Source organism: Capsicum annuum, chromosome 4 (genome assembly GCF_002878395.1).
Source record: "Capsicum annuum cultivar UCD-10X-F1 chromosome 4, UCD10Xv1.1, whole genome shotgun sequence".
NCBI lineage: Eukaryota > Viridiplantae > Streptophyta > Magnoliopsida > Solanales > Solanaceae > Capsicum > Capsicum annuum.
The window spans coordinates 95,003,119-95,119,321 of NC_061114.1; the positions used below are offsets into that span (position 1 = coordinate 95,003,119).

The following is a 116,203-nucleotide window of genomic DNA, read 5'->3' on the forward strand; positions in this document are numbered from 1 at the left end:
TTCAAATTCTTAAAAAAAATTGGTTAGAAAAGAATTTTGAGAAGATCTTGAATCACTATTACTGAAATAAAGAGATTCACTAATCAGATATTAATAAATATTGCATTAATTGAGCCCTGTAATAAAGGAATATGCATTATTTTCCTTGTTTACCACTACAATAGTTGCTTAGTATACATAACTTAGTGATGTATATGGTCGGCAACTAATATAAAAGAACAATTAATAACCAGGAGAGAAAATTTAAAAAAAAATAGAGAAGATAATTAGATATCAAAATGGTGGGACATAAACATACATATTAACGTATCAGCAAACACGTTCATCAAACTACCCAATTGATGCCTTCAACGATGTTCTATATTAAACAGTTAAAGCGGACTGCACAACAACTCATATACATGTATGTAATGTATATGAACTTCGAAAAAATTACAAAATAAAGATGCACTTTAACATAAATAAAAACCTTGAAAGCGTATCTCTTTTTGTCAGATCATTTAGCTCTGAAATTAAAGTCATGACTTAATGCATATTTAGCCATTATAGATACAAGTTCATTTTATCCTTATACAACTGTTTCACCTTCAAATCAATATTTTTGCACAAATTAAATTTTTAACTTCTAACTGAGACACATAAAATGAGTACTAGTTTTGTGACTAAATAACAGAAAGAGCACGCGCATCCATTTTCATTTCTTTGACGTAAATGACAACTCTAGTTTCTTCATCGAATTCAATATGCTCGGTATATTTATCCGTTGTTGTTATGCACAATGGATACATTACAAAACTAGACAAACTTTTCTTCAACACAAAATAAAGTTTAACACCATTATCATTCCTAATAACAACTGGTGATGCATTACCTTCGATAACAGACATAAAATTTTTTTCGAGAGTCATCAATGTCTAATTCAACTACGATTGCCAAAATCAACCTCAAATAAGTAATACTCTCTACAACAACAATCCCTTCACTTTTGTATCCTTCGTATTGTATTTCGAATTTCCATACACCTGGTTACCTCAAGAGAATTGCAATATTCATATTCTTGAAAAAAAATTCTAACAAAAGAAAAAACTTTTGAGAATTTGAATATGAAAAATTCAAAAAACAGAGCTTGATCGATATGAATTGTGTTTTCTTTATTGTACTAGTTGAATTTGTATTTCAAATTTTTAAAATTGAATAGTTGTTACTAAATTAAAGAGATTCATTAATTAGATATTAATAAATGTTACGTTAATAGCGTCCTATAATAAAGGTATATGCAAAAAATTTCTTGTTTAACACTACAATAGTTACTTAGTATACATAACTTAGTAATGTATATGATCGACAACTTATGTATAAAAATAATTAAAAATCGAGACGGTAAAATTTTAATTAAAAAAAGAAAAAGAAAGAGAAGGTAATTAGATATTAAAGTGGTGAGATTATGTTATTTATACTTAATATAATCTCAATATAAATATTAGTATTTAGACGAGATTTAATCGCTACATAAGATTATAATTAATTAGTATAACATTTGATTGCTTTTTTTTCCTATTCCTCATAAATAATACATATATAAATTGTGTGAACAAATATTAATTGATATATTAAAATACTAAAATGACAAAAATAACTCTCATAATAATATGAATTTCAACTCTCATAATAGTACGAATTTCCTATAAAAGAAAGTAAATAAATATAATACTATTTTATATTTAATTAGGAGTATTAAATGATTTTAAGATTATTTACTTCATTATTTATAATATGATAATGGAATAAGTCATTCATTCTTATGATGAGATAGCTAATCATATGAGATGATTCAATTTATTGGATAACTTTATTTATGCCGTAACTCATCCCAAACAAGCCTAAGTGATTGATATTGCATACAAGGTTTAAATAAAGTGAAAAGAAAAGTATACTGCATTAGAGTACTTGTTTGAAAGCTAAGTGTGTCGATTAGGTTTTTCGTCCCCAGAGTTGTTACTGTTCTCATGTCTATCCATACCATGTAGTACTTATTTGCTTTATGCTTATAACTAGTATATGTATCAGCGCTATGCATGGTTAGTTAATAAATATAATCATAATTATATGAGTTAGTATTACCTTCTTCTCATTATGTATAGAGTAGGGGTGGTTATGGGTCGGTTTGGATCGGTTAATGGTTAAAATCATAATCAAAACCAATTTAGTCGGTTTTTGAATTTCTAAAACCAAACCAAACCACAAAAAGAAAATAACCATCGGTTTGGTTCGATTTTTCGATTTTTTCGGTTATTACTAGCCTACTCCAACCATCTTTAGAATAAACTCTTTTTTTAACCATAGAAAAAAGTATCACATTGAACAATTTCTCATGAAGTATTTGTATAGTGATGGACAAATGACACTATAAATTCTTAAAAATCAGAAAAAACACATTAAACAAAACCAACATTGAGATGAAAAGCACCAGCTTTGTATTGTAGGCACTAAGACTATCCAACAACATACAAACACATACATGTACATTGTAAAACAGAGCTTTGTATTCTGTTGCAGTGTACTGTAAGAAGAGACAGAGTTGGGCAAATTTAAGTTATCTGTTTACTTGAAAGACTAGCTAGGTGAGCTAATCATATAGGGAAATGATTGAATAAACAAGGAGATATAAAACTATCATTTGAACTAGGGACCATGGTAACTCGTATTGTGAAAGTTGAAGTAGAAAAAGTGAGGTAGGGACCGTAGAATTAACTTATTAGTAATAGTAGGTAGAGTTGGGCTTAGGTTTGGGGCTTTGGACAATTGGGCTAAAGTATTGGTTGGACTAGACATAGATTAAAATTCTAAAAATTACTCAAATACACAACTTATTTTTTCAATATTACAAAAAATCTCAACTCCCTAAATATATTACAAAATATCCCAACATATACACAGAATGTTATGTATATGTCGGCTATGTTATGTATATTAATAGGGAGAGAGAGTAAAGTAATTAAAAAAGTGGGAGAGGGTGTAATTACTTCCAAAAGGGTTGGTATTTATACATTAAAATTTAGTTTTAGATTAAATTTAATAAAATATTTATATTTTATTTATAAATTATATATAAATAATTATAATTAATATATATATATATATAAAATTTATCGTTCGATTTGGTTATTTTCATGATTTTTTTTAAGTAAAACCATAACCAAACCAAATAGCATCGGTTTTTTAAAATTTAAAACCAAACCTAACTAAACCAAACCAAACGTCGGTTTTTTAATCTGTTTAATTCGATTTACGGTTCGATTTGATTTTTAACCAAACCCATGAACACCCCTAGTATAGAGTATATATTATCTGAAGTCTTCACATTTTAAAACATTTATCTTTTGCAAATCCTAGTACTATCAGAATTCATATTGTTTATTCTCTTATAAATATTTTACATTCTCAAGCTTAAGTTTTCAAGTTTACTTATGTAGGTTTTGACTAATAAATTCATTTGTTTTAAAAGGTTAAATCATTATCTCTTCTCATACTATGTAGTTGCTACATACCTTAATATCTGCAGTTCTATCCCAAGTTTAGTTCAGCTATTGCTACCTTTCAAGTTTAAGTTTCAGATTAGAAATTGAGGCTAATTTGAAGCCATGAATAATATTGATGTCATATTTAGTTGGCTATCTTTTTGAACAAAAATAATAGAAAAAAATATGCAAAAATTATTTGTACTTACGCGAAATTTGCAGATATGCACCCTGAACTTTGCGGGGGTTCTATCACCCTCTAGACTATTTTTTATTGTATTTAATTTGCATATATTTACCCCTTATCAAACATTTTTTCTTACACGCTTAAATGTACATGAAATAAATGCAGTGGTTCAAGTGCCAAATATATGTCAATTAAATCTGGTTAAAAATAGTCTAGGGGGTCATAGGACCCTCGCAAAGTTCATGATGCGTAACTACAAATTTTGCCAAAGTATAGATATTTTTCACACCTTTTATCCAAAATAATACTCTAAGTATTTTTTTGTAGGATGAAAGAATACTTTTCATTTGTTAAGTCATTCTCTTAAGTCAAAGTGTAGTTCAAGACTGCAATTCACAGGTTTTATGTCAATGCTTTACACAATCTTTGAAGTATTACATAGAACCAACATAGTAAGATGTCCTTTAAATGGTATTAAGATATTCTTAAATGAAAATAAATAAATCTTTTGTTCTCCAAGAGCATAATGTATGAATACATCTTTAGAACATTGGGTTGAACTATTTAATCTTTTGTGCATGAATGACTAATATGCCAAGAACTAACACTTTCAAAATCACTAAAGACAATTGGCTAGCTGATTAAGTCACAAGCGCGTCAAATAAGGCAACCACTGTTGCTTGCACGCCAGTTACATAAAGCTGTAATCCATTTATCAATTTTTTCTTAGTCTAATGTGCCACTTCTTTCTTGCACATGATTTTTCATAGACATATAAGCACAATACATAGAAGAAATTAGAAACCCACTAAAAAATCACTCTCAATATATCCATTTTCGTCCTTTTAAACTTTACCTTGTTCTCTTTGCTTCGTTGGATCTCTGCCGCCACTCCTTTGATTGTGTCAAAAGAGGGTCTAGAATAATTTGCATAAACTCAGTCTCTCACTAGAGTTGAAATACAGGGTAAAGCTTAGGGATCACATAATTTAATGTGTTGTTACAATTTTATTAGATATCCTAAAAGGGATAAATAATTTTCTTTTTACAATGAATACCATGTTCAACAAAATAGAAGTAAGGTGCCAAATGAAATTCCTGACGAACAGTGATAAATCGATATCCTTAATTTTCAAAAATTTAGAAAAATAAATACAATATTTTGGATTTCCGAAGTTTTCTTTATTCCAAAGTTTCATATCCATATCATTCAGGAGTCATTCAAAGAAACTTCTAGATGTACTACTTATCAAAACTATTATTTGTAAGAAACATGAGCATTCCAGTAATGATAAAATATTAATAAATTTATTAGGCCAGATAATTCATATACCCTCTATTATTAATGCCTGAATGAAAAATTAAACGAGAAACCAAATTGATGTACGATAGATTCCATTAGTTTTAGTTACAAATGGAAGCGATCAGTCCGGTGATTTGCTTTTCCAACTTAGAGTTTACCAAAATGCCACAAAATCTTAATTATTCTTTTCAATCTTGAACTGAACATCCTGTAAAAACTCCAAGATCACTACAACTTATAAAATATGACTCAACAGAAATCAAAAGGCTGATTTGTAGAATGGTATAATACATAGGTATAGAACACAGTCAAGGACATTGTACACAATACAACAATATAGTCTTCTATCTCTTTGTTTATTAAGTAAGAGATTTTAATGATTGAAAACATAAGTAAAATAATGCTACTTTATTTTGAAAGCTTATGAATACGAATATTAAGTTAGTTTCCTCTAACTACAATGAGTCGATACGACATGACAATCATCATTATTTGGACATTACAGTTGATATATCTACCGAAAGGTTGAAAAGGAAGTTTCTTTAAGAGGGAATTGTTGAGGGAATAATCTGGACACATTAAGAAAGTTAAAAGGTAAATTACTGCACAAACTGCCTTAAGAAATTTATTGAAAACTTGATTTTATGCTGGCCTTGCAATAACACACAATAAAGTAACGTATTTATATTTTTTTCCTTGTAAGAACGATTTTAAGCAGTTGAAGTAGTGTCCTGTTGGTCTACCGTAACTGATAGAGAACATAATTCTTAATAACTCACAAGGTCACGAGCAGATTTGTGGGAATACTTTTGGTTAAAGACTGTCCTGTGAAGCCTATAAACCATTGCATTTGCTCTTGGCCTTGTGGGAGGTCAATAATATAATGACGTTGTCTATCATATCCACCGCTCATTTGGTTGTCTAGCGATGTCATGTTCTGCAATATAAGCACGGAAATTATAAAGTTAAATGATTCACAAAAAAATCAGTAATTATCGTGAGATAAATTTTGGTTTCACGTCCATGTCGGGTCTCAGTATTACAAATGTTCTGCTATCGTATTGCGATCACGTAACTTTGCATAAAAAGGCTTCCTTGTCTTGCCTTCAACCGCTACTTCGTACAAACTATATGCTCAACAAACACAAAAGTACTTGTAGGGACATAAAAATCTGAAGACAAATTGCAAATTATATGCTCAACATACAACAAATACAAAAGCACTTGAAGGGTCATAAAAATCTTAAGATGGCTGCATATGTAAAGGAGAAATCTCAAAGACATACAAATTACCTTCAATTCTCAGCCTCCATCTCACGCCATAGCCCATAATGGTAATATTTGTTTTCAAAAATATTAAATAGATGTATGTAATAATTTGGGTTCAAAACTGACTGTACCAATTCAACAACCATACATAATCTTTAATTTGTTTTTCATCGTTTCGTGTCCTCATATATATATATGTTTATATCATGTGTAATAGTGTGTGTAATTAGTGGGGGTGAATGTGTATATTCAAGCAGAGGGAAATTGAGAATGGGGAAGTGAAGCAGATACGGTTGAGGATTTGTGGTTGGTTTAATTTTTTAGGCCATTTTCTCAAAAACTGATGGGTTTTGAAAAAGACTTAAACTAAAAACAAATTTTAAAATTTTAAAACTATAATGAGAAGTTGTAATTAGTTTAAAATTCAAAAATCTTAATTAGATAAAGAATTAAATCATTTCAAATTATTTAAAAGGAGGAAAAACATTAAATATGAGGCAGTTTATTTATTGACGTAGTTGTCTGATTCGAGTAAATTTTTGTGAATTTTTTAATTTATTTTTAAATTTTAAATATGATTTTTTTTATTGTAAAGACAGTTTACGTAAACTAATTTAACCATATTATGTGGGAAACGTGGATATGCTACTGATAAGTATATAGTGTGAAAGTTTTTTTTTTTTTTTTTTTAAATAGCTTTTACAATTAATTTTTAAATGTAAAACTGATGACTAATTAATAATTAATAACTAACCTAACTAAATGCATGTACTAATATTTCAAATGGCTAATTCATCATTTGGCTTATTGAGGAGGTTGCATCCTTTTTTTTTTAATAATATATAGATAATAATAAAAGTTTATTGCAAAAATCTTGATTGTTTCGCATTTCCGTTGTAATCTCCAGGATTCTTGCATCTACCAACTGCTCATGGTTATATATATTTGTTTACTACTTGTATTCATTTTCTTTTTTTTTTTCTCCAGTCACATCCATTATGTGTCATACTTCTATTTTCTTATATTGAATGTGGATCTCTCTTTCGACTCATATTCTTGTTTAAATCCAGACAATTGAGTGAGTGATGGAATTGAAGGAGAATAATGATGAGACGAAGATAAGAATAGGGGTTTGTGTAATGGAAAAGAAGGTGAAATGCGGCCTGGAGGTTCTCTTCTTTAATTTGTTTTTGCTTCAATTTCTAACCCAAAGCATGCGCCATCATTATCACTATTTTTCATCACTAAAACTATATGTGTGTCTATATATATATATAATTACTATTTTAAAAGTAATAAAATTAAATAAAGATTTACAAGAAAAAATTCTTCAAAAAATTATACTTGTTCAAGAATAATAGTCTATATATGACTATTTGTATGTAGATTGTTCAAGAATAATAGTCTATATATGACTATTTGTATGTAGATAGTGATGATGATTCATACTATTGGTATGATGATGATTATTTCACTGATTAAGTGAATAAAAATTTCGCATGTACATCTTGTTTGTGAATAACTTCATTTTATTGGTATATATATATATATATATATATATATATTCAGCCGTACGTAATGGTACTTTTTTGAATTTTAGGTATTTTCCACTCCCATGGGACAGATTCTGGATAGATTAAACTCATTTGGCGAATTTGAGGTAATTTAATTCATTCACTAAATGTTTTGTGTCAGTGGGATTGTAGAATTGAATACTGACGGTCTCATCTTAAGCTTAAGGACACTTGTCATTTATTTATAACCCTCGCGTGCATGCCGGTGAATTGAACTAATTTGGTTGAAAGGGGCAGAGACGGGACCATTTTGTTTATGTCTACCAAAGGAAGTATACAAATTATGGACTATTCAACTTCTTCTACTTTTTAAATTCTTTTTTTGATAAGGATATATGACTTTATAGGTAGTGTATTTTGGGGACAGTGTTATTCTCGAGGATCCAATTGAGAGGTACTTATTCTAGAATCAACTCTCTGATTTCAATTGCTAGTGTACTACTTCAATTTACTTAATATTTTTGTTTGATGAAACATGTGTTAATATTTTTTAAACAGTTTGTCTTTGTAATGAGCCATTACCAATAACTTAGTTGCACATCTCTTCGACCTTCTCTATTATATATTTGATCTTACACGTAACTGAGAGAAATTCATTTCACTTATGCGCTACACATTTTTAATTTGGTGAATATATCATGTTTGCAGCTGGCCATTATGTGATTGCTTGATTGCTTTCCATTCCAGTGGATATCCTTTGGAGAAGGTTGAAAAATATGCTGCATTGAGAAAGTAAGTGGATGAAACCCTTTTATTCTCTCCCCCTCACCTTTTTCCTTATATGTCATGTTAACAGTGTTATCAAAAGCAAAAAGCACACTTTAAGCACAAATAAAGTGTGAACATTAATGAAAAATGTCACAAAGGGAGAAAAAATACACATATATATATATAGTTCATGACTAATAATTTAAACATGATGACAAATATATGAACAAATAAATTGAAAAAGATTTACCATAAGTGAAATGTCAAGACTCATTGGCAAAGAAAGTATGCCTCAAAATCATGATAAAGACACTGAAGCGCATATTAAGCGTTGTGAAGCGCTCCACACATTTTGACCCTCTCTTTTGGGGCTTAAGCATGCCTTTTACAACACTGCATGCCGACACATTGTGTCCATCCTTAAGTTTGCCTCGTTCTATATCTTTTGGTGGTTTTTCTTTCTAAACTAAATTCTTTCTTTTGTCATGGTTGGAAATCTAGAATTAAGTACAGCTACCCATTAGTAATTGAAGTTTTGGCATTGTGATGATAGCTAATGCCTGGGCATGATTAAGGAAATAATAATGGTCACTCATGGATGATGCTAATTATATCCAAAAGTTTTGGTAGCATTAAGTATGTGAAGATCCAAAGTATATTACTCTCTTGTCGTAAGACTAGTAGATGAGTGCTTGGCATCTAAGGAGAATCTCTTTTTTCAATTTCTCTTTCTTCTTTGTCCATTCAAATTATTGAAGAAATAATTTTAAACAATTATTTGAACTCTGACATTACTGTTTTCAACATAATGTATCTCCTCCTCTGTCTTAGGCCTTTCCTTGTGAATGAATTGGAGACCCAACACCTTCTTCATGATCGAAGAAAAGTATATGAGGTTTGTACCTGTTATGTTTTTGATCTTTTGATGTTTAGGCCCAAGGAAAAGGGGTAAGCAGCGTATTTTCTTAAGGATTTAATTGGCCTTTACTTGTCCATCTAGAAGTATTTTCTCATTAAGTGTATTTATCAATAACACCCTGCACTAAATAATTTCTATGCTGGTTTTAGTTGTCTGAAGGTTATTCATATACTTTGCAGCAATATGATGCCCCATGAAATAAATATACAACAATACAACAACAACATACCTAGTATATTCCTACCAAGTAAGGTTTGAGGAGGGTAAGTGTACGCAGTCCACACCGCTACCTCAGAGGTGAGATAGAGAAGTTGTTTTCGATAGGCCCCCGAGTCAAGACCTTATGAAATAAATATATTGGAGAGAAATGGTCATAGTCCCAAGTCCATAACAGATTGGGGTCCTAAATTAGTGCATTGGTAGACATAAGGTGATGAAATGAATTACAAATAACTTTCTGACCAAATCATAATTCTCTATTATCCACTTCTTCAGCGAGTTCTCTGGTTGCAGACTCAAAATTGAATTTGCATAGTGTGCCACTTTTAGTTGTGAACTTTTCATATTGTTCTTTTAAGGTTCTGCAGTACAAGGACATCTGTTGTTGGCTTACATCCAAAACCCTATTAAAAAACATTAAAGTTATGTTTTATATATTTACCTCTTCGCCTCCATGATATGTTTGTTGTATATGTTTTGAGCGACCTGTTCAAGATATAAGATGGTCGTGCTTCGACATTATTGAGGACTAGTGTAGGAGATGTCTATTGAGATAGACTCTGTTTGTTTCAGTATTCAGTGTATAAATATTAAGTTAGCTGAGATGGTGAGCTGGCAAGTTAGTTAGATTAGCTGGTAGTTTTTAGTTAGTGTTGCAGTCAATACTGCAGTTAGTTTTGTGGTTATTTCTTGGGATTAGAGTTTTGTAGCTATTTTATTTCTTTCTCTTTAGAAATTGAAAATATGCAAATTAAATGCTCACTTTTTATTTTCTCCAAGTTCCTCTAGGTTCCCTTCTACTTTCAAACAGTTCATATGCATTAGATATTTTGCTTCTTGTTTTCTTCAATTGCAGTTCTTAGCTGTACATCAATGGAGATTACTCAAGCTTCATCATAGGTGACTTGAAGTCTTGTGTAAATTCTCTATAATTCAACATCGTATCAGAGCCGTAAGGTTCATTTTACCGCAAATTCATGAATTTTTGCAGAATTGTTGCCTGTGTTGCTCAATCCCTTATTCCTTCAGTTCCCAGATCTGTTCTCTGCTAATTTCCTCGTAATTTCTCCAAATATATCCTCATTTTTTCCCTCTCCAACATGAATTGGTAATTTTTTATGTGTGCGATCATGGAACACAATCACGATGAAGAAACTGCACACCAAACACCAGCTACAACTCAGAATTTCACAGATTTGACTAATGTCTTCTACATGCATCCTTCTAAAAGTGCTAGATATGCGAATGTTCTCATCAGTTTCGATGGATCTGGTTATTGCTCATGGAGACGGGGAGTTCTTCGAGACTTGTCGGTGAAGAACAAGATAGCTTTCATCAATGCCAAAATCGCAAAGCCAAATCCAAAATTTCCTAATTTCGCACATGGGAGAGATGCGATGATATGCTTACCTCCTGGATTTTAAACTCCTTGTCAAAGGAACTTGGAGATAGTTTGCAGTATATCAAAAATGCCAAGGAGCTTTGAGATGAATTGAAGGATAGGTACAATCAGGCTAATGGAGTAAAGTTGTACCAATTGCAACATGAGATTAATGACCTCATCTAGGTGAGCCTTGACATCACTGGTTATTACACCAAATCAAAAAGCTCTAGGAGGAGCTTATCACTTTGGATAGGAATTCTCATTGCTCATGTTTGTTCACCTATGGTGGTAAGGCAAATTGCACAAAGTAGAGCAAGACGGGCGACTCATTCAATTTTTAATGGGATTGAATAAGGTGTACACTATAGTCAGGGGTAGTATTTGGATGATGAACCCATTACCCACTATGGCTCAAGCTTTTACCATTTTAGCCTAGGAGGAGAGACAAAGAGAGGTCAAACCTCATAACAAGTTCAATCTACAATCTACTTCCCTCCTTGGGAATGCTACTAGCACCAGCACTACTTTTTGGACAAACTATGCCCCATACTGAGGCAATAGGGATATTAGACCTCCAAGCAAATTCCACTTATTTTGTGACTAATGTAGAAAGGCTGGTCATACTAAGGACAAATGTTATAAGTTACATGACTTTTAGAACATCAACTATTGCTCATGATTTTACTAAAGAGATGATGGGAAAGACATGATAGGGATAATGAAAGATCAAAATGAAAGGACATTGATAGGAATGATGGTGGATGTAGCCAGACGAAGAAAAATCCATTCGTAATTCAACAATAGTTTAACCAACTAGCTGGTTTACTGGAACAATTTCAAGTTCAAGGAGGCAATAATACTATAAATGTTGCAAGAGAAGCTGCGAACAACATCATGGGCTGAGCTGTTAACTTTACAGGTATTCTATCATGGTATTCTTCCAATACTGACATTGGTAAATTATTTTGTGAATGTTACAAGCTATCCGTTGATTCATGGATCATAGATTTAGGGGCAACACGCCACATGACCTTTAATAAGTCACTACTTACCAATATCAAACCCTTATCGCTATAGAGTTAAAGTGATAGAAATTGGCGGTGCTTGTTTGAATCCTTCACTAACTTTGCATAAAGTATTGTATGTACCTAGTTTCAAGTTCAGTTTGATTTCAGTTCACTACCAAGCTACATACATCACAGGAATTGTTAGTTTTAGTAGTTCTTCTTATTCAATGCATGGCTCTTCACTGAAGATCCCTTTGGAGATTGGTAGAGCACAAAATGGACTCTACTTCTTATGCTCAAGGTGTCATAGTTCATGTTCTAATTCATATTTTACAAATGGATCCTCTAATTCTGTGTCTGTTTTCTCTAGATTACCTTCTACTAATTCTAGTATTTCTATTGGTAGTGCAGCCACCTCACTCTCACACTCCACCACCACTCCACTTGTAAGATCTTTTCTTTTAAATAATAAGATTGTGGCTTCTGATTCTAAATGTTTCCCAGTACCTTTTAATATAAGTTATTCTAAGCTCCCATTTACTTATTGTAAGTCATTCATGTCAAACATGTCTCATAGGAACAATGTAGATCACTTGTGTCACAATAGGCTAGGGCATGTGACTTTTATAAAAATGAGAAACATCTTCTACATTCCTGTAAATTTCTCACCTACATAGTCTTTTTTATGTTCTGTATGTCCCATGGCCATACAGACAAGGTTCCCATTTCCAACAAAGACGACTCCCTCTAATTCTAAAATTTTTAATCTCTGACACCTGGGTTTCTGGGGCCCTTACCATGAACCAACTCATGATAACTACAAGTATTTCCTAACCATTGTTGATGACTGCAGTAGGTCAACATGGACCCAACTTCTCAGTTGCAAAAGTAATACTCTTCAAACTCTAAAAGGTTTTGTGTCTCTAGTAGAAAATCAGGTCAAGGTCATAGTCAATTAGGACTGATAATGGTTCATAATTCATTAATAATAAGACTTACATATACCTTCAATACAAGCGTATAATACATCAAAAAACATATCCATATACACCTCAACAAAATGGTATGGTGTAGAGGAAACATAAACACCTCTTTGAGGTTGCTAAAGCACTTTTATGTCAGACAAAAGTTCCTATTAAATTTTGGGAAGAATACATTTTAACTGCTACCTACCCGTTTAACAGGCTTCCACTTTCAACTCTTCATAACAAAACTCCTTTTGAATTCTTATATAACAAGCATCCCACTTATTCTCATCTTAGATCTTTTGGTTGCCTGTGTTTTCCCACTCTTAACACTCACAAGGAAAAATTTGATCCAAGATCTACACCTCAAATTTTTATTGGTTATCCTTTCAATACAAAGGGTTACAAGGTTCTAGACTTGTTCACCAAGAGAATACATATTTCCAGGGATGTATGATTGTTTCATGAAAATGTTGTTCCATTTACACTTTCTGAATCTGATTCTAGTTTTGCCACAGTACTCAAGAAATTAATTGTTGATCAATTTTGTTGAATTCTACTCACAATATTTTTAACAAAGCTTATGTGTTGGATGATGACATTGTTGATAATATCACTATAACTCTACTAGTACTACTCTACCTGTCACTGCCTCTGATCATACATCACCTCTACACCAAACCACTGTTAATTCAACTCTTAATTTACCACAACAAAATAACAGCAACTCCAGAGGACAAATCTCACCAGAACTCACTACTCCCCCAGCACAAGTCCAACCTCCAAACCTTTGAAGATCAACTAGATCACATGTAATACATCTTACTGGAAAGACTTCAACTATTCCTTGCCCTCACTACAACCTCAACCTTAAACCTCAACTTCGTACTGAGAATCATCTATCATTAATAGGTTTCAGCCCAGAAATTCAATAGCTTGTTAGAAGCATTTCTCATGATAGTGAACTATGTTTTTATGAGGAGGCAGTCCTAGATCCTGCTAGGAAAGCAACAATGACATCTGAGTTTAAAGTTTTGTATGCCAACAATACATGTATCTTGTTAAGCTACTTGCAGGCAAGAAAACTATAGGGTGCAGGTGGGTATATAAAATCAAACATAATGTTGATGGGACAGTGGAAATATAAAAGGCAAGGCTAGTTGTGAAAGGGTATACTCAGCAAGCTGGCATTGATTATAATGAAACTTTCTCTCCAGAGGTTAAGATGGCTACTGTCAGGACACTAATTGACATAACTGTGAAGAGGGGTTGGGATATGCATCAGCTAGATGTGAATAATGCATTCCTCTATCGAAACTTGCTTAAAGAAGTCTACATGGATACACCTCCAAGCCGCATGGTAGAAGAAAAAGGTTTAGTTTGCAGACTTAAGAAATCTCTATATAGTTTAAAGAAAGCAAGTAAACAGTAGTATAACAAATTGGCCCAAGCACTTTTTTCAAGAGGCTATTCTAATTCAGACAGTGATTACTTTTTTCTATTATATAGAAGAGGTGGTTTTGAGTACCTCTTCGTGGATTTACTTTTTTACCCCCATTATTTGCTATATTACACCCTAATTGTTCCGTAATATATTATATTATTCCCAATTAATTATTACAAGTCATTTATCTATTAGAATTAATAATATTTTTATCATTATATTACCCCTAATTAATTATTATAAGTCATGTATAGAAAATTAATAATATTTAATTAATAAATAGATATTTATAACGTTTGTTTCAGCTGCTTTAACCGTGATTTTACTATATCATCCCTAATTAATTATTATAAGTCATTTATGTATTAAAAAATTAATAATATTTTATTCAAAAAATAAATTATTATATTACCCCCTATCATTTACTATATTACCCCTAATTGCTCCATGATTTACTATATTATCCCTAATTAATTATTATAAGTAATTTATATATTAGAATCAATAATATTTTTTTTATTATATTATCCCTAATTAATTATTATCAATCATTTATATATTAGAATTAATAATATTTAAATAAAAAAATAAATATTTATGACGTTTGTTTCAGCTGCTTTAACCGTGATTTTACTATATCATCCCTAATTAATCATTATAAGTCATTTAAGTATTAAAAAAATAATAATATTTAATTAAAAAATAGATGACTTGTCTGTCTGCACTGTTTCGACCAGTGCGTCATCATTTACTATATTATCCCTAATTGCTCCATGATTTACTATATTACCCCTAATTAATTATTATAAGTCATTTATATATTAGAATTAATAATTTTTTTATTATATTACCCATAATTAATTATTATAAGTCATTTATATATTAGAATTAATATATTTAATTAAAAACTAGAAATTTATGACGTTTATTTTAGCTGCTTTAATCGTGATTTTACTATATCATCCCTAATTAATTATTACAAGTCATTTGTGTATTAAAAATTAATAATATTTAATTAAAAAAATCAATTGCTTAGTTATTTACTATATTACCCTAATTGCTCAGTGATTTATTATATTACCCCTAATTAATTATTATAAGTCATTTATATATTAGAATTAATAATATTTTTTTATTATATTACCCCTAATTAATTATTATAAATTATTTATATATTAGAATTAATAATATTTAATTAAAAATATATATTTATGACGTTTATTTCAAATTCTTTAACCGTGCTTTTACTATATCAGTCCTAATTAATTATTATAAGTTTTTGACCACCTCTTCATGGATTTACTTTTTTACCCCCATTATTTACTATATTACACCCTAATTGTTCCGTGATTTATTATATTATTCCTAATTAATTATTACAAGTCATTTAATATTAGAATTAATAGTATTTTTTAATTATATTACCCCTAATTAATTATTATAAGTCATTTATAGAAAATTCAAAGTATTTAATTAAGAAAATAGATATTTATAACGTTTGTTTTAGCTGCTTTAACCGTAATTTTACTTTATCATCCCTAATTAATTATTATAAGTCATTTATATATTAAAAAATTAATAATAATTTATTCAAAAAATTAAATTACTATATTACCCCTATCATTTACTATATTACCCCTAATTGCTCCGTGATTTACTATATCATCCCTAATTAATTATTATAAGTAATTTATATATTAGAATTAATAATATTTTTTATTATATTATCCCTAATTAATTTTTATCTATCATTTATATATTAGAATTAATAATAGTTAACTAAAAATAGATATTTATGACGTTTGTTTCAGCCGCTTTAACCGTAATTTTACTATATAATCCCTAATTAATCATTATAAGTCATTTAAGTATTAAAGAATTAATAATATTAAATTAAAAAATTAGATGACATGTCTGCCTAGGTTTCGACCAGTGTCGTCATTTACTATATTATCTCTAATTGCTCCGTGATTTACTATATTACCCGTAATTAATTATTATAAGTTGTTTATATATTAGAATCAATAATTTTTTTTATTATATTACCCCTAATTAATTATTATAAGTCATTTATATATAAGAATTAATATATTTAATTAAAAACTAAAATTTTATGACGCTTGTTTCAGCTGCTTTAATCTTGATTTTACTATATCATTCCTAATTAATTATTATAAGTCATTTATCTATTAAAAATTAATAATATTTAATTAAAAGAATCAGTTGCTTCATCATTTACTATATTACCCTAATTGCTTAGTGATTTATTATATTACCCCTAATTAATTATTATAAGTCATTTATATATTAGACTTAATAATATGTTTTCATTATATTACCCCTAATTAATTATTATAAATCATTTATATATTAGAATTAATAATATTTAATTAAAAACTAGATATTTATGACTTTTGTTTCAATTGCTTTAACCGTGATTTTACTATATCATTCCTAATTAATTATTATAATTTTCGACAACCTCTTCATGGATTTACTTTTTTACCCCCATTATTTACTATATTACATCCTAATTGTTCCGTGATTTATTTTGTTGTTCTTAATTAATTATTACAAGTCATTTAATATAAGAATTAATAATATTATTTTTATTATATTACACCTAATTAATTATTGTAAGTCATTTATAGAAAATTCATAATATTTAATTAAAAAATAGATATTTATAATGTTTGTTTCAGCTGTTTTAACCGTTATTTTACTATATCATTCATAATTAATTATTATAAGCCATTTATGTATTAAAAAATTAATAATATTTTATTCAAAAATTAAATTACTATATTACCCCCTATCATTTACTATATTACCCCTAATTGCTCCGTGATTTACTATATTATCCCTAATTAATTATTATAAGTCATTTATATATTAGAATTAATAATATTTTTTTATTATATTATCCCTAATTAATTATTATCAATCATTTATATATTAGAATTGATAATAATTAATTAAAAAAATAGATATTTATGACATTTGTTTCAGCTGCTTTAACAATGATTTTACTATTTCATCCCTAATTAATCATTATCATTTATGTATTAAAAAATTAATAATATTTACTTAAAAAAATAAATGACATGTTTGCCTGCACCAGTTTCCACCAGTGCTTCATCATTTACTATATTATCTATAATTTCTCCATGATTTACTATATTACCCCTAATTAATTATTATAAATCATTTATATATTAGAAGTAATAATTTTTTATTATATTACCCCTAATTAATTATTATAAGTCATTTATATATTAGAATTAATATATTTAATTTAAAACTAGAAATTTATGACGTTTGTTTCAGCTGCTTTAATCATGATTTTACTATATCATCCCTAATTAATTATTATAAGTCATTTATGTGTTAAAAGATTAATAATATTTAATTATAAATAGATGACATGTCTGCCTATATTACCCCTAATTGCTCTGTAATTTACTATATTACCCTAATTAATTATTATAAATCATTTATATATTAGAATTAATCATATTTTTTTACTACATTACCCCTAATTAATTATTATAAGTCATTTGGTTTCGACTACTGCTCCATCATTTACTATATTACCCTTAGTTGCTCCATAATTTATATATTACCCCTAATTAATTATTATAAGTCATTGATATATTAGAATTAGTAATATTTTTTTATTATATTACCCCTAATTAATTATTATAAGTCATTTATATATTAGAATTAATAATATTTAATTAAAAAATAGATATTTATGACGTTTGTTTCAACTGCTTTAGCCGTGATTTTACTATATCATCCCTAATTAATTATTATAAGTCATTTATATATTAAAAATTAATAATATTTAATTAAAAAAATAAATGACATGTCTGCCTATATTACCCTTAATTGCTCCGTGATTTGCTATATTATCCTTAATTAATTATTATAAGTTATTTATATATTAAAATTAGTAATATTTTTTTACTATATTACCTTAATTAATTATTAGAAGTCATTTATATATTAGAATTAATAATATTTAATTTATAAAGTAGATATTTATGACATTTGTTTCAGTTTCTTTAACCATGATTTTACTATATCATCCCTAATTAATTATTATAAGTTATTTATGTATTAAAATTTAATAATATTTAATTAAAAAAATAGATAACATGTCTGCCTATATTATCCCTAATTTCTCCGTGATTTACTCTATTACCCCTAATTTATTATTATAAGTCGTTTATGCATTAGAATTAATAATAGTTTTTACTATATTATCCCTAATTAATTATTTTAAGTCATTTATATATCAGAATTAATAATATTTAATTAAATCAATGTACATTTATGTTTGTATCTCTTCAATATCAAATTTTAGTACTAAAAAATATTTATAGTGTTGGGCTCGTGCTGACACGGTTTTTGTTGGAAACTCACTGGTTTTTGTTGTAGTTTATGTTGATGATGTGATACTGACAGGAAAGACATTAATGAAATTACCTCTCTCAAGAACTTTCTTCATGATCAGTTTAAAATAAAGGATCTGCAAAGGTTGCATTATTTCTTGAGTTCGGAGATATTATACAAGGAAACTGGAGTCCTTATTACTCAAAGGAAGTTCACTACAAATCTGTTCAAGGAATTTGATTGCTCAACTTGCAAACCACTGTTGTCACCTTTTGAATCCACTGTTAAACTCAAAGCAAATGAAGGTTTGTTGTTAAAAGATCCCATATTTTACAGGAAGTTAGTAGGAAAACTAAATATTTTAACCAATATAAGAATGGATATTGCCTTTAGTGCACAACACCTTAGCCAATTCCTTTAAACTCCCAGATAGCCAAATCTAAAGGCAGCATATCATGTCTTGAGGTATCTCAAGAATGATCCTTGTTTAGGAATATTTCTATCCACAATGCATATTTCACCATCACAGTTTACTGTGATTTAGATTGAGCTGCTTTCCCCAACTCTAGAAAATTAGTTAGTGGCTATGTTGTGAAGATGGGGGATAGCCCCATTAGTTGGAAATCCAAGAAACAGACAACTATTTCCTTATCTTTAGCAGAGCCCGAGTACAGGGCAGTTAGAAAGGTGGTAGGGAGTTTGTGTGGCTAGAAAGATTATCGACTTAACTTTATTTGCCATTTAACCTGCCCATATTTTTTTTGTGACATTCAAGCAGTTGTCCATATAGTAAGGAATTTTGTGTTCCATTAAAAGGATAAAGCACATAGAGGTGGATTGTCATTTTGTTAGAGAAAAGTTGCAGGAAGGCCTCATTATGCTATATCACATCCTTACTAGTTATAAGTTGGCTGATGTTTTGACTAAGGCTCTACTAGGTGCTAAACATTTCGCTGTTATGTACAAGTTGGCTGTGAGTTTCTCCCCCCCAACATGAGGGTGTTAGGGTGTTGAGATAGACTTTGTTTATTTCAGTATTTAGTGTATAAATAGCTGAGATGGTGATCTGGCAAGTTATTTAGATTAGATGGAAGTTTTTAGTTAGTGTTGTAGTCAATACTGCAGTTAGTTTTGCGGTTATTTATTGGAATTAGAGTTGTGTAGTTATTTTGTTTCATTCCCTGTGTAAATTGAGAACATACAAATGAAATGCTCATTTTTCATTTTCCCCAAACTCCTCTGGGTTCCCTTCTACTTTCAAAAAGTTTATATGCATTAGATATTTTGCTCCTTGTTCTCTTTAATTGCAGTTCTTAACTGCACATCAATGGAGATTACTCAAGCTTCATCAATGGTGACTTGAAGTCTTGTGTAAATTCTCTATAATTCAATAATGTCTAATGTTAGCAACTTAGAATCATCATATTTTGGTTCTTAGAAGTTGATAGTCTCTGTAATACAACACTTTTGTTCTAAGAATGAATATATATTGTATTCTTTTTCTTGTAGATGGATTTTGATTGGAACTCTTTTTCAGAAGGTAAATAATAGGAAAATCTCCCATGTATAGAAAATGTACATCTTATGATCGGAGCTTCCTATCAAGAGATTAACCAGATTTAAAAGAAATCTCTCGCACTACCTTTCCATAAGAATTCATGAATATGTTGATTAAACTTTTTGATACATTCAACTGTCTATTACAACAGAATAATTCCTCTAAAGTTTGGATCCCGCATAAGATTCTCCATTTGGACCAATCTCACTGTAACATGAAAAATGGAAAAAGTTAGAACATAATATATGCTAGAATCTTCTGTAAAAACATCTGAGTATCCCTTTGATCCCTTGTCGTATCACGAGGAAGTATAGGAATGATGACACGATCCGAACTGGGGCCTAGTCATGTCAGGCATCTCAAGTCCGATCGGGACCAAAGACCACCCCTAATACCCCACCATAACTACCTTGTACCCCATGTTGGATGAATTCTGAACATATAACAAGATATAACAAAATTAATTGAAAGACTTTTAAGGAAGTTCATAACCATAACCAATAAAATATCCAATCAATTATCCAACTGGTGTCAACCCCAATACTAATATCAATGCCAAGGTTGACACCAATACCAACACCTCTCATGCCCAAAGTAGTCATACAAATCCTCTAATTGAAATCTAAGAACATCCGATCGGGACATGCTCCCGACCATAGCCAAAACCAAAGTCCAAAAAATAACAAAAAGTATAAAGAAGTCCATAGCATGAAATGGAGTCTTTCAAAGTATGGAAGTTCACCACTTCAGTCTGACACAAATGCTGTCCCCAAATCCAAGTCACTGAGCAGGAGGAGTAGTATTTTCGGTTCCTGTATTGCGTGGGGATACAGCGCCTGAAGACGGTTAGCGAGTAAATGCTAGTATGTACTCAAGAATAAGGATAAAATAATATCATTATTCAAAACCAAAGTAACTAACTATGTGCAATCACATGCATACATATGTATACCATACCGGGAAAACAAACTGGGTTTAGCATACATTTGAAACCTTTAACCTGGGTTGTGTAGCTTGGCCGTCCTAAAACCATCCATGGGCTATATGGGTTCATCTCCCCCTAATGAAAGGGCCCTGACGCATGTTAGCCACATAAACCGGAGATTAAACATGAGATGACCAGTACATCTCCGATAATATAAGTGTGACATTATGCATACAGTCACCGAGACCAAACCTCACATCGGCAAATATGAGTTTCCAGTTTTGGTCCTCCTTGGACCTCCACCTTCCACACAGCTTTGCTAACATATTCCTATTTAAGCCTATATTAAAACCATTCACAGATAACCAACCATTTACCAAGGAGTTTTTTTATTTAGGCATTAACCATTGGTATCGTCATACCAACATTAGAGCTTGCAAGTCTATCCATTTATGTCATACCAAAACCATTAAACCAATTTGACTCTAAAGTTTCCAATTAAACAAAAACCATGGCCACCAAGGCCTTTCCAAACCATTTAAAACCAACCACATCAATTAAGTTCCATTACCATGTTATGCAATGCAAAGGTTTCAAGAATAATCAAACTAAGTGTCAAAATCACTCCCATTGACATTTTTAACAAACATGATGAGGGCATATAATTTCCAAAACCAAAACCAAGTATCAATTAACCATTCCTATGCAATTACATGTTTAAAACCATAAATATAACAGGAAAATCATAAGTAAAACGTGGGAAAGCGTTATCAAACCATAAACAACCAAAATCCTAAAAATATATTTCAAAACCCAAACAATACCACAATATTACCATCAAAACCATCCATTCAAACATGCTTTTAGTTGAAATAACAATGAGGGGGGAGTAATATGCCTTAGACACTAAGGAAGACAGAGAGATTCACTCTTGAAAGCCCCTAATTGATTGCCTAGAAGAAACCCTAGCCTTTTCTTGAACCAAGATCTTGAGAGAGATTTTAAAAGATGTTTAAGAGTGTTTGATTGAGAATAAGAGGTTAATGAAGTCCCAAATGGTGTTTTATGTCGTGGGGTCAAAATGAGTTAAGAGGGAAAATATCACGAATACCGCCAACTTAGCCTATAAAAATTAGCCAAGGTGGATACGAGATGGCCCTCTAAATTGTCACCACATCATACGACTGGTACCATCCAGTCGTAACCAGAGCAGAAAGTTGGACACCTACGCACTTTCCACTATACAACTCATTTCCCTAACTCGTGTCATGACCATACGACTCGTATGGTCTTAACCGTACCCATGGAAGAATCTAGAGGGATTGACACTGGACAACATATGACTTCCCACCATGACTCGTACCATATCCTTATAGATCTTAGTGAGCCACTCTAACTCAGAGCCAAGTCAAGTTACTAAGTTTTAAATTATGTGAAGGACCAACCCAAAGACCCATCACCAAACCATTCGACCCATACCCACCAAGTCGTACCTACAATAGAAACCCAACCATCACCCACTGGACACTTTACGAGTTGGGTCACCTGACTCGTACCCATACTATACGACTAGAATGGTGAGTCATTACAATGGCAGCGAGCTCAAAGCTCAGGAAATTTTCAAGGGCCAAAACCCAGGGTATTTCAATTCTCCCCCACTTAGATCATTCATCCCTAAATGATGGAATAAGGTAGTACAAGCACGATAAAACCTTAAAAACATCTCTACTCTTACCTTTAAGACAAAAAATAGATTTCACAATCTACCTTTAACAAAGACATAAAACAAAGACGTTAAGAATCAACACATACCTTAAGCACGAATTTTCAGAATGGGGAATAGGAACCGATACTTGGACTTTATGTCCTTTTCAGCTTCCCATGTAGCCTGTTACACCTTGTAGTTCCTCCATAGAACCTTTATCGAGGCTATGTCCTTGGTCCACAATCGATGAACCTGCCGATCTAAGATCTTTATTGGAATATTCTCATAAGATAGGGAATTCAAAATAGCAATATACTTTATAGGCACAATTTGCAACAGATGATCTATACACTTCTTCAACATAGAAACATGGAACACCGGATGGGTGGAGCTCAAATTAGAAGGCAACTCCAACTCATATGTCATATTTCCAACCCTCCTCAAGATTAAGTACGAACCAACATAACGAGGACTCAGCTTTCCCTTCTTTCTAAACTGCATCACTCACTTTAGGGAGACACTTTCAAGAACTCCCTATCCTCAACCTCAAACTCCAACTTCCAACGCCTCACATCCACATAGGACTTTTGGAAACTTTGGGAAGCCTTAAGCCTATCTCAAATTACCTTCACCTTTTCCATAGCTTGGTGAACCAAATTCGGGCAAAAAAATATCCGCCTCACAAACCTCAAAGCACCCAATCGGAGACCTATACCTCCTACCATAAAATGCCTCAAATAGAGCCATTCTAATGTAGAGTGGTGGCTATTATTGTACGCAAACTATACAAGAGGAAAGTACTCAACCCAACTACCACCATAGTCAATCACGCAAGCACGAAGCATATCCTCCAATGTCTGAATAGTACTTTCTGCTTTCCTATCCGACTGCGGGTGAAAAGAAGTATTAAGATTCACCATGGTCCCTAAATATTTCTGAAATGACCTCCAAAAGTAAGAAAAAAATTATGTACCACGATCAGAGATGATAGAAATAGGTACTCCATTCAATTTCACAATCTCTTATAGGTACAACCTTGCATAGTCCTTAGCCGAGAAGTTAGTCCTCACTGGTAAAAAATAAGCCGACTTTGTCAGTCTATCCATGATGAACCAAACTGAATCAAATTGATTCTGAGATCGAGTAAGACCGATAATGAAATCCATGTTGATTACCTCCTATTTCTATTCAGGCAATTCAATTTCTTGACACAATCCCCTGGGCCTTATGTGCTTTACTTTCACTTGCTGACACACCTTGTACTTGGCCATAAAATTTGCCACATCCTGCTTCATATTGTTCCACCAATACATATCCTTGAGGTCATGATATATTTTTATTGAACTAGGATGAACAACATAGCGCGACTCATTCTCCTCAGCGAAGATCCTTTCCCACAAACTATCTATATCAGAAACAAATAATATCCTTTGGTACCGTAAGGTACCATTACTACTAATATCGAAGGCCAACACCTTTTTCCTACCTATATCACCCTTAATCCTCAATAAGATATGATCTAACATCTGCTTCTTCTTGATTTCTGCACCGAGAGACGATCGCGCCACTACCTACACAAATACACCATCATTCTTGGAGTCCAAAAGGAAAACTCCAAGGTTAGCCAAATAGTGAATATCCTTCACCAACTCTTACTTCTTCTCATCCATATGAGCTAGACTCCCCATGGATAACCTGCTAAGAGCATCAGCAACCACGTTAGTTTTTCCTGGGTGGTAGTAAAGACTCATGCCATAATCCTTGAGAAGCTCAAGCCATCTCCTTTGCTTGAGGTTAAGCTCTTTCTGAGTAAACACATACTGCAGGCTCTTATGATTAGAGAAGATATCCACGTGCACCTCATACAAATAGTGTTGCCATATTCTTAACGCGTACACCACGGCTAATAATTCCAAGTCATAAGTTGGATAATTCCTCCCATGCACCTTTAAGATCTGCAATATAGTATAGAGATAATTTTTATAACCCACCTCCCTCTTAGAGTACACCAGAATATCATCTATGAAAATAATGATGAACAAATCCAGAAACTGGTAGAAGACTCTATTCATCAAATCCATAAATGTCATTGGGGAATTGGTCAACCCAAAAGAAATAACTAGTAACTCAAAATTCCCATACTGGGTATGGAAGGCAGTCTTAAGGATATCTACCTCCCTAATCCTTAACCGATGATACCCGAATCGAAGGTCAATCTTGGAGAAAAACTTAGTACCCTGCAATTGATTAAACAAATCATCTATCCTTGGAAGAGGGTATTATTCTTTACTATTACCTTATTCAACTGCTGGTAAGCAATACACATTTGAAGGGAGCCATCCTTCTTATGCATGAATAACACCGTTGCACCCCATAGGGACATACTAGGATGGATGAAACCCTTGTCTAAAAGATCCTTGAGTTGTTCCTTAAGCTTCTTCAACTCAGTCGGAGCCGTTCTATATGGGGAAATAGAAATTGGACGAGTGTCTAGAACAAGATCAATCCTAAACTCGATCTCCCAATCAGGAGGGACATCAGGGAAGACCTCAAGAAATTCATTCACTACCGGGACAGAATGCAAATAAGGATCCTCCGAGTTAGAATATTTAACCTGGACTAGATGATAGATACACCCCTCAGAGATTAATCTCCGAGCTGTAAGATAAGATATGAACTTCCCCTTAGGACCTAGGGACCCACCCTCCCACTCAATAACCGATTCATTAGGAAATTTAAAGATGACCGTATGGGTCCGACAGTCTAGAGAAGCATAGCACGAGTGCAAATAATCCATCCCTAATATGATATCAAAATCAATTATGTATAATTCAAATAGATCCAATAAAGTTTCTCAACCACCCACAGATACCACACAACCCCTATAGCCTATTCTAGCCACCACAGAGTCACCCATTGGGGTAGAGGCAGAAAAAGGGTCTGAAATACACTCAGGATTGAAACCAAAATACACAGCCATAAATAAGGTCACATAAGAGAGAGTGGACCCCAGATCAAGTAAATAGTACATATCATGGGAAAAGAGTTTCACGTACCAGTCACGACATCGTTTGATGCCTCAAACTCCTATCGGGTAGTGAGAGCATAGAGACTGTTCTAACTAGCATCGGAACCAGATGGTGCACCCTTTGGTGTCGAAGCTGATGAAGAGAAAATTGGAACCTTGTTTACCCCTGAAGCAACCTTGGCCACTGGACAATTCTTACTTTTGTGCCCTGGCTGAACATAGCTGAAGCACTTATCCCTTTCTTCTTCACAGTAACCCCAATGCAATCTACTATAAAATCTACATGGAGGATAGGATAGAGCTGACTGGCCTCCTAACATGATATTGGGAACCCTGTGCCTTGAAGCTGTCGTCACCATGAAAATGCCTATCTCTAGACGTCTTTGGGTAGGGAGTACTAGCCGTTGAGTAAGACCCAGAATTGCCCCACCTCTTCCTAGGCCACTTTCCACCATCTCTACTACTTTGTTGTTAGCCACTACCTTGCTCAGAGAATCTAAACTTCTTGCTCTGCCTCTCTCCTATTAAAGCCTATTTTTCGAAAATAATCTTGGACTAAGATCAGAAGTTTATCTGAATCACATCACGTTCTTCTCCCCTACTTTTTGCATGTACATAATCAACCTACAGATATCCATGTCCTTGATCACCAAGGTAACCTTACTCTCCAAAATCAAGTCTCGAGATAACTCGAAAGTAAACTTCTTTATTCTAACCCTTATACTAGAAACTAACTCTGAAGCGTACCGCAATAACTAGTGAAACTTCAAGGCATACTCCTTGACTGATATCTTGCCTTACTTTAGATTTACAAACTCTTCTGTCTTTGCTTCTCTCAACTCCTGAGAAAATAAGTAGTCTAGGAAAGCATTAGAGAAATCCTCCTATAGGGATGACTTAACACCGTCACCCCTTGACTGATCCTATTTCTCATACCACTGGTACGCCACATCCTTTAGTTGGTAGGCAAAAAACTCCATACCCTCCACATTCGTAGCATTCATAACACGGAAGATTTTTTCTATCTTGTCTAAAAAACCTTGAGGATCCTTCTCAACCTTAACACCAGTAATGATCGGATGATTCAACCTCATAAATTGGCTAATCCTTGTGGCCTCAGAAGATGGAGTAACAAATGCACCACGCTTAACCTGAAAAGCTACTAACTGAGATATGTAGATAGACTGACGAAACTCAGTATTTGTCACATTAGCCTGAGGAGCTCGAGGAGGACTAAAGGGATCCGGTGGAACCCCAGAAGGTCAATCAGTAACTGGACCCCTAAATTGGGTTGGGACCCCATAAGTAGAACGAGTCTCATCAACACTATCCTCAAGTAGGACAGAGGAGATTCTGTGAGATTCAGACCATCGCGAAGGCGTGATTTGAAAAGCAAACAAATAGAAATTAGAGGAGAATTCAGGACCATAGACTCTGCAGCTTGAAAACAGCACACAAGAAAGAGAAACATTCCTAAATGTCTTGTAGCCTCTCCCTTATGAGTGTAGCACACTACACACCCTAAAAAGCGACTCTATGCGACACGACTTTGTGGACTCCCAAGTGACCATGAATCTAGGGCTTTGATACCAATCTGACATGACCCGAACTAGGGCCTAGTCATGTTGGGCATCTTAAGTTCGATCGGGACCAGAGAACACCCCTAATACCCATCTATAACTGCCTTATACCCTATGTTGGATGAATTCCAAACATATACCCCCTCCGTTTAAAAAAGAATTACCTACTTTCCTTTTTAGTTCGTTTAAAAAAGAATGATCTTTTTCCTTTTTTGGCAATACTTTCATTTTAACTTTTCACATTGCATGTTTAGGACCATAAGATTAAAGGACATTTTGGTATATTTGACACAACTTTAATTTACGGCCACAAGGTTCAAAAGTCTTCTTTATTTTCTCAAACTTTGTGCCAAGTTAAAGTAGGTCATTCTTTTTTAAATGGGGGGAGTAACAAAATATAACAAAATTAGTTGAAAGACTTTTAAGAAAGTTAATAACCATAACCAATCAAATATCCTATCAATTATCCAACCAGTTTCAACTCCAATACCAATGCCAAGGTTGACACTAATACCGATACCGCCCATGCCCAAAGAAGTCACGCAAAGCCTCTAACTGAAATCCAAGAACATCTGGGCGGAACATGCCCCCGACAATAAACAAAACCAAAGTCCAAAAAGTATAAAAAAAGTCCATAGCATGAAATAAAGTCTTCCGGAGTATGGAAGCTTACCACTTCAGTCTAACATGAATATTGTCCACAAATCCAAGTCACTGAGTAGAAGGAGTAGTATGGTCGGTTCTTGCATCGCGTGGGGATACAATGCCCGGATATATTTAGCAAGTGAATGCTAGCATGTACTCAGGAATAAAGATAAATAATGTCATTATTCAAAACCAAAGGAAATAACCAATTGCAATCACATACATACATATGTGGAGATTGGTGGAACAGTACAGGGAAAGGAAGGACCTGTACATGGTGTTTATTGACTTGGAGAAGGCATACGACAAAGTCCCTAGAAAAGTTCTTTGGAGATGGTTGGAGGTGAGTAGGGCCCCAGTGGCGTATATCAGAGCAATCAAGGACATGTATGATGGAGCTAAGACCCAGGTGAGGACGACGGGAGGCGATTCAGAACATTTTCCTGTCTTGACAGGGTTGCATCAGGGATCTACTCTTATCTCATTTTTGTTTGCTTTGATGATGGATGTGCTGACACGTATCCAGAGAGAGGTGCCTTGGTGTATGATATTTGCAGATGATGTGGTTCTGATTGATGAGACTCAGGGGGGTGTGTGAATAATAAGTTAGAGGTATGGAGACAAACCCTTGAGTCTAAAGGGTTCAGGTTGAGTAGGAGCAAGACCGAATATTTGGAATATAAGTTTAATGGCTTGAGGCAGGAGGACAAGGTGGAAGTGAGGTTGGATTCTCAAGTGGTGTGTAAGAGGGATAGCTTCAAGTATCTCGGGTCCATGATTCAGTGGAATGGTGAGATTAACGAGGATGTCTCTCACTGTATTGGGACGGGATGGATGAAGTGGAAGCTCTCCTCGAGGGTGCTGTGTAATAAGAAGGTGCTGCCCAAGATTAAAGGCAAATTATATAGGGTGGCAGTCCATCCGACCATGTTTTATGGAGCGAAGTGTTGACTAGTCAAGAACTCTCACATTCAAAAATTGAAGGTGGCGGAAATACGGATGTTGCATTGGATGTATGGGCTTACGAGAGGTAATAGAGTTCGGAATGAAACTATCTGGGAGAACGTTGGAGTGGCTTTGGTGGAGGACAAGATGTGGGAAGTCCGTTTGAGATGGTTCAGACACGTGATGAGAAGAGGCACGGATGCACCGGTTCGTAGGTGTGAGAGGCTTGCTTTGGATGGTTTCAGGCGAGGTAGGGGTAGGCCAAAGAAATACTGGAGAGAGGTAATTAGGCGGGACATGGAGTAGGTTCAGCTTACTGAGGACATGACCATAGATAGGAAGATCTGGAGGACGCCTATTACGGTAGAAGGTTAGTGCCAGTTTGGGTCGGTAGGGTAGGGCATTACTAGGTGGGTGTATTATTCTTGTTATGATACCTTGTTGCATGTTGTGTTACGATTGCTTACTATTCTTTATTCACTATTCCCTATACGTGGCGTATTTATTGCCTTGCCATCTTGTTCCATGCCTTTTGTACAGATTTTATTACTATTCCTTATCTTGAGCTGGGGGTCTATCGAAAATAGCCTTGCTACTTCTTCGGAGGTAGTGGTATGGACTGCGTACATCTTACCTTCCCCAGACCTCATGATGTGGGAATACACTGGGTTTGTTGTTGTTGTAATCACATACATACATATATATACACTATACTGGGAAAAGAAACCGAGTTTAGCATGTATTTAAGACCTTTAACCTGGGTTGTGTAGCTTGGCCGTCCTAAAACCACCGGTGGGCTATATGGGTTCAGCTCGCCCTGCTGACAGGGCCCCAATGCGTGTTAGCCACACGAACCAGAGATTAAACCTAAGATAACTAGTACATCTCCCAAAATATAAGTGTGACATCATGCACGGTCACCAAGACCAAACCTCACATCGACAAACATGATTTCTAGTTTTGGCCCCCTCGGGACCTCCATCATCAATGACTTTGATAACACATCCCTCTTTAAGCCCATATTAAAACCATTCACAAATAACCAACCATTTACTAAGGAGTTTTTTTATTTAGGCATTAACCATTGGTATCGTCATACCAAAATTAGAGCTTGCAAGTCAATCCATTTATGCCATACCAAAATCATTAAACCAATTTGACTCCAAAGTTTCCAATTAAACAAATACTATGGCCACCAAGGCCTTTCCAAACCATTTAAAAAACCAACCAAACCAATTGAGTTCCATTACCATATTATGCAATGCAAAGGTTTCAAGAATAATCAAACTATGTGACAAAATCACTCTCATTGACATTTTGACAAACATGTTGAGGGTAGATAATTTCTAAAACCAAAACCAAGTATCAATTAACCATTCCCACGCAATCACATGTTCAAAACCATAAATATAACAGGAAAATCATAAGTAAAACGTGGGAAAGCATTATCAAACCATAAACAACCAAAATCCTAAAAATATATTTCAAAACCCAAACAATACCACAATATTACCATGAAAACCATCTATTAAAATATGCTTTTAGTTGAACTAACAATGAGGGAGTAGTAAAATGCCTTAGGCACCAAGGGAGATAGAGAGATTCACTCTTGAAAGCCTCTAATTGATTGTCTTAAAGAAACCCTAGCCTTTTCTTGAACCAAGAGCTTGAGAGAGATTTTAAAAGATGTTTAAGAGTATTTGATTGAGAATAGGAGGTTAATGAAGTCCCAAAAGATGTTTTATGTAATGTGATCAAAAGGAGTTAAGAGGAAAAATATCCAGAATACCCCTAACTTAAGCTGTTAAAATTCCCAAAGTTGGGCACGAGTTGGCCCTCCAACTCGTCACCATATCATACGAATGGTACCATCCATTCATAACTAGAACAAAAAGTTGGACACCCACATATTGTCCACCATATGACTCATTACCTTTACTCATGTCATGACCATACGACTCATATGGTCTTAATCGTACCCATGGCAGAATCCAGAAGGATTAACACTGGACAATATATGACTTCCCACCACGAATCCTACCCTATCCTTATGGATCTTAGTGAGCCACTCATACTCAGAGCCAAGTCAAGTTACTAAGTTTCAGATTAAGTGAAGGACCAACCCAACGACCCGTCACCAAATCATACGATCCGTACCCACCAAGTCGTACCCACAACAAAAACCCAACCATCACCCACGGGACACCTTACGAGTTAGGCCACCTGACCCGTACCCACACCATACGACTCGTATGGTGAGTCATTACAAGAACAGTGAGCTTAAACCTTAGGATATTTTCAAGGGCCAAAACCCAGGGTATTTCAAATGACTTATAAGATAAAAGAAGAAAACGGAACAAGTAGATGTTGGAATTATATTTAATTGGTTAAAAGGATTAGTAGGCTTTCCTAAGTACTTCCAATCCAAGGGTTCTGCTATAAATTAAGAAAATCTTTCTTCCAACTTCTATTTCAAATAGTTTTTGATATATACACCGGGATATAGAGAGTAATTCCTATGAAACTAAGTGTTCCTAAAGGGAAAATAGTTGAATTTCCCTTGAACGGATCACTCACTCTTGCTAATAGGAATTGGGGAAAGATTTAGAGATGAAAGAGTAAAGAGAGAATTTCTGCATTTCCATTATCAAAAAACTTACTACAACTGAATTCCTAATACAATTAATAAAGCAACAGAAATAGGGAATTGGGGGGAAAGTTAGTTACAACCATTTTATGGAAGGCTCGTATGGACCATGCGCCTAACTAAATTTCAAAAAACTAACTGCAAAGCTGCTTATGCTTTTATATCTCAACACTGTATTACAATAGATTAGACACATAATAATACGCCACCCTTAAAACAATCCTTGTCCTCAAGGATTGAACTGAGAAAACTGGTGAGTGAAGTCTGCAAGGTCTATCCAAGAGCTATCTTTTGGTGCTACATTTAACCACTTGACCAAGACTAGAGTTCTATATCTCCCTCTCTTCTGATATATTCTTCTATCCAAAATGGCTTCAGGGACTAATAAAAGGTAGGGACTAATAAAAGGTAGCCTGAGTCAGTGTGAACAACAGAGAAGGTAGGGGTGGCTACATTAGACCCAAACTTCCTTTTATGTTGAGAAATATGAAATGTAGAATGAATCTTAGAACCAAAAGGTAGATCCAAAGTGTAGGCCACAACACTCACTTTGGCTGTGATAAAAAAGGGACCAAAAAACTTCGCAGATAACTTTTGAAAAGAGTGATCCTTCAAAGAATATTGTCTATAAGGTTGAATTTTAACATAAACCTAATCTCCAATTAAGTAAGACCTATTAGTTCTGTGTTTGCCAGCCTGCATCTTCATTCTGTTTTGAGCTTGGCTCAAGTAAAACTTCAAACACCTTATAGTGGCCTCCCTAGCCTGTAAGAGCTTGTCAACCATGTCTAACTGAGAATCAAATGGTAAGTAGGGAAGTAAGGGAGGTGGATTTTGACCATAAATAGCCTCATAAGGTGTCATGTGAATAGAGAAATAATAAGAGGTGTTGTACCACCACTTAGCAAGTGACAACCAATAAGGCCATTCCTTGGGTTTGTCAAAGGTCCTACACCTCAAATAAGACTCCAAACACCTATTAACAACCTCAGTTTGGCCATCAGTCCGAGGGTGGTATGTAGAAGACGTGAGTAGGTAAACATTCTGTAGTTTGAATAATTCTTGCCAAAACTTGCTGACAAAAATAGGATCCCCATTTGAAACAATAGATTTTGGCATTCCATGTAGTTTGAATACACCATCCATGAATAATTGAGTCATATCTAATGCTGAATAAGGATGTTTAAGAGATAAAAAGTAAGCAGCCTTGCTGAGTTTGTCAACCACCATAAAAATAGTTTTTTTGCCAACAAATTTAGGAAGTCCCTCAATGAAATCCATAGAGATGTCCTGCCAAACCTTATCAAGAATGGGAAAAGGCTGCAGTAGGCTAGGGTACGGAACATTCTTACCCTTACACCTCTAGCAAGTGTCATATTCTCTGACATAAGTATAAACTTCCAGTAGAATTCTTGCTTTACCCTATAAAATGTAGCATTGATACCCGAATGACCACCCAATGAACTTTCATGAAAATAGGCAATAAGTTACTTTCCTTAGATTAGCATCAGACCCCACCATCAGATTCCCTTTTCTACTTAAAATTCCACCATGATAATGATAGTAAGGTTTACGCCTAGCTGCTTTTCTTTATGAGAGTTTGCAAGAGAGGATCAGTGATCCATGAATTCTTGACTTCCTCAAGTAATGATGATTTCAATCCTGAGATGCTGCATAACTGTATTGGTTCTTCCTTCCTAGATAGTGCATCAACAACTATGTTCTCCTTCCCTTTCTTATATAATATAGAATAGTCATAGCCAAGAAGTTTCACCAACCACTTCTGTTGACTAGGAGTTGTAATACTTTGCTCCAAAAGAAATTTTAAACTGTGGTGATTTGTTTTGATGTAAAAGTGTCTACCTAACAAATAGGGTCTCCACTTTTATACAGCTGAAACCAGGGCTAGCAACTCCCTCACATACACAAATAGAGCCATGTTTTCGGGTGATAAACCTTTGCTAAAAAATTCTATAGGTTTGCAGTTTTGTGATAGAACAACACTAATACCATCTCCTTAAGCATCTGTTTCTATAGTTAATTCCTGAGAAAAATCAGGAAGGGCCAAAACAGGTGCAGTGGTTAAGGCCACCTTAAGCTTGTCAAATGTTGCCTTTGCCTCTTGTGTCCATATAAAATCATTCTTCTTCACTAAATCATGAAGGGGTCTAGTGGCAATGAGGCCATATCCCTTTAGGAACCTTCTATAGTATCCAGTGAGGCTAAGAAACCCCCTTAACCCTTTGACATTCCTTGGTTGAGGACAGTCCAACACAAGTTCTACCATAAGCCTGTCCATAGCTACACCTTCTGCAGAAATAACATATCTTAGATAGTCTATCCTTGTGACTCTAAATTCATTCTTATTCCTCTTCACAAACGACACATTCTCCTTTAAGATACTAAAAGTTGACTCAAGATGTGCCAAGAGATCAGACCAAGTGGAACTATAGATCAATATGTCATCAAAGAAGACTAAAATAAATCTTCTAAGGTGGTCATGAAATATCTTATTTATAAGGCTCTAGAAGGTGGAAGGGGCATTAGTTAAGCCAAACAGCATCACTAAAAACTCATAGTGACCATTATGTGTTCTAAAAGTAGTTTTAGGGATGTCAGGAACATACACCTTAATTTGATGGTAACCAGACCTAAGATCTAGCTTAGAGAAACCTTGCACCATGTAGTTCATCCAGTAGCTCTTCAATGACAGGTATAAGGGATTTACCTTTCACTATGCAGCTATTTAACTCTCTATAGTATACACACAACCTCCATGATCAATATTTCTTTTTGACCATCACAATTGGAGAAGAATAAGGACTAGTACTATCTCTGATGACACCAGAGGTGAGCATTTCATCAATTAGCTTTTCAATTTTATCTTTCTGAACTGTAGGATATCTATATGGCCTGATGTTAACAGGTGAAGTGCCCTCTTGAAGGGTGATCTTGTTATCATGACTCCTAGAAGGTGGTAGGTCTATAGGAGATCCAAACAAGCATTCATACTTGTCTAGAACTAACTACAACTCAGAAGATTCTAAGTCATTTACCCTTTTTTCCTTGTAAAGAGTACAGACTAGCATCCTCGATGGTACCTTCATTCTACAGAAAGAGACCTAAAGACATCATACATAATTCAGTAGGTTGAGCTAAAAGTTTATCCATTCTTCCTGAGGGAATCATTTTAATTGGTGGAGGTTGAACCCCCCTAAGTGATATCTTCTTGCCTTGAATATTGAATTCTATTTTAAGTTGCTTAAAATTCCACATTATATCACCAAGAATAGTGAGCCACTATATCCCTAACACCATGCTACATCCTCCAACAGGTAGTATCAGCATAGCAGAGTAGAAAGTCACACCCTGCATCTTTCATTCTTCCTTCTTGTAGATATCGTGACTTTGCATCTTATTACTACTGATACATTAAATGTGGTAATTGCAGTTAGAGCACATCCTAATTTCTTGGCAATATTGAGATCCAAAAAGTTGTGAGTACTGCCAGTATCAATAAGAACTTAAACAATTTTTCCTTTCATAGATACAATCACTCTCATGGTCCTGAAGTCTTGAACTCTACACATGGCATGCATTGAGTCCCTTGGTAGGATGGACCCCTCAGAATTAGTCTCTAAACCCTGAGCCATGATTGTCAAAAGCTCAATAGGATCAATCAACACAGACTTATCTTCTTCCACTCCTACTGGAACCTCTTGTTCATCAACTTGCAAACAAAACAACTGCTGCTTCTTCTTACACACATGTCCAAAATAGTACTTTTCATCATAATTAAAGCACAACCCTTTACTCATTTTCTCCTCTATTTTTGCAGGACTTAGCAGCCTAGGAGGTCTGTAACCTGGTTTGGAGTTCCAAACAATAGAAGTAGTTTGTTTGGAAGGAAAATTTTGTTTAGAATAAGAAAAAAAATGATATAGAATTAGGGAATTTAGGAGGGTTTCTTGGAGTAGCTAGAATAGATCCATGTGTAAACACTTGTTTCTGCACCTTAAGTGTTTGTTCTTGGATCTTAGCCAAACTAATGGCCTTAGCCAAGGTTCTAGGACTTAGCATCTTTAATGGTAACCCAATTTCAGGTTTCAATCCCCTTATAAAACAACTAACCACATAATGCTCAGGAAGATCAACCCTGGTAAACACTTCATCAAAAAGATCCACATATTCTTAAACAGAACCAGTTTTTCTCAAGTCCTTCAAATCCCCCATAGGGTCATCAAAAAGTTCATTTCCAAACCTAGCATACAAGCAACCTACATACTCACTCCATCTTGGCCAATCTCTGGACAATCTTTGTTTCAAAAAAGATTGGTGCCACTGCAAAGCCTTCCCTTTTATTCTACATGAAGCCAATTTTACCTTAGAACTTTCAGGTGTTTCATCCACCTCAAAAAATTGCTCACACTTGTACAACCAATCCTTTAAACCATCACCATTGAATTTAGGAAATTCTACTTGATAATTTTGAGTGGGTAGCCGATAATCCTCATGCCTAGGTGGATTAGCTGTTAGAGCTCCATCAAGGACAACTGCAGCTGGTTTCCCTTCTCCTCTTGCAGCTCCAATACATGCTCCATTGCCCATCAACATTTTCTTAATTTCATCCACTGCTTGCGCAACTTTAGCAACCATCAATTGCCTAACTCCGACACAGAATTGACAATTGTATCCATGGAACCTTTTAGGTTATTGAGTTCTTTACGTAGCTCCTGCATACGAGTGTTGTGATCTCCCATTGGAATTAGTCCCAGAATGTACTGGGCTCTGATACCAATGATATAACCACCTAGATATAGAGAGTAATTCTTACGAAACTGAGTATTCCTAAAGGGAAAATAGCTAAATTTCCCTTGAACAGATCACTCACTCTTGCTAATAGGAACTGAGGAAAGATTGAGAGATGAAAGAGTAGAGAGAGTATTTCTGCAATTCTATTATCAAAAAACTCATTACAACTGAATTCCCAATACAACTAATAAAGCAACAGAAATAGGGAATTGGGGGGGAGGTGGGGAGTTAGTTACAATTGTTTTATGGAAGGCGCGTGTGGATCTCGCGCCTATAAAAAAACTAACTGCTAAGTTGCTTATGCTTTTATATCTCAATACTGTATTACAATGGATAAGACACATAACAGTTCTATTCAAACTTCAACTTTATTTGTTGTCGAAAAGCTTATTGGGTTCTCCACTTGGACTTTTGTCCAAAGAAAGAAACAGTTTCTTATAAATCCTTCATCATCCTGTTGGGAACCTCCTCTCTTATGTAAAGGACGGACTTACATAAAAACTAACCTTGTATAAAATCAGTGTCTTCTTGCTTTTGCATCTCCATAATCCAGGAAATAATTTAAACATTTTCTATTTTTGTTTTGATTCGTGGGATTTCAGCACCTTGAGATGTTTGGAATCCCGGTTCCGAGATATGCTTGTGTTAATAGAGAAGTGCCTTACCAACAACTGGATTATTTCGTGGAAGAAGATGACTTTGTCGAAGTTCATGGGAATCGCTTTTGGAAACCTTTTGTAGAAAAGCCTGTTCATGGTGAGTTTTCTTGCCTTCCCATCTTTGTTAGGATTTTGTAAGTATGTGCTCTTTTACTTTTTTCTCTCTGTTTGATTAGCTTAATATGGTATTTGCATTTTAATGTATGGCTTTAATAGACTGGAATAGGTCAAAAGGCAAGACTCATACTTTTGTGTTCCTTTAAAATTTTGAGAAACAAATGACCACCCTGATGGTATCCAAACAGTGGAATAGATCAAAAGGCAAGACTCATATTTTTCTGTTCCTTGAAAATTTTGAAAAATAAATAACCACCCTGATGGTATCCAAACAGTAGGATACACATTGATGCCTCTTGGCTATGTTTGTCTTTGATGATAAATCAAAATTGTACCATATTAGGTTGTAACTGCTACATGGAGTTTGAAAAGCTTAGTCTGATTTGAGCTCAAATCTCAGGTTTAATACTTATATCTTATGACTGCTATTAGAGTGCAGATTTTTTTAAATGTTAGAATTTGCTTTTTAGTCCATTATTTTTTTTTTTGCTTTTGAATCTGCTGCATTTCTGATGTCATGCAAGTACCATTTACACTGGCTTATTCAATTTCTCATTGTTTGAGCAGGTGATGATCACAGAATTATGATATATTACCCTAGTTCAGCTGGCAGCGGAATGAAGGAATTGTTCCGAAAGGTGCAATATAAAAATGGCAATGTTTGAGCAAAAGTTTGAAGTTGCTTCTGACAAGTTTTAATTTTGCCAACTTCCTTTTGTGTCAAAGACTGCAGCTCCTCTGCTTGTGGCTTTTCTGCAAATTTTCTTGTATTTTTTAATCAACCATTCTCCTGTATAGAATCCCCTAATGGGTGATTGAGGATGATCTTAATGATCTGTGCTGACTTAGTTTTCTTTAGCTGTGGCTTGGATGAAATTATTTTGATTCTAAAAAATTCAAGGAGAGATGTAGTCATTTAATTTGTCTCGAAAAAGGGTACATTTGCCTGCTTTGCAGTTATAATCTCAATCTCATTGTTAATCATTCCGGAGAAGGATTTGATATGTTCTGTAACTTAGATTTTTCGTTCAGCATCACTGAAGATACTTAAAGAGATACAATTGTCTTTACTTTCATTGTGATAGTGTCAAGACTTATTTTAGTTTCCTGCTTCTCCGTTGGCTTCGTAGATTTGTGGCCAAATTTTTCTAGGTGTTTACTCGTGAAATTTCCTTCTACTGGAAATTATTAGAGCAAAATGTTTTAAACCGGCATCTAGCGTCTGCTTGTCAGTTACTTATCCATAATAGCAGGATTCATATCTTTCAAAAGCATGCATTTTTTAACAATTGAAGTTCGCCTATTAAGTCATCTGTATATCTTTTCCACCGCCGTAGTTTATGTCTATTTGTTGGATCAATTTTTGACAATATTTGGTAGTATGTTGTATGTCAATTGCCTTTTCCTTATATAAATAATGAATACGCCCTTTGATCGCTACATTTATGTAGCCACGTAATGCAATTCTTTAATTTCTTTCATTTCCTTCAGGTTGGTAACCGCTCAAGTGAGTTCCATCCAGATGTTAGAAGAGTTAGACGTGAAGGATCTTACATATACGAGGAATTCATGCCTACAGGAGGAACAGATGTTAAGGTTCCTAAGTTTTTAACTTTGATATCTATGAGTGAATGATCTCAACTGTGATTGGCAATTAAACTTGGTTTTCTTTTTCTTGTGGGTAGCATATCTCAAGTATTATTGTGTCTGGCATAAAGATGTCAGTGGGTCCATATTTTTGAAGTCTTTTTTACAGGTAATAGATGTCGTGAGGAGATTGTGTAATTACATTAAACATTGATGTAATACATGACTGGGATGATTATCAGTTAACAATACTTGAAATTGTGCTATACTCGATCCCTGTATATATGCTTAAGAAGCATTGTTATCTTTTCATTAATTCAAAATTATTAAAAAAAATTTGAGAAGAATGCAAACGTAAAAATGGTGAAAGATTTAAAGTGAAATAAGTTCTAAAAAAGTCTTAAAGAAAAAAAAGGTGTGGGAGTGGGGGTAGTGAGCTAAAGTAGAATAGGATATAAGAGTAGTTAAAGATTAATAATTAAGAACATGGGTGGCACTTTTGGCTTATTGGAGATAGATATAGGAAGTCAAGTTTTTTGGACTTATTAGTGATGAGTTGCATCTTCGCATCTTCCTCTTCTCATAGTGACTTTTCAAAATTTCCATGTTTCCTTATATATGTTCTTTCCTATGGCTTCTTCCAAACCGCACAGGCTCCAAAAAAGAAAGGTGAATTGAGATAAAGCCACAACTCATATACTGCTCCCATATATTTATAGTAAGAGCTAGCAACTCTTTCCCTCTAGATCTTTACCTCTTGGAATCCTAAGCGATCTTCATTGTAGAAAGATCCATGCAAATCCTTTTGCGTGGTGTCTGAATTATATAACTTTGGTCGTAATGTGCTCATGTACTTGATCCCTTTTATTAAATTCATGTAGGTTTATACTGTTGGCCCAGAATATGCACATGCAGAGGCAAGGAAGTCTCCTGTTGTTGATGGAGTTGTAATGAGAAATCCTGATGGAAAAGAAGTTAGTAATTTCTTCAACTTATCATTGGAGACTTTTGAAGTCCGCCTTTTGTCCCTTTCCATTTTTGTCATATCCTGAGGCATATAGACAAAGAAGAAAGAGAAGAAACGAAAAATAGTGGTGCTATCATCTTTTTCTTTACTGTGTGGGTTAAATCACTGTGTGCACTTGGCTCAGGAGACAGAATTAGTTTTGATAAAGTAATAACTTATTGATGTGGGAAATCTCCCTATATACAAGGCCTTGGAGAAACTTATTATTTCCCACTAAAAGCTCCTTCGCGTATAAGTAATTTTTTCAAAGTGCTGATCTTTTCCTCTAGCAACTTATATGTGCTTATGTTTAGCTGCACTTTCAAAGTTGCTTCGTTTTGCAGGTCAGGTATCCTGTTCTATTAACCCCTTCAGAGAAGCAAATGGCAAGAGAAGTTTGCATAGCTTTCAGGCAAGCAGTAAGTCACTTAAGTCTTGCAACATTTGTCTACAACATTTGGAACAATGATGTTTTGTTAATCAGAATAATCTGTTGCAACTATTTTAGGTGTTTGCCTCATCTTTTGCTTTTTATAGGCTTATTTCAATGTTCTCTCTCTGTTTTCCTTGCTAGTTGTGGCAGCGTTATCCTCTTCAATATTCCATGTGTTTATTAGATACTTCTCATCTTGTCTTCATGCTTATGTTGCGGGTATGTTCTATCTCAAAATGGGGTAAAACTTTGCTCCAGTTCTCTCTAACCGTTGCTGGAACCTTAATCTGTGGCATGTGCAGGATCATCCAACTGCAAAAGATAGATGATGCTAGTCCTCATCTCTCACCCCAGCTATAAGACAGTTACTTGACTGATTCTTACTTCTCTGTTTAGATTCTTTAGAAATGCGTGAATGCTTGTTTCCTAATGCTCTGGGATGTAACCCACTATGCTGACTTTCTTTGTTTGATGTTGATGTAAATTATATTGATGGCAATGAAAAAGATGACATTTTCTCTTCCTTTTGTTTAGGTTTGTGGCTTTGATCTGTTGCGTTGTGAGGGGTGTTCTTATGTTTGTGATGTGAATGGCTGGAGCTTTGTGAAGAACTCTTACAAGTAATGTTTACAATGCTTCATATTCTTCTCCAACAAGAAAGTAAACGAGATTTCCTACCCAATCTATTAACTGATTTCCGCGTTTCAGCATTGCTCGATCAGCTTCTTAAGACAAAATAATAGTTTTGAAACATGTACCTTACGCCCAAATTGGCAGAAAAAGAAAATGGAGAAAGTAAAAGGGAAGCTCTTCCTTAAATGGAAGGGAGAAATCGATGACTGGATGGGGTATGTAAAGTATGCCTTTACTGGGGATAATATTGCTAAAGTATCAGACAAAGCAATCAGTTGAACCAGACTCCTCTACTTCCGCTTGAATCTGAGCTCTCAAGATTGATTAAGAACCAGAAAGATATCAATTCTGTGCATCTATAATGTAACTGTTTTTAAAATTCCCTTCAAGAGAAATCATAATCCCCACGTATGAGGCTTCATATACTTTCACATAACGAAATTCCTATGAATCCTATTCCTAGCACATCGAGTGCAATAATGATCAGTAGTAAGTAGGATAAATGACACCCAAAAACAGGTAAAAGATAAAGAGAAAATATTTTAGCATAGCCTATGTATTGAGTATGTAAACAGCAATATGTTCACTTGTAATATTTGTCCTGAACAGCGTGTTTAAGATTTAAGTCCTAAATTGGCTTAAGACCCTGTGCTCTGTCACATATGTGTTTTGACTGTTCATCTCTTTCTCACGGTAGTTCTCCCAATGGTTAGAGCAAGATTTTTTAGTTAAAGATTTTGTTCATGTGTTTACCAAAGCGTCTGCATTCTTCAATGCAATTTCGTACCTGCATCATGAGTTTTTAAGTTTTGAATATTCAAGTTATCATTACTATCATGGAGTTCAGTTAATACTATTAGTAACAACAGAAGCGGTAGCACTATTGTCATCATCTGTGTGCACATTGTTGTTTCTTGGTTCTAAAATAAAGTTATTGCTATGATGTCTGAGTACAGGTACTATGATGATGCAGCATGTGTGTTGAGGAAGATGTTTCTAGATGCAAAAGCTCCACATCTTTCATCTGCAATACCACCAACTTTACCATGGAAGGACAATGAGCCTGTTCAGCCTTCTGAGGGACTAACACGTCAAGGAAGTGGGCAAATTGGCATATTTGGACAATCAGAGGAGCTCCGATGTGTAATTGCAATTATTCGGCAGTAAGACATACCTGTTTGTTTCATTTCCTTTGTTGCCAAAGAACTTTTCTTTTCCTCTTTAATCGTTCTCAAATTGTACAGTGGTGATAGAACACCTAAACAGAAAGTGAAGTTCAAGGTCACCGAGGAAAAACTCTTAAATTTGATGTTAAAATATAATGGAGGCAGACCTAGATCTGAGGTGCTTCTTTACTTTTCGTTATCCTATTTTCTTTTTAATCATATTCCCAATGTTTTAGAGTATAATTTATTGTTATTTTACACTCCACAATCTGCTGCAGACAAAGCTTAAGAGTGCTGTGCAATTGCAAGATCTTTTGGATGCCACCAGAGCTCTAGTACCACGTACTAGGTAAGTAAAACTTATCTTCATTCTTAATAGAAGCTCACTGACATTAATTTCTTAAACTCATCTTTCACTATTGCCTTCTGCATTTTGATATTCAGTCCCAAACAAGGATTACATGTGCATGTTTCACCAAATTATCTAGGGGAAAAATAAGTACAAGAGTAATTATGAAGACTATGAACCTGATAGATTTTGACTTTAAAAGATGTACGACATTTGTGTTGTGATAAATTAATGAAGATCATTGAACAGTGTTTATGTTGATTATCATCCATGCTTAATGTTTTGGAGTTGATACCGTGAGTTTAAAAAAGCAGGTAGATCATAAATGTTATTCAAACAAAAGATGATTCATAGGTTAGAAATGTAATAAAGACCTTAATATACTGTTGCACACTTTTTATGGTTGAAGGAGGGAGAGGCTGAAAATCAATTGATTGTGTTTGCTCATGAATCTTGACTCATTAAAGTTTTTGATATTATAATATCTCAAAAGTTCCATGGATAAATCTTGAACTTATGATCTTCTTTTGGTCTACCACATTTTGGAAGGCCGTTATTTCAGCTCTTGGTATGAATCTTTTTGTCACACGTTACTTCTGTTGATCATTGTTTTATTCTTTTCAACCAGTTATTAGAATATACTATGTTGTAAAGCTTCTGTTTGGTCCAGGATTGTGTGTTTTTGTACTATGGATGTAATGATATTCAGAAGGATACTATGGATGTAATGATATACAGAAGGAACAATCTTGTTTGTGTGTCTTTATTCTCAGCACAGCATACTCTAGGTAATTATTAAATTTGTTGTTGCTGGGTTCAGACTGAATCTCATACTGATGATAGTGCATTGTAGCTTTCACTGTTCTGAAAACTAGAGAGAGTTTTCTAATTATAATTATCATCTTTCACCTTTCTTGACTTGATTTTGTGAACCCTTGTTACCACCAGAAGCCCAAAGAAAAGGAAAGAATAAAATAGAACAACAAATTGGTTGAGACTAAAGGAGTTGATTTCGTTGTGTGTTGGAAAATGCTATCTGATGCATTGCACCCTCAATTGGCCAATTTTTTCTATTCTTTTCCTGATTCTATTCAGTCTCTTCCATTCTTATTGGAAAAAATGTTGTAACTCACTAACTTGCAAAGAACCAAAACTTATTGTTCATAATTGATTGGAAAAAGCCGATCTGGATCTGTTGCTCACTCTTTTGTGTAGACCTGGTAGGGGAAGTGATAGTGAAGCAGAAGACTTTGAGCATGCTGAGAAACTACGTCAAGTTAAAGCAGTTCTTGAGGAGGTTGACACTAACTTCTTATTCTATACATTTATCATGGCATAGTATCATTGTTAATACATGTTGTAATGCAAAAATAATGGAAAAGGAACAACGTAATAAACTAGAGGAATGGTCCAATATATTTTGCTTTTAATATTTTATACTTTCTTAAATATCTAGGTTACGTTAAAGGTAACATTCCAGATCACAATTTATTTTGAAATAATTTTTTTTCACTTTAATTCCTTTTGTGCCCTATGCTTTGCTTTTGGGCTTACATGCTATTCAACAGAGTAATAGATCAGTGCCAAATAATAGGGCAAGCAGTAAAAGGAAATATAATTGCAGTTATGAAATATGGGACATCGAAACCTCTCCTCAATTAGTATATTGCTTTAGCATAGTTCAGAATCCCCTTACAAAATGAGTAAAATCAACTATTTATAGGCAACTAGTTTTGAAACTTTTTTGTCACCTTTAATTAATTTGCCCACAATACATCAACAGATGAGAATACTCCACTTCATCCCTATCTTATGTTGCCCAATAAGAATCATCCATTTGTACATACAACAACAACAACAAACCCAGTGTATTCCCACTTAGTGGGGTCTGGGGGGGGTAAGATGTACGCAGTCCATACCTCTACCTCTGATGAAGTAGAAAGGCTGTTTCCGAAAGACCCCCGGCTCAAGTCACGAGATATCACACAAACACATAGTACAGCACAGCAGCAGATGACATAACATAGATACGGCACCCATAGGGAATATAAAACAGAGTAAAGCAGGAATGCAGGAATAATAAAGCAGAGGAAAGCACACAGATTCGTAATAAACATGGAACACGGAACACGAAACACTGAATACAGAATCATAACAGGAATACACCCCCACCAATTAATTCCCTACACTAGCGACCCGAACTGGCCCTAATCCTCTGCCGTAATTCGCATCTTCCAGCCCTTCCTGTCTAGGGTCATGTCCTCGGTGAGCTGTAACTGTTCCATGTCCCGCCTAATCACCTCACCCCAGTACTTCTTCGGTCTACCTCTACCCCGTCTAAAACCATCCAACGCTAGCCTCTCACACCTACGGACCGGGGCATCCATGCCCCTCCTCTTCACGTGTCCGAACCATCTCAATCGTGCTTCCCGCATCTTACACTCCACTGAAGTCACACCAACCTTCTCCCGGATAGTCTCATTCCGAACTCTATCCCCTCGGGTCAGTCCACACATCCAGCGCAACATCCGCATTTCTGCCACCTTCATTTTTTGGATGTGGGAGTTCTTAACTGGCCAACACTCCGCTCCATACAGCAAGGCCGGGCGGACTACCACCCTATAGAATTTGCCTTTAAGCTTGGGCGGCACCTTCTTATCACACAGCACCCCCGATGCGAGTTTCCACTTCATCCATCCCGCCCCAATACGGTGCGAGACATCCTCGTCAATCTCACCGTTACTCTGGATCACGGACCCGAGATACTTGAACTTATCCCTCTTCCCTACCTCCTGTGCTTCTAGCCTCACTACTACCTCATTCTCCCGCCTCACGTCATTAAACTTACATTCCACATACTCTGTCTTGGTTCTGCTCACCCTGAACCCTTTAGACTCCAGAGTTTGCCTCCACAACTCTAATTTGTCATTCACACCCCGTCGAGTCTCATCTATCAGGACTACATCGTCTGCAAAAAGCATACACCACGGCACCTCCCCTTGGATACGCCGCGTCAACACATCCATTACTAACGCAAACAAAAAGGGACTAAGAGTAGATCCCTGATGCAATCCTGTCAGGACAGTGAAATGCTCTGAGTCTCCTCCCGCCGTCCTCACCTGGGTTTTCGCTCCCTCATACATATCCTTAATTACTCGTATATATGCCTGCGGTACTCCACTCACCTCCAAGCATCTCCAAAGCACTTCCCTGGGGACTTTGTCGTACGCCTTTTCCAGGTCGATGAACACCATGTGCAGATCCTTCTTCCTCTCCCTATACTGCTCCACCAACCTCCGTACCAGGTGGATTGCCTCCGTCGTCGAGCGGCCGGGCATAAATCCGAACTGGTTTTCCTAAATAGACACTATACGTCTCAGCCTCACCTCGACCACTCTCTCCCATATCTTCATAGAGTGACTCAGTAACTTAATCCCCCTATAGTTATTGCAACACTGAATGTCCCCCTTATTCTTATAGAGGGGGATCATGGTACTCCACCTCCACGCCTCGGGCATCTTTGCCGTCCTGAAAATTTCATTGAACAATGCAGTCAACCACCTTACACCAGCCTCTCCAACGAACTTTCAAAATTCCACCGGTATCTCATCCGGCCCCGTCGCCCTACCCCTTCGCATCCTGCGGACTGCCTGTCTAACCTCGTCTACCTTAAAACGTCTACAATAGCTAAAATCCCGACACTCCCCTGAGTGCTCCAGTTCCCCTAACACAATAGCTCTGTCCCCCTCGTCATTCAAGAGCGTATGAAAGTACGACTGCCATCTCTTCTTTATGTGACCGTCCTCCACCAACACTCTACCGTCCTCCCCCTTAATGCACCTCACCTGATCGAGGTCACGACCCTTCCTCTCCCTAGCCTTAGCGAGTCGAAACAACTTTTTCTCCCCTCCTTTCCCCTGTAACCCTGCATACAAGCTCTCAAAAGCGGCCGTCTTAGCTGCCGTGACCGCTGACTTCGCCTCCTTCCTCGCTAGCTTGTACTCTTTCCTGTTTACCCGCTTCTCTTCTTCGTCCTTACTTTCCACCAACTTAGCATACGCCTCTTTCTTGGTCTGCACTTTCTTCCCCACCTCTTCATTCCACCACCAATCCCCCCGATGATGTCCGGCCCGGCCCCTAGAAACACCCAACACCTCCCTTGCATTCTCCCTGATGCACGTTTCCGCCCTGTCCCACATACTATCCACGTCCCCCCTACACTCCCACACCCCCATTCCCGCCAACCTCTCCCCTATCTCCCACGCATTCACTGGCGTCAAGCCGCCCCACTTAATTCTCGGTCTACTCTCCTTACTCCTCCGCTTTCTATTCTTCTTTATACCCAAATCCATAACCAAGAGCCTATGTTGAGTCGAAAGATTCTCACTCGGGATGACTTTACAGTCTTTACACAACGCCCTATCCCCTTTCCTAAGCAACAAAAAGTCAATCTGGGTCCTGGCTATCGCGCTCCAAAAGGTGATCAGGTGCTCGTCCTTCTTCGGGAAGCCCGAGTTCACCACCACCAGCCCAAACGCCCTCGCAAACTCCAATAGGGTCGCACCCTCTTCATTTCTCTCCCCAAAACCAAAACCACCATGCACATCCCCAAAGCCTCCCGGTAGCGCCCCGATGTGCCCGTTGAAATCCCCTGCTACAACAATCTTCTCCGAACTGGGCACGCCTCTCACCACCTCCTCCAAAGCCTCCCAGAACCGCATCTTCTCCTCCCCCTCCGATCCCACATGCGGCGCATAGGCACTACACACGTTCAGGGTAAACCCCCGAATGACCAACTTAATAGTCATCAACCTATCGTTGATCCTCTTCACCTCCACTACCTGGCCTGTAAGCTCTTCATCTACCAAGATGCCAACTCCATTCCTACGCCTGTCGCTCCCAGAGTACCACAGCTTGTAACCGTCCACATCCCTAGCCTTAGACCCTACCCACTTTGTCTCTTGGACACACGCAAGGTTGATCCTTCTCTTCCTAAGAATCTTCACCAGCTCTATGGACTTCCCCTGAAGGGTCCCTATATTCCAAGACCCAACCCTCAGCCTACCGTCGCTATCCACGCGCCCCCCACTACCCCCCCCCTCGGCCAAACCTTGGCCTCCCACCCACTCCCGCTCTCTCCCCATTTGTACATAGTGTCATCATATATCTTGGGGCCACGAGTCCCTTTCACCTTTTTCCTTATGACTTCGGGCCACAAGTTCCCACCCAGTATTAGTTTGGGACCTTCCAAACAAAACCAATATCAATATTAGAGAAATTGTTGGTTTTTAACTTTGAAATTAAAGATTTTTAGCTTTGAAATTAAAGAAATAACAAAGAAAGAGTTGGTTGAGGAAAAACAAAATATTGCATTTGTATTGTCAATGAAAATTATTTTATTAATAACTCAAAACATATATTTATAATTAAATTTCTAACTAAATTTCAATTCAAATAATTATAACTAATTTCTAATTCAAATAACAAAGAATAATTAATTCCTAAGTCTAAGCCACATATAATTCTAATAATTTAAAGACTACTAAAATTATTTACTCCTTTATTTCTGAGACATATCTTCAACACTCCTCTTGGATCATAAATTGTAGATTGCAGTCGCGGCTTCGGTTAAATTTGACCTCTTGAATAAATCTGTCAATCCATCTTTGTTCTGCATGGCTTGTGTGCATCTTCTGGAGTAAATAAGAAACTTTTGCCTCTCATATCAAATTGTAAAATCTCATGATTAGTGGAATCAAAGATTCGACAATATTTATCTCCAAATAATAATTTAAATTTTTTTCATTAGTTGACCAACACTTAACTTTTATCAATATCGGGCACCTAAAGGGCATTTGAAATTATTTTTGTATCTGAAAGTGTTTTGATTGCAACATTTCATTTTTCTTTTGCAGGAATATAGTCACCATTTTCAATTCTAGTTTTCTTATTTTCCAAAGGCGGAAACTCTTTAAAAAGAGTTTTGTCATATGTCATGTGGTTTGTACAACCACTATCTATCATCCAAAAATAAGATTTCTTGGTTGAAGAATATGTTGCCACAAATAAGTGATCTTCTTCTTCTTCTTTGGTGACTTGGGCATTTGTTTTATATTTTTTAGATTTATTTTTGCATTACAGCTCTATGACCAAGTTGATTGTAGATCTTGCATTGTGCATCTGGTCTTTTCCAATATTTAAATGGAGGATGACCTATTTTGCCATAGTGCTAGTAAGGTGGATAGTTTTTTCTTGAATTATTGCCCTTGCTTTGAGTCTTGTGGTTGGCTGTCAAAGCTCCTGCAACCGTACCATCATGTCTCATAAGCCTCCTTTGCTCTTGTGCCTGCAATGTATTTAATAATTCTTTTCCAAGATAATCTTGGACTTGTCTTTTGTGTTTTTCAAGATAATTATTGATACTTCGTATCTTTCAGGAACAGTAACAAATTTTTTTTCAACAATTCTCGAATCTTTAAATTTTGTGCCATGCAATATAATCTTACCCAGTTAACAATGCCAAGAAATTGGTCTGAGTACGCTTTGACAATCTCAAATTCCTTCATTTTTTGCAATTCAAATTTCCTTATTAGATTCAATACCTGCATGCCTCGTATGCTTTCATCTTCGGTATATTCTTCTTTCAGATTATCCCAAATTTCTTTTGCTGATTTAAAGGTCATAATTCTCATGAAAATTATTGGAGAAACACTAGCAAACAAAGTTGCTTTTACTTTTGATTTTCTGTTTTTCTTTTCCTTTTGACTTTTGATTTGGGCCACTGTGGTATTATCGGAAAGCGAAAAAGCATCATAATCCTCCTCCATGGCCTCGAAAAGATCTAAAGTCTCTATTCTTACTGCCCAAAGATGGTAATTCTCACCATCAAAGACAGGAAGAGCTATTTGGGAAAAGTTGTTTTTAGAATTCATCTCTCTCACAAATCCCTCAAGAAACTGGCGCTCTGATATCAATTGTTGGTTTTTAGCTTTGAAATTAGAGAAATAACAGAGAAAGAGTTGGAGAGAAAAAAATACTGCAATTGTATTGTTAAAGAAAATTATTTTATTAATAACCCAAAACATATATTTATAGCAAATTTATAACTAAATTTCAATTCAAATAAGAATAACTAATTCCTAAATCTAAGCCACATATAATTCTAATAATTTAAAACTACTAAAATTATCTACTTCTACTTTATTTGTGAGATATATCTTCAACAGAAATCAGTAGGCAATGATCCAGCTACTTCTTCAATGACTTTTCAAGTAAAACTCTTATCTGGTTCCTTTATTTTTACCTCGTTATTTTTATTCCGGCATCTGATGACTTTGAGTCCGATACGGCCGCGTGTCTTCCGGTGTTATCAAAAGCAAGAAGCGCTAAAAAGCTCTAAGGTCCGTTGGGGCTTTAAGTGCAAATTGCAAATAAAACGTGCTTTAATGAAAAAAGGCTGCATAGGAAGAAAATATATAAATATATTTGTTTAGTTCCTAGACTAATAATTGTAAGCATTAATGACAAATATATGAACAAAGAAATTAAAAAAAAAATTAGGATAAAGTGAAATATTAATGGTTTAGTATAGCCTCTTCAAAAGAGGTGTTAGGATTTGTTCTGAATTTCTTACCTTACTTGGATTCTACTATAATTGTGTTTTACTTCGGAAAGGATTTTTTAGTAGAAAAAGTTTTCTAGTAGGTAAAGATCTTTTTCCTATTAGATTTCTATTAGGTTTATTCTTTCTTAAAAGAAGGGTTTTGTAACTCTATAAATAGAACAATTCTCTTCTCAAGTCATAACACAATAGCCTCCACAATGTAGTTTTTTAAAGAGCCTAGTTTATGGAGAGATTTTATCTCTCATTAGTTTTATGTTTTTTTTTTAATTTCGGTTTTTAATATGTAGGCCAATTGGCCGAATCATATTAATAATTTTATATTTTAGTATGTTTTTCTTGTCATCTTAGTTATCATCTCAAATAATTGCAAACTACAAGCTTCTGCATGACGCTCTCTCGATTTCGAACCCAACAAGAGGTTCATTGAAAAGGAAAAGTATGTCTTAGAATCTTGATGACGACACTGAAACGCATATTAAGCGAGCCAAAGTGCTCGACACATTTTGTTGAGCTTCGCTTCAAGGCTTAAGCATGCTTTAAGCGTGCCTTTGATAATACTGATGTCTTCTACACTTCTCCCTCCTACAAGTAGTAAAGAAGCCATGCTGAGCATAATGGAGAAGAGATTAATAGCAACAACAAATAGTAAGGCAAAGCAATATTGGTCCTTTGTGTGGCCAAAAGCAGTTAAATTATAAATACAATGTATCAGGGAAAATTAATCCTTTCTATGGCCAAAGGAGTTATATTGCAAGTAGAATGTAAATCAGGAGATTTGCTTATTGTCCCTTATTTCTCCCTTACCTATCATTACATGGTTTACTTGTATTATGCCACGTACTTCCACACGTATGTTTTTTTTAATCTTTTGCATGAAATATTTAGGATGGCTGAACAAAACTTCTGATCAAATTATACCTTTAACAGCTGGAGAGTTGATGTGACAGGAGAGTGTTCATGCAGGAGGAAGACATAATAGTTCATTTTAATTGTCATGAGTGCAAAGTTCTAAGAGTGATTTTATCTGCTATATAAAGTCAAGGGGAGAATAGAAAAGGAGTCAAGTTTGTAGGGCTCTGGCTTGGGTGTCAACTGGTACCTTTGGGTGGACAGATGAGGAGAGGTTTGGGGTATAAACTAGTGACGGATATTGTGGCAAATATAATTTTGACTAAGTATTCTTGCTTCAATTTCTCCGTTACTGATTTCCGAAACTGGAGAGTATGTGGCTAACGTGTTTAAAATTGATATGCTATCAAGTGCTCAGTTCTTACCAATATTTAAGATGACATGTTGAATTGCAGGGGGGACATTTTTCTGGGATCTATAGAAAGGTTCAGCTAAAGCCACTACAGTGGGTTAAAGTTCCCAAATCTAATGGTGAAGGTGAAGAAGAAAGACCTACTGAAGCTCTTATGGTTCTAAAATATGGAGGTGTTCTCACTCATGCTGGAAGAAAACAGGTTCTATTACGCATTAGTAATTATTGAAATGTTTCCTTCTGACACGCGAGGAGTAACTTTAACCTTTCTTCTTGTTTTTTGAAATTTCTTTGCAGGCTGAAGAGCTTGGAAGATACTTCCGTAATAACATATATCCAGGTTTGGCTTGAAAACATGGACATCTCGCATTTGACTTCCCAAACTTTTCCTCTAAAGTCGTATCATGTCATCCTTTTGATAAGACAAGATTTAGATATTATCAGATGAAATACTTCCTTCCTGCTTAAACGCTTTACAAAAAAAGAAAAAATCACTATAAGAATTTGAAGAGCATCAGCAAACTCTAAGTTTGGCTTCCCTTGTTATCTTTGAAAATGTTGTGTCCAAGCTCTGTAGGTGCAGATGATTAGTGATTTTTTGACAAAGAACCATTTTCTTTTTGTGTTTTAGTCAGTCGGATGACTTTTTTTTTTTTTTTTGTGTGTGTGTGGGTGGGCAGGGAGGGGATGGTGTTATTGCATATATTACAATATCTCTACTTTGAACCACAGGTGAAGGTACAGGCCTACTTCGCCTCCATAGTACATATCGTCATGACTTAAAGATATACAGCTCAGATGAGGGTCGTGTGCAGGTTTGCTTCTTTTTTCTTTGTTAGAATATGAGTAAAAATAGGAATAGTATATACAAAATTCTACTTGGAAAAGGATTATACTATAGTGTCTATAAATAGGGTCTTGATGTAATTATGTAAAAACACCATTCAATAATATTTTTCTCCATTAATTCTCACATGGTATCAGAGAGTTGGTGAGAAACTTCACACCGTGCATCAATTCCGGCGACTGATTTGTGTCATATTTTATTTTGTGGGTTGTGTGAAAAATACAACACCACCAAGAGGATCGGAAAGCTCAGGTGACAAAAGCCCGACCCAAACCACTGGAAAATAACCCTCCATGCGCCCACACGCGCCTGCCGGAAATCCGGTGAGTTACATCATGCGCCGGCGCGTGAGTCTTCTCCGATAAAATTTTTTTGAGTGGTTCCTTTTTTATTGGGGTCGCCGTTCTTTTCCGATCCGACCAGTTACTTTATTTTCAGATTCCGGTAATTTTTTGAAGATTCCAATCGTCGGAATTAGGGTTCCAACGACTTCAGCTTTTTTTTTCCTCTGACAGTTTTTTTTCCAGAGATTCAGCTTCTGTTTCTTGGTACTTTCAAGTTAAAATTCCCAAGATGTCTTGGGTATGATGTTTTTGGCCCCCAAACTATCGGTATCAAAAGTTCAAGTTCTATGATCACTTTCGAACCATTAATGGGAAGTTCAAATTATTTAGCCTGGGCTTCCTCAGTTAAGTTGTGGTGCAAAGGTCAAGGTGTCCAAGATCATTTAATGAACAAGGCTAGTGTAGTAGATGAAAAGGGAAAGTCTAGCGTGGAAAATGCGAAAGCTAAAGAGCAATGGGAGAAAGTTGACGCTCAATTATGTAGTCTCTTATGATGATCTATTGATTCCAAATTGATGCCCTTGTTTCATCCATTCCAGACGTGTTATTTAGTTTGGGAAAAGGCTCGTGCTTTATTCACTAATGATATATCTCATTTTTATGATGTGATAGCTGGAATGACCAACTTAAAGAAACAAGAATCCAATATGTCTGCTTACTTGGGACAAGTACAAGCAGTCATGGAAGAATTTGATACATTGATGCTCATAACTGCGGATGTAGAAAAACAACAAGAGCACAGATAGATATTGTTTTTAGTTCTTACACTTGCTGGACTTTCTACTAACCATGATGTTGTACGTGATGAGATTTTAGCTAGTCCTACGATTCCTACAATTGATGCGTTATTCTCTCGTCTTCTTTGTCTTGTCGCGCCTCCTAGTCACTGTTAAAATATTGATTTATTTGATGTTATTTTTCGTTTTTAGTTTAGTAATTTAATTTCTAAAATTCAGTTATTCAAGTTGATATAGAATAGGATTTATTAGTATCCTAGTTGAAGTTAGAATAGGGTTTTATTCGTTTCCTAGTTAGAAATAGAATAGGATTCTTTTGTCTATTTATATTCTCAGATGTGAATGAATAAACAAGCAGAATATTTTTTTTTATCCTCAAACATTTTCTAACAATTGGTATCAAGAGCCAATTTCTTGAGGGATCTATGAGAGAGAAGACCCTAAAAATAATCCTACGTAAAAGTCAATATTGTTATGGCTTCCAACAATTTTTCAATTCCGTCACCCCCAATTTTTTATGATGAAAATTATCCAGTTTGGGCTATTAAGATGAGAACATACTTGCGAGCATATGATCTGTGACAAGTGGTAGAGGTTGGAGGAGAGGTAAATCCTTTGCCAGATAATCTGACTATGGCGTAAATTAAGAATCACAGAGAAGAGGTTACAAAAAACTTTAAAGCTGTCTCTTGCATACAATCAGCATTTTCGGAAGTAATTTTCGCTAGAGTTAGGGCGAGTGAAACTGAAAAGGAGGCTTGGGACAAGTTGAAAGAAGAATTTTACGGAAGTGACAAGATTAGGCAAAGAAAAGTGATAAATCTAAGAAGAGAGTTTGAAATTCTCAGAATGAAGGATTCAGAAACTATTGAAGAGTTCTCCAACAAGTTGATCAAGGTTGTAAACCAAATCATATTGTAAACCAAATCAGACTTATGGAAGAAGAGCTTACAGATTCAAGAATCATGAAAAAGGTTCTTGTGAGTTTGCTGGAAAGATTTGAAGCAAAGGTTTCCTCACTCGAAGATTCGAAGGATCTCACAAAACTATCACCTTCAGAACTTGTACATGCTTTTCAAGCTCAAGAGCAAAGAAGATCCTTGAGGCTAGAAGAAGCTACTGAAACTGATCTTCAAGCCAGAGGAAGGTAAAATCCCAAAAACTTCTACTAATTCTAGTAGAAATAATCAAGGCAATTCTCGCAATGGAGTCAAGAAGAGAGAAAACTTTCCTCCATGCAATTATTGCAGTAAAATCAATCATAAAGAGGATGATTGTTAGTTTAAGGGGAATAAACCACCTCTCCAGCGTAGATATTGCAATAAGCTTGGTCATATTGAAAAGTTTTGCAGAGTGAAGAAGGAGAACAACCAACAAACTCAAAAAGCCAACATTTCTGAAGTTGAAGAACAAGAGTAGTTTGTGTTTACAGTGATGGAAGCAACTAGATTGAATGATAAAAACACATGGTTTCTGGACAGTGGTTGCACTCAACACATGACCAGCAAACGAGAATATTTTACGAAGTTGGAATCTGCCAAAGGTAGTGTCAAGCTGGCCGATAAAACTATGTTCGAGATTGTTGGTAAAGGAACTGTGGCAATTGAAGCTCCCAAAGGTATTAAATTTATTCAAGATGTTTTGTTGGTACCTAATCTTGATGAAAATCTTTTGAGTGTTGGTAAAATGCTAGAAAAAGATTATATGTTACTGTTCAAAGATAAAAAATGTGTTGTTTCTGATTCTAGTGGCCAAGAAGTGATTACGGTTGAAATGATAAAAAAAAGTTTTCCTTTGAGTTGGAACTCAAATTCTGAGCAAGTTTGTCGAAGTAGTCGATGTGAACAAGTTATTGTGACCACCAAGCACAACGATGACGATTTTATTTTTTATTTTAGAAAAATTGAAAATTGCTGCGCTACAATGGACGTTGAAATCGAGCAAATCACTTCTCAAGAAAATCCTCAAAAGCTTCAAAACAATAAGGAGGCTATAACTAAGGATAATCCACATATTGTAGCTGGGACAACATTCGGTTCTCCAGACTCTGGCAATAATAATAGTTCCAATTCAGACCTCACATTTCATGAAAATCAGAAGGACAGAGATGATGGGATGGATGATTGCGATGATGTCTCAAACTATAATGATGTTGATGTCTATTTATCAGAATCCCGTTGCAAGAATGATAGTGTTCCAGACAATGCTTCACCTCATTCTGGTCCTTCGCAGAAATTTGGTTCAGCAGAGGAAGGAGAGCATTCCTTAGGAGATGTTTCTTTAAATCCTGCAACATCGAGTTCTGAATCCAGTATGGATGCAATGTCAAAAGATCTTAACTTCACAGATGAAAATACCAGTGCAAGTGAAAAACAGGTGCTTATAAGATATTTGCTTTATGGTATCTGCAAGCAGTTGTTATGCCGACCTGTAGTTCTTAATTGTGGCCATGTTTATTGTGAAAATTGTGTGATCAATCCTAGTGACAAGCTATGTAGATGTCTAGTTTGCCAACTAGAGAATCCAAATGGATACCCCAACATTTGTTTGATTCTTGCACACTACCTGGAAGAGCAGTTTCTTGAGTTGTATGCATCAAGGGAAAAGGCATCAGCGTACAGAGCTGCTCGTCAAATCCTATCAGCACAAAATCAGGACGAAGCTGCTGGCTGCAAATTACTACCTAGATTTGATCTTTCTGCATGGTTAACGGGAGGAGGACCGCAAGTTCATATTGGAGTAGGTTGTGATCATTATAGGGTATGTCCTTTTGCTGGGGAACGGTACAAATACAAAGACTGCAAAGAGAAAATAGGAGCTTGGAAGATGTTCATTATGGATAACTGTGAGGAGCTTATGTCCGAGTACCTTGGATTTATGAAGGGTGTTGTGTACTCTTATTATTTGTCTCTCAACATCTCTCGTGAGATGCTACAACAGAACAAGATTCTCAAGGTGATTAGGAAGAACCTTGTGAAGAAGTATATTAAGATGTTCAATGAAATTGCTGAGACCAAGGAGGATCAACTCGCTGATATATTTACCAAAGCTCTTCCTAAATTCAGATTTGAAACTCTTTGTGAACAACTTGGAGTTACCAGCAAACATCTCAAGGAGGAGTGTTAAAGTATTGAGTTATTTGCTGTTATTTTTATTTTTCAGTTTAGTAATTTTATTTCTAAAATTCAGTTATTTAAGTTGATATAGAATAGGATTTATTAGTATCCTGGTTGAAGTTAGAATAGGATTTTATTCGTTTCCTAGTTAGAAATAAAATATGATTCTTTTGTCTATTTATATTCTCAGATGTAAATGAATAAACAAGCAGAATATTTTCTTATCCTCAAACGTTTTCTTCTTCTCTGTGTTCTGTAGAACAACAATCACAAAGTAGTTTCATCACCCACTGTTGACTCTTCTATTCTTACATCTCAAACCATAAAATTTCGAACATATCAGCCTATGAAAAATCGACGAGGAGGAAGTCATTCTGGAAAATCTTGATCGAAGTGTAGTTATTGTCATAAAGTTGGAGACACTCAGGATATATGTCATATTTTGCATGGTCCACCACCCAGTTATGATCCTGCTGATGTAAAGGAATATAATGAGTTCCTTCAAAATCGAGCAAGTAAGCAGACATCTCCACAGCCTAATCGACCATCCAATAATGCTCATATTGCCCAAACAGAATATGATGAGTTCCTTCTGTATAGAGAAAGTAAGCAGACATCTCCACAAGTAGCCTCAGTTGCCCAGCCTGATGCTTCTGTTGCTGGTAATCCTTTTGCTTGTGTTTCACAGTCGTACTCTAGGATCATGGATTGTGGAATTAGGTGCTTCTGATCATATTTCTGGTAACAAATCACTTTTGTCTAATATTATTTATTCACAATCTCTTCCTGCTATTATTTTAGCCAATAGGATCTGAACAAAACCAAAAGGAATTGGACAAGCCAAACCCCTATTTTTTGTTACTCTAGACTCTGTTCTTTATGTCCCTGGTAATCCTTTTAATTTTGCATCTGTTAGTCGTTTGACACGTGCCCTTAATTGTAGCATACCTTTTTTATGACTTTTTTCTAATGCAGGACCACAGTACGAGATAGACGATTGGCGCAGGACATGAATCACAAGGCCTTTACCATCTTACCTCTTCAAATTCCTTCACAGCATGCTTCGTTACAGACCTCCAGACCTAATTCACAAACGTTTGGGACATCCGAGTCTATCTAAGCTACAAAATATGGTGTCTAGTTTGTCTAGTTTATCCACATTAGATTGTGAGTCATGTCAACTTAGGAAACACATCCATGCTACTTTCCCGCATAGTATTGAGAGTCGTTCAGAGTCTATTTTCTCATTAGTACATTCTGATGTTTGGGGTCTTAGTAGAGTCAGTTCACCTTTAGGTTTTCATTATTTTGTTAGTTTCATTGATGATTTTTCAAGATGTACTTGTTTTTTCTTAATGAAAGATCGTTTTGAGATATTTTCTATATTCAAAAGTTTTTGTGTTGAAATGCAAACTCAATTTGGTGTTTCTATTTGTACTTTTCGTAGTGATAATGCCTTAGAATACTTATCCTCTCAGTTTCAGGAGTTTATGACTCATCAAGGAATTGTTCACCAGATATTTTGTCCGTACACTCCTTAGCAGAATGGTCTAATAGAAAGAAAAAATAGGCATCTTCTTGAGACTGCTCGCACTCTTCTCATTGAATCCCATGTTCTGCTACAATTTTTGGGCGATGCAGTCCTCACATCCTGTTATCTAATTAATAGAATGCCATCATCTTCCCTTCAGAATAAGGTTCCCCATTCTATATTGTTTCCACAGTCACATCTCTACTCTATCCCCCCTCGTGTCTTCGTGTCTTTGGGAGCACATGTTTTGTTCATAAATTAGCCCCTGGAAAAGATAAATTAGCCCCTCGTGCTCTCAATTGTGTCTTCCTTGGTTACTCTTGAGTTCAAAAAAGGTGTCGTTGTTATTCACCAGATCTTCATCGCTACTTTATGTCCGCCGATGTCACTTTTTTTTAATCTCAACCTTACTATATATCTTCTGATCATCCTGATATCTCTGAGGGTTTACCCGTATCTCCAATCTTACCCGCACCATCCTTGGTCTTACCCATATCTCTAGACTTACCCGAACCAACCTTTAAGGAATCAACGGTTACTTCTACATCTCCTGCTACAGTGCCACCACTTTTGACTTATCATCGTCATTCGCGCCCACCATTAGTCCTAAATGATTCATGTCATGCATCGGACGCTGCTCTTACTGTGGAATTTCCTTCTCCTAGCCAATCAGTTGCACTTCAAAGAGGTATGCGTTCCACTCATAATGCTAACCCACACTAAACTTTCTTGAGTTATCATCGTTTATCATCACCCCATTATGCTTTTGTATCATCTTTGTCATTTATTTCCTACCTAAGACTATAGGTGAAGCACTTGCTCATCCAGGATGCTTGAATGGAAGCAGGCTATGATAGATGAGATATCTGCTTTACATGTAAGTAGTACTTGGGAGCTTGTTTCCCTTCCTGCAGGTAAATCTACTGTTGGTTGCCATTGGGTTTATACAGTCAAAGTTGGTCCAGACGGTCAGGTTGATCGGCTTAAGGCTCGCCTTATTTCCAAAGGATACACACAAATATTTGGGCTTGATTATAGTGACATTTTTTCTCCAGTGGCTAAAATAGCATCTGTCCGTCTTTCCTATCCATTGCTACCGTTCATCATTGGCTTTTTTATCAGTTGAATATTAAGAATGCTTTTCTGCATGGTGATCTTGAGGAAGAAGTCTATATGGAGCAACCACCTAGTTTTGTTGCTCAGAGGGAGTCTAGTAGCCTTGTATGTTGATTGCACAGGTCACTCTTTGGTCTGAAACAGTCTCCTCAAGCTTGATTTAGAAAATTCAGCACAGTAGTAATTCAGTAGTTTGGCATGATTCGTAGTGGAGCTGATCACTCAGTGTTTTATCGACATTCTCAACCAAATTTGTGTATTTCTCTGGTGGTTTATATTGATGATATCGTTATCACCGACAATAATGAAGATGGTATCTTTAAATTGAAGCAATATCTCTTTCAGCATTTTCAGACCAAAGACCTCGGCAGACTGAAATATTTTCTAGGTATTGAGGTTGCTCAGTCCAGATCAGGTATTGTTATTTCTCAACGCAAGTATGCCTTAGACATTCTTGAGGAGACAGGAAGGATGGGATGTAGACCTATTGACACTTCTATGGATCCAAATGCCAAACTTCTACCAGGACAGCAGGAGCCACTCAGTGATCCCGAAAGGTATAGGCGATTGGTTGGAAGGTTGAATTATCTCACCGTGACTAGACCTGACATATCCTTTCCTGTGAGTGTTGTAAGTCAATTTATGACTTCCTCCTGTGATAGTTATTGGGATCCAGTTGTTCGTATTCTGCGATATATAAAGTCATCTCCAAGTAAAGGACTACTCTTTGAGGATCGAGGTCACGAGCATATCATTGGATACACAGATGCTAATTGGGCAAGATCACCCTCTGATAGACGTTCTACCTCCGGATATTGTGTTTTAGTAGGAGGTAATTTGGTGTCTTAGAAAAGTAAGAAGCAGAATATCGAGCAATGGCTGTAGCAACTTGTGAGCTAGCTTGGATCAAACAGTTGCTGAGAAAATTAAAATTTGGAGAAACTGGTAAGATGGAACTTGTGATAATCAAGCAACCCTTCATATCGCATCAAATCCAATGTTTCATGAGAGGGCTAAACAGATAGAGATTGATTGTCACTTTGTAAAAGAAAAGATATTCTCAGGAGATATTGTTACAAAATTTGTGAAGTCAAGTGATCAACTTGCAGATATCTTCACCGAGTCCCTCACCGGTCCTCGTATTAATTACATTTGTAACAAGCTAGGTACATATGATTTGTATGCACCAGCTTGACGGAGAGTGTTAGAATATAAGTAGAAATAGGAATAGTATATACAAAAAAATCCTACTTGGAAAAGGATTGTACTATAGTGTCTATAAATTGGGGCTCGATGTAATTATGTAAAAACACCATTCAATAGTATTTTTCTCCATTAATTCTCACACTCTTCTTAATGTATATTTGATATTGTAAGTGTCAACTGTTTTTTTCTTTGTTCTTCAATTCTTTCTCCTTGTAACTCTTTGGCATGCCAAATTATCTCATATGAGTTCTCTAGTTTTATTTAACTCTTACATTGGCCAAAATCTATATCTCATTTCCCATTTTATTTATTTTCTCTAATCCTTGAGTTTGCATTGCACATAAATATTTGGTAGATGTCTGCCGCTGCATTTACCAAAGGTCTACTTGACTTGGAAGGACAATTGACACCTATCCTGGTCTGTATCCACGTTCAAAGCTCTCCTCCTTGTATTTTCACAACGGAGATTAAATGAACTATATATTTGCTTCTTCACTCGAAGGTATCACTGGTTAGCAAGGATTCATCTATGCTGGATGGACTCGCCAATGCCAGTATTGAGATAAAAGAAGCTAAGGTTGTTCTCTTCTTCATTGAATTAATATGTTTGATATTATATTTGAAGACCTTTATCTAGTTCTTAATTGAGTTTGTGGTTGTTTTTTTATCCATAGTTCTTGTTGTGTTCGAGGATACTTCCATTCTGATTTGGATTTTAATAGTGAAAAGTTCAAATGATCTAATAAGTAGCCACAGACACCAAAGATCACATAAGCGTAACCTTTTTGACAAATTTTACATACTATGATTACATTCAAAGAAAGCTGGCTGCTGAGTTTTCCTCTCTCCTATGAAAACATGAAGTTGTTGTCAGAGTGTTATCATATTCTTAAGTCTGTCTATGGACTTGACCTCACAACCTTTATTCTACCAAAAATTAGTTTTCTTTTGTGTAAGTGGAAGATTACATTGGAATACAAATTTGCATGCTGCAAATATTTGCTCTATTATATTGTAATTGTGATTCATTTGAAGCCAATGAAAACCATTGGAATTATAATTGTGATTCATTTGAAGCCAACGAGAACCATTGGAATTTGATGGTCTAATACCATAAATAAGGTACTTTCTGATGGAGTGGCTTATCGAATATCAGAGCCTCCTTTTAGCTTTTAGAAATTACTTGATAGTTTAATGCAAGTCATAGATAGCAGTAAATCGTCCAGCATATTGATCCCAATGTCTGTATCTTTAGGACTTTTGAGTGTTTACAAGTTTTTTGGTGGTTGAGATAACCTTTCCGCTTGTTCTATTTACAGGCGAAGTTGAATGACATAATTACATCTGGATCAAAGGCTAGTGGACCATCAGAGAAGCCTTGGATGGTTGATGGAGCTGGACTCCCACCTAATGCATCTGAACTTCTGCCCAAGTTGGTAAGTCTTAATTTGAATGTCCTGATGGATCATTCTTCTGAGAAAAACCAACCTCAAGCATTTGCAGCATGTTGTTCTTTCTCATTGTTGCAATTTTATCCCTTTTATGTTCCCGTTCTACTTCCTTTCTCTGTGATGTGGTTTACTTTCAATGCCACCCATATTCTACCCAGTTAATTTGCAAGCTTTTGGATTTGGTTGTTTGGAGTATTCTTTACTTTTTGTTTTTGGCTGCTGTCAGCCTTTCTATTTTCACTATCTCAAATCTTTATTGTAATCAGGTGAAATTGACTAAGAAGGTGACAGAACAAGTGAAGCTTCTTGCCAAGTATGAAGATGAAGAACTTGCAGAGACAAGTTCCTATGATGTGATTCCCCCCTATGATCAAGCTAAAGCACTTGGTAAAACAAATATAGATGTTGATCGTATTGCTGCAGGTTTACCTTGTGGCAGTGAGGGATTTCTACTCATGTATGTACGTTGGAGGAAACTTGAGAGAGATTTATATAATGAACGTAAAGAGTAAGCTGTTTCTAGTTGAATATAAATTTTTTTACACTTGAATATTTTTATAGCTGCTCAGATCTGTGTAAGGATACAGATAGTTTGCGATTGCCCTCTGTTGAATCTGTGCTGCTGTTTTTTTTTATTTGAGTGGTGTCGTTGTTGTTTATATTCTCCTTAACACACTATTCAATTACAGTCGTTATGATATCACTCAAATTCCAGATGTTTATGACTCTTGCAAGTAAGTCAACTCTCTGACATACTTTATCACTTTCTTAATGCAAAATACTTGAAGAATTTTCTTCACTAAAATTCCACTAAAAGAGCTTTATTTAGATAAGGTGTCTCTTATAGTATTTTCTGAATTGTTTCTCAGGTATGACCGTGTGCACAATTCACATCTAAAGCTAGAGGATTTGGCTGAACTCTTTGAAGTTGCACAGGTACAAACAAGAATAACTACTAACACTAGAAACTTCCTCGAAAGAAACAGCTAGTTTCTCCTCCTCCTCCCCCCCTCTGCCTCCCTACCCCCCCCCAAACCCAACTACACACACAGAGACCCAAAAAAAAAATGGAAATAAAAAAGGAAGAGTAAAAAAAAAAAGACCCCAAAATATGATATAAGACTGTTAGAAGAAAGTTCCTTCCAAAAAAAAAAAAATCGAGAAAAAGTACTGCTTTGAGCTCCCCAATTTTCTTTCTCAGTACTGACTACTGACAAATAATTGTGATGGTATTGTTGATCTAGTGGCGTATCTTTAGGCTACTAGTTTCCTGTGTCCATTGTCTGAAATCTATGTTGTCTTATAGTGAAGGTTTTGCAGTGTTGACTTCAGAGTAAGCATGTCTGACTTCTACAAAATATGACTGCTTTTGTATTTCAGCTACTTGCAGACGGTGTTATTCCTAATGAGTATGGGATCAATCCAAAGCAGAAGCTGAAGATTGGGTCAAAAGTAAACTTCTTCAGAGCTAGTTTGCATTTCTCTCATTTTTCCTCTGTGAATTAGAATAATTTTTGCGTACTTCTTCCCTACCTAATTTTTGAGAAAAGGGACAACAGCAACTGCATGTCATAGGGTACTGCTACCGACTGTCAGCGATAACCTGAAACTTTTAGTCTTAAGAGTGAACGAAGAAGTAGATAGTATTCAAAAGACATTTTGGCTATGTCTCATAGCTTATAGAGTTACCTTCTGCTTCTATTAGGTTAATATCTAGATGGAATCCTCTGCCCCTATGCCTCTTAAGTCAAATAATAGCACGCGCTACAACCTAGAACATTTGGTTCATCAGTTAAAAGAGTGTTGAGGTTTTCCACTGATCTGGGACATGGAAGGCAGACAAGTACATGTGGATGCCTTCTTTTTCATGCTGTTGAGCTGTTTTACTATACTAAAAATTAACATAATGTAGCCCCCCAGCCTCCATGAGACTGTCAACCTGTGCTCAAGGAAGGGAACTCTTGAAAATTAAATGTCAAGTGTGTTAGAATGTTTAGAGTAAGAATATTAGAAGAGTTAGTTGTTGAGTCTGATATAGTCCTCATCGCACAAATATTATGTGTAATGTATTTCATGTCAATTTTCTGCTGAATGTCTCTCAATATTGAGAGTCTTGTCATTAAATAGAAAATATTCAATGATTACATCTCTAAAGATCCGTTTTCCTATCCCTAAAGATCAGCTTTTCTATCCCTCTAAATCTGCTATTCTATCCCATCAAATCTACTCTTACTAAAGTCACTATTATTCTCTTTAACTACTAAATCAAATCTATGTAATTACACGAATATACGACAATATATGATTACATTAATATACAATATTTACATCATGCTAACATCCCTTTCAAATTGATGCTGGTAGATCAAGAAGCATCAATTTGCCGACGAGAAACTGATGTCGTTGTCGTGCCATTGATTTTGTAAATGCATAAGCTATTTGAAGATCACTGGACACGTGCGGAAGAGTAATGACACCTTTATCTACAACTTCTCGTATATAATAACAGTCTACTTCGATGTGTTTGGTCTGCTCATGATAAACCGGATTAGTAGCAATCTGAATAGCACTTGTATTGTCAGCATGGAGAGGAGTAGGATTAGATTGAGGAAATCTAATCTCAGCAAGTAGTCCACGAAGCCACACAATCTCGGAGCAAGCAGTAGACATTGCTCGATATTCATCCTCTATTGAAGATTTTGACACGCGGTCTGGCTTCTTCCTCTTCCAAGACATCAAAGACTCTCCAAGAAACATGCACCAACTAGTAACCAAATGACGAGTGTCAGAACATCCCGCCCAATCAGAATCACTAAAAGCATTAAGACGAATAGACGAACCACTAGGAAAGAATAATCCACGATTAGATGTTCCTCGGAGGTATCGAATGATGCGACGGACAGCCACCAAATGAAGATGACACAAAGCTTGCATGAACTGACTAACTTGTTGAATTGCAAAAGAGATATCAGGCCTGATAATAGTAAGGTAATTTAAGCTCCCAACTAATTGCCGAAATATAGTTGGATCAGGAAGAAGATAGCCTTCCTCCCGGCGATACTTTACATTCAATTCTAATGGAGTATCCACAGAGGAGGAATCCTGAAGACCTGCCAAAGAAATCAAATCTTGGGTACATTTGTGTTGATTTAGAAACACACTGGATGAATCACGATGAACTTCCAAACCCAAGAAATTTGTAAGAGTGCCAAGATCTTTCATATAAAAAGAATCCTTAAGTTGTTGTTGCGGGCTAGTGATTAGTGAAGAATCAGTTCCTGTAATAATAATGTCATCGACATATACCAAAAGAAGAACACAACCTGTGGATGTTTTCCGAAGAAACAAAGATTAGTCATAGTTGCTCTGCTCAAAAGAGAATTGTAGCAAAGTAGACCGAAATTTGTCAAACCAAGCTCTGGGAGCTTGTTTTAATCCACTTCAACTTGTATACATCTTATGTAGGTAATGAGAACAAATCTGGTGGAGGTTTCATATAAATATCCTCTTTGAGATCACCATGAAGAAAAGAATTCTTGACATCCATTTGATGAAGCGTCCAGTTTTGTGAAGCAGCAGTGGCAATAATAGTTCGCACCGTCGTCATTTTTGCTACCGATGCAAAAGTCTCTTCATAGTTCACACCATACTCCTGCTTGTTACCAAGAACAACCAACCGCGCTTTGTACCGATCAGAGTTCCATCAGAATGAAGTTTAATTGAATAAACTCATTTACATCCAATTAGATGGACATTTGAAGGACATGAAACTATATCTCATGTGTCATTTTCTTTAAGAGCCAAAAGTTCTTTCTCCATTGCCTTCTGCCAACATTCATGCTTGGAAGCTTGTAAGTAATAAGTTGGAACAGAAATGGTAGATAAAGTAGATGAAAAGCCATACCAATTAGGAGGACAAGATACTCTCGTAGATCGCCGAGTGGGCTTAAGAGGAGCAGGCCTTGAAGAATTCTCAGATTCTAGTTGTGTAGCAGTTTCAGGTGGCGGATCAATATCAAAAAAAGGGGTAAAGTTAGCTGCCGTCGTTCGTACACAAATCCAGGTTTGAACCTCTTAGAAGAAGATGACAAATCCTCAAAAGTAGGAAGAAGAAGAGAAGCAGGAGATGACTCAACATGAGTAGGAAAAAAATACTGATTCTCAAAGAAAACAACATTTCTAGAAACATAAAATTTATTAGAACATAGATCATAACAGAGAAAACCTTTCTGTGAAGTACTATAACCCATAAAAACACATTTAGTAGACTGAGCGAAAAGTTTATTACGCTAAGAAGGAGGAAGATGCACAAAACAAATACAACCAAATGTATGAAAATCATCATAGCTTGGATTTTTGTAATAAAGACGAAAATATGGAGATTCAAGATTTAAGACTTTAGATGGTAGTCTATTAATTGAGTAAACAAGAGTAGACAAAGCTTCCACCTAATACTTAGATGGAACAGAGGACTCAATCAATAAAGTACGAGTGATATCTAAAAGATGACGATTTTTACGTTTAGAAAATTTTTGAACTCATAAGACATATTCTCCACCAGAATCAGATCTCAATAATTTGATGCAAGTAGAAAATTAATTCTTAATATAGGCCAAAGATGTCTTGAATATGGAAAATACCTTAGATTTGGAACGAAGAAAATATACCCACGTAAATCGACTATAATCATCTGTAAATGTCACAAAGTGCTTGAAATGAGCATAAGAAACAATTGGTGAAATACCTCAAACATCACTATGAATGACATCAAAACACTTTGTAGCACAACTACCAAAATTAGGAAAAGGAAGAATTTTACTCTTACCTAATTTACAAGTGGAACAATTAAAGGAAGCAGTGGAAAATTGATTTTGGTATTTGATAAATGAGATAAGATAATAGAATTTGAATGTCCTAAGCACTTATGCCATACCTCAGTCTTACTAGTGTAGAAGTACAAGCAAATGATAGAACACGAGGAATGAAAAAATGTATAGGAAACAGTCGTCCAACTTTAGGCACCTTCACAATTATCGTTTCCGACACCTGATCCTGCACAAGACAACCATTACGAGAAAAATTCACATCACAATTGTTATCTACCAATTGTCCAATTGAAATAACACTAGTGGAGAGCTTTGGTGCAAAAAAATATTGTTGAAAGTTTTAGTAATATCCCCAACCTTGGTAATGGGTAAATTACTATCATTGGCAACTTGAATTTGTGATGGACCATGATACTTACGAACATTTTTTAGCATACTAGATGAGTTAGTCATATGATTGGAAGCTCCAGAATCAACAAGCCAAAAATTAGATGCAAGATCATTACTTTGTATCCCTAAAGCTGAAAAGGCTGACATGATCATTTGTCTTACCATTTCAGGAGTAAGAACTTGTCCCAAAGATGAGTTCTCAGTAGTGAAACCATTTGTCCCAGCTTGAAAAGCATTAACCTTACGATTTTGAGGGCGTGTGAGACACTCTATGATAATGTGTCCTTGTTGTTTGCAATAATTACAAAACTTCCTGCCACAATTGCTAGCAATATGACCATATTCCTTGCAACTGTAGCATTGAGTTCTAGTCATATCCCTACTCTTTCCTTTACCTTGGGCAGCAAATGTAATAACAATATCATCAACTTTCTTGAAAGCATTTTGTGTGACAAAACGCTGCTCTTCCTGAAGTAATTCCCTTAAACAAACATCCAAGAAGGGAGACGGGTAACGATTCATCAAGTGGGAGCGAACAGTCTCAAACTCAGAGCGTAACTACAGAGAAAGATTCGGCCGGTATTTTGGCATAAACAATATCTGTAAATTCAGCCCATAAGTTCTGAAATCCAGAAAAATAATCCTGAATAGAAAGACTTTTTTGAGAGTAATTAGCAATTTCATACTCTAAATGAACGCGTCAGGCACTATTATCTTGGTTGTAAGCCCTTTGTAAATAATTCCACATAGCTTTAGCTGTTTTGTAAGGCCTGTGATTAAGAACAATAAGAGGGTCAATTGACCCTAAAAGCCATGTCATCACCCGAGCATCTTTAATTTTTTATTCACCTAACTTTGTAGGATCAGTAGGAGTAGGATCGACTCCATCTATATGGCCCCATAGTTCTTTTCCAGTGACAAATAACTGAAACTAAAAATCCCATGATAAGAAATTCTTTCCAGTGAAACGAACACTGAATGATTCAAACTGATATGAAGTCATATTTATGAAAACTAGAAACACTGACTCAAAAAGAATAACCAAAATGACCAAGATCAAAATCCAAGGTGTTAATTGCCGAGGAACAATCAACAAAAACCAAAATTTTCCAAAAAGACTGAAAGGAACCACAAATGAACTCTATGAAACAAGACAGCCAAGAGAAGGCTTCGATACCATGTCAATTTTCTGCTGAATGCCTCTCAATATTGAGAGTTTTGTCATTAAATAGAAAATATTCAATGATTACATCCCTAAAGATCCGTCTTCCTATCCCTAAAGATCAACTTTTCTATCCCTCTAAATCCGCTATTCTATCCCACCAAATCTGCTTTTACTAAAGTCACTATTATTCTCTTTAACTACTAAGTCAAATCTATGTAATTACACTAATATACAACAATATATGATTACATTAATATACAATATTTACATCATACTAACATTTCACACCTTTGAATAGATGTCTCTGATATTAATTAGAATATCAAGTTATCTTTTCATATTTTTCATATGATATTAGAGCCTCTACGGTCTCGTAGAGACTAGAGATTATGCCACCTATCCTGTCATAGTTTTGTTCTTTTCTCCCCTCTTTTTTGCGATTCTTCTTGTGGCAACATTCTTATTTCTGGTGAATGTTCCGTCAGCAGCACGTCTATTTCTCGTGAATGTTCTGATGGAGCTGCATTACTTTCCAGTCATTGTTCCAGCAACCTGACTTTCCGGCGAGATTTGGACAACCAAGGTTTTCGATGAGATTCCAATCATCACAAATTTTCAGGCGACCATTTTTATGCTCTGAAAATAAGCAAGCTCAAGTTTGTGTCCCCACTTTGGGTTTGAGGCGGCATCTAAAAAGTGAAGTATGGGTGCTGAGAATATTAGAGTTTAGATAATTCAGAGAGTTAAGTTATTAGATAGTCCCATAGTGAGATATGATTTCTGTTCGACGCCTATAAATAGGTGTCTCTTGTAAAAAAAAAAGGGCAGCCTGCTGAACTAAGCTCCTGCTATGCGCAGGGGAAGGGGAAGGGCCCGATCACAAGGATTTATTGTATGCAGCCTCACCTTACATTTATGCAAGGGGCTATTTCCAAAGCTTGAACTCGTGACCTCTTGGTCACATGGCAGCAACTTTACTAGTTACGCCAAGGGTCCCTTTCAAATAGGTGTCTCTTGTATTAATTTGAGTATCAATTCTTCCTCTCATATTTCTCCATTGCTATTTCCAATATTTGCATAAGGAAAGAAACAATGTTGGAGCTTGTTTCTCAATGGATCGCTAGATATGGTCTTGGCTTTTCATGGTTTAGAAGTCCATTCAATTACATGTAAATCATATATCTGGTTGTATCTTTGCTTATTGTAGATGAAAGCTTCATAGAGACTTGAATACATCATCTAAGATTATGATATTTTAGATTGCTCGCCGATTGTTGGGTAAAATTTTGATTGATCTGAGGAATACTCGGGAAGAAGCTCTAAGCGTTGCTGACTTGAAGAGTAGTCAAGACCAGCATTCAGCAGTGAATAAGATGGGGAATGAAGATAATCATCTCAAGCCTAACAATAGGAGTGATCAAGACCTTAAAAAAAGTAGCTTCACCAATGAAAAATCAACGGACCAGGATGATGATGAGGACAAAGAGACCAAGTACCGGTTAGATCCAAAGTATGTGGTCTTCACCATTAATAGATAAAGAAGTTTGCTGAATCCCTATCAATTTCGTGGTTATTTAGACATGCCTCCGAAAATCAAGGAAAATCTGCTAAGACTTCCACTGTATTATTTGTGATGTTTTCTGATATCCTTCTCCTTCTGTCAGGTATGCAAATGTGAGGACACCAGAAAGACATGTGCGGACACGGCTTTACTTTACATCAGTGAGTGAAACCTGCAATTGAGTTATGTCATTTTTTCAACTGTTTTGTGCAGCTGCTGCCAGCGCTATTCTTCTATTCTTCCTCTTAACCATGAACTCCACATCCTTATTTTTCTAGCTATAATTAGCAAAACATAGAAGCAAAAAAGTATAATAAGTAAAAATAAGTAAAAACATGTCAGTCTATAAACATAACTAATGGGGGTGCTAACTGATAGTTACTAAAATACTATGAGGTCAAATATAAATGGGTTTAACCTAATTCTGATTGTATAGCCTGACAAAAAAGACTTGATGCGGAAATAGCAGAGAGAAAAGTTCAAGTCAACTTTTATGTGATCAACATGAATGGTCTTCACCTGATTTTGACTTTTAAGTCTAGCAAAAACACTTGATGCCTGCAACAGGATGAAGAGATGAAGTTACATGACTTAAGTGCCTTAAAAACCATTTTTGATATTTCGTCAACTGGCTTTATGTTACGTTACAAACTCTATGTTCCCATAGCTTTCTATTTCCTTCCTTCAATTATCGGTTCTGCTAATTTTCTATGATTACATTATTGTTTAATTCTTATAGAGCTATTAAATCTTTGGTTTTTGCTTGTCTTGTCTGTTTTAGCTTTACCATTAATTTAAATTTGTATCCCTCATCTTCCCTTGTCAGGAGTCACATATACATTCCTTTATGAATGTTCTTCGTTACTGCAACCTGGATGAGTCTCTTCATGGAGAGGCCAGCCTTGTGTGTGACAATGCTTTAGATCGATTGTTCAGAACCAAGGAGCTTGACTACATGAGTCATATTGTATTGAGGATGTTTGAGAACACAGAGGTTGGTACATCTTAGTGATCCTTAACTGAAAGCACAAATAGAAACAAAAAACAGTATAACTGGTTACTGAAGTGTATCACTCTCTCTCTCTTTTTTTTTTTGCATCCTTAGAATTAATTTGGAAGTTAAAAACCTTTTGTACTTGGTGTTTTGAGAAGGTAATGATGGCGCATCATTTCCTCTTCATTATATAAGAAGTATTATCTTGAATGTAAATTGTATAAGAAGTTAAGAGCTGAGAATAACTTTTAACCTTCTCATTTATATTCGATAAGATATAAAGGTATCTTTTTTTTGAAAAAATAATAATATAAAGGTATCTTTTCAAACCTTTTCAGCATATGAGTGAATCATTATGAGAAATATAAAAACCTTCTTAATAAGGCCCTTCTGCCTCCTTCATTGGTATAAAGTCTCTATGGATCTTGATTTTTATGGACTTAGTAGATGGATCAACGATAGGGAGGAGTATAAGATTGCTAGGCGTGAGGCGAAGTTAGCAGTCACGATGGCTAAGGATGCTGCCTTCGAGAGGTTATACACATCGGTAGATAGTAAAGGTAGGGATAAAAAGTTGTACAGGTTAGCCATGGTTAGGGAGAGGAAGACTCGGGACCTTGACCAGGTGAAGTGTATTAAGGATGTGGACGACAAAGTTTTGGTGGAGGAGGGTCGTATTAGAAAGAGATGACAGTCTTACTTCCATAAGCTCCTGAACAAAGGAAGGGATACTAACATTGTGTTGGGAGATCTAGAGCATTCTGAGAGGTTTCGCGACTATGGTTATTGTAGGTGCGTTAAGGTTGAGGAGGTTAAGGAGGCTATTCGTAGGACGCATAGAGGTAGAGTGACAGGGCCAGATGAGATTCCAGTAGCTTTTTGGAAGTGCACAGGAGGGGAAGGTATGGAGTGGTTGACTCGATTGTTTAACATAATTTTCAAGACGACAAAGATGCCTAAAGCTTGGAGGTAGAGTATGATGATTCCGTTGTATAAAAATAAGGGTGACATTTAGGATTGCAACAATTATAGGGGAATCAAGTTGTTAGTCATACTATGAAGGTTTGAGAGATGGTGGTAGAGTTGAGGTTGCTGAGGATTGTTACTATTTTTGAAAATCAGTTTGGATTTATGTCAGGACGCTTGACTACTGAAGCCATCCATCTCATTAGGAGACAGGTGGAGTAGTATAGGGAAATAAAGAAGGATTTGCACATGGTGTTTATCGACTTAGAAAAGGCCTGCGATAGAGTTCCCAGGGAGGTTCTTTAGAGATGTTTGGAGGCTAGAGGTGTACCTATGGTGTATGTTAGGGCGATTGAGAATATGTATGACGGAGTCTAGAATTGGGTTAGGACTGGGGGAGGGGACTCAAAGCATTTTCTCGTCTTGATGAGGTTACACCAACGATCGGCACTTAGTCCATTTCTTTTTGCTTTAGTGATGGATATTTTGACGTGACAAATTCAAGGTGAGGTGCCTTACTGTTCATTTTTTGCAGATGATGTAGTCTTAATTGATGAGACACGTAGTCGATTTAATGCTAAATTGGAGGTTTGGAGGCAAACCCTTGAGTCTAAAAGGTATAGGTTAAGTAGGTCCAAGACGGAATATTTGGAGCATAAGTTCAACGAGTTATCTTATGAATCCGATGTGGTTGTTAAGCTTGATACTTATTCCATCCATAAGAGAGATAGTTTCCAGTATATAGGGTCTATGATTCAGGGGAATAGAAAGATTGACAAAGATGTCACTCATCGGATTGGGGTGGGTGGATAAAATAGAGGCTCGCCTCCGGAATCTTGTGTGACAAAAAAATATCTCCTAAACTTAAAGGCAAGTTCTACAGAGTGGTGGTTAGAATAGCTTTGTTATATAGGGAAAAGTGAAGATGAAGGTGTCGAAGATGAGAATGCTTCGGTGAATGTATGGGTGTACTAGGAAAGATAAGATTAGAAATAAGGTTAGTCGAGATAAGGTGGGAGGGGCTTCGGTAGAAGTGAAGATGAGAAAAACGAGGTTAAGATGGTTCGGTCAATCCGGACAAAATCGATGAAACGGAAGAAATTTGAGTGAATGGAAAGGACAAAATAAAGGATAAATTCCATTCTCACCTTACAGAGAGGCTATAAAAATATTAATACTAGTAATTGTGAAAAATATGCTAAAAAAGATTTTTATCTGAATTTGATTCAAAAAACAAAAAGTTGAAAAAAGTAAGTAATAAACTAATAAAAAGACAGAAACATAAGCTAAATACAAGAAGAGATAAGAAGAGATGCGTCCGCCCTCTATATATTTGATACCTTCTCCTACAATGAAACTAATAACCCCAACCTCATTAGTTATCCCATCAATTCTCAGTGCGGAAGTGTGAGAGGTTGGCTAGGGATGGTTTCAAGCGAGGTAGAGGTAGACCGAAGAAATATTGGAGGGAGGTGATTAAACATGACATGGAGCAACTCCAGCTTACCGAGGACATAACCCTAAATAGGAAGTTGTGGAGGAGGCGGATTAGGGTAGAAGGTTAGTATTAGTTTAGGATGGTGTATCATTTGTTGTATTACTTGGTGTATCTTGTATATAATATTATTGGACGTGTTGACTTCTATTGAATTTTGTCCTTTTACTATTCCTTGTCTAAGTTATTTTATTTTGAGCCCGGGATCTGTTAGACGCAGCTTTTTTATCTCACCTCTGAGGTAGTGGTATGGACTACATACACTTATCCTCCCCAGGCCCCACTTGGTGGGAATATACCGGGTCTGTTGTTGTATATGGATACGGAAAAGATGATGCAGCCAAGAGTAAGGATACATTAGTTTGAGACCTTAGAATAGGTAATGAGGCAACTTGATATAAGCATAAATCAGGTTGATTTTACATCTTCCTATGTTCCCATTTCAAACTCTTCTGTTTAAAAGGCTACTTGTTTAGATGGAAATACTTAATTGGCTTGTTGAAGTAAATGCATGAAGTAGTAATCAAGATTTTTTTGGCAATGAGAAACTCCAATGGGAAATGTCTAGTGGATTCATTTACCATCATTATTCGATGCAGGTGGCTTTGGAAGACCCAAAAAGGTTTCGCATAGAGATGACTTTCAGCCGTGGAGCAGATCTATCATCATTAGAGGTGTCTTATATCCTTTTCAAGAAATATAAATAAAAAAGATATTTCTGTATAATTCGCTGTTGTATCCATCCTCTGTAATGCCCTAGAGTTGTTTTCACGTATGATTACATAATTATATCCACTTTACTAATTAAGTCGCATTAAAGTAATTGAACTTTGCCCACTATAATAGTAAAGTGTTATTCTACAAAACACAGAGAAGAAGAAAATGTTTGAGGATTAAAAAATATTCTGCTTGTTTAATCATCTACATGTGTGAATATAAATAGACAAAAGATTCTTATTCTATTTCTAATTAGGAAACTAATAAAATCTTATTCTTTCTTTAACTAGGATACTAATAAAATTCTATTCTAAATCAACTTAAATAACTGAATTTTAAAAATAAAATTACTAAACTAAAAAAGAAAAATAACAGCAAATAACTCAATACTTCAACACTCCTCCTTGAGATGTTTGCTGGTAACTCCAAGTTGTTCACGAAGAGTTTCAAATCTAAATTTGGGAAGAGCTTTGGTAAATATATCAGCGAGTTGATCCTCCTTGTTCTCAACGATTTCATTGAACATCTCAATACATTTCACAAGGTTCTTCCTAATCACCTTGAGAATCTTGTTCTGTTGTAGCATCTCACGAGAGATGTTGAGAGACAAATAATCAGAGTCCACAACATCCTTCACAAATCCAAGGTACTCGGGCATAAGCTCCTTACAGTTATCCATAATGAACATATTCCAAGCTCATATTTTCTCCTTTCAGTCTTTGCATTTGTACCGTTCCCCAACAATAGGACACATCCCACAATGATCACAACCTACTCCAATATGAACTTGCGGTCCTCCTCCCGTTAATCATGCGGAAAAATCAAATCTAGGTAGTGATTTGTAACCAGCAGCTTCGTCCTGATTTTGTGCTGATGGGATCTGACGAGCAGCTCTGTACGCTGATGCCTTTTTCCTTGATGCATACAACTCGGGAAACTGCTCTTCCAGGTAGTGTGCAAGAATCAAACAAATGTTGGGGTATCCATTTGGATGCTCCAGTTGGCAAACTAGACATCTACATAGCTTGTCGCTAGGATTGATCACACAATTTTCACAATAAACATGACCACAATTAAGAACTACGGGTCGGCATAACAACTGCTTGTAGATACCATAAAGCAAATATCTCATAAGCACTTGTTTTTCACTTGCACTGGTATTTTCATCTGCGAAGTTAAGATCTTTTGATATTGCATCCATACTGGATTCAGAACTCGATGTTTCAGGATTTAAAGAAAGATCTCCTGAGGAATGTTCTCCTTCCTCTGGTGAACCACATTTCTACAAAGGACCAGAATGAGGTGAAGCATTGTCTTGAACACTATCATTCTTGCAATGGGATTCTGATAAATAGATCAACATTATCATAGTTTGACACATCATCGCAATCATCTATCCCATCATCTCTGTCCTTCTGATCTTCATGAAATGTGAGGTCTGAATTAGAACTATTATTATTGCTAGAGTCTGGAGATCCGGATGTGGTCCCAGCTACAGTATGTGGATTATCCTTAGTTATAGCCTCCTTATTGTTTTGAAGCTTTTGAGGATTTTCTTGAGAAGTGATTTATTCGATTTTAACGTCCATTGTAGCGCAACAATTTTTATTTTTTCCAGAATAAAAAATAAAATCGTCATCGTTGTGCTTGGTGGTCACAATAACTTGTTCACATTGACTACTTCGACAAACTTGCTCAGAATTTGAGTTCCAAGTCAAAGTAGAACTTCTTTTTATCATTTCAACCGTAATCACTTCCTGGCCGCTAGAATCAGAAACAACATATTTTTTGTCTTTGAACAGTAACATATAATCTTTTTCTAGCATTTGACCAACACTCAAAAGATTTTGATCAAGATTAGGTACCAACAAAACATCTTGAATAAATTTAGTACCTTTGGGAGCTTCAATTGCCACAATTCCTTTACCAACAATCTCCAACATGGTTTTATCGGCCAACTTGACACTACCTTTTGCAGATTCCAATTTCGTAAAATATTCTCGTTTGCTGGTCATGTGTTGAGTGCAATCACTATCCAGAAACCATGTGTTTTTATCATTCAATCTTGTTGCTTCCATCATCGTAAACACAAAGTCCTCCTGTTCTTCAACTTTCAAAATGTTGGCTTTTTGAGTTTGTTGGTTGTTCTCCTTCTTCACTCCGCAAAACCTTTCAATATGACCAAGCTTATTGCAATATCTACACTAGAGAGGTGGTTTCTTCCACTAAAACCAACAATCATCCTCTTTATGATTGTTTTTTCTACAATATTTGCATGGAGGAAAGTTTTCTCTCTTCTTGACTCCATTGCGAGAACCGCCTTGATTATTTCTACTAGAATTAGTAGAAGTTTTTGGGATTTTACCTTCCTCTAGCATTTGTATCTTTCCTTTGAACTTGGCTTGAAGAGCAGTTTCAGTAGCTTCTTCTAGCCTCAAGGATCTTCTTTGCTCTTGAGCTTGAAGAGCATGTACAAGTTTTGAAGGTGACAATTTTGTGAGATCCTTCGAATCTTCGAGTGAGGAGATCTTTGCTTCAAATCTTTTCGGCAAACTCAAAAGAACCTTTTTCACGATTCTTGAATCTGTAAGCTCTTCTCCCATAAGTCTGATTTGGTTTACAACCTTCATCAACTTATTGGAAAATTCTTCAATAGTTTATGAATCCTTCATTTTGAGAATTTCAAACTCTCTTCTCAGATTTATTACTTTTATTTGCCTAATCTTGTCACTTCCATGAAATTCTTCTTTCAACTTGTCTCAAGCCTCCTTTGCAGTCTCACTCGCCATAACTCTAGCGAAAATTACTTCCGAAAGTGCTAATTATATGCAAGAGAGAGCTTTAAAGTTTTTTGCAACCTCTTCTCTGTGATTTTTAATTTGCGCCATAGTTGGATTATCTGCAAAGGATTTACCGGTCCTCCAACCTCTACCACTTGCCACAGATCATATGCTCGCAAGTATGTTCTCGTCTTGATAGCCCAAATTGAATAATTCTCATCAGAAAAAATTGGGGGTGAAGGAATTGAAAAATTGTTGGAAGCCATAACAATATTGACTTTTACGCAGGATTATTTTTGGGGTCTTCTCTCTCATAGATCTCTCAAGAAATTGGCTCTTAATACCAATTGTTGTTCTATGAAACACAGGGAAGAAGAAACGTTTGAGGATAAAAAATATTCTGCCACATCTGAGAATATAAATAGACAAAAGATTCCTATTCTAACTAGGAAATTAAACGAATAAAATCTTATTATATCTTTAACTAGGATACTAATAAAATCCTATTCTATATCAACTTAAATAATTGAATTTCAAAAATAAAATTAATAAACTAAAAAAAAAAAATAACAGTAAATAACTCAATACTTCAACATAAAGTAACTAAAGTTACTATAACAACAAAACCTACCCCATAACGGTGACTTGACGGATACAGTGGGTATGTGTTGTTATTTTACTGCTGTAGTGAAAGCAAAGTTCGTTCTAATGTGAAGAAAAATAGTTTTATGCTGTTACAGTAGATAAAATTCAGTTATATTAAAGAAAAATCTTGTGACCTTACTAAAGTTACCGAAAAGTGAAATTAACCCTACACCCCTTGAATGCCAAACCACCAGTAGAAGAACATGTATGGATTTATTATTGGCACATTTAGAAGTTTAATTTTAAACAAAAATTAGAAAATCCAGAAATGTCAGTCGTTTTTTTGTTTTAAATAAAATCCAGTCCATTGACTGACTTTCTTTTGATGCTAACTCAGAAAAATGATAAGGAAGCCACTTCATGGCCTGAGGAGCACACACTGCCAATTATGGGTCCTGAAAGGCTTAAAGAACTGGGATCACATCTTACATGGGAAAATATGGAAAAGATGATTCATCCATTCGCCATGCCGGCTGAAGATTTCCCCCCACCATCAACCCCTCAAGGATTCTCAGGCTACTTTTCAAAAAGTGCAGCAGTTCTAGAGCGCCTTGCAAATTTATGGCCCTTTCACAAGTAATTTGAAGTAGTCCTTTTTCTTTAAAAAAAAAAAAAATTCGTTACCACCGAGGCTTGAGAGATTGTCTTCTCAAAAGGTATTTGCAACATCTTATCAATGAATCAGTAGTAGCTTGATAGTTATGGGATATCATTTTTGAAAATCTCCTCTCTCTCTCTCTCTCTCTCTCTCTCTTTTCTACTTCAAAACAGAAAAAACGTCTTCTCCTTTTTTTCCTTGTTATCACCATTCATGTAAATAATGGAAAGTTTTCCTAAAAGTCCTTTACCTGAGATTCTTAGCAGTTGGCAGTCTTGGATTTTGGCTTCTTGTGTAGATATATGATTTTTTTTCTTCGTCCAGATATTATTACAAGTACCATTTTTCCTAAAAGTCCTTTACTTGAGAGTCTTAGCAGTTGGCAGTCTTGGATTTTGGCCTCTTGTGTTGATACTAGATGCAGGAGCTCGTGCATATACTTATTTTTTTTATTCTAACTAGTATACGCATCCATGCGATGGGTGAATTATTTCAAGTAGAAAATCAACACGTTGTGAATTAAAGAATGGAAAAATACTCTGTTTCTATCTTAAACTATACACGAAATTGTTATGAACTTTAGGAGGGTCCTATTACTTCAGGACTAATTAAAATTGTTGTTTTGGCAACCTTAGTGCTTAAGTGGCACATCAGTGAATCAACACACTGAAGATCCACGTAGGCAAACGTATATGCCACGAAGGCACTAAGGTTGCCAAAAATATGATTTTAATTGGTTCAGGGGTAGTAGGAGCCTTCTAAAGTTTGGGTATCTCAACAATGTTGTGTATAGTTTAAGGCGGAAACAGTTCATTTTCTCTTAAAGAATTTAAAAGTAGTTCTTGTAGAGTAAAATTATTGACCATCTTTAACACTTAATTAGGACAACAATATTTTAGTCAAACAAAATAAATATTCAGAATTCTAGTATATATGCAATTGAAAGGACAACATGCAGATAACTTGATTTTATCACATACAAAAGATAAATACATATTATAAAAAATTCACCAACAAATCATTTCACTTCAAACTCCATCCTTCATCTTAAATAGAATTCTAAGTAGTTGAAGTTGGATCACTCTTTCCACAACTACATATGAACTTGTTTGTTTCTTTTGTCTCAACTCTTATGCCAGAAAGTTCAGTCCAATAAATGAATTCATGTAATCATTAATGTCCAAGGTCGCATAATTTCATAAAAATAATTTTGGATAAACATGATCGCATTATCGACCTTCCTAGCTTGACCAAAGTTGATGTTCATTACATTGCCGCATGACGTTATGCTTCCTAAATTATCAGTGTGCTGTCAAGAAATTAATCAAAATCTTCAGACCAAGGCTAACTTCAATATACATATACAATGTATCACAAATTTACATAAAATAGGAGGGGATACATTGCAAAATTTGACACTAAAAAAAAAATAGATAAATGGACAAATTATGTACGCTTATTTTCAAAAAACAACATGGATGACTGTGCAAACATTCAGACGCTTATTTTGATTTTACGGTGCAATTAAATTTATACGTGATGAGTACATAGTATAAAAGAAAACTATCTATCATAAGTAAAATCTCACACATGATAACCTACAAGTAATCGAGAAAGGTAATAACCATAAAACAGAAAGAAGCACTATCAAATTCTACAAAATAATGAAAAAAATACACCATATTTCAAAACTAATATGAGTTGTGTGCATATGACATGAGCAAACATAATTAAAAACAAAAGTAATATTGTGAAATTTGAAAAGTAATAGCACTGTTTTCTATTGTCTCACTCTTTCTTATTTTTTTAATAGTTTTTTATTTTTTACTCCCTCCGTCCCAAATTATGTTTCATCATTTTCTTTTTAATCCGTCCCAAAATAAGTGTCGTTTTTCCTTATTTGGCAATTTTTTAAAGGCACAATTACCCTTTTACCCTTATTGGTCCCACTTATTTAAAAAAAAAAAGATATTGGCACATTTTTTGATAAAGGATAATTTGGTAAACTTTACTAAGTTTTTTCTTATTTCTTAAACTCCGTGCCCGGACAAATGACGATACATAAAATGGGACGAAGAGAGTATTTTTTCAAACCAATTTCATTTTCAACAACTTATGTTCCTATAAATAGTGAATAGATAGGCAACAAATTGATCAATTTAATTTAATAGCTTTTCATTTCCAGTAAAAAAAAATAGCTACACTTAAAAAACTGTTTTTGTGTTTGCATCCTTTCCCTATCTAAGCACTTATAAAGAAGGGGAGGGAGATATGAGAAAGAAAGTGGTATCATTACATGTCCTTTTTCATTTTTTATTTTTCTTAATCATAATTTATCACCCTACGAAGGTAATTATGTTATAACACTTGATATTGTTGTTTTCATATGAAATTTTCTATTTTCATAACCATAACCTTTTTTCAATTAGTGAACTATGGGGTCGATTGGTGTGAGGTACTAATATAAATAGTTCCGGGTTAAAATAATAATTTCGGGATAAATATTTTGATGCTTTGTTTGGTTGGCTAATTCGGGATAACTTATTCCGGAACTAATAAATAGTACCGGAATAAGTTATCCCATACATTGGATGGTATAACAATCCCATCCTTATTTATTCTTGGGATAAAGCCATAAAATGACACAATTACCAGTTTTGGGAACATTACCTACTAACTCGCAAAAGTTTATAAACTTTATATGAAAAGACATAGATCATTTCAAGATATAAGGTGTAGTTATTTCTATCTATATAGAGAAATTAGAAGAAGAAACAACATACTGACTAAACTACGTAATTTAGAAGAAGGCCAAAAAAGGTTACTAAAAGTTAAAAGAATACGTACAAGTTATTATAACGACTTATTGAGCGCAGTAAATTGGGAAATACAAGGTTGTGAGAGAGACTTAGAAAATAGTACTTCCGCAATAAGGTGGCTTAACGAACGCATTAGAAGAAAAGCTTATCAGCTAGGATAATAAATGCCAATAAGATATATTGAGGTCATAAGGCAAATACAACAACAATATTATAGAGAATTTATATATAAACATCAACTTGTAAAAATTCGAAAACAATTTGTAGAAAGATTAGAGCTGTTAAATAAAGAAATAAGAAATCTAGAAACAGATATTTTAAATTTCAAGGAAACAGACGAAATAATTACCATAACATCTAACTATTATAAAAAAGCTTTAATTAGCGAAAAATCTAGGTTAATAGAAAATATACAAGAAGTAGACTTGGATATAACTTATACAAATAGTAGATTGAGATATCAAACTAAGCTAAGTAAAAAATACCTTAACTTAAATCACCTAGGATAACAAAATAGCTTCGTTAAAACATCTCGATTACCTAGATCTTAGATTCCAACCTGAAAAGAAATATAGAATATTAAAAAATAACTCCACCATCAGGTGTAATTTTAATCAAGGAGAGCATATTTTACATTCGGAAGATAAACAATATAACACGATAATAGATTTTCTGATAAATACAAGTGAGAAAATTCAAGAAAAAGATAACAGTATAATAAGAACTCTAGACCAAATAGAAGTTACTCAAAATAAATACAAAAAGACACTAGAAAAGATAGAACAAAATTTAGATTATCTCAAGTCACAAGAAGTAGAAATAGACAGAAAAATCCAGTATTTAAACCATAAGTTTAATTTGGAGAAAATACCTACAAAATTAGAAATTGAAAAACTAATATCAACCATAATAGAAAAACCTAAAGAATTAGAATTAAAAACAACTCAACTAATAGCTAAGCTTGTAGAACAAGTAGAAAATATAACAACAGAAATCAAGGACTTACAAGAAATAACAAAAAGATTAGAAGAAATATCACTTTCATGAGCGAAGAAGATATAAACTACAATAAAGCACTAGAAAAATCAAAAAACTATCATAGTGACCCTGAAGGACTATCTAAGCACATACCTTCAAGTCAAACAGATAAAATCCTACTAAAACAAAATAACACTATAATAGAATTACTATTAGACTTACACAGAAAAATAGACATCTTAATAAAAGGCAAAGAAACTCAAAAACCTCTCCACAAAGAGCCAGAGTTACCCGAATTACACAAGAAAATAGACATCTTAATAAATAAAGAAACCCAACCAAAAAATAACCTAGAAATAGACGAACTAGTTAACCAATTAAAAAGGATTGAATTAACTCCTAAACAAGAACGAAAAAACATAATACGAAAACCACAAAAATGGACTTTCTATCAAATAGACGGAGAGCCATCGAAAATAACACAGGACAAGGAGAAGAAAGACAAAGAATAAGTTTTTCAGAAAATAGAATAGAAAACAATAATATATTAGCTAGAATATGCAGACGACAACCTAATGCAGAACAGCATCAAGAACTTAACGAAATAATAGATGTAGATAAAGACCTACAAATTTTTCAACAACATCAATTAAAATTATTAAATCCCAAGACACTATATAATGCAGGATATTTTTCTACCGATAACCAGTTATATAGACACTATAGGGAAGAACAAATATCTACCATAGGAGAAGACTTTAAAATACTAGATTTAGTAAATGCTCATTCTTTAAAACATCTAAAAAATAGAATGATATTAATGCATATGGGTTTATTAGTTATAGGAATAAAGGGGTTAACTAGAAAAAATTTAGGATCCAAAGTATTGATAACCATATATGATGATAGATGGTCAGACATTAAAAAATCAATAATAGGATTAACTGAAGTAGATATGACTAATAATGGAGGAATATTTTACATAAGTCCAGACTTCCTAATGAATTTAAAAGAATTTGGACAAAATATTAAAATTGGAATTCAGACTAAGGGATACGAAGAAATGAATAGCGGAAATAATTTACTAATGTGCATAGGTTTTATTGGAAAATTAACTTTAAGCAGTAATACAAAATTTAAATTAAAAGTAAATGATGTAGTGGAAATAATGAGAAATAAAGGCATAAGTTTAATAAAACCAATAAAAATAGATCCCGAAATATACGCAGGTTTAGAATGGAATTTAAATAAATTTACTAAACCAAAAATTCTTACACCAGACTCTCATCTACTATATACTACAAGTAAGGGCGAAACTTCAGTAAGGTTTACAGATTACAATTACACAACTAAAAGGAATTTAGACGATGATGAAACAGAAAGTAATATAGAAACAGAAAGCGAGTTTATGAATATAGAAGTCCTACAAGAAGGATATGAAGTAGACATGGCCATAGAAAAGGCTGAAGCTTTAGCGGAAGAATATAAAAATATAACTTTTAAATGTAAAGGATGTCGAAAAGAAGACATGAAAATCGAAGAATGTGTCGAACATTTCAAAAACTGCTTAGAAAGAAATGATAATTTCGGATATAGAAATAATAAAACAAGTCTTGACAGAAAAGATGAAGACACACTTTCTATGTTAAGTTCTACTATCAGTTATAAAGAACTTGCAGAATTGGAACCAACTAGCTCCTCGAGTGCTAGCCCATTCCAACAGACAAACCCTAATCCCCAACCAATAGATTATAGTACAGGCAATGTACCTAGAAGACCAGCAATTAGGATAAACCTAGATACAGAACTTAGGGGAGACCATATAAAACCAGCAGGAAAAAGAATGCCAATAGAGGAACCAATTAAATTACAAGAAGGAGGTAGTAAAGGTAAAATTCTAAATATAGCAGCACATGATCTCCAAATGTGGGATACAGTAATAGACTTATGAAAAGAAATAGTAGCTGCAGATTACTTAAGACATTATACAGAAACAGATACAGAAACAATGTATAAATATTTAGAAACTTTTCTAGGAGAATTTGCAAAGGCTACGTGGGAAAGTTTTAAGACAAATTGCCCATATGACTTCCAGGTTCTATTAAGTATGGGGCCAAATCCCTATAATTTTACAAATAAAATGCATATGTTATTAACAGGAAAAGATCCAAATAGTGGATTATTAGCTCTACAAAAGGAAGCGTTAATAAAACTAGAACAATTAAGCATTTCACATTGGGTATATATAAAGAAATTCCTACAAGACTATTTCTATTATTGTACTGTCAGTGGAAATACATTTAATGAAGAATTAGGTAAAAAATTATTTAATAAATTACCAGGAGCCTTAGGAAGAGAAATAGAAGATAGATGGTATAAGAGAGATGGGGTAGTTGCTAACCCAAACTTAAAATGGACAATAGGACATAGAAAACAACATATAATGGATATATTAACAGAAAAATGTACAAACATACAAATACAAAAACAATTGAAAAGAAATGAAATGAATTTCTGTAAATCTATTATATACACAACCCAGAATTATGATCAAAAACAACATAAAAGGTATAAGAAAAGAAATAATCAGAAACCATATAGTAGAAAACAATACTTCTTAAGAAAATCAAAAGCTAAAAAACCTTGGTTAAATAGAGATAGACATGTTAGAAAATATAGAAACGATAGAAATTATAAAAATAAACTAGAATGTTATACGTGTGGCAGTATAGATCATCTAGCCAACGTATGTCCTAAAAGAAATAATAATAGAACTAGAAATTCTCAACTAATAGAAGATTTCCAAGAAACTCTATTAAACGTAGATGAATATATGTCAGATACAGAAAGTATATACTCAATAATAAGTATTGATATAAATGATAGAGATAATCTAAAATCTGACTTTTCTGAATCAGACGAAGATAACCTAGTTAATGAGCTAGGTCAAGAAATGGAAGATTTAGACTTGAGCAACCTAATGATTAATAATTTAATGAATGTTAATCAAGAATGTATACATGAGTTTCAAAGAAATAAGGGTTTAGATAGTAATCGATGCCGTATATGCAATTGGTACCCAAGTAAAGACAACAGAGCTAAATGTAAAAAATGTTACCTAGAGGCATGTATAAATTGTATAGAAAACACTTTAAAAATAAAAGTAGAATCAGAAATAAATAATGGACAAAAATATACGAATAATCAAATTTTAAACCTAAGGGTGTCTACACTAGAAACCCGAGTAAACGATCTAGAACAAAGATTAACCATTCTAGAAAAAGGAAAGACAAAAGTCACCATGGAAGAAACTGATACACAAGAAGCGGTACATTTAGAAAAGTTAGAAGCAGAACTTATGAATTTAGAAGATAATAGCACTGGTCTAATATGCAATGAAGATAAAGAATTCTCTACCATAAAAGTATTAGTAAAAATTAAAATAAAAGATGTAGAAATAGAAACTCTAGCATTAATAGATCCCGGATGTACTAGCTGTTTAATCAATAAAGAAATAGTACCAGAACACTTATTAAAAATACTTGATAAACCTATAATGGCCACTCAAATGGATGGGTCGCACAATATTTATAATTATTACATAGACAAAGCACAAATAAGTTTTTTAAATACATGCAATCAATTCTATAACCCAGTTTACAATGTTAATAAAATACTAGCACGAGATTTAAATATAGGATCAGACTTTGTTATAGGATTAAGATTTTGTATACAGAATCAAGGAGGATGTCTCTTGACAAGAGATGGAATAATGCTCTTTAAAAATTTAACTTACACACCAGTACAAACAGTAACACTGCCTACAGTATTTAGAAAACTAAATACAAATAAAAAGAAATCACTTCCAGAACCATGTTGCGACGCTTGCCAAAATAATCAATGCAGCAACCTGCTAAAAGAAAATCTGGAAGAAGTTAGAAACTATACGCTAATTAATGCAGAGGGACAAGAATGCTTAACTAGTATAGAAAAAGAATATACCCTAATAAGTATAGAAACTCAGTTTTATAATTTTAGAAAAGGAATAGATAAAATAGGAATAATAAATAGTCCAAAAGATTTGGAAAATATAATATCTATATTAGACGAAATGGAGATAATAGGAGAAAGACCATTAGCCCATTGGGAAGCCAACGAAATAATGTGTAAATTAGATATAATTAACTTAGAATATACGATAAAAACCGCCCCTATAGAAGCAAATAATGAAGATACTAAAGAATTTGATATACAGATAAAAGAACTATTATAATTAGGAGTAATAAGAAGATCAACCTCTAAACATAGATCAGCGGCCTTTATGGTAAGAAATCATAGTGAACAAGTAAGGGGTAAGGCTCGTATGGTAATTAATTATAAAAGATTAAATGACAATACTAGAACAGATGCTTACAAACTACCCGATAAAAGTGAGTTAATAAATAGAATTCAAAATAAAAAAGTTTATAGTAAATTTGATTGCAAGTCAGGCTACTGGCAAGTTAAAATGCATCCAGATAGCATAGAATGGACTGCCTTCACATGTCCAAGCGGACATTTCGAATGGTTAGTTATGCCGTTTGGATTAAAAACAGCTCCGCCCATTTTTCAACGAAAAATGGATAACATATTCGGAGAATATAAACATTTTATCCTAGTATATGTAGATGATATTTTAATCTTTAGTCAAACCATGCAAGAACATTTAGGACACTTACAGGTAATTTTCAGACTATTTATTAAACATGGTATAATAATAAGTAAAAAGAAGATGGAGTTATGCAAAACTTATATTAATTTTCTAGGAATTACTTTAGGAAATGGAAAAGTAAAACTACAACCACACATAGCAAAAAAGGTACTAGACATGCCGGATAAATTAGAAACAACAAAAGATTTACAAAAATTCTTAGGATTAGTCAATTATGCACGAAATTTTATTCAAGATTTAGGAAAAATCGCAGGACCATTATATGCAAAAACCGGTAGCAAAGGACAAAAACATTTTAATATAGAAGATATTAAATTAGTCCAAAAGATAAAAGAAAAAGTCAGCAATATCCCGGACTTAAAAATTCCATTAGAATCAGACTACTTAATAATTCAAACAGATGGAAGCGATTTAGGATGGGGAGCCATTTTAAAAGCACGACCTAATAAATATAGTAATAAAAATGAAGAACAAATTTGTGGCTATCAAAGTGGCGCGTACAAAGAAAAAGGTAATATGAGCGCCATAGACTTAGAAGTATTAGCAATCATATATGGTCTTAATGCCTTCAAACTATATATACTAAATAAACAAGAAATATTAGTCAGAACAGATTGTGAAGCTATAGTTAAATTCCATCAAAAAATAAATGACAAAACTAGTAGTAGACGAAGATGGCTAAATTTTACAGATACCATATCAGTTTATAAGAATATAGTATTCGAACATATAAAAGGAAAAGAGAACGCATTAGCTGACCAATTAAGTAGATTACAACTGGGAATAACTAAAAAAAATTTTAATTTTTATTCATTTGTTTTCAGCATGAGACCAACAGGACAAACTCCTGCAGACAAAGGCAAAGGTGTAGCTTCATCCTCAGAAGCTTACCAACAGACAATGTTAGGTAACTTAAATTTTAGACCATTAGAATCCCTCGAGACAATAGAGACCATAATTAAACAAACACTAGATAGATTCTTTAACAACCAAACTTAAGACAAATATGTTGATGAACTATCCGACGAACAACCAGACAACGTAGTACCAACAATAAATAATACAGAAAGTAATTCTGCAAGATTAAGTGAAGAAGATAGCATCACACAATTTGAAGATAGCATAGCACAATTCTAGGATGCCCAGGACCCATATGAAGACGACGACTCAGGCATGAGCTTCGACTCCATAGCCCTGCACAACTTGGATACGTAAAGATACTCTACAAAGACTGATACTCTACAAAGACTCTGCAGTTGTCCTAGTTTGTATTATTAGCTAGTATGGTCAAGTGGGGATGCCCACTTTATGTCTTGTAATAGTCCGTATCAGTCTGAGTGCTTCCTTTATCACTACTTTCTAAAAAGAAAGAAAAACTGTTGAAGCACGCGTCAACAAAGGTACGAAAGAAAATTAATAACGCATGTGACGATGGGGCCCAATGCGTACCCGACTTGCATTATTAAAGTTTTCTTTCTTATCCTTTATCAAAAAGTGTCGGCCTATTATATTTTGGCCACGTAGCATTTTTAAAACCACTCCTTTATGTAGTTTTCGCCTATAAAAGGCACACATTTTGTAGTAGAAGATCAGAGTGAAATCACCTCACCATCAAAATTCCCTTATAATGTTTAAAGCCTTTCCTCCCAAAAAACTTGTCTAACCCAGTGTTTCCTGTATAAACTTTGTAACATCGTGGTTTAAATAAAGCTTCAAGTTTTCTATTCAATCTTTAGGGGTTCCCGAAAGGGAAACCTCTCTCCTAGTTACTTCATGTAAGTTCTTATTTACTTTATTTTCCCCACAAAAATATTTATATCTTATATCTATGCTTAAAGATAGTTTACTTATTTTTGTAAATCATGTAAATTAACTTATTTATCAAATTCTTACCCTTAATATATGGTTAGCCTTTTAATTCTTTAACACCTACGATGGATTAACCTGTAAATTCCTAGGAATTCTGGCCTTGATAGTCCAACAAGTCTGCAAAAATAGACAAAGGACGAGTGTTAGTTGCCAGACAAAAATTTTCCGGGGTGTGGTTAAAGAAGTACGATCTTAAGAATATAGATTAAAAGGAAGAGATGAACAGGGTAAAAAAAAAAAAAAAAAAATGAAAAAATTTTAAAATCCGGGGAAAATATAAAAGAACAAACTTGAAAAAACAATAGGAAAGAGAGAGTACTGAGTAGGTTTTACAAAATTGATATAATCAAAAATCAAAAATTCGATCATTGATTCACTGTCTTACTGTTTCTGTTTTGATTAGATATAAGTAACCATATATCATTGAATACAGTTTTTATTGAAATATCCGACTATTTACATTGAATACAGTTTTTATTGAAATATCCGACTATTATATATACATATATATATATTACTACTATATATAAGAGAGAACGTGAGATTTTGGTAGTACTCACATCAAATTTTTTGGTCAATTTAATCCCTATTTAAAATTTTAATTACTCTACAAATTTTTATCCATTTTGATAAATTTGAACACTTATATGAGCTTATTAAATGCTACAAAAGTGATGAGTCATGAAAAAATGATAGTGACACCATTGTCTTTCTATTGTCGTTCTATTTTGTAGATATGTTTAATTTTATTTCAAATTTTCATTTTTCTAACAAATTTATCATGAACAAGTAATTAAAGTATCTTGACATTCCCTTTTTAACTTAATACATGCTTAATTATTAAATAATTTTTTTTTTACATTTAGTTAAATATATTTGAAAATTTAATTTTTTTTTAAAATACAGTTTGACTCTCCAAATATTAATGATACTAAATAATGAAAAAATAGAGTAATTCTTTTTCAAAATTTTTGATGATGATTTTTTTAGTAAAAAGATTATCAATATTTTATTGAATTTAGGACAAAATAAGTAATTTAAAATGAAATATTAAAGCTGATGTGTGAGCTGATGCTAACACATTTAAGGCTTTTAACTGAGAATAATTGCAAAGTCTTAAGAAACTTTTGTCGTTTTTGAGTGTTTTATCTTTGATTTTGCAGTAGAAGCTAAGATGCTAGAGAACCAACAAGGATAGAAGCAAAAGAGTTGAAATCTGAAGAAAAAAGAAGAGAAGTGTGGCTGACGACATTCCTGATAAGTCATCATCCCTGTGATAAGTTATCATCTTCATCGTCAGCCTTAGACAGAGAATGGACCTCAGCTGAAAGTTATGACGATATTTCGTGATAAGCCGTCAAGGAGTTTATAGGTCATCAAAATTATCATCAGTCTAAGGCAGAACATAGGAGCTGAGGTCGATAAGTGACAATATTCGTGACAAGTCATCAACGATCTCATAGGCCATCACAGTTCGTCATCAGCCTAAGGCAGCGAATGTCAAAATCAAAGAGGAGCTGACGACATTTATGATAATTTGTCAGCCTCCTAATAAGGCGTCACGAATGACGTCACCTGTCCGAGAAATTGCTGCACTCTATGATTTTGTTTCCATAATTAGGGTGAACTATTTAAAACATTGTTTAGGATTTTCTAAGGAGTTTTGAACATTTTTTGGAGACACGTATTTTTTTTACTTTTGTGTCTAGTTTCTTGGCTAGAAAAACAATTAATTTTGAAGAGATTTCCATCAATACTTTGGGGATTCCTATTGTGATCTAATCTGAGAATCACTAGTTATTATTAATCTTGTGGTAAGTTTTATCTTTCAAATTATGAATTCATCTAGTTGTTCCGATCATTACATCATGAGTGGCAAAACCCCTCTAACTCGAATTATGGGATCTGTGGGTTAAGTTTTGGTAAGATGCTAAGTGTTTAAGATTCAAAAGGTAATAGGACTCCTTGATAATTCCAAGATTTTAATCATTGTCGATTGGTTGCAAACAATAGATAACACCTACTTTGATTTGCTTGAGATAAGAAATCAAATACAGTAGGAAGTAAATTATTGACAGGGACTTGGAAGCACTAAACACTTCCATTTAATAATTGACGCTGTAACAAGGTTGATTAACCTGAGGTAAAGTTTGGTCAGTGAATATAAATTTCCTAAGTCCGAGAGAATTAGGCAATTAAATGCTTAAGTAGGCCGAGAGACATTTAGGCATAACTTCGATAAAGATAATCTGTTGTCCTATTTACTGTGAGAATCTTGAATCACTATTAGTATCTTTCAAGTACCAAAACCCATAGTGAACATAATTCTGGTTTTTCATTAACTCTTGATTACAAACACTGAAGCTAAAGTGACCAATAATTATTTGTTAAACGCTAAACCTCCCATTTCAGGAAACATCCAACTATCAGTTGATTAACTCGCAAACGACTTAAGTTCACACCATATTCCCTATGAGATTCGACTCCAACCTAGTTGGGTTATATATTGACAACGATCTCTTACATTCTCATTAAAGAGCTGTAGTTTGAGCGTTATAAAAAATGGTGCCGTTGTCGGGGAATATGGTTGTAAATTGAAGTTTGTGTACGCTAATTGACTGTTAGTCAAGTTTCCTAGTTTTACATTTATTTGTTATTTTTGTTTATTGTAGGATCTTTGTAGTGTATGCCAAGAACCAGAAGTTTCGGAGAACCATTAGTACCACTTAATCCGGAACCGAAACGAATTGGAAGAATGGAAGACCAGCAAGAGACTGATAGATTAGCAGCCTTAGCTAGAGCTCAGTGAATGTGTAGAATGTCGGGAAACAAGCACGATATCCAAATCTTGAGGATGAAGATTTGGGAGACGAGGAGTTGCTAAATCCTGGTAACCCAAGGCGTACAGAGCAAGTAGCTGCACCAGTACAACGTATGCTAATAGGAACCATCCATTTCAAGGAAGGCAAGATTACTAGCCAGTCTAGTATGACCTCAATGATGATGATGATGAAATGGATGGAGCATGTGTAATGTGTGCAATTATTCCTCCACCTTTGGCACCTAGGGCAAAATTCAATATTACGAATACTATGATTCAACTCCTCAATCTGAAGAGGTTGTTTGGTGGCCTTCCTGGGGATGACCCAAACTTGCATTTGGTGAACTTTGTGACTATCTGTAAATCTTTTAATAACCCAAGACTGGGTCAGAATGCTATCCGATTGAGGTTATTTCCATTGTCTCTATCTGGGGAGGCAACATTATGGCTTAATGAGCTGACACCTGATTCTATAACCAACTGGAGGCAGTTGAAAGGAGCTTTCCTATAAAGGTTCTTTCTGCCTTCCAGGAGGGTACAGTTGAGGGATGAGATCAGCAACTTTAGGCAGCTCCCGACTGAAGCCTTGCATGAAACCTAGGAGAGATTCAAGAAGAAGCTGACACAGTGTCCGAACCACAATATGACAGACATACACTTGATGGAGACTTTGTACAGGGCTCTTAACTCTATCACAAAACCAATTGTAGATAATGTTGTTGGTGGTTCGTTTATTGATCTTACATTCCCAGAGGCTTCAGAGATACTAGAGCGAATGACCAAACAGAGTTGGACATGGCATACCAGAAACTCTGTGGTAGCTATTCTCACTATTTTTGTGGGCATAATTTTGGAACAACACAAAAGAGATGAGGAGCGTGACTAAGATATGGATCACCTAAAAACGCAGATGGATTTGCTAACCAAGAACTTATTATCAAGCAAGACTGAGAAGGTGAAAGCTGTGGGATCTCAAGATAGAGTTGATGCAGATGCAGAAGAAGAGGCCAACTATGTTAATAATTAGGGGGGTTTTTGAGGCAATGGCCAAGGAAATCAAGGTTGGAATTATTATGATAAGCCTAGTTATAAAGATAGAGAGCAGGGAAATTAGAGGAACAATAATGATAGGATCGGGCTCTATGTCCCTTCTGGAAATTGTGAGGCTGCTACAACAAGTTCTGAAAAGATATCCATGGAGGACATGATGGCTAAGTTGCTGAAGTAAGTTAAGGCTACCAACTCTGGTGTGACTACCATGAAGATCGATCTGTCATTTATTAGTCAGTTGGTAAACTCACACTTCATCGCAATCAAATAGTTGAAGCAACAGATGAGCCAACTCTTTGCAACATTTAACCAGAGGAAGAGTGGAACGTTACCAAGCGATACTGCCCAGAATTCATGAAATAGTGGCTCATGTATGGCAATTACCACTAGGAGTGGTAAGATGTTACCTGGCCCTTCTGTGGGCAAAAGTTTGGTTGAAGATGTGACTGAGGCAGAGGATAAATCCAAAGAAGAATGTCCAGTGGAGTCTAAGAAGCTGGATGGTTCTGATAGTCCTCTAGAAAAAGAGAAAGAGAAGGAGAAGGAGGTAGTGTTGAAAACTCTCCCAAAACCGCCACCTTCCTTTTCTCAATGATTGAAGAAAAAAATTGATGATGCAAAATTTAACAAGTTCATGGCAATGCTCAAACAATTGACGGTGAATGTGCCATTGGTTGAGGCACTTGAGCAAATTCCAGGATACACAAAGTTTATGAAATACCTTATCACGAAGAAACAGAAGGTTATCCATGAGCTAGAGGACAATCTCTATCATTGTGGTGCTATCTCCATAAGGTCTTTAGTGCAGAAAAAGACAGATCCAGGAGCATTTATTATCCCGTGCATTGTTGGGTCCCTGAACTTTACAAAAGCACTATGCAATTTGGGAGCCAGTATAAACCTAATGCCACTCTCTGTGTATAAAAATTTAGGTTTAGGGGATCCTACCCTGACAAATATACGATTGGTGATGGCATATAGGTCTGTAAAGCGGCCAGTGGGCATATTACACGATGTATTGGTAAAGGTGGCCGACTTTATATTTCCTACTGATTTTGTAGTCCTAGACTGTGAGGTGGACTTTGAAGTGCCCATCATCCTGGGTAGACCATTCCTTGCAACTGGGAGAGTGATAGTAGACATGGAGTTAAATGAGCTGAAGTTCAAACTCAATGACAAAGAAGCAAGATTCAAAATACACTTATGCATGACACATAAAAAAGAGATGAGTCTTCTCTTAACCGTGTATGTATTCTATGAAGATGGTAAAGAGGTATCAATAGGTTGTCTTGGCGAAGTTTGAGCAGTCAAGATAACTAAGTCATGCCGCGACATTAAATCAGGCGCTATTGGGAGTTAACCCAAAATTTAATGTTCCAGAAAATTATTTATTTTTGTAGTTATGTTCTAAGTTCAAAGAAGGTGGAATCAATGTATCCAACCAAGTGTTCCTGATGATATATTTGACGGGCTATCACAATTGTGATAAGCCGTCATATTCTTCGTCAGAGATATCTGCTCTGAGGTAGGTTCTGTTAAGGCTGACGACATTTGTGACGGGATATCACACTTGTGATAAGCCATCAGAAAATGTCATCAGAAATGTCCCAAAATTAGCTATCAAAAAATCCTGGGCCCAGGTGAAAAGATTCGACCCGGCCCACAACGCTGTCTTTCTACCTTCCCACGTGTTTCCTCTATTTACTTTAAGTTTTATTTTCTTTCCATCTTTAGTTTATTTTCTTCCCTTCCTAAAGTTTTTCCAAGTAAAACAAAAGAAAACTTCCTTGTGTGTATGGATTTAAAATCAAAATCAAGAATTTTCTTTCCTCTACTTTCTCTTGCTCGTGTAACCAATTGAAGGCACCTATTAGGTATGCTCAAAACCTAACTTGGCTCTTCAGTTGGTAAGTAATAACTTGATGTGAACTAAAGTTCCCAAGAAAATTGATTCAAGTGTAGATACCAATGTGTAACAATCGGGAACTACGGTTTGATGTGAACTTTGTATTCTCTTAGTTGTGTTTAAGTTGCTTGAGGATAACCAATTGTTTTAAGTTGAGGGTGCTGATGTGTGAGCTGATGCTTACACATTTGAGACTTTTAACTGAGAATAATTGAAAAGTCTTAAGCAACTTTTGTCCTTTTTGAGTGTTTTATTTTTTATTTTGCAGTATAAGCTAAGATGCTAGAGAACCAACAAGGATGGAAGCAAAAAAGTTGAAATCTGAAGAAAAAAGAAGAGAAGTATGGCTGACGACATTCCTGATAAGTCATCATCCCTGTGATAAGTTATCAGCTTCATCGTCAGCCTTAGACAGAGAATGGACCTCAGCTGAAAGTTGTGACGACATTTCGTGATAAGCCATCAAGGAGTTGATAGGTCGTTAAAATTATCATCAGTCTAAGGCAGAACATGGGACCTGAGGTAGATAAGTGACAACATTTGCGATAAATCGTCAAATATCTAATAGTCCATCACAGTTCGTCGTCAGCCTAAGGCAGCGAATGTCAAAATCAAAGAGGAGCTGACGATATTTGTGATAAGTCGTGAGCCTCCTGATAAGGCGTCACGAATAGCGTCACCTGTCCGAGAAATTGCTACACTCTATGATTTTGTTTCCATAATTAGGGTAAACTATTTAAAGCATTGTTTAGGGTTTTCTAAGGATTTTCAAACATCTTTTGGAGACACGTGCTTTATTACTTTTCTCTCTAGTTTCTTGGCTTGAAAAACAATTAACTTTGAAGAGATTTCCATCAATACTTTGGGGATTCCTGTTGTGATCTAATCTGAGAATCACTAGTTATTATTCATCTTGCGGTAAGTTTATCTTTCAAATTGTGAATTCATCTAGTTGTTCCGATCATTACATCATGAGTGGCTAAATCCCACTAACCTAAATTATGGGATCTATGGGTTAAGTTTTGGTAAGATGCTAAGTGTTTAAGATTAAAAGGGTAATAGGACTCCTTGATAATTCTAAGATTTTAATCATTGTCTATTGGTTGCAAACAATAGATAGCACCTGCTTTGATTTGCTTGAGATAAGAAATCAAATACAGTAGGAAGTGAATTATTGACAGGGACTTGGAAGCACTAAAAACTTCCATTTAATAATTGACGCTGTAACAAGGTTGATTAACCTGAGGTAAAGTCTGGTCAGTGAATATAAATTCCTTAAGTCCGAGAGGATTAGGTAATTAAATGCTTAAGTAGGCCGAGAGACATTTAGGCATGACTTCGATAAAGATAATCTGTTGTCCTATTTACTGTTAGAATCTTGAATCACTATTAGTATCTTTCAAGTACCAAAACCCATAGTGAATATAATTCTGGTTTTTCATAAACTCTTGATTACAAACACTGAAGCTAAAGTGACCAACAATTATTTGTTAAACTCTAAACCCCCCATTTCAGGAAACATCCAACTATCAGTTGATTAACTCGCAAACGACTTAAGTTCACACCATATTCCCTATGAGATTCGACTCCAACCTAGTTGGGTTATATATTGACAACGATCGCTTACATTCTCATTAGAGAGGTGTAGTTTGAGTGTTATCAAAAGCTTCATACACATTTAAGATATATCAACATAAATTTTTTAACATTTATTTTTAGGAAAAAGAAATTAATAAAGTTAAAAAAAAATAATAACTTTTTAATTTCTTTTGTATGATTTAATATGAATGAAAATAATTAAGCTAAATTAAATAAGATGAAGGGTATTTTTGTAAACAAACTATCTATTCTTAAAAAGAATGTATTGCATATTATTTTTATTACCATAAACCAAACAACCCCTAAAAAGGTAATACCAGGATAACTAATCCCAGTACAACTAATCCTAGTATAACTAATCCTAGCATAACTAATCCCAGTATAACTATACACTGATAGTGCACAAAACTTAAACTCTTTTTTAATTTATTAGTCTATGAACTATTTTTCAGAGATGATTAAAAAGATTGTAATTGTAATTGTAATTCTATAAATACTATTACTCGAAGATAGGAAGAACAAAAGCAATTGTAATGACAAGAAGATCAGATGGAGAAGTTAGAGGCACTAAAAATCTCTAGAGCGCACTATATTTTATTATTTCACAATGCATGTTTATTTTCTTTTGAAAAAATGCTCTGTTTTCACCCTGAACTATACACGAAATTGCTGAGACACACCCGATTAGGAGGGTCCTATTACCCCCTGGGCTAATTAAAAATGTATTTTTGGCAACTTTAGTGCTTACGTGGCACATACGTGTGCCTACGTGGACCTTCAGTGTGTTGATTCACTGATGTGCCACGTATGTGCCACATAGGCATTAAGGTTTCCAAAAATATGGTTTTAATTAGTACAAGGGGTAATAGGACCCTCCTAAAGTTTGGGTGTGTCTCAACAATTTCGTGTATAGTTTAGAGTGGAAAGAGTACATTTTCTTTTTTCTTTGTTTTTTTAGAAGAATGTTTTTAAGAAGATGTAGATACTGAAGTTAGGGATGGTAGATTTTTTTCTTCAAATAAGTGGGTAATGAATTTTCTAGAGATAAGATTACTTACTTATCATTTGAAATTTAAATTTTAAATTAATTATTTAGGTATTTTGAAATATGGATAATTTTGATTTTTTTCAATCACGTGAGTTTCTTATTTTTTTGGATTTAGGCCTCATTTGTTTGAACTTAATGGAGATCTGAATCTAAATGATTCAGACTTCAGATCATTATGTGCACTTGTTTTGTATTAAGATTTTGGCTCTTAATAGGTCTGAATATGTCTTAATCATTCAAATCTTGAACTAAGTCTTAATTATTAAGAGGTATTCTTGTATTGGATAATATTCACCACCACTCTATCCATAATCATTAGTCACCACCACTAATCACCTCTGCCACTACCACAATTGTCAGCCACCCCCTAGCCACCAACCACCACCAACCACCACCACCAACAACCACCTCCACTATCACAACTACCATTCACAATCGTAATTGCTACTAACTGCTATTTTTAGCTGCTTTCATATCTATCACCTCTATTATTTTAATTATATCTGTCTCTATCACCACTGTCAATGCCAACGTCAATGTCAACACCATCAATACCACCACCATCATCAACCACTAACGGCCAATCCCAACTATTATCCAACCCATATATCACAACTAGCGCCACTGCTAACTACAACTAACACATCATCAGCATCCACACATACTTTGGTTGCTACCACCATCACCATTGTCACTGGTTTCTCCGTCTCTACCCTTACTTCAACCACCATCATCGCTACAGTATATCTCTACTAATAATCATCTCCACCATTCCAGCTAACATCATCTCCAACTACCACCAACATTTCGTCAACCATCATGCATTCGTTTTAAAGTTATCACAATCAACACCTCCAACAACTAACATCAGCCAATTTCACATCACTACCACCACCACTATCAATCGCTACCATCATAACAGTCACTACAATACCAAACATCTCTATCATCACAACTATCACCACCAACATTACTAATCACTAACATCAATCATTACCACTACTACCACCACCATTACAAATCATTTTCATTATCACTAATAAATATAAATATTTTTTTCAATCAAACAATAATTTTACTGTATAAAATCAAATATTTTTCTAATATATAATTATTTTTTATGAATTATATTTTTTTATTATATATGCAAATAAATAAATTTGCATATTTAAATATTGAAAAACATATAGTCTTAGTTATTCAGTTTTTAGATCTGAAGATATCATCTTAATCATTCAGATATGCATTCAGATTCAGACATCTGAATCTTAATAAAAAAGAAATTCAACCTTACAATTATATTGTTTTTCTTTTTGGATTTTCTACTATTGAATTCTGTATGTATTTTTTTCTTTTTGCAAATACGTGAGTCTTTTTTTTTAAAATTTTTTTTATTGATATTTTTTGTTGTTGTTTTGGAAGTATTTATTTTAAAATAACGTTTTAAAGTGATTATACTTGTTATCGTGACATGGGTATGCTCTTTTTCTTTATAGATTTTTTTCTTATTATTATGTGCTATTTTTTTTTAAAACAAGTTAAATAATAATTGAATCTACTAATCCTAATAATTATTCGATTTATTTGAACCTAAAAAAAGATTAAATTATTAATTTTCAAAAAAATTATTATTATGATGTGAATTAGGATTTTTTGCATTTTTGTATTTCCTATTATATATTTTACATATTTTCTAAATAGACTTTTTAAAGAATTGATTTTTTGTGGTGCTGACACACGACATTTTTTGCCTCTCCTAGTATATATAAATAGATTTATGTGATATCAATAAATTTCTATGAGTCAATTAAATTTATTGAATAACTTTTAAATATTTTAAGTTGTTAATTGTTATGATGTATAATACTTTATAATTGTTTTTAGATAATATGTGTTACACTTTTTATTTTAATTTATACGACACTGATCGAATTGAAGAGTGAATCAAATTTTTTAATACAATTTTTAGACTGTTGTATTATTTTTAAATATTTTAAGTTATTAATTATTATAATTTATAATTATTTTATATAATTTTTAAATAATACATGCTACTCTTTTTATTTTAATTTATTTGATACTGATGAAATTTAAAGAGTCGATCGAATCTTTTATATATAGTTTCTACCTATTATTACCTTGCAATTTACCATAAATGACATAGTTTAGGTTGAAATTTAATATATTTTAATAATATAAACTAATTAATTATAACTACATATTTAAAGTAAATATTTTTTATTAATTTAATTGACTATCATATTCAAAAATAATCTGCTTACCTATTTATTTTAGTAAATTAAAAAAGATTTACTATTTTTGTCTTATACAAAAATACTAATATCTAACTTTAAAATTTTAAAATATAATTAATAAAATATAAAAAATTTCTAATAAATATTTTCTGAATACTTGTATCAAGTCAATAAGTTAATTTAAAAGGAACTAACAAACCATTTTAAATTATGAAATTTTACTTTTGTCAGAGGTAAACATAACTTATTATTAAATAATGCATAATAATGTGGTATTTTATATGAAGAATGCAAAAATTACGTAAAACGTACTACAAATCACAATGATTAACAACCTAAAATATTTAAAAGACATACTTTCGTTGTTTCAAAAAAAAAAAAAAATGACCTACTTTGTGTTTGTCTTTTTCAAAAAGAACCACTACTAAAAAACGACAGATTTCCAACCACAAATAGTGGTCATAAAAAATCGACCACATATGGTCAGTTTTTTATTTAATTTTTTTTATTTTTAAAAAGGCAACCACAAGTCGTCGCTTTTATATTTTAAAATTTCAAAATAATTATTTTTATATTAATTATTATTTCCTTTACAACCAAAAAAATAAAAATATAAAAATCGACCACTTGTGGTTGGTTTTAATTAAAAAAAAGAAAATAATTTTAAAAAACCGACCACTAGAGGTCGGTTTTTAATTAAATAAAAAATTAATTTAAAAAACCAACCACTTATGGTCGGTTTTTAATTAAAATAAAAACAAATAATTTTAAAAAATTAACCACTTGTGGCCGGTTTTTAATCAAAATAAAAACAAAAATAATTTTTAAAAAACTGACCACTTTTGGTCAGTTTTTAATTATAATAAAAAAAATTAATTTTAAAAAATAACCAATATAATAATAAAAAATAATTAAAAATTAATTATTAGGAATTAAAAAAAGTAAATAATTATATATATAATCTAATATATAATTTTTTGAAGTTAAATTAATCACACGTAGTCAATAACTAATATAATAATAATAAAAATCAATCAATCTTTGATTTTGTGAAAAAATTATACTAATAAATATATCAAACAAAATAACAAATTACGTTAAACATAATCTTTATCTTGTATTTATATTTCAATGTATAAAATAAATATTTTTCTTTGTATATACATTAAATGACGTTAATCATGCATAGTCTTTGTATAATGAATATGTGTATATATATATATATATATATATACATATATCATACCATTGAGATAATGATATTATACTACTATTGCACTCATAATAATATAATATATAACCGATAATTCATCAAAATATAATGAACGTGTTCTATTATAAGGTAATATACTTGTGGATGTGATGTAAATAGTACACATTCAAGAGTTTGTATATATATATATATATATATATATATATATATATATATTTATATATATATATGATGTAGTGATAGATTGATGAACGATGTAGTCAAAACCTAGTAGAATATATCCAAACATATTGAATACCTTGATTTGAAATGACAGAGGTAATAATATATACTACACGTTGAAGTTATATTAATGTAAGCTAATCAAATTAATCGATCACTCATCAGAGTATGTATATGATATACGTCGTATTATATTATTGGATAATATACTCGTGTACGTATGTGATGTATATATAATACGTTGTATATTATTGTGGGGTAGTAAAATTATGTATGTGATGCTTATAGTACGTATTTGAAAGCTGATAGACAATTGAATATATACATGTATACATATATCTCGTGTAGTGATGTATGCAGTAATCGAAAGCTAGATAACTACTAAATCTATATATCAAAATATTTTGAATGATATACGCTGATATATATCATACTATTGAGGAAATCGATATACTATTTTGTGTCAATGTAGACATACGTATGTTGTTGAAGTTTTAATAATGTAAGACAAGTATTACGAGGTATATATGGTGGGGGGGGGGGGGGGGGGGGAGGGGGGGGGGGGATAAAAATTTGAATCCTGAAACTGGCATATACTTACCATTTGCTTTGAATTTCGAATTTTGAACGACCGCCAAATTTTGGCGATGAATTTGAGTTTTTTCGCTTAAAAGTTTTGTATCTGAGTATATGTGCAATACGTATTATATTATTATGAGGTAGTAAAATCATGTATGTGATGTGTATAGTACATATTTGATAGCTGATAGACAATTGAATATATGTATATATACGTATGTCTCGTGTAGTACTGACGTATGGAGTGATTGAAAGCTAGAGAACTAAATCTATATATCAAAATATTTTGAATGATACATTGATATATATCATACTATTGAGGAAATAGATATACTATTTTGTATTAATGTAGACACGCCTATGTTGTTGAAGTTGTAATAGCGTAAGACAAGTATTACAAGGTATATATATATATATCGTATTTAAAAGGTAATTAACCAAAAATTTATCGTAATTTACAAAATTCATTGATATTACTATACGATTGAGGGAATATACTACTCCTGTTAATGTGTTGCTAAAATAACCGACTATCTGATTTGTGCATACACACATTGCGTTAATATGATGATAAAATAACTAATTATATGATTTAACTTTTTTATTAAAATTGACCACATATGATCGTTTTTCGATAATAACTATTTTAAAACTAAATCGAACACTTATATTTTATTTTGTGAATAATTTTGTAAAATTTTAATTAATTTATAGAATACTGACCACATGTGGTCGGTTTTCTATAAATTAATAAAAAAATTTATTTTATAAAATAAAGCCTACCCGACCCACCCCCATAAAATCCAACCCGACCCAACCATTTTTTAACACAAAAACACAAAAAAAAACCCAATCAAACACACACACACACGCATTCGACCTACACACACAAACTCAACCCACACACAAAATCGACTTTTGTGACTCTGCTGTCGCCATTTCTGTCGTTTGCCGTCGACCACAGTGACTCCTGTTAGTGCAAAAAATATCAACTCTTTTGAAATTCAAGGCTAAATTCTTTGTTTTTCTTGTTAGAAACTAGCAAACGGGTCAAGATTATTATGCATCTTTGTTTTTCAACTTCAATTTGGTACTAAAACATTTGTTCTAGTTATTATTCTTTATTACATAATTTTAGTTAGTTCAAACTAAAAAAAGTAATTGGAAATTGCCTTTTAGTTAGTTCAAGATTCAAATTGTTTCTTCATTTTGATATTTTGTGCATTTGTGTGTTTTTGTTCACTTGGGGTTTATCAAGATTCCATTTGTTTCTTCATTTTGACACTCTATGTGTGTATTTTGTCAAGTGAAGCTTATCAAGATCCCCCTCTTTGTGTGTTTTTGCAAGTAAATTAGGGTTTACTTTTGTTGATACTCCATTATAGTTTTAGTATTTTGGTAGTTTGTTTATGGTGATTTTAAGCTAAGAGTATGATAAAATAAGGATGCCAAGATTTTTGTTATTTTGCCTATGATTAAGATTTTTTTATTCTACTTACCTAATGGGTTGCTTGAAATTTGATGTTACCGTTTGATAGAATCTGAATTTAGGAAAAGGATTACTTTGCTATTTTTTCGGTGACCGTTTATCTCTTTCTCTTTAATTTAGGCGAAGCAAAGCTAAATTGATTTCTCTCTATTTTCTTATAATGAAGTCTTTAACTGTAGTTTAGTTTGGGATTGTTCGCTGTAGAAGGCTCTAAAGCCATAGAAAGTTTGTGATGATTATATGGTGTGAGAGGGACATACGACGGCTCTACTTATTTTCTTTGTTACACTTGTTCAATTATTTGACTTATTATACTATAAATGAATATGTTACTTGAAAGTGAATAAATGTAGTTACTTAGCTTGAAGGTAAACTTTTATTTGGAATTTTGTTGAAGCGTACTTGAAATGTGAACTTTTTATTGTGAATTTTGCTATGCTTGATAATTTTGAATGTGGTTTAGTTTGGTGACTTGGGTGGTTACTTAGTGAGTTGAAATTGATTAAGTGTAGGTACTTGAAGTGTGAATTTATCATTTTAAAGATAGTTTAGTTTGTTGTTTTAGGAGGAGACTTAGAGACTTGAAAATGTTGAAGTTTAGATACTTGAAATGGAATTTTTTGTTTTGAATGTAGTTAAGTTTGGTGACTTGGTAGGCGACTTAGTCACTTGAAATTGATTAAGTGTAGGTACTTTAAAGGTAAATTTTTGTTTTGAATGTGGTTTAGTTTGGTGACTTGTTAGGTGACTTAGTCACTTGAAATTTACTAAGTGTAGGTATTTTAAAGGTGATTTTTTTGTTTTGAATGTGGTTTAGGTTGGTGACTTGGTAGGTGACTTAGTCACTTGAAATTTATAAAGTGTGGTACTTTAAAGGTGAATTTTTGTTTTGAATGTGGTTTAGTTTGGTAACTTGAGTGATGACTTAGTGAGTTGAAATTTACTAAGTGTAGGTACTTTAAAGGTGAATTTTTATTTTGAATGTAGTTAAGTTTGGTGACTTGGTAGGTGACTTAGTCGCTTAAAATTGATAAAGTATAAGTACTTTAAAGGTGAATTTTTTGTTTTGAATATGGTTTAGTTTGGTGACTTGGGTGATGACTTAGTGAGTTGAAATTTACTAAGTGTAGGTACTTTAAAGCTGAATTTTTGATTTTCAATGTAGTTAAGTTTGGTGACTTGGTAGGTGACTTAGTCACTTGAAATTGATAAAGTGTAGGTACTTTAAAGGTGAATTTTTATTTTGAATGTGGTTTAGTTTGGTGACTTGGGTGATGACTTAATGAGTTGAAAATGTTGAAGTTTAGGTACTTGAAATGTGAATTTTTGTTTTGAATGTGGTTTAGTTTGTTGTTTTAGGAGGTGCCTTAGTCACTTGAAATTGATTATGATGTAGTTATTTTTTCATTTTGAATTTAGGTACTTGAAATGTGAACTTTTTATGACTTGATCTAATTAGTTGAATCTGATTGATTGTGTAGATGGAACATGATTATAGCTGGATATATCAATGGTATAATGATAATATAATGGGTCTTAGAGAGGAATTTGTTAAAGGTGTCAGACGATTTGTAGAACATACTAAGACACTTGATGTTTGGTCACGTTTTTGGGCTATCCGTTGTCCTTGTATTAGATGTGATGGTATAAATCTTTTAAAAGAAGAAGTTGTGAAGGAATATCTTTATAGAAGGGGGTTTCACGAGGAATTTTCAAGATTGCGTACTATTGATGATGATGTTGACTAAAATGGCTTTGTTGTTGGAAAAATTAGTAGGTTCTCAGGGCATAATAAATATCAAGATACTAGAATGACAGAAATGGGGCACGATGCTTTTGGGTGCAACATGGGGGTGACTTTAGGGAAAATGTCAACGATGTTCCTAATAGAGAAGCGGGCAAATTCTATGAACAATTGCATGCTGCTAGTCATCCTTTGTTTGACAGGTATTCGCATGCAAATCTGACTGGAATATTGTTGAAGAAGGAATGGACTCAATGATAGACCTTATTAAAGAGCTAGTTGACTCAGGCTTAGAGGTTCCTGATTCTTTCTATAAGGAAAAACGATTGGTGTCAAAGTTAGGTCTCTCCTCAGTTAGAATTGATTGTTGTGAAAATGGCTGTATGTTATACTTTAAGAAAGATTCTAACCTAGAGTCTTTTAAGTTTTGTCAGCACCCTCGATATAAGCGTGGTTGTAGTAGAAATAAAATTACTATTAAGACGATGCATTATTTACCTCTAATACCAAGGTTGAAGAGGTTATATGCTTCAAACAACTCAGATCCTCATATGAGATGACACATTGAAAATAGAAGGCTCACTAGAGTTATGTGTCATCCATCAGATGGAGAGGCTTGGAATCATTTTGATGCAACTTATCCAGATTTTGTAGCTGAGCCATGAAATATTCATTTAGGATTATGTGTAGATGGCTTCTCTTTTTTTTTCAGTTGGTGCTGCGCTATATTCATATTGGCCTGTATTTATCACCCATATAATTTTTTTCCTGAAATATTGATGACTAGTCCCTATATATTTCAAAATTGTGTTGTTCTTGGACCGCGTAATCCTAAAAGAGAAATAGATGTCTACTTGCAACCTTTGATTGATGAACTTCAAATTTTATGGCATGAGGGGGTTGAAACTTGGTACATCTTAAACAGAATTTTAATCTGCGTGTATGTCTAATGTGGACTGTTAATGATTTTCCTACATATGGAATGTTTCTGGGTGGATGACAGCTGGAAAGTTGGCTTGTCCATACTGGATGAAAAAAACAAAATCTTTTACATTGTGACATGACAAGAAAAATTCATGGTTTGATTGTCATCGTTGTTTTTTCCCACCTGATCATGAATTTAGGAGACTAAAGAATGCATTCAGAAGGAATAGAAGGGAACATGATGGTCCACCTCTACAGGTATCAGGTCATGACTTTTGGGAAATAGTTCAGGATTTGCCTAAAGTCAGCGAGGAACCATTGTATAGGCTAGATGGATATGGCGTTTCATAGAACTGGACTAAGCAAAGTATATTTTGAGAGTTAGAACTATTTTGACAACTTGTTCAACACAGTTATGGATGTCACCAGCAAAACTAAGGATAATTCTAAGGCAAGACTTGACTTACCAGAATATTGCAAACACAGAGAATTACACGCACAGGAGGGGCCCAATGGCAATGTTCTTAAGACCAAGGCTATTTTTACATTCAAGTTGGATAAAAATGTCAAATATGTAAGTGGGTCCAAAGTTTGAAGATGCCCGATGGATATGCCACAAATTTGAGAAAGAGGGTTGATATGACATAAGGAATCTTTCATGGAATGAAAAGCCATAATTGTCATGTTTTTATGGAACAATTACTTCCAATTTCTTTTATTGGTTTACCTGAAAACATATGGAAACCAATAGCAGAGATTAGTTTGTTCTTCAAATACTTATGTGCCACCACATTTAAAAAAGAAAATCTGGCGTGAATAGATAGTAATATTGTTGTTATCACCAACAAGTTGGAAAAGATTTTTCCGCCAATGTTCTTCGATGTGATGGACCATCTTCCCATTCACCTTGTGCATGAAGCTCGTCTAGGCGGTTCAGTTCAAACTAGGTGGATGCATCTATTCAAATAGTAAGCAATTGAAATATATTTAAATTTATACATATCTTTTTTTAATATAGTAAACATCTAATCTTATGATTGTGCAGGGCAATTGAAAAATTGAAAAGGGGTCCCAAAAACATAGGGTGGAAGGCTCTACAGTTGAGGCATATTTTGCTAGAGAAACGTCTTAATTTTGTTCATACTACTTTCATAATGAAGTTTCTTGTTAAAAAAACCGACCGAATTGTCATCAGGACGATGAGAATGTGCCTCATTTGTAACCGATATCAATTTTTAATCAATCTGGTTATAAGACTAAAAAGACCATATTTCGCTGGCTCACTGCAACAAAGTGCAAATCAACAACTTTGTATGTCTTGCTGAATTGCTCAGAAGTTGAGCCCTTTCTGAAGTAAGGAGATTAAAATTTTAAAATATCTTATTTATTTACTCATTCCCTTAAGGAGACTAATTGTGTTTCGCATGTTGGATCTTCAGTTTATTTAAGACTCAATTCCACGAAAATCAAGTGTGTGCATCCTTTGCAACACGGTTTACATGAGGTTCGAAAAGTATTAATATTTCTACAAATTTTAAACATTTATATATTCCTCAACTAACATATATATATATATATATGTATATATATATATATATGTATGTATAATATTCTTAGGTACACCAGTCACCAAATATAGTTGCATACGATCAGTTCTTGAGACATATTTCTTTGGGTCTAGTTGAAGTTCATGCAATGTCCCGTTACACAGTAAATAGGTTTAAATTTTCCGCCGAAGAACACTCCAAAACAAGAAAAACAAACAATAGTGGTGTTTGGGTTAAGGGTGATGATGATGTTGATCACTTTGACATTATACACGAGACCTTAGAATTGGAGTATGCTGATTTTCCAATAAAAAATTATCCTCTTTCGATGTAAGTGATTTGATCTAAGCACAAAAGGCACAAGATTACATAAGGAGTATAACATCATTGAAGTGAAGTACAATAGGTCGTATCCTGTTTATGATCCATTTATTTTAGCGCAAAATGCTAAACACGTATATTATGCTCCTTATCAATTATGCAGTGATAAGTCTGATTGGTGGGCTGTAATAAAAACAAAGCCTATAGGATGGGTGGAAGTTGAGAATGTGTTGGAGACTGCGTATCAAAATGAAATGCAGATTGATCACCAGCTAGCAGACATTGACTTAGTAGATAGTTTGAATCACCCGAAAAATATATTTGAAGAAGTTAATATTGCAGAAGACGAGGCTGAGTAGGTCGGAGATGAGAAAACTTTCGAAGAGGGTGAATGGTTTAGTGGAGAATCTTCAAGAGAGGAGGATTAATTTGTGTAGGTTGTATTTATTATGTATTGATGTCTTTATGCTTTGTACTATATATTTACCTTTATATTTTTTGCTTAAGATTGATATGCAATATACTGTTTAAGATTGTTGTTTTCACTTTTCCATAATTTATATAGTAATAAAAATATTCCTGTCTATCTCGTGTTGTTGGAGTGATTTGAAATGTGAAATAGTAACTTGAAATTATTTACTTGGAATGTTTTCTTAAATATTCATTTTGTAGGAACTAACTACTTGTTAACTTTACATAATTTAGATGTCAGGTAGAGGTGAAAAAGGTTAGGAAAAAGTTGATTCTACAAAAAAAAACAACCTCCGCCTTATAAACGACCGACAGATATTTATATATTTGAGGGTCGGTTTGCTGATGTGCCAGGACGACCCTCATATTCTAGGTTGTCTCAGTATTTGGTTCCTGCTCCTACGCTGTGAGGCCACTTCATGGGTCTACACCGACTCATTCTACTCCTATCACTGTGCCACCACCATCACAGTACTATCGGACGACCGATGGCACATCCGGACATCTACCATCGTCAGTACCCTCCTGTAGCAGTCACCCATGTTCGCACAGTGATTTTGCTGGATCTATTGGGTTTTTGGATCTTCATCTTGGAGGGACTCCATCCGGTGCTTCAAATCCGCCCATGCCAGTACATCCACTAGCACTTGCTCCGCGGCCTAAGGATAGAGATAATTATAGGAGGCATTGTCTTATTTTTATGGAACAGGGTAATATTTCTAAATATAATAACATTATTAATTTTTCATTACTATATTATTATGTTATATGAAATTATTGTTTAATCTTGTGTTGTAGGTTTAAGCCGGATACTGGAGTTGAAAAAATTGCGAGTAAAAACATTTGTCAGCACTTCAACGACTACTGGATCAGTTGGCAAAAGGTTTCAGAAAATGACAGAGAAAAAATATTTAAAGAATTTTAGGTAAAGATTAAACTTATCGACTACTTAACACATTGTTAGAGCAAAAGATTGAATATTATATTTTTATTTTTGTTGTAGAAATATTACTAGTGGGATGATGCGAATGAACGTGCTATAAGGAGAAATTTTTACAGAAGAGCTAAATCCAGATTTAACAGTCTGTTGGATTATGCCGAAACTAACATGGTACGACTAGGGTTTATACTCGAATCCAATTGACAACAGTATATTCGCTATTGGAATAGCGAAGAATACTAATTGTTGAAAGACAAAGGAAAGAAAGCCTGGGCATCACCCCAGGGTGACTCTCTACATACTACGAGTGCAGTTAGTATGATTGCCGTGGAGGAAAAAATGGTATGTAAATTTTATAGTTTTAATTGTTTGTTTCTATTTAAATTTTTAAAATTTGAAGATTAATAATTTTTTCATATGCAAAAAAAAAAGGGTAGGAAGATACCCTTCGATGAGCTATTCGAGGAGACGAATGTGAAGAAGAAAAAGAACCCAACTGATAAAGATGCCTGGGTTGAGCCTCATCCAAAATCTGCCCATGTAAGAATCAAATTTTGAATTTATGAATCTTTTTCTCAAAGTTGATATTATTCAATTATAAGTACTTTAATATTTTTTGATAATTAATTTTAACTTTACTTTGAATATAGGATAAATATATGCAGCTCCTTAGTGAGTTTCGTAGTATTCATCCTCCTGAAAGTCAGGGTGACCCAATACCCAAAAATGTAGAGGAGGAGTTATGGGGATAAATTATGGGTCCTGCAGTTAGAGGCCATTACTACGAATACCACAAAAATTATTTTGGCGATAATGTTAGGTCTTCCTTCGGCCCTACATCCTATACCTCGTCTATTGATAGAGAAATCGTTGAATCACTAAAAAATATGGTTTCTAAACTCACTGAGGAGCTTGCTGCAGAGAGAGAGGGTGAAAAAGAAGGAGGAGAAAACAACATCACAAATCAGGATGCTGCAGGAGCAGTTCAACTTTTTTATTCAATCTGCGGGGATTATTCCTCTATGTCCTGGTGATGCAATTCGGGATACAAAAGGTCTAGGCCCACTAGATGATATCAGCACAGATGAGGAATCAGATCCTGCGTGTACGGCTGAGGATGCAGAAGACAAAGATGAAGACGATGATGATGAGTGGTAGGTTTTTGACTTTTGTATGTGTTGTAGTTTTGATTTGGAGATGACTTGTAGTTTTTACATTTTTGTATGTTTTTAGAGTTGTATTGTATGTTAGTTGTGTGGGAATACACTTGGTTTATTGTTGTATTGTATGTTGTTGTTTCATTTGTTTAGCTTGTTGCTTTTTATTTTTTTAAAAAAAATTCCAAAAAAACTGACCACACGTGATCGATTTTCTGGAAATTTTACAAAAAACCGACCACATGTGGTCGGATTTAATAAAAATAATTAATTAATTTTAAAATAAAACCGACCACCACAGTGGTTAGTTTTAATAAAATTAATTAATTAATTTTAAAATAAAACTGAAAACAGGTGGTCAAATTTATTAAAATTAATTAATTAATTTTAAATAAAATCAACCACTTATAGTCGGTGTTTTTTGATTTTTTTTATTTTTAAAATTATTTTTATATTTTAATAAAATAATAATAAATTTTAAAAATATATATATATTTTTTAAAAAACCGACCATACGTGGTCGATTTTTAAAATAGCTACCACACTTTTATCGATCACATATTTTGGTCGGTTTTATGATTGGAAATTCAGGAAAACCGACCACATTGTGGTCGATTTTCCTTTTTTTTAGTAGTGAATAATCCTTTATTTTTATGACAACACTTTAATTTCAACTTTCCACATTGTATATTTAAAATCACAAAATTAACGGATATTTTAGTACATTTGAGATAACATTAGTTTAAGACCACATGATTCAAAAGTCTTCTTCATTTGCTTAAACTTTGTGTCTTTTCTACTAATTTTCAAATAATATATGTTATTACCTCTGTCCCAATTTATGTGAGTGTGATAGTATTTGATGAATCAATAAATTTTTTTATATATTATTAAATATTTTAAGTTGTTAATTTTTGTGATTTTGATGCATTTTACATTATCTTAAAATAATATATGTTACTTCCTCAATTTTAATTTATGCGACAATTATAGAATTTTGAAAGTCAATTAAAGTTTTTTTTATATATTTCTCAAATATTTTAAGCGATTAATTATTGTAATATATAATAATTTTTATGCAATTATTAAATACATAATATATTCAAAAAAATAAAATAAACAAATAAAAGTGGAAGAAATTAAAAAATTTATAATACTTTGTACATTATTTGTAGATAATCTATGTTACTTAAAATAATTTTTATAATCGCTATTAATTAAATAGCTAGTGAAAACTCAATTCTATTTTTAATTTATTTTAATCTCTAATTTTTTATCCATGTACTGTGAATTTTATTCAAAATAAGTCCTAAATTGGCCCAATTAAAAATCCCGAACTAATCCAATCCAATGATCCTCAACCCAACCCAAATCCTAATTTTAATCTCAACCCGACCCAAATCCTAATTTTAATCTCACCCATCCACACCTTTTGATCGGACGGTCCCTATCAATTTCCTAACATATTTTAATTTTATTTTATCCTATCAACCCTATATTTCATCCATTTCCCCAACCCTAGCTGCAACTCTCCTATCCCTCCCCTCCTCCTCTACTATCCTTATTGCAACTAGCCATTGATAACCCAAAAATAGATTAATTCACTATCATTTTTTCTCCTTTCCCCTCTCCCCTTTGATAAACAAAAAATACACTTTCTTAAAGTTTAGTTAATTAAAAATTGAATTTTTATGTAAAAAAATTCCTGATTTTTTGTTTTTGTTTGTTCGGTTGTTTGGTTTTATGGGTATTGGTTATATTTTTATTATTGTGGACTGAGTGTGTTAATTTGTTATGGGTATTGATTTTGTTTGATCAAAGGTTGGTGTTTTATGAGGTTAAAGATTTTTTTTTTAAAGTTTGTCCATGTGGGATTTGTAGATTTATGTGATAAAGTTTTGATTTTTTATAGATTTTTTTGGTTAGTTAAAATTGTAGGTAGTGACTATTTTTATTTTTGCATGTTGAGAAAGAGCTTTTTGTGAAATTTTAGTTGATCAAAGATTGTATTTTGAGGTTGTCTTGGTAGGGTTTGGAGATTGTGAAGAAAATTCCTTCTTGAATTTTGTTATCTGGCTATCCATTCCACCTCTTTAATCTTCAAGGCAAGTTAATTTTTTTTTATTTTTTTTATTTTTTTAATAGTTCAAATCTGAAGATATAATAAAATTAATAAAAACATCATAAAGAAAATTAAAAATTTCCAATATTTCAAGTGAAGGAATTGATGGAATAAGCTCATTGCCAGATGATGTACTCCACAATTACTCCACAAAATCTTTTCATCTGTCTATATTTATTTTCGTCAACATTCAAGCATTGAATTTCTAAAGAGATTTTTGCAGTGGTTGAGATTGTTATGGAAGGACAGTAGAAATGCCTTAGAGTGGTTGTGTGCCAGCTAAAATATGTGAATGAAAAAATTTTTCTTTGGCCTAAGTTGGCAGGACAACCGTCTCTTGCCTGCATTAATCCACTTATATATTTGTCCATGTGAGATTTGTAGATTTATGTGATAAAGTTTTGATTTTTATAGTTTTTTTTGGAGTTGTTTAGGATTGTGGGTAGTGATTATTTTATTTTTGCATGTTGAGAAAAGAGTTTCTTTTGAGATTTTAGTTGCTCAAAGATTGAATTTTGAGGTTGTCTTGATGGGGTTTTAAGATTGTGAAGAAAATCCCTTCTTGAGTTCTGCTATCTGGCTATCCATTCTACCTCTTTAATCTCCAAGGAAAGTTAATTTATTCCTATTTTTGTTTTTTCAATAGTTCAAATTTGAAGATATAATGAAATTGATAAGAACATCATCAAGAAAATCCAAGATTTCCAATACTACAAGTGAAGGAATTGATGGAATAAGCTCATTTCCAGATGATGCACTCCACAATTATTCCACAAAACCTTTTCATCTCTCTATATTTATTTTCATCAATATTCCAGCGTTGGATTTCTAAAGAGATTTTTGTGGTCGTTGAGATTGTTGTGGAAGGACAGAAATGCCTTTAGAGTGATTATGTGGCAGCCGAAATATGTGAGATGACAAAATTGTCCTTTGGCCTAAGCTGGCAGGACAACTGTCTCATGCCTGCTTTAAGCCACTTATATATATTAGTAATATGATTTTTTTTCTTCGTGTAGATATTGTTACAAGTACCAATTTAAGGATATGCGTCTCGCGCATGTACCTCACTTTAATGAGTTCAAAAGATAAACTAAATATGATATTTGTTTAAATAATAAAAATGAATACAACATTTTTTTAATATGTAAAGATGTAGGATATTTTAACATGCAACACAAGTAGTGTTCAAATTTTGCACCAAACCTATTCTTGATCAAATAATCATATATCTTTTTTATTGCTCCAAATGTTGGCATGCTATTTCTAGCACTTCACCCATAATTTTAAATTTTAATTTGTAACCGGAAACAAGAGAAACAATAAAAGTGATTTCTTAAAAAAATTAATCATAATATTTCATATGATTTTGTCAAGTGACCGATATATTGACAAAACTTATATTAAAAAAATACACAATTTATTGAGAAATTAATTTCACGCTAATCAAATAATTTCAGTAAATTTCTATGTGAATGGTGAGACAACTAACATTTCTCTAAAGTTATCGAGCGGCATATCTATAAATCTAAGAGACAATAGTGTATTAGATAAATCTAAGAAAATGAAATATCGAGCTATGTATGCCATTTGGATATACTATAATTCATCTATTTATCAATATTTTTAGACTTCTTAAGTTTTGTTTATACATTGTTTTAATAGGTTATAGAGAAAAGACATCAAATCACCCCTAAACTCTCCTCTCTCTCTCTCTCTCCCTCTCTTAAATCTCACTAGCCTCTCTTCTTTCTCTCCCAATCTCACTATACATTGTTTGCATATGTATTAAATAGATCTAAATGGCTTTCAACACAAATTAAAACTAAAAATAAAGCCACAAAACTTTGATGAAAGATACCTTATGAATCGTCCAGAAAGCATTTATTGACATAAGATTTCGACAATCTATTTTCTTAAGATCAAACCCAAACACACAATTAAACCATTGTCACGATTCAATTTCTTAAGTCATGATGCCACCTGCTATAACCCACCAGTAGGTAAGCCAATTCATAGTCCGAAACTACTAGTAACGGAGTACCAAGAGAAATGAAGGAAGAATGCAGAATAAATATAGTAAAAAGGCTAAAATACACAATATAGTCCCAAAACCTGGTGGAATCAGTACAAGAGCTTCTAATATAATTAGACTACAACATGAAGTACTAAATGAATATACTAATACAACCCATTTTTGAATACAACATAGAGATTAGTCTATTACATAAGAGGGAGAATAATAATACTCCAAATGTTAGGAGTTCACCCCATGTCTCCGAACCATAGCTACTCCGCACGGCGCACACAACAACGGAGAGAATCCGTACTATGATCTGCAGACTACAAAAGTGTAGTATGAGTACCAAACACATGGAACTCAATAGGAAATTACCAAATGAGCTCCAAAGATAATGAAAATATAAGTAACATTCAAGCAAGAATGAAAACTACACTCAGATATCCAACAACTACATAGTAAAGCTAAAGAAACTATAAGGATAAACTATCCTATTCTAGCCATATTTAGGAACTTAAACACCATACTATATATCACTGATCAATATACGAATAAGTGAAAGAAGAGAGGGATATACAGTAATACCATAACTACTATAGATGGATACATATACATAAACAAGGTCAACTCAAGGTACAACTTAAGTCATTACTCTACCATCCTAAGGCCTTCTAATTATAGTAGTAACTAGTGCTAATATAATTAGGATCTCTAATTCATATGTCTAAACATGAGATAATTACCATAATGAAGAAACCGTAAAGAAAGGAATCAGAATATCAGGGTATAAAATAATAATGCCTAACCAATGAATAATCGTGCTTAATAATATAACCGTAAGAAAAAAAATCAGAATCATACCTCAAATCTCAATTCCAGTCCAATAATCAATCTATCATGAACTAACCATAGTAACAACAACAATATAAAGTAACCCTATCTCGAACAAAAAATACCTATCCGGGCCTTTTATAATCCCCTACAACCATAGGCCTGGAAGGTCCAATCAACATACAACATACTACAAACCATACTCATTACCTATACCTATGACCCTCCCTCCCATAAGGCTAATAGATATAGGTGCACACTAGTGATAGGCAATGCACATGCATGAACGAATATGAGAAGAATCCATAATACCTTAACCAAAATATTATCATCAATCGCGAGACTTGAAACAAAACTCATATCATCAATATCATCAATTCCTGGACTTAAATTGAAAGTCATATCATCAATATCATTAATCGCTAAACTTAAATTGAAACTCATATTATCAATATCATCATCAACATACTCTACCCAGTATCATTCATATATATATATATAATACACGGCTAGGACTGTCGATAAAAGAGTATAAGTCCGTAAATCCATTGTCTGAGGTAAACTTATAATACCCCGGGAAATTTTTCGTTGAAATTTTGTCCGTAAACGTATTGGGTTCTATCTTCTAGAATGAACTATAAATTTTCGTGTGGAATGTCTTAGATTATGACCCACCATTGCGTAGAGTATCAAATAATATTTCCAACGATATGTGGATTATCCAAAATGGACACCTGAGCGACGAGTTATGAACATTTCGATCGAACCGTGAATAATAGTGAATAGTAAAACGTGCAGGAAAAAGTACTGAGGCCTGGAGTATTTTTGATCCAAATTTAAATGATCATAAATCCTTGTACATAATGATTTGTGTGATCTACTATATATCAACGGAAAGCTCTGCGAGTCCTTTTTCCGATGAAATTGGTTTCATCCAATTATACTATCGAAGCAAAAAGTTATGGTCGATCTACTTCAGCCTATCATAAGTGAATTTTTGGTTCAATTTCAAATGATCATAACTCCTCGTACACAATAATCTGGGTGAGATACTATATATCAACGGCAAGATATAAGAGTCCTCTTTCTAATGAAATTGGTTTTATCTATTTTGGATATCAGAGTAAAGCGTTATGGTTGATCTACTTCAGACTATCAAGATAGTCCACCAAAGGGCAGATTCGAGAATTATTTGATTTTTAAAGGCGTTTTGGTCACTCCCCCTCACCCAAAATCCGTCCAAACCCTATATTAAAGCCTATTAGAAGTATTATATGTTATATTTCATCAAATTCCCTCAAAAAGAAAACCCTAAGCTCCTACATCCAACTTCAAGAACCTCCAAAGTTCACCATTAATTCTGCAAATTTATTCAAGATTCCAAGTTCCTTGTTCAAGAACTTCAAGAACCTCCAAAGTTCACCATTAATTCTGCAAATTTATTCAAGATTCTAAGTTCCTAGTTCAAGAACTCCAAGAACTATCATTCAAAGGCACGATTAACATCTCA

At 34.2% G+C, this 116,203-nt stretch overlaps 1 protein-coding gene across 2 annotated transcripts; it reads left to right on the plus strand.

Annotated features, from left to right (window-relative positions):
• Positions 1 to 7,255: 7,255 nt before the first annotated feature.
• On the plus strand, positions 7,256 to 78,314 carry LOC107867810 (inositol hexakisphosphate and diphosphoinositol-pentakisphosphate kinase VIP2). Of its 2 annotated transcripts, none has more exons than XM_016714244.2 (30): positions 7,256 to 7,446; positions 7,878 to 7,937; positions 8,199 to 8,245; positions 8,500 to 8,583; positions 9,391 to 9,454; positions 37,343 to 37,496; positions 38,084 to 38,154; positions 39,008 to 39,112; positions 39,985 to 40,077; positions 40,454 to 40,528; positions 41,077 to 41,162; positions 42,132 to 42,338; positions 42,420 to 42,519; positions 42,620 to 42,690; positions 43,906 to 43,987; positions 51,619 to 51,777; positions 51,873 to 51,915; positions 52,308 to 52,390; positions 60,828 to 60,890; positions 60,975 to 61,049; positions 61,792 to 61,908; positions 62,190 to 62,431; positions 62,613 to 62,657; positions 62,793 to 62,859; positions 63,304 to 63,375; positions 69,564 to 69,814; positions 69,969 to 70,026; positions 70,692 to 70,859; positions 73,920 to 73,994; positions 77,800 to 78,314. In XM_016714244.2, the coding sequence occupies exons 1-30, from the start codon at positions 7,363 to 7,365 to the stop codon at positions 78,040 to 78,042; spliced, it is 3,144 nt and encodes a 1,047-aa protein (XP_016569730.1). In that variant the 5' UTR covers positions 7,256 to 7,362; the 3' UTR covers positions 78,043 to 78,314. The 2 variants fall into 2 exon arrangements, with proteins under 2 accessions (XP_016569730.1, XP_016569731.1); XM_016714245.2 differs by having other exon boundaries at positions 7,256 to 7,428.
• Positions 78,315 to 116,203: the final 37,889 nt, after the last annotated feature.

Bases quoted from the DNA above. Each gene is read 5' to 3' on its own strand.
- LOC107867810 (XM_016714244.2), top strand. From the start codon at position 7,363: ATGGAATTGAAGGAGAATAATGATGAGACGAAGATAAGAATAGGGGTT. The intron at 40,078-40,453 runs GTTAGTAATTTC...TTCGTTTTGCAG, and splicing joins GAAATCCTGATGGAAAAGAA to GTCAGGTATCCTGTTCTATT. The intron at 73,995-77,799 runs GTGTCTTATATC...ATGCTAACTCAG, and splicing joins CAGATCTATCATCATTAGAG to AAAAATGATAAGGAAGCCAC.